The sequence below is a fragment of the Grus americana genome, chromosome 3 (assembly GCF_028858705.1).
Source record: "Grus americana isolate bGruAme1 chromosome 3, bGruAme1.mat, whole genome shotgun sequence".
NCBI classification, from domain to species: Eukaryota; Metazoa; Chordata; class Aves; order Gruiformes; family Gruidae; genus Grus; species Grus americana.
The window spans coordinates 70797036-70903275 of NC_072854.1; the positions used below are offsets into that span (position 1 = coordinate 70797036).

General features: G+C 41.1%; 3 protein-coding genes across 10 annotated transcripts; 2 read left to right on the plus strand and 1 right to left on the minus strand.

The window, feature by feature from the left end:
• Positions 1–3551: 3551 nt before the first annotated feature.
• On the minus strand, positions 3552–62933 carry ARMT1 (acidic residue methyltransferase 1). Of its 6 annotated transcripts, XM_054818804.1 has the most exons (15): positions 62795–62891; positions 61654–61759; positions 60889–61130; positions 59229–59394; positions 57509–58252; positions 36934–37065; positions 33351–33607; positions 28905–29049; positions 26981–27166; positions 19827–20144; positions 17536–17736; positions 15577–15750; positions 14141–14383; positions 13089–13325; positions 3600–6743 (listed from the first exon to the last, which is right to left on the minus strand). In XM_054818804.1, exons 1-15 carry the CDS (start codon positions 62842–62844, stop codon positions 6543–6545), a joined length of 3402 nt encoding a protein of 1133 aa, XP_054674779.1. In that variant the 5' UTR covers positions 62845–62891; the 3' UTR covers positions 3600–6542. The 6 variants fall into 6 exon arrangements, with proteins under 6 accessions (XP_054674776.1, XP_054674777.1, XP_054674775.1 ...); XM_054818800.1 differs by lacking the exon at positions 57509–58252 and having other exon boundaries at positions 3560–6743; positions 62836–62933; XM_054818799.1 differs by lacking the exon at positions 57509–58252 and having other exon boundaries at positions 3575–6743.
• Positions 62923–84642, plus strand: RMND1 (required for meiotic nuclear division 1 homolog). Its single transcript, XM_054818806.1, is given in 13 exon segments — positions 62923–63053; positions 66077–66594; positions 71106–71214; positions 74103–74178; positions 74545–74584; positions 78080–78180; positions 79412–79518; positions 81513–81577; positions 82824–82900; positions 83454–83574; positions 84354–84480; positions 84483–84559; positions 84562–84642. Coding segments are annotated over 12 exon segments (1470 nt in total). The 5' UTR covers positions 62923–63053; positions 66077–66090; the 3' UTR covers positions 84628–84642.
• A 9878-nt stretch (positions 84643–94520) lies between these two features.
• Positions 94521–105553, plus strand: ZBTB2 (zinc finger and BTB domain containing 2). Of its 3 annotated transcripts, XM_054822191.1 has the most exons (3): positions 94667–94760; positions 98832–99015; positions 101131–105552. In XM_054822191.1, exons 2-3 carry the CDS (start codon positions 98843–98845, stop codon positions 102491–102493), a joined length of 1536 nt encoding a protein of 511 aa, XP_054678166.1. In that variant the 5' UTR covers positions 94667–94760; positions 98832–98842; the 3' UTR covers positions 102494–105552. The 3 variants fall into 3 exon arrangements, with proteins under 3 accessions (XP_054678164.1, XP_054678166.1, XP_054678163.1); XM_054822189.1 differs by lacking the exon at positions 98832–99015 and having other exon boundaries at positions 94521–94760; positions 101131–105553; XM_054822188.1 differs by lacking the exon at positions 94667–94760 and having other exon boundaries at positions 98810–99015.
• The last annotated feature ends 687 nt before the right edge of the window (positions 105554–106240 follow it).

Genomic DNA, 106240 nt, shown 5'->3' on the forward strand with positions numbered 1-106240 from the left:
ATTTTGGCTCTCTTCCTTGCTGGCATAGGCATTGCCATTTGTAGAGCTTCATGAGGCTGAAAGGAAGCTTACCTACCTTGATTTGAATACCAGCTGGGCAGCAATCCTCGGGCACTTTGTCAGCCCTTCCTCCTGCTCCGGCTTCCTTTTTTCCCTCTCCATCACGGGCAGATTTCCAAGGGCAACTAGCTTCTCTTGTTTCTATCCTGAAGCTCATCCTCAAGTCAGGAGAAGTTTATAAAGCCTTGCAGTTAAGATTTATCACCAGAGAATTTGTGTGCGCAACTCTGAACCCATGACATTATTTTCTGTTTAGGTCATGAGTCTAAATCCATCTCTGTTTACTGGTCGCTTTTTCAAATATTTATTCTTTTTTTATTCCTATGCTCTCCACAGCCTGCTCTCTTGAACTGTTGAGATGAATATTTGCTAATAGTAAAAAAGGGAAGTCATCTCCAAGCATATTTTTAGCCACTTAAATCAATCCGTTATAGCTCCGTGACTTTGTGAGATGCATCTCAAATACTCTCTGTCCCCACCTCCTTCCACAAACCCTCAGGCAGCTAAATGTCATCAATATGTGCTCAAATTTGGATCCCTGAATGTTACACGAGCCACACTACTTCTCCATTCCTGCTGGACACTCCTCTGCTTAACTGTTCTCAATTCATATTCTCAAAGGCAGCCAGACCTTGCTAGTGGTGTCACACGCTGAAGTGACACCATAGAAGTATCATTATAAATGCCTGTGATATTAAACAGTATCAAAATGATTAGACATTGATATTATTGTGATAATCTCAGCACTAGGCTAGCACTTTTCCGCGCAGCCTGGCTTGGACTCATCTTTAAGGAAAGGGATTTTTATGCCATAGCCTGCAGGATTCCTTCACCTACGCTGATGGCCACAGTACTTCTGCTATAAAAATGATTGCAGTCTGCTTCACAGACACCTGCACCTGCACCTGTCTGGTTTGTCTGCTGCCATCGTTCTACCCTGGTATTCTTCTTGCAGCTTCACCTCCCCGACCACGAACCAGCAGTACATATCTGTCCCCGTGTGGTCATGGGCCTGACACAGGCTAGCTGTTTCGTAGGCTCCCTTTAGGTTGACCAAAACCATTCTGCTCTTTCTCCTCCCCACACAAGAGCATTCTTACTGCTCCCACCCCAGCAGCTCCAGAAAACCACCTAAAAGGGGTATGAAGCATCTTCAAGTGTCTGCAGCAGTCTAGAAGATGCTGCAGTCTTACACAAGAGAGTGAGCTGTATCTTGGTGTCTGCTGAACTCCACACAACACTGCAAAGGTCCGATCACGCCCTGGCCAGAGGTAAGGTGCATAGCGCAGGAGGAGGCTGCCGGGGCTGACAGACAGACAGTGGCAGCAGAGCAAGAGCGTGGACAGATATCTCCAGCAGCCCAACACAACGCGGCTGACGCTGGGGCTCCCTGCGGGGGACAGGCTTGAAACCTCGCTGGATAAAGAACAGGGCTTTACACTGTTACTGCAATATGAAGGATACACAGCCAAAATGCTTTGCAATATTTGTGTTAATGCTTCTTACTTCTTCGCTGTGCCAGCTTGAGCCCAAGAGGAGTCTGGCCATCAGTCAAGGCGCGGGTTACAGACTGCAGATGCTCCCTGTTGGGACCAGAGGTGGCTCTTCGATCTGCCCAGATTTACAGCCCCATTTACAAGGCTCTCCTTAACGCCCTGCCACAGCCCGCAGAGCCGCTGTGGTTGTGCTCTTCCTCACAGCACGAAGACACAACCAGGAGGGGAAAAGTCTGAGTCAGCTCTGCTGGCACGTTGCTGCCTTCATAGCAATGCTGGGGAAGGTCCTCCAGCATCCCACAGCTACCACCACGTACTTGTTTTGTAACCAGAGCTCCCAGCGCACGGCCTGAGGATCAGAAGAGCATCCCAGCTGGGCAGGCTGGTGGCAGCGGATGGGGAGGCAGGAGGCACCCTCCAGCGTGAGCACACCCCGACAGGCTGCCCACGCACCGGCAGCCCTCGGCTGTGGGCTCTGCTGCCCGCAGGGCTGCTCGCGGCGCAGGCAGAGGTTGGCCGCAACACCTGGCAGGAACGATTGCCCCCAGCAGGCAGCATCCTGATTTTGGAAGGGGAAACAAAGCTTATTCTTTTGGAATGAATTCAGGCCTCTTAATCAGAACCCTAAAGAGCATTTGTTATGACTAATGTGTGGTAATAGGAATATTTTGTAGATGAAGGTCCTTTTTTCAGATTAAATTGCATTCAGTGGCCTATTTAAAAATAATATTAATAGTAAATTGAATGTTTGGTTCATAACCAAGCACACATCTTCCCCACCCAACACACTAACATTCCATTTCCAAAAAAAAAAAAAAAAAGCCCAAATCATCATTTTATAAAAACACGTGTGTACATCTACATATCCAGTGACCTAACGCTATCCAGCTCCCAGCTTGGCCAGCCAGCCTACCCTCTAGTCCCATCTCCACCGTTACCTGAAGCCATCCGACAGTTGGTTTCTCTACCTGGGACTACCAGGAAGTTAACAGTTTGGACCCCATTTGCTCACACTGCAATCTTCTTTTTCTTGTTTCTCCCACTTACCAAAAGTGTAAGTAATCACAGGGGAAAAAAGAAGAAAACATATCGCAACTCTTTTATTTATTGCCTTCTGAAAAGAAGTGTTCTTCTCTGTCTCATGGCTCATTAGCTGACACTAAAACTGTCCAAAAAGTCATCTATTTTGTTCAAGCAAATTGTTTTGTAGATCTTTTATTTCTGACTCAGTTATTCCTAAGTAATTATGAGCACAATCTAATAAACTAATCTTCCTTTTCTTCCAGAAAAAAAAAAGCATTGTCATAGAGGATTCTTACTTGTTTTGACAGACGAACAAAGCCATCTGAAATCTTCCATTTGAAAAGGATTATGTTTGAACATTCTTTCCAATTTCTACTCTGGCAAACTATCATTTTTTTCTATTTTCCACATAGTCAACTAATTTTTTCTTTCTGTGCTTCAGTAATATCAGAGATCCCTTTTCTCTAGATTCACAGAGAATTTAACTTCATTTTGTTCCATTCCTCCCCATTTTTCTCTTTGGTGGTCAAGAGAAATGGTCAGCATCTGTAGTCTTAAGAAAATACTTCTATTTCATATGAAAAAGTTCAGGAGAATATTTAATCCAGTAGTCTTTTTCTCTAGAAATGTGTCTGATTCCCCACCTGCTTTTTTTTTATTTAAAATCTGTTATGACTCAAGTCATCCATATTTCCCCTCCCCTGCACCATCATAATGTGCAAAAGAATCCAGTGACTGAACAGCCCTAGGAAGATATGGACGATGCACACACTGTCCACAGAAAGAAAATGTGGAAAAGCAAACTACTTTATACAGTAATAATAAACTCCAGAGCAACATAAGCCAAAGAGTAATTTAATGTGATCTGCCTTTATGCTTCCGAATTCTAATTCGGCAAAGCATTTAAATCCTTTTGCACTTAATTTCTTTGAAGAATCATGGTTCTACTACGTTGCTGTTCTAATGCATGGTTCTACTGTGTTTCAAAGAATGTATTATCAACAATATGCCGTATAGACAAAAATTCAGTTGCATATATTTTAATACACTCATAACATTATAAGGCACTTTTTCATTTGCATTGTGGTTTTGTTATTACAATGTTTATGGCATGTACATTATTTTATTTCAGTATCTACAATTGCAACATTTTTATTTGTTGAGTTTTGCCTTTTTCCAACACTGCCCATCTGAAATACTGAAGTTGTCTTCATTGGAGTTGGTTCAGCTATTATTTGGAGAAAAAAAATCTAGTCCTGTAAGTGTACCATTCTGTGATTTCACAGATATTACTTTTTTTAGTATGTATTCTGTTGATAAATCAAGAATCATTTACCACAATTAAAGAGTAATTATGAACAGATAGCAAACTCTTAATCTCATACCTTTTGCTAATACAAACAAACCTAGTAAAAAAGAATCTACTGAAAGATGGGCATCTGCTGACACAGCCTTAATACATACTTCCAGGTTTCTATCAGATCTCTCGTGTTGAATGCATCTTGGCTTAAAAAAGAAGAAAACATTTGAAACAAATGTTGAAAATATTCATAAGCCTGTTCTAATTTTTTTTTTTCCCAAAAAGGAAGAGTAAGTTCAATGCTGTATGAAACAAACTTTAAAAAAGAAGACTGCAAGTCAGTTTAAACTTTGTTCAGGGGTTAATTAAATTACATGGACCAAAATCACCTGAACTTTGTTCATATCAAATTACTTCTTTACTTTTTATTTATTTATTTGCTTTGGCTAAATGAACAAAGATGTCAATGCTCTTCCAAAAGTAAAGCAACTACAGGGAATATTAATAGTCAGCTAAGAGGTCTTATTCCTGGATGAACATTAGCATTAATACTTCAAAAAATACAGATCCACTGTGTTAAAAAAAAAAAAAGGCATTAGAAAACCCTTATTCTACTTTCTGTGTGTTTCACATGCAAGACAGTCATCAAGCTTTGCTACCAACTTCATGTGAAAACGTGCCTCCTCTAAAGTAGTTTGGAGAATTTTGCTGGTGGCTTCTGTGGGGCCAGAACTTCACTGCTGGTGCCACGGCTGGTCACAGGGCGGCAGGACACAGAACTGCCGAGCATGACAGTGGGTTTTAAGTCTCCTGGCAGACATTAGGAAATCATCTCAGAACCATAAAATACGGCCAAATATGCATACTCGCTTTATGACTGGCACTCTCAGAGATTATTTCTTAAAGTTATGAACGTATTATCTGGGCTGAGTGGACCTAATTCTGTAATGCGGTTTATTTAACTTGCAAAATATTATAAAATAGGCTTTGTATAATATTTATGAATATGGATGAAGAAAACAGGTTTTGTTGTTTAGTAATAACTGAAGCAGAAGTGCCTATAGAACCAGCAAAACACAAGCTGAAACTACTTGTATTCTCTCACAAAGAATTAGAAAATTATTACATCCTTTTCCACCTTCTAAATTCCCAACCAAAATATCATGCCTAAAAATATTTACATTTCAATCTTTTACTTTACTTTGAAATTGTGGTGCTTTCCTAAGTTTAAGTCTATATAATTCAATATTATTATTCCTTTTTTCCATTTATTAAACTTTACCTGAAAACCAATGCTACATTATAAAACAAGAAAGGAAATTGATTTTATTCCAGGTAGCCCCAGGAGCATAAGAATACATGATTTACTATACTGCCTCAAATGACTGATTTTGCAAAAGCTTGGGTGTTTGGGGGTTTTTACTAACAAGTCACTGAGAATGATTCTTCAGAGGCAAGTGAAAGAAAAGCAACCTATAATGCTTTGAGTCCCCAGTCAGATACCAAAATTACCACATTTACTTTAAAAAGTCTCATTTTTCTTAAAATAGTGTGCTCAGTTTTAGTGAGTGAGTTATCATTTGCTGAGATACTGTAGAAAGCCCAGAAATGGTCAGACATAAATAGGAAAATCATCTTTACTGTTCTCCATTTCCATACAAAATATATAATGGGAAGAGACAACTAAAAACACAGAATCATGTTTGTGTGCTATTGAAACAGATTTTTCAAATTTCTTTAAAATATCATTAAAATTAACAACACGCAGAAAGGGTGATAGACAGCAGTTTTTATGACTAAGAGGAAGTTCTGGACACTTCCTCATTGCTTTTCTGAAAATAAAGACTTTAGCAATTCAACTATCTTCTGTAGTGGATAAGCATTTTAAAATAACTTTTTATTAACTCAGAAGAGCTGCCACTTATTTTGCCTATGGATTAACTGCCCAACGAATACAGCAGCTGGAAGAAAATTTTTCAAGGCATCATGACCAAGGGCACCATGCAATTTTACCAAATATATCTACATCAGGCACGTGACTGGACCCTGTGAAAGAGCCTGTGCTGAAAAATTGTAGTTTTTTGCTTTGGCACAAGAGCAGACTAAGGAAAACAAACAAAAAAAAAATCCCTTGTTCCAAAATTGTGATAGTCCTTTGTTTTACTTCCAGCTAACTGTCTTGAAGCTAAAGTAATGAATGCATAAAAATGCAGAGGGAGAAGTCCTATTTTGCAAGAGGAACAGCAGCGGGACAACCCCACTTTATTTCATCCCTGTCACCCAGAGGTAAAGCACAAAGAATGTCACCGAGGCTGACGTTCATTAGCAAGTACTTCCCAAAACTGTGAACTGACCTCGGGTGGCCTGTGCCTTCAATGCCTCTGCAATGAAATTGGAGGGCTATATGTTGTTCACATATTGCCTATCATTTTCACAACCAAAGTATTATGTTGCCCAGGGATTTTCTGTTTGCTGTCTCTAGGCTGCTGGCTTTACTCTATCCATGCAGCTCAGTCTCCCTACTGAAACACCAAAAATCAGCCCAAGTCAGTATCTGTAGGGTAGGGAACAGAAAAATAAATATCTGTTTCCTATGCACATCTAGCAGGTAGGGAAGCACAAAAGAAAATTTTACTTTGTTCTGTCTCCTTAAAAAACACGTTTCAGTGAAGAAGCTGTATGTTTCTTTGTGAGTGTTCCTCTGGTGCCCTTGCCATGTCTTTGAGGCAGACGCAGGGGAAGTAGTGGTGCTGATGAGAGTGAATCAACTCTTCAAGACGTGTAATGATTTCATAGTCAGGAAGAGCCAAGCTGGCAACATTGAGGCCCAACATCCGTGAGACCATGTCTCGGAAATCTGCCAGCTGCAAGAGCAAACAGAAAGGAATTAATAATAAATGAAATACCAAGCAAAGGAGATACCTGGAAAAACATATACACGTATGCATGCATACAAACACAAGCATTTGTATTAGCAGTGCGAAATATAGGAATTTCTGTTGTTGCTCAATACAGAGAGCTGAAGAGGATAGAAACAACCTTTTGGGGCGTACCTCAAATAAAAATTCACAAACAGCTGAGGTGCTAAGGATCTTGAACACAAAATACAGTTTCAAAGGTTCTTTAGTGTCCTTCACAGGCATATCTTCCCTGCTGACTCAACAGCAAAAACTAAGGAAATAGACAGGAAGAGGAGCTGTACTTGACCTAGATGACTGCAAGCTATACAGACAACTGGAAACTCTGGTGGGCATACCCCACAGCACAGGCTAAACTACTGGTCCTGGCCACAAGCTCCCGACCTCTGCCTGCCAGCCCTCCCCTCCAACCTGCACTTCCCTGTGGAAAGCACAGCAGTAAGAAGGAAGTTAGAAGAAAGGTGAAGGTTTAGCACATCCTTCGGTCCAACTTTGACTTGGAATCAGGATGCAGCCAAAATTAAAGATGCAGCCTAGAAAATGCTCATTTTTCTTCTGTGCGCAGCTGCTGAAAATATATCATAGGAAGGGTATTTGGCAAAGTAATTAAAGAAACCAGCTTCTTCTCTGCAGTTCCAAATGGACAGACATCCACAAGTAATTGTCATCACTAGTGACCCCACCAGCAACTAGATTAAAAACTTAAGATCAGATGAACATGAATGCTGATTTACTCTTCTCAACTCACAATATGGATCACTATAAGTCAAACTTCAATGTCTCTTCGACAGACAATGCATTACACAGCCCAAATGTCCAATGCCTTAATACCCCTCATCATCAACACACAATTAAAAGAGGAAAATGTTCCTATTTGAGGAAATATGTTTGTCTTGCTATCTATTTGAACATCAAGATCCCCATTCCCAAGCATGACAGAGACTCAAAGTGTCACAGAAACATCAAAACCATCAAGAAGCTGGACTCGCACTCTGGTGTGGCAGTACCCTCACTCCACCGATCATGCTGACAGCTAATGATAAGGAAGAGGTAAACACACTCCTGAAACAGAGATAAAAACACTCCTGAAATACGTGTCCAACCCCAAAAACACTGTGCAGAATTCTAAAGCAGTTATAATATCTGTAAGGAAAGCCGCAAAAACCTGTAAAACAAGGTCTCAGTTCCAAGATTTGCCAAAGACAGTTTGTTTCATCCCAGTACAAACCCTAAGGAGCTTCCATCAGTTCAGAAAAACAAATATGGAAACAAAGACAGTATAGGGCAGAAGGATTTGAGAATTCAGTCCCAGCTATCTGTCTTACCAAGGCAGTGCAATGTCTTGGATGAAACATTGGAACAAGGTAATACCAAAACCCCCCAAGTTGCCAAACATTCTCTTCAACGCCAAGTCAGGAAGTCACTGATGTGGGGCTCTGGCAGTGTGGTAGGCAAGTACAATTTAGCAGAAGCCAAAGATTTTTTTAAACATCTGGATCACAGACATAATGAGCAGGCAGCAGAGCTGGAATTTGTTTCCATACAGACTTTATGTTAAAAGATCAAGGCAGCCCCCTGCAAAGATCCAGTCTTTGGATGGATTAAAGCCCCACAAGGCATCTATACAACAAACCCAAATGATCCCCTGGGAACACATTAGCATCTCGCTTTGCACCAAATTTCTTGCTCTCATCTTTGCTATTGCAAGCTGTTCAACTTACGACAGCAACTGTGAGTAAACCAAACTGCACTACAACCATGTACCAAGTGCAATCAAGTTAAATTTGATGCACTGAGGCAGATTATTGATCCAGCGGGATTTTGCCATAGGGAATAGATACAAATGAAAACATACACACCATCATCTCATTCTTTATTTCTGATAGGAAAAGCAGGTCATAGCTATACTGAATGGATAACGAATATGTTAAGAATTCAATAACTTTCATCAGCAAATAACCTAAACTTGAAAGGACACAGAGCCCTTAAAGAAATCCTGTAAGCCACTCATATAAATGAATTTTAAATTGAGGATTTTTTTTCCACTTTAATGGAATAACACTTGTGAAAAACCCCAACTTTTCTATTATATTGGGGCATATAATGTACAGTGCAGGCAAAGCAGTAGTTCAGTGAAAATGCAGAAAAAGGGTTGACGATAAAGAGAAATTCTCCACGTAAACTGATAAAGAGAACCATCACTCTTGGATGCAAAAATGCCCCACCAGAGAACATCAATCTGAATTTTCAAAACTCCAAACAGAAGCAACGTGCCGGACGATCTTTAGAAGGCTGTCTCACATGGAGCCAAGATGGATGTTTATGCTCTTCAGTGGATACAGTGCTGTAAGCACATCATGAATAACTTTTTTTATATCTTGAGAGTTTAGAATTAATTCTCTGATTTAGCAACAGTAGTTTTATTTTAAGGATAGATTTTAGCTAAGTAAACTGTTAAGATACAGGAGAGTATGCTATAAATACTACTGGCAATTCTCATATTCTCAAAATGCCATTACTGATAATCGGCACTGCACAAGTACCAGGCACTGGTTTTGCAAACAGCTTTGCTCCTGGTTTAGCAGTATAGTTCCACCTGCAGGTATTCAAAATGTTCCTGTGATGCAGATGATTGCGGATGCTGGTGAATTATAAATTGATATTTTTCTTTCACTAACCCAGAAAGCCTGAGAACCAGTGCTATGCTGTGCTTGATCATTCTGCACTTTGTAGCCCACTTAACTCACTTTTCCCATGTTCTTCAAATTTGGCCAAAGAACACTGCAACAGTATTCAAGTGGCTTGATATGCCTTGGGTTCAGACAGTAAAAATTCAACATTTGCGCATTTTTCGCAAGTACTCAATGTATGACTCTGTGGAATAATTTTCTCAGTATAATTCATACCTCCTTCTGTGTGCTGGATGCTTTGTTTTCTCACGAGACATATGAAAAAATTAAAATTTCCTGCCAAATTTCTAACCTCCGTTATAAAACAAAACAGTGCTAAAGCTTTCTGGTAAGAAAGATCCCCAGGTTGTCGGTATTTTCTCCATGTGAGCAAAAAAATATTTTTCTAGACTCTTTTTTTTTAAATAGCATTCTTAAATTTCATACAGAGTCATTGCTAAGGCCAACATATAGCATAAAAATTTTAGCTGGAAAAACTAACAAAGTTCTAAGCAGTTAGAATAAGGAATTTAAAATTACACATTTTTTACTTTAAAGAAGCATCCCATTGGCTTTCAACAATTATGCTGTTTATAATGGTGCTAAAAAACACAATATACTGAGCAATTATGTACATACTTCACAATTTTTTTAAATTAGAAGGGAACACATTTATTAATGTGTTTCCCACAAACTCCTTACAACCTCCCCCAAGGTTATTTACAAAAAATTTTCTTACCTAAACTTTAACAATCTTATATGTCACAAATTGATCCAAAATAGTTACATTCAATATTAAGTCTAGTTTATCTTGTGGGGTTTTTTTAATTTTCTGATCTTTTCCAGCATTCTTTGAATTTATGGCCTATAAATGGTAACACAGAATCACAGAATCATTTAGGTTGGAAAAGACCTTTAAGATCATTGAGTCCAACCGTTAACCTAGCACTGCCAAGTCCACCACTAAACCACATCCCTAAGCACCACATCTACATGTCTTTTAAATACCTCCAGGGATGGTGACCCGATCACTTCCCCAGGCAGCCTGTTCCAGTGCCTGACAACCCTTTTGGTGAAGAAATTTCTCCTGATATCCAACATAAAACTCCCTTGACACAACCTCAGGCTGTTTCCTCTCATCCTATCACTTAGCCTTGCTGAATCTCATAAAACTGGCAAGAAGAAAGTGCAAGAGACGGATGAGGAGAAACAACAGGAAATAGATGAAAAGTTGATAAGTTTTATACTCAAGCTATATGGAAAAAACATACCTTAAAAAAATACCAGGATTTTAAAGCATTTTTATACTTCTCAGGGGGTCCAAGAGAGCTGGTTAATATTGAAGCACCACTTCCTCCAAGCTCAAGATCGGTGCATCCCAGAGAGTAAGAAATCAAGCAAAAGAGGCAGGAGACCTGCATGGATGAACAAGGAGCTTCTGGAAGAACTCAAAGGTAAGAAGGAAGCTTACAGAATGTGGAAAAAGGGACTGGCCACTTAGGAGGAATATAGGAACATTGTCAGAGTATGCAGGGATGCAACAAGGAAAGCTAAGGCCCCCTTGGAATTAAACCTGGCAAGGGATGTCAAGGACAACAAGGAGGACTTCAAGTACACCAGCAGCAAAAGGAAGACTAGGGAAAATGCAGGCTCGCTGCTGAATGGGGCTGGTGCCCTGGTGATGGAGGATACAGAGAAGGCAGAGTTACTGAATGCCTTCTTTGCTTCAGTCTGTACTGCTAAAGCTGGCCCTCAGGAATCCCAGACTCTGGAGGTAAGAAAGTCTGGAGAAAGGAAGACTTTCCCTTGGTCAAGGAGGATAGCGTTAGAGACCATTTAGGCAAACTTGACACCCACAAATCCATGGGCCCCAATGGGATGCGCCCACAAAGTGCTGAGGCAGCTGACAGATGTTATTGCTTAGCCACTCTCCATCATCTTTGAAAGGTCATGGAGAACAGAAGCGTTGCCTGAGGACTGGAAGAAAACCAATGTCACTCCAGTCTTCAAAAAGGGCAAGGAGGAGGACCCAGGAAACTACAGGCCAGTGAGCCTCACCTCCATCCCTGGAAAGGTGATGGAACAGCTCATTCTGGATGTCATCTCTAAGCGTGTGGAGGAAAAGATGGTTATCAGGAGTGGTTAACGTGGATTCACCAAGGGGAAATTATGCTTGACCAATCTGATAGCCTTCTATGATGGCATGACTAGCTAGGTAGATGAGGGGAGAGCAGTGGATGTTGCTCACCATGACTTCAGCAAGGCTTTTGACACTGTCTCCCATAACATCCTCATAGGTAAGCTTAGGAAGTGTGGGTTGGATGAGTGGACAGTGAGGTGGATTGAGAACTGGCTGAATGGCAGAGCCCAGAGGGTTGTGATAAGCGGTGCAAAGTCTAGTTGGAGGCCTGTAGCTAGCAGTGTGCCCCAAGGGTCAGTACAGGGTCCAGTCTTGTTCAACATATTCATCAATGACTTGGATGAAGTTTGCTGACAATACTAAACTGTGAGGAGTGGCTGATACACCAGAAGGCTGCACTGCCATTCAGCAAGATCTGGACAGGCTAGGGAGTTGGGCAGAGGGGAACCAAATTAAGTTCAACAAAGGCAAGTGTGTAGGGTCCTGCACCTAGGGAGGAAGAAACCCATGCACCAGTACAGGTTAGGGGTTGACCTGCTGGGAAGCAGCACTGCAGAGAAGGACCTGGGAGTTCTGGCGGACAAGCAGCTCTCCATGAGCCAGCAATGTGCCCTTGTGGCCAAGAAGGCCAATGGTATCCTGGGGTGCATTAAGAGCGTGGCCAGCAGGTCAAGGGAGGTTATCCCCCCCTCTACTCTGCCCTGGTGAGGCCACATCTGGAGTGCTGTGTCCAGTTCTGGGCTCCCCAGTTCAAGACAGACAGGGAACTACTGGAGAGAGTCCAGTGGAGGGCTACAAAGATGATTAGGGGACTGGAGCATCTCTCATGTGAGGACAGGCTGAGAGAGCTAAGTCTTTTTAGCCTGGAGAAGAGAAGACTGAGAAGGGGATAGTGCTTATAAATATCTAAAGGGCAGATGTCTAGAGGATGGGGCCAGAGTCTTTTCAGTGGTGCCCAGCAACAGGACAAGGGGCAACGGGAACAAACTGGAACGCAGGAAGTTCCATCTCAATGTGAGGAAAAACTTCTTCCCTTTGAGGGTGACTGAGCATTGGAACAGGCTGCCCAAAGAGGTTGTAGAGTCTCCTTCTCTGGAGATATTCAAAACTGCCTGGATGAGATCTTGTGCAACCTGCTTTAGGTGATCCTGCTTTAGCATGGGAGTTGGACTAGATGATCTCCAGAGGCCCCTTCCAACCATTCGGTGATTCTGTGATTCTCCAAAAAGTGATCTAACATTTTGCAATGAACAAAGAAATCAATGCCTGTATTTTTTGTTCATTCTCTTGCATATATAACTTGAAGGATAGCTTTTCCTCTCAGAATCACAACTGTCAGTCTGGCACACAAGTCTGACCTAAAATTTCCTTGTTTAATAACGTTCGCAAAAGTTTTCAGCACAGCTGGATAGCTGCTCCACCTATACCACATCCTTATATTCTAAGTGACGGCTAGCATTTGTCAAATACCTATGCACCTACCTGTCTCTCTCTTTTTGCTAATTCTGCAAGTGCTGTTTTAAGCACCTTCATCTCATTGGTAACTGCTTCTAACATATTTTTGTTTTTTTCTTTATCTTCAGTAGCTTTACGCTCCTTTAAAAGAAGTTCTGATTTGACAGAGGTAAGTTGTTTCTCAGCCTTTTCCTTCATTCTTTCCAATTTGCCTTGAGACTTACTGAGTTCTTCTATTGTTCTATTCTGCTCCAAAGTTTTGATCTGCAATAACATAAAGTAATGTTAAATTTCTCACACTTTTTCATCTAACACAAATAATAAAAATATAAAGAGTAATCATGAGTAAGTACTTTAATGTGGTTTCTTATGGGATCTTGATGAAATCACATATACGTGTGAAGCGAAAATTTATTAAAGGAGACTTGCCAATTTCTACTCAACTAACAAAAAGATTTTTGAGAGTTCACTCTCTGATAGACCCTGGAAATGTAGTATGAAAAAGAGTTGTCTGATGTTTTGCTGGTAAAAATCATTCAGTTGGAACATGCACCTACTTATCTATTTCACTCCATCAGTCATAACACATAAACTCCCATAAAATCAATCTTTCTTCCAGCAGTGGCAAGCTATCAATGACTGCAAACTACTTGTATTCACCTGAGTTAAAGCAGGTCATTTATTACTGCTGCAATGTAATAAAACACAGGAACAATGAAAAGGTAGCATCTTGCCTGTTTTATGCAGAAAAACCCCTTTCCCTCTCCCTATACCTATCACAATAGATCTTCTGTGAGTATTGTATGGGAAAATATAAGATTACAGCCACATCAATAAGAAAAGGATGCATATATCATATTTTTCTTACACTAGCCTGAAAATTTACGTTGTGCTTGACAGATGCTACTTAGTATATCAAAACAAATTGTAAAATACCCAAAATACTGTATATATTTGCTTTCCCCACCTAGATAGATTTGAGCAGTTCTCCATGAACGCATTTATTGTAAGTGAACTCCAGCTGTATCCACCTGGAATAGAAAAATGGATAGAAGCACACATGTAACCTTTTAACTCACCTTAAGTTCATTGGTTTCAGACAGCTTGGCTTTGAGATCAGTATTTGTTTCCCTGGCCAGATCAAGCTGCTTCTGTAACCTCTCTGTCATCTTATGTAACTTTCTGACAGCAACATTGGCCTCATCCCTCTCCACGGCTAAGGCGGTCCTTACTTGCTTCTCTTCTTCCAGCTGGGTTATTTTCTGCCGCAAAAGGTTCACGTGCAGCTCTTTGCTTTCAAGTTTTTCTTTCTGAGTCTTCAACTAGATTTTCAAACACAAGGAAATGAATATGTGAAAGGCAATGGTACTACACGGATTGTTTTGCAAATTTAATCCCCATGTTGCATATTTAACCTGAACTCCTATTCCTCTCTTGAAAACTCTGTAAAGCAGTAGAAACATATATACACTAACTTGATACCTCTCATATTACCAATTCACTGTGCTTCTCCATCCCTGAATTTGTGCGCTACCTGCACCCTATTTGAACATAAATACTGGTACATCATTCATAACATTTGAAATTGTCTGAAGTATAAGACACTAGACACATGCAAGAGATACGAGAGATTCATTAAGGAGGCAGTGGGTTCAGTGGTGGTAGTTTAAGGTATTTCCATCTTTAATCAGTTAATTAAGGCTAGTGTGCAAGAAGGGGAATCAACACATAGAAATAAGAAAGCTTTCACCCACTGCCCCAATACAAGGTCCAGCAGCTTAGTTTTGTAATTTTGGTGCTCAGGAAGCTACCTGTTTTCAGTTTACCTGAGCTGAGCTGTCAAGCTTTACTCTGGAACATCTGAGGAGTATTAACATACATACTATACTCCCTACTAGAGGCAGTTGCTTCCAGAAAAAATACAGTGTTGTTTTAAACCCTAAATAGACCTAATTCTAAGCTCTAAACCATTCTGATAAGCCTAAAGCTGGAAGATTTTACTCTGTCATAGCAGGATGGTGGAGGGGTGTCTGACCAAATGTGAACAGATTTGGTCCTAAAGGGGCACAGTTCTTGTTGGAAATGTTGATGTTCCTGGTGAAGTACAACCAATATCCTACATTGGTTTCTAGAGAAGTTTGTGTGAGATATCCCTCTTCCCAGCAGATTCTTTTAGATTTAAATGTCAATGGTAGCTGTTTACAGAAGTATATTATAAATGCATATTAGACATATATACACATATAAACATGCATAACTTCCTACATTTATTTACAAAGTTGTGAAAACCCGTATCATGTATTTAACCAACTGGTGGTTTTAGTTGTTTTAATACGCAGTCTGTTTGCATAGTTTGCAAACGTTTACTATCTTCTTTTTATGTAATGGACATCTTTGAAATTCCTTGCACATATATGAAGCTCCAATTTGCTGCCTCTCGCAAGCCACTACAGAAATATAGCCATAACAATGTTTATCTTTGAAACAAACAGTAACAGTATGCCTTTTTGCCTACCTTTCTTCTTAGGCTATATGCCATAGTCTTGTTTTCAATCACTGCATCACCTTCCAGTTTCACTAACTGCTCTACCCGGGCTAGAATCGCATCCACATTCATATCAAATCCAACCTCTTCTGCTAGGCTATCCAGCTTCATCTTCTCATTAAGTTGCTCCAGAAATTTCAGATACTAAGATGTGGAAAAGTGGGTAATAGAATAAAAAGTAAAACTTCATTAAATGTCCTGAAGTAGAATTTAAAAGCAATTCCCCCTACACCGGCAACCAACTATACATAGCAAAGTCCACTATCCACAAGAAATAATGTGCTGAAAGGGTATGTTTATAGTACCTACTCCTGACACAATTGCAAATTCTCCATTTGTTCTTTTTTAGTCATTTTTGTTCATAAATCCCCAGACCTACTGTATTTATCTTCTTCACAAGACCAGATTCTTTTCTGCTCCTCTGCAGTAAGAGCAGCACCAGGTATGTGTGTCTGCTGCAGACTCGAGTTCCTGTCTGCGGCTCTGCTGCTTTTTACACAACCATGCATTGGCAGGGAGAAGTTAGAAAGGAACACTACAGCCCAGCTAATTGCAAGTGCTGTAATTGCCCACTGCTGTGAGCCCTAAAACAGATAAAAATGGTACTAGGGATGCCATGAGCGAGATCGGGTGTAGTCTGAGGAGATGCAGAAATATTAACATGGTCAGTCTTTTGCCCTTCTTTGGAACAGCAAGTTTTACAGATAACAGTTATTGGTTTACAAATTGCTTTAAAGATTGTTTTGATTTCATTTCCATCTGGTTTACTGATGGGAACACATACAGTTATCAAATATTATTTCATCTGTTTTTTCCTTCTTTTGTCCTGACCTGCTAACTCTTTAAAAATTGCATTAGTTCTCTGGTCTCAATTAGCCTCTGTTGCAAAATCCAAAGCTCTCCTTCTCACTGAGAACTATGTTTGCCTTTGTTTTGTCTTACTTCTTTTTCAGGTCATAATCTTTGCAAAGAAACAATAAAATAAAATAAAAAAAAAAACCAAACAACAAACCAGTTCCATAACTGTTGCTTGAGCCTAAGGCAATAAAACAGCAAGAATCTTTTTGTTTCATGATGCTTCTGGTTCAAAAAGTTAAAAGCAGCAGCAGCAGCAGCAAGCACTGAAGTTGTTCATTAACAGAAAAAAATCAGAACAAAAAAAATCTCTTTACTGCCACAAAATTTAGAGAGAAATTAAGAAACTAGGGCCATGTGTTCTTCACAGAGGAAGCAGAGGGGAAGGAACAGCTCGTTTTCTGGTTTGCTCCTGATGTGGTGGATGTTTCATTCATAAAAGTTATTGTATCATAGACTAATGCAAAACAGACAGCACCAGATTGTTGATTCTTTGCAAATTCAACTTTCTAAGCATTGATCTTGGCCTCGTAACATGCAACAACTTTGTCTTTCTTAGCTGTATCAGACAGCTGGTTTAACTTTCCAGGTACTATGTCATTTTTCAAACTCTTAGTATGCAGATGTGTTATAGGCTGTGTGTTCATTCATAAAATTCATTAAAAAATTCTGGTAGCCTTGATGGTCTGAGGATATAAAAGAATCAAGGACTGCGAGATCTTGAGACACTGCAGACCAGATGATATATTAAAGAAAGACAGAGACATGAAAGAAAGCTTTGAGACCAGAGAATCCTTGAAGGACCTCTGGTGTATTTACAGAGATTTCTTTTAATCTGTTTGGTGGTTGGGTTTTTTTCACATTAAATGGACTTTGAACTCAAAAACTTACCTACTTTTTCCAACTAAAATTGTTGGTCAAAGAAAAGATACTACTCTCTACATGATGCCTGACTTTGATAATTTGCATTACTTGCAGACTGTGAATAATACTCCAGCTGATCAATGCAATACAATTAGCTGTATCTCTGTCTTTATAGACTTTTATGCAAAAGAAAATAATGCATGCAACTACTTTTTGTTTCTCAAGCTTCAAACCATCTTGCATCAGATCTACAGAGAGTAATTCCTCTTCCAAGTGTTTCAGTTGATCCTGGAAAGTCTCAGAACATTTTTCAGCTTTCCTGCTCTTCTCCAGAGCTTCTTGGTACAATCTGGTCTGATTTTCCAAAGTTTTGGTCAATTCAGCTATTTGGGTTTCAAGCTGAGATATCATCTAGGGAGCAAGCAAGCCAACAAAACACATGGGGTTAGGTGGATATGAAAATGTTAGAAAGATGTGAAAGATGCATCCTCAAATTATTAAAAAGAGGGTAAAATATCTATCTTTAAAATGCATGCATTAAAAATGACAAAAAGAAAAACCTGCTGTAACCACCAGGAGAAAATGGCAGAAGTGGTGACACATGAGACACCCAAAAGTGAAGAGCAGAAACCATGTTTAAGATGAGTCAACTGACTAAAAGGGGCTAATATCTATAAAAAATTAATGCAAATTAATTTAGACACAAACTTTCCAAAGATGTTACCAAGCCAGCAATACCTGGCAGTCAACTCACATTCTTTAAAATAAGCCAATAAAATCACTAGTCTATTGAGGTGCTGAGTGGAAAAAATAGAGAAGTGATTTAGAAAATACATGCAGCACATAGGTGAGAATGTAGATATGGATAACTAAGTCTCAGAGGAGTGCTTCCCAATTGTTAACTGAAGTATACACTATGACTCGGATGCCCTTCAGACACCAAAATCACCATAATTAGGAGATACAACCTTCAAGAGCATATCAGATTTCACAGAAAATCTGACTATAGCAGTTGCAGTGAATAATTTTCTCACAGGGCTTTTAAAATTTAAACTTTTCACAGCTCTGTTTGACAGGTGCGTGTGCAGAGGTAAGCCAGACATAGCTGACCAGGCTTGGATATAAAGATGAACATTTTGCCAGTTCATCTAGTGTATATATACACAAAACTCCCAGAAGAGCTGCAGTGATGATTTAAAAATGAAACCTTTTTACTCAACAGCTGCCAGTCAACTTAAATTTCCCTTTCTCAGCAGCTGCCAAAATAATCAACATCTCAGACTGTGCTGTATGCCAAAACACCAAATAGTACAAACACACAAGTACATAAAATTCTCATTAGATTTAATTTTGAAAGCATTTTGCTTATGGAAACAACACTCCAGGACATATAATAAAACTGTAAAGACCTCTTATATTAAAAAGTTGCTGCCACACTTCTACTTCAGTGGATCACTTTCAAATGTTAATAATTTTCACAAATCTTGTTTTCATTGAAATTTGGTATACTGACTCTCAAACTAAGGTATAGAGGAGCTGGTTTGTATTTTTTAACAAAACATTTGATCAAAATGCACAGGGATATTTTCAAGAGTGATTTCCAATCTTGGACAGAATACAAAAACATTCCCTAACAAAAAAAAAACTATCACATCAGTAGGAGATGTTGGAATCTTAAAATCTGGCAAGGACACTGAAGTTGTTTTTTTCAGTGGTTCAGTAAAAACAGCTTTTGATTTAGTGTGTGACTTAATTATATAATAGTCCTTGCTGACAAAATTAATATATGCCCATGTGAGCAAGTGAGAAACTTCAATGCAGTGTCAGGGTATTGACATTGGTCAGACTGTATTCTGGCTCAACTTCCTCCTGAGCTGTCTCTTCTCTACCTGTACATGCAAACACACCTTTGCAAACACTACCAGCTGAAGCACCTTGGGCCACAGCATTAGAATATCCAGCTGCCTTCCTATTGCCTTTCTCCTGGATGGTGAGCAGTTACGGTTTCTACAATGTTGAACTGTAAGTATAAAATTACTTTTTTCTTTTTAGGTGCAGGTTTTGAGAATTGGAAGGAAAGAAGTTTCCTGGGTTGACTCATCATTATGTGTGCTTTGAGAAACAAGTCAGTCCTTGAAGTCACTATTGTAGCAGCAAATTCATACTTGTTCACATGTTCCACTAAATCATAGCAACCACACAGCCACTTTTGATGTCTGCTAAGTGGGACTGAAATCATATTTGAATGTCTTACCTGGAAGATCATTCCATGTCTTTTCTTGTTAACAGCATGTATTATTAATTTCAATTCTGGCCTCTTTCTACTTAATAAAACATAGATGTTTTTCACCTATTATCTCAAATCAACAGACAACAAAATTAAAATTTTCTTTAATTTCAAAACCTAAGCAAAAGCAAACACTCTAACAGATGACTAAATGAAAAAGGATCCAAAGAGAATAAATACACATATTACGCAAGTGCAGCAGTTGCTGACTTACTATTTCTTTACTCTCCTCTTTGCAATTTATTTCTTGGATCCTCTCCACAATGGCTTTCTCAGAAAGTTTAACTATTGCAGATCCACCGCTGAGGAGGGTAGCAATTTGCTCTTTAAAAGCCACTAAGGAGCTCTGAGCAGTCCTGGCCTCTTCTCTGCTGCTCTTCAAGCTTCCATCCAGCTCCCTGGAAGATGCCTTCAGATTGTTCAATTCCCGCTTTGAGGCATCCAAAGCTTTCTGGTTAGCAGTCAGTTTATCTTGGAGGTTTTTGATCTCCATCTCCAAACTCTGTCTCCCTATTATAGCACTGTCAAGATCCTAAAATACATGAAAGATTAAACCAGGCTTTTAAAATTTGTTATAACCCCTTCCCTCCACACAAAAAGCAGGGAATAACTCAGAAGCAGGTATGGCAGATAGAAAATTTAGGACCCATGTTATTCATACGGGCTCAACGTCAGGGCTTCCTAAGAGAACTCCCACTAAAATTGATGAAAGCCCAAAGCCTGCTGCAATCACACTACAGACTAACCTCTTGCAGGCCACTGCAAGAATGGTTTTTCATATCATACATGGATAAAATTTGCAGGTAAATAAAAACCAATTTTTTTACAATAAAACTATTGCTAGCTTATTTTTTCATTCAGATAATGTGACTTAGAAAACGAATGGTGAATAAGATGTAACACAAATAAAGCCAAAGTCCCTTGGAGGGAAAAAGTAGAGCAGAATAGAGTAGAACAGAACAGGACAGAACATTTCAGTTGGAAGGGACCTACAATGATCATCTAGTCCAACTGCCTGACCAGTTCAGGGCTGACCAAAAGAATACACACCAACTCTTTGAATATAGCATCAAGAGCAGAATTAGAGGTGATCTCTGAGATCAGCTTACTTGAATGTGGCAAAAATTCCTAAGATTATTTATACACACAAATGGGAAGTGAGGGGCCAAACAAAAAAAGATGATGATGTTGAGACAGCATAAAAGAAGGTACAAATGCTCAAATACCAATTTTACCTCAAAGAAGAGATCCTTAGATCGTGAAACACTCAGAAAAATTTCCAAAAAGGGAATTATTTTGAGCTATGTCACCTTCTGAAGAAAGCAAAATCCCTATTACCATAAGGTCAAATCTGCCTGAGGAATAGAAGAAAGTCAATGAAGAGCTATGTGTCCTTCCACAGAGCCTACAACTGCCCCCTTCTGCTGCTCAGCTGGGCTGTTGGTGTGCAGAAGCAACTAGGGACAGACTAGTGGGATGGTGGGTCTATCTAGTATCCCCATAACTTTTCTTTTTTTTTTTTTTTTTTAAAGAAGTCAGTCCCTTGCATTTCAGAAGTAATACACTCAAATACAATGTCGTCTTCAGGAGGGAGACGGGGTACTGTGAGATAAGACTACCTGGTGAATAGCCCATAGGATTTACTGCTCAGGGACATCCTCAGATCTTTGGCATTTTGTCATGGTTCTCATTTAGCCCCTGACAACCATGATCCTTTCTTTCTAAGCCCAGAGTTTTTAAAAGTTTTTTACCTTTAGCTTCTGATGAATCAAGAGTCAGTTTGGAAAGAAAGAAAAAGTAACCAGTACATATATATCTACATCAGTTGTATATAAAATATTGACCCAACAGGGCAGAGCAGACAGACACAACTGTGTATCGTGACACATGACACACAAGCAAATGATGATAGAAAAATGAAAGAAAAATAATCCATCTAAACAAAAAGAAAAAAATCATCTCTCTCATTCAGTCAGCTTTTAAAACTCTTTCCTTACCCCACAATACCAATAGTAAGAGTGCTTACACATTCATATACAAGAATAAAATTTGCCGTGTAACCAACTAAAAGCATAGCAAAGACTAAGTCTTCATTCCTCTGGGTATTATCTGATGGATAGAAGCAAACAGAAGAATATTACTTCGCACAAGACAAAATTATGCTAGAGGGTGGCATATTTATAGAGACCGATCAGACTTCTCTGGAAGTTTCAGTTGTTTAGTAGAGGCTCAGTAAGCAGATTGATATGAACTAAGATTGTGTACACTGGAGTTAAAGAATTGTTCCCGGAGCAGCTGTGAATATGGTGACTACTCGGGGGTCTCTCAGGGTCTACTGTGTGCTTGCTATGTACCATGGTAAGTCATTTGTATTAATGGCAAACATGCTAATCGAGTAGCAAATCTAGGGGTATTTATGTAGATCAGCAGTGAGGATGGACAAAAACAGAGTTTGGGAGGCACCCTTGGAAATAAAATATAAACATACAATACTAAAAATACTAAAATTTTTAAATAGCTTCAAAAAAGAAAACATGCAAACACATAAATGAAAACAAACCAAAACAAACCCTGTCATTTAGGAAATTATTTGTTACTACCCCTTTCTAAAGTAATTGTAGAACTCTCTTGGAAACAAGATGTTGGCATGATTCCTTGCCATTTTCTCTTTTTTATTCTAAACAAGTGCTATTAATAGAAAATTCCCACCTGTGCTCAGAATTACATTATGGTAATTACAGCAAAGAATAAAGAGTGGTTTATTTCAATTACAGTTTTCAGTAGTGTGTATTTTTCCTTTCAGAAAGACAGTGCAAAAGTAGTTTGCCATTACCAGGGAGCTTACCTAATTACAATCTTGTTTGAAATTGTGAACATCTGCAAACACACACAGTTGAATCAAAAGATCAAGGTACAAAATAAGGAACTGCAAGCCTGTTGATGCCCAAACATTAAAAACAAAAATTTCAAAAAAACAAGCAATTTACAGAATGAAAAGGCATAAAGCAAAACATTAAAATTCTGAACAATCCTTCTTGAAACCTCTCTTGAATGGAGAGCATTTACACTGGCTAGCTTCAGCAAGGTCAGCCTGAGCGTGGAACAGTATTTGGAAATTTAGGGACTGTGACACATAAAGGTGGTATCCCAACTAGAAGCAAATCCCTAAGAGCCTAAGTGATCAGTGCAGATGAATAAAACAATTTCCATCACAGAAGACTGAAAGGATGGAACCACAACAGCTCGTGTTTTCTCTTTGGCTCCTCAACATTTATGGCTAAAGTCCCATGGCTCCGAATTATATGAAGGTTTCGGTATGCAGCTTGTAGGGTCAAAAAAGCTACCCAACACTGACACACAGCAAATTTTGAAAACATGAATAATTATGGAAATTGAAGTTCAAAGAAAACAGAATTAGACATTAGGTGGATTTACCCAGGGCAGACCGTGTCAATGACTGGTTGTTAGACACCAGAGATGCAGCAGATCTACCATGGCCGTGCTCACCTGCAGACGTCGAAAGCAGCACCAAAGGTTCTTCAACTATCTGAGACTGAAGCAAAAGGGCTCATACAGCATAATGCCATTCTTAAAGTTACCCACTCAGGCTGGGACACAGTCTACCCACGCTCACCCACTGGCACCCTACCTGCACTAGACTAGAGAAGATGTAAGAGTACCCAGACCATTGCACAAGACACCGGCAAGGCCTCCCCACATGAGAAATCATGTGTTTAATATTGAATCAGCTGCATTCACAGAAAATGTGTTCAAGTTGGAACAGGTGGGGGAAATTACTTCTGCCTTTTAAGCAGAGAAAAAGAGGGACTCTTATAAGGAATGGCTAAAAGAGGTGTATTTCACTGCAAAACAAAATGAGGGAGATAAGATTTTAATAAATTTATACTGACTAGATGCTACTTAAAGTTTTATTCATTAATAATATAACTTAATATAAGTCAGTATTAAATACTGAAGAGTACTTTCCTGGTTAATTTTGCATCAGTAGTACATGCAGATGTATTGTATTAATTAAAATTGATTATATTTCAAATATGTTATTTAAAGACATGGTACACATCTTTGCAAAACAGATATTTAAATTAACACTTCAGAGGGAATCACAAATATTTCCAAGTTGAATCATAAGCGAAGATGTGAAACAGAACAAGCCAGTTTGCTAGTTCTTGTGATTCATCAATGGCAATGCTGTACAAAAGGCAAATTTATCTGGAAGAAGAATATATGCATCTTCTTCTATATCTTAAATAAATGTCATATAGGAATCTACAGCAAATAAGATATTTTTAAGGACCTACGGACATTCTCAAAGCATGTTATAATTCTGTAATTATGACCATTGTAATCAATAATTCCTGTCTGGTCATAGAGGAAGAATGGTCTGATTCTCAGTCTAGAAATCTGGGCAGTATTTAAAAGTTATTTTCCATCAAATGCCAATTTGATATCCAGCACTGACAGAATACAGGTATGCACGATATTTACAGAATTCCAGGAGCAAGCTCTTGCAATATTCAGTCAGAAACGTGAGAAGTTCAGAATTCTAAAAGAAAAGTAATACATTACAATACAAACAGCTTGGTGGCTTGCTTTTGTTACTTCTATTAGTTTTGAGACTGTATTGGTTTCTGCTGTTTGCTACTGTGATGCAGCGAGGCTGAGGGGAACAGATAAAATTATCGTTCACTTGCTAGTGCTCCTCAGATGAAAACCAGCTAACTTCAACAAATACTCGAGAATCATATATACTAAAGAACATTCTGAATTACTTTCATACATTAACCTTAAAACATAACCAACTCGCTTTCATTTTCTTCATCAAGAATTTCAGAATCTACAATCTGTTTAACTGATCATTACATAGCTGCCTCCTCCTGGAACATAAAGAAAGGCATCTGGTCAAGAGAAGGAGTTCACAGAAATCCCAAGGAGCAGGAGTGAAGAACTACCTGGCAAGAAAAACTGACAAAGATTCAGAGAGGTGGCAGGGAACAGCGCGGTGGCTGAGGCTTGCTGGAGAAGACTGACAGAACAGTGTGATGGCCTCTATAAACTTAGGAAGAATTTTGAGAAAACTGGGGGAAACGGGCCACCATCTCAATCTGTAATACAGAAGATAGCCAATATGTTTGGCCCTGGGTGCTTCAGGCAAAAACAGGCAAAAGTCACTTGTACACAGTCTGTGCTGGGTAGACTCTGCTACAAGCAATTCCATAAATTAAAGCTCAGAAAACAATCCAGAAACACACTGTCATGTGTTGTGTCTTCTGACACAGCAACAGTATAGATTTCTGCTTTTTGCCTTCATAGGGAAACATGTCACAACATGTGCAACTCTGTTCATGTGCTTAAACTGTACAGCAAAATATGTGACAAAGTCAAACCAACTTTATACAACTGATGTCCTTCCTGTAACCTAATAAGACACTCATTAGGTGAACAGGAGATGCCATACATCCTCCTTTAGATATGTGGATTTAAAGCTTTTTTTTTTTTTTAGTTATTTTTTCAATACTGAATTTCTTAATGCACATTCATGAATACAAAACCTTCTCAACAGATTTACTCCGTATCTGCAAATTTAAGTAGCTAAACTGAAACAGCACTGGAGGAATCTGCAGCCTCTAGATAAGCTGTGATGGCACACACTTCATCTGAAAGGCAATGCTAGTAATTTAGCAAGACATTTCTGTAAAATGGGTTAAATAAATTATGTATTTGGCATATGCACAATAATGATAGGAAAATATTTTTCATACAACTAGCTCAACTTTGGAAATGTTTTGACAGTCAGAGCAAACTTGCAAAACAAGTCACAAATGAAGCCCTCATCTTTGTTTAAAACATCTCCTGATTCTGGCTTGCTTAGTGAGCAAACTACATGCTGCTCTTATTCACACACCTGTGTTTGAAGTGAAGTACAAAACCAAAATGTTCTCAAAAAGGACCTGTTTATGTTTTTGATGCAGGTTCTCTCTCAGTCCCATTTGAGTCTTAGAAAATTTTACACAGCTTGGTAAGAAGTATTTTCAGCAGTAAGTAAAATTTATGACCCTTGTAGTACTTAACATTTATCTTCCCCATAACAAATTCTTTCTTCTCCAGAGCACCCTGTCAGCTCTTTCTCATCTCCTAAGTATTTTGCCTACAACCAAATCAGAACACTATATCCTTTAAAGCGTATGGTGGTGGTTTTCTGTTCAGGAAAAAGTAATGCCAGGGAAGTGGGGAAAATGTTACATTACATTTGAAAACTTACTTGCACCAGGTTGTCTTTATATTAAAAATTCCTACAAACTCAGTCACACACAACTCAGCTACATATTTGGCAGTCTAAGTTTCTTCTCTTATTTTCTTAAGTTCTGGCCATCAGCTTTTACCACACTGCTGTAGTACCTGTGGGAAATTTTCATTATGGCTTTAGTAAACTGCTCCCTTTCCACTGTTATCGCTCAAAGTACAAAGTAATTAGGAAAATTGCTACAGAAGTTCACTTTATTCATCCATCCTTTGCAACGTACAAAAACTCTTAATGGTGAGTTCTTCTAGAGCAATTAAATCCTTAAATCACATCCTTTTCCTTTCCAAATCATAGCTAAGTGAATTTGGTGAACACTTGACTTACAACTTGAGTTACATTTCTATTTCAGCATCATTCCTGCTGCACAGATCTCCGCTATGGGTTCCCCACAACAGAACAGTGCTTTCCTGCAAGAGCCATCCTACTGCCTAAAACTTTTTGGGTATGAGCCAACAGAGTATTTACCATTATGCAATACAAGTTCATAACGCAGTGAAACAAGATAATCTGGAGTGTCTGGAAGCCAAGACACTTTGCTTCCAGTTCCTTAAGAATAAAATAGCATCCTATTAATTCCTGTCAATTTCTCATTAGAATTTTTAAAGAAACTGGGTAGAAGAATCCTCAGAAGACTTGCGATATCACATAAATATTATTTAAAAGAGCGTTTGCTCATAGTTCCATGCTTGTGCCTCAGATATACCCATTAAGTCCATAAACATCTGTTTATTTACATGTTTGTGCAAGCACAGCGAATGCTACAACAATATGAAGGAAGTAAAAATATAAATTTTCAACCATCATTGGAAGACATCAAATCTAAATCAGATTTTTTTTACATGATGTTATTGTTTAATCTCCATATATTCTGAAGCTTTCAAAAAGCTGAGAATAACCTCAGAAAAAGTTTCCTTTGAGGAAAGGCCCTAATTACCAGAAGTCTTTCAGAAGCATTTTTTCTCACACAACTCCTACTGAAAATTAATTTGAAATTTCGAGAAAACATTTGAAAAATAGACAAACATACATGTCATGCAATTATGTACCTTTCTAAGTTTTTCCATGTCTTGATAATATCCTGCTGCCTTTTTCTGCTCCTTGGTCACTTCTGAAACAAGCCTCATGATAGTTTCTCTACTAGCTTTGGACTCCATCTCATGGACATTGACAGCTTCTTGAAGAGCAGCAACCTGGTCTTTAAGTGTCAGATTTTCTTTACATATTTCAGACACCTAGAGAAATAATTCAAATGTTAGTTAACTTTTTTAAAGGACTTAGCGACATATATTCATCCCAGTATACCTGCTCCTAATCATTCCAATAAATACATGGTGTTTCTGGTGACCCGTAGGTCAGATTTATAATTGCACTTTACTATTTTTTTCTAAAAAGAGCAGAAAGACAATTAATATGAGAACCATATTCCCACCAGAAACCCACACCTTAGTGTAATGTGGTTCAGATTTACTCCCACACAATGTCTATGATCTGTTAAACAGGTGGAGAGCTACTGTCACTGCCTATCTGCACTTGAAATGAAGCAGGTCAGAAAATGAAAACAGATCATATAGCTAACTTCATGTGAAAAGCAGACCATTTCAGTTTGGCTTGTTAAGATTTATGCCTCTCACTTGGAATGAGAAACAGAAAGCTGCATTTTATGCTTGAAACTTTTTAGGCATGGGGAGGCTTGAGTTAGTAACAGCTATTTCATAAGCATATTCAAGGGCAGGGCCAAATACCTGGTGGGCTGCTGAACAGCTGACACCTTGGAAAAAGGAGTTAGTTTCCAAGAGGATTCTAGGGCTCTTTTGGTACGTTACGCTATTTCCAAGAAGTGGACTAGATGAATGTGGGTACTTCAAAGACTGCATAAGGTAAAAGAGGTACCCTGACTTCTACTGGCAAGGCATTTGTTAAGACTAAGCCAGATCAATTCTGTCTTAAATAAAACCATAATGCGGAAAAGAAGCTAAATAGACATACCATGACCGCAAACAGAAAAATGAGTCGCTAAGTTTTCCTAATGCACACAGTTTTCAGTACAAATTAGATTTCCCAACAAGATTTATTACTACATTGTTAAAACAAGACATCAACATATACTTTTTTTCTAAACTCCGGTTATTTCCTTAACTTAAAGCACGTAAGAGTTACAGCTTAATACAAACATCTTTGACTCTAATGACAACTAGCCAAGTTTTGTTAGAGTATCTATTACAATTTCAATGTGCTTGTAATATTACGAAGGCAAGTACTTTAAGAAATCACTGTGATATGTATCTAGATAATCTTAATTTATTAAGTATTCCTTATAGCCAGAAGTCTTATAATAATATGAATATAATGAAACAGAATTTCCCAAAATACCTAGTATGCTCCCAAGTAAAGAAAAATAGGGATAGCAAAGACTAGACAGAACATGAGAAAAATGCATAAAATTAGGATAACTTGCCCTTCAGCAACATCGATAAAGGTTAAAAGAGTATATAAACAATTTTCCTTTCCTAAATGGATGCTTAGTTTATTATTTTTCTTCAGAATATTTCTGAAGTTTTATGATTAAGTCTCAAAACCACCACACATTTATTTCCAGCATTTTGTTACAGGGCACAGTTAAGGTTGTTTTATGGTATGCCATTTAAGATGTTTCAGTTTACACATCACATAGTGTTCACATATTCAGGAAAGCTTTCAACCAGGTATGTCAGGGCTGTACTTGGGAACTACAGGCTAATGAAATATTTATGCAGATGGGAGCAGACTGAGTTCACTGAGGTTTATTAGTGTTCAGTACCTTTGAAAATCAGCCCAATATAAAAAAACCCCCACTGTCTTAAATGATAGCACTGTCTGCAAATCATTATCTAACACAAAGATTCCTGTCTTCATCACTTGCTTTATTTCTTTGACAACCAAGTATTTTTCTATTAAATTGCTATACAGAAACCCTTGCCTACACATAATCACCTTTGACATTAAATGTTCCTGTGGTTTCTCTTTTTCTCTGATGTCCGTGTCCAAGAATGCAGAAAGCTGTGTAAGGAGCTCTTCATACTTTCTGCTGATTTTAGAAGTTTGAGTCATGCTTTCTTCACACTCATTCAAATATTTACTAATCAGACAGAAAAAGATACATGCATCAGGATAAATGTTCTCTGAAACAGAATTCTAGGGAAAAGACATTATCCCAAGATTATTGCTAGCTTCTGCATACCACAAAATTAATTTTAAATGTTACATATAATTCTCTATATCTGTTATTTAATACATGTAACTTTTATTGTTGCCTTATGTGTAAAGATTTCGTCAGCTTTGCTTTTGATTACCACTCCAAAGAATCTTCTGTGAACCCTACCGCCTTCTCAGCACTAGATTTCAATAAAAATAAAGAACCAGGTGACATCAATAAACAGTGCCCTCAAGATACTATAAATGGAGGCTGCAAGCAAAAGCTTGGAAAAAGTAAGAGGGGAAGAGAATGATCAAATTATAGTAGAAATATGCTAAAAGCACTTCACATCACCTCTCTAATGAAGTGGATAGTGCTGATCAACAAACTCGAGGGAAAAAGAAGCCCCTCTGGACTAATGGAAGTGTAGGACATCCAGAGTACTTGTGAAGGGAAGTTTACCAGCAGAAGCAGAGATGGGAGACACTACTTTGCTGTACATACAGTCTTCTACAGCGTAACACTACCCCTGAAAGTGATCAATTACAAAATAAAATATCAAGGGAGTATTCTTCATACAAAAGAATGAAGAAAAGGCAGCTTTTTGTCATCAATTTCACCGCTCTCAAAAGTGCCTATCATGTGGATACATATCCCACATGAAACATTTGTTACCAGCCTAAACAGCAGGTATCAGTTTGTAAACAGCCTATAAGAACTAACAACCAAACATCAGTTTAACTCATCGGCATAAATGTGGTTACATCCCTCCTGTTGCCAGGGTCAAAGACAAGCCCAGCAAACAAGCACTGCCACAGTCTGCATAGGTAACAAATGTATAGATTCAAATCTTGCTCATGATGCTGCAAGGCTGAGCATCACTTCTCAAAAACTACAAAGAAACAGATTAACAAAAATAGCCCGGCCAACCAAAGCTCAAAATGACCATTAGTGTAATCCAAGTATCAACTCCAACACCTCTCAGATAACACCCGTGAGAGAGGTACTCAGTGGTAGAGTGCAAGAGACAAAACTATTGAGCTTCTAAAGCAAGTTCTTCACAAAGATTTGAACACTAGAATAAAATGAGATGCAAGATATCACCAAACAGCTGTCTAGAGCAAATATTTTGTTGAAACTCATTTGCTTATCAGAGCATAGCACTATTCTCAGTTTTCAAGGTGGGAATGCAAGTGATTTCTGGACTCATTCTTTTCCCTAGGTTGGCAATCAAACAGCCAACAGAGCATCCCTCCATAATCAAAAAGCAGCATGAGACTCCTACAGAAAATGCACAGTGAGTGTGAACACAGTATGTTAAATGGTTATAAATCACTACACAAAAGAGATGGTCCATGAAAAAATTTAAGATGTTGCCTTATGAGTGAAATCAGCACAGTTGTCAGTGCTGCAAAGCGGAAGAGAGTGGAATAATAACAGAGAGAAACAGAAAACATTGATTACTGCTTTGGACAGGACAAGGATAGTTCCATGTACTACTGCACAGCACACACTGTGAGCCAAAAGAGGCCTGCCTTCTGCAGCAGATGCTGGCCCTCAAAAAACAAGTGCCTCACAGCTTCCTCACCTCCGGGCACCTTCCTCTCCTCTATAGCCCCAGTAAAACTAAGCTGTGAGATGGTCGCTAAACTGCTGTCCTGCAGAGGGGCATGTCAGAAGTGAAAAGGTATGATGAGACTCCACACATGTCATACACGCATGCTTAGATGTTAGAATATTGTATGAGATCGACCACCAACCCCACAAACCGTTCTGTGGCTCTGAAAAATTGAGGCACATCACACACAGAACCATGCCTGCTTTTCAAAATAAACAATCTGAAGTACAAAGCACGTACTTGACAACTCTACGAATAACCTAATTACCTCCAGTAGGGCCATAAAGGTGTGGTCACCTAGAAAATAGGCAATCAGCTACAAAAAAGTAGAATGCAGGTCTTTGACAGTTTTGCTAGCTCTTCAGAACTAATGAGCAAAGAAAAGAGGTGGAAAAAGAAGGGAAAAAAAAGGAAAAGAAAGCTTTTCACAGTTCAGGCTCTAAAAATACGTTGGCAATAGACCTGTTGAGTAGAAAAGCACCATTTTCAATAGGAGAGGTGTACATCTTGGAAACCAATAACAGAATATATTAAACATTTTTTACTGTATCCCTAGGTATAGAATGTAAATGTGCATTTCATGCCTACTGGCTTGCTCTTCCCTTTTATTAATGGTTTTCAGTTAAAATCTTTCTTGAATATCTAATTAGGACCAGTCACATGCCACGCGCTAATAAGGTGGTCAGACTAAGCGACTAAAGTTCATTAGGTCAGTACATTGACTGGTATTGTGCCGCATGTAACCATCAGCTGAAGATGAGAAAAAGCTTTGAAAGCATACACTGTAGATTCATGACCAATCCAACATGTGTGTTCTTTCCAAAAGAGCGGACTCACCCTCCCTTTGTCCCTTCCCTGGAGTGTAACTCTAGGGTTATGCTCCAGGTGCACAGCAAACGAGACCTGGGATTGGTAGAGCTGAACATTAAGCTTTTCGTTTTGTTCACTTCTCTCTTGGAGCAGTTCCCTGGTCCTGATCACCACGCAGCAACACAAATGCAAGTGCTGACACAAGTTTCATGGGCAAAACAGAGAAGCCAGGGTCGCACTGGGAGCGACAGCACAGATTTATGCCACATAAAATTGATCATATCACTGTAACAACAGGATAGTATGATACACGCTATTTTGGCAGTTTTCTCCCAGTGAGTCAGGCAAACAGGATAGGTTTTTCTTCCTTCTTTTTCTTCTTCCCCCCCTCACCCCTCAAAGTAGCATTTTAAAGAATCTCAACAACCGCTATCTCAGACACTGTGATGTTTTCCATGTTGCTAGGATGCATAATACATTTCCTGGCTTAACTATCTCCTCACTTATACTGGGATCATATCTAAATCTTTGGTGATCAACATCAGCACTATCCAGACAGGGCTTTTGGCGAATCAGCTGGTAATAGACAAGTGCACTGCAATGGATTTCTCTAGATTTTAAAATACCTTAATTATCCACTTCTAACGCACAAAGCCTGAAAGAGCTGTGCGAAATACTGATTTAGGAAACACAGACATCTGGTAAACACTCACCTTGCTCTTAACTAGACAATATTGAGAGAGATATGGAATATTAGCCTTGTAATGGTGGGGGAAAAAAATCCATTATAAAAGTCTACAAAGTGTCTATTAGTATAATATGACTGACACTGATTTTGGAATTTTAGAGTTCAGAATATTTTCACACCAATCAATTTTATTTGTGATCAGCTTTGCTATCAGTCTCCATCCCATAGACCTGAAATAGTAGCAGATATGCAGAACTGACAGATCGGCACTCTGATACACTATGCTAAGAACAGTATAATTGAGGATACTATCTTTTAATAAAAGTTTTATGCAATCAGTATGCCTGTTTAAAAAACAAAACAAAAACAAAACCCTCACACAAAAACCCACACAGCAATGTCCCAAAGAAAGCAGAAGAAAAGTCAGACAAAGCTAGCATTACTGAAAGCTGAACAAACACTAACCAAACATTAACATGCTTCCTTCAGGATGCTAATAACTAGGAATTATACCGTATTTTCTTTATTACACTGATCCTAATGGACAGCTTTACACAAAGGAAGAAATTCACTTGACACTGTTCTGGTTCCAGCTGTGACACAGAAGAGAGGAAGAGAGACCGGAGTGGTGCAGCAACACAGTCACTCACCACCGCACAGCCCATGAAGCATGGCAAATGACAGGTACATGTCTCCAAAAGACACCACCAGGGCACTAGACTGTAGTTGCAGGTACTGCCCATCACAAGCATGCTATGAAAGGCACAAAGCTTGCCTCAGTGCTGTACGTGGAAATACCTGCACAAGGAAACCACACCAGTTCTTCTGCATCCAAACAGCCCTCTGTGCTCATTTTTTGTAGACAATGTGGTTACACCAAGCTGACTCATATCATTATTTCTCCTCTGAAGGACAAAACTCTCAAAATGCCATTTACAGGCTAACAAATCAAACCAAAATTCAAATTTCAATACCTTCCACACACTCAGTTTCAACAGCTGTGCAAGCCATTGTAACAGAATTCAGATCTGCAATAAAGTCTGTCCACCAACGTATTTTTCTGTGTTGACAACTGCACCATTCTGTCATCCCAAACAAAAATTGTTTCTCATCTCACATGAATCTTACTTCAGTTTGGCATTTTGCTCATGAAGCTCTTCCTTCAGCTCCCAATTTTCCTTGAATGCCACCTGAGCTGTCAGGTCAGCCTGGTTTTTAGAAGTGGTGAGCACACGTGCCTCTTCCTCTATCTCCTGAATTCGGGTTTGCAAAAACAGGAGGCGAGACATCTGTCTAGCATTGTTTTCCTTGTAGCTTTCAGCTTCAGCCTTCAGCTCTTGAAAAGAGGCTTCTTTAGAGACCATTCTGGACCTGAGTTCAAGAAGCTATAGACAGAAAAGGAGAAAACTCATAAAAGAAGGAAGAATATTTTTTCCCAGGCTGAAATACATGACTGTACTACAAGTTTAGCAATTGGACAAGAAACACATTTTGGAACAAAAGGCTCAGTCTTCTATCGCTACAAGACCAAGTGGAGGGATGCAACTTTATTTTCATATAACTAGGAAAAAAGCAATGGAAGAAAGGGGGTTGTGAATCCAAAAGCTGCTGTTGTGTAATACAACTTTTCAAGATAATCTGTTACAAGAAGATAAATTTATTTACAAATTCAGAATATAGGAAAAGCCCACTTTAAGTTCTGCTGTGCAGCCTTAACTCACCTCCTTTATGCACCTGCATTACAACACTGGCATTAACAGCACTATTCCCTCTTTTTTTGCCTGCCTCCTCCCTGCTCCCAGTTCTAGTGCACAATTCCATAGATAATCTATAGCCGTGCAGAATTGTAACAGCAAAGCATCCTGTTTTACAAGGGTGGAGCCTTTTGATGATTTGCAGCATGTTCAGAGCAAAGAAATTTTTGGAGAGTTGCACTGTAGGCAACCTCTACTCAGCTTATGCAAGTAATTTTTTGGTCTGATAATCCAATATAGCTGGATTTACACAGAAACAGCAAGAGAGCCTTTTAAGGAAGGGTGGGAGGAGGGACATCGGTGCCAAATGTCAAGGACCTGTTCCAGAGATGATGCTAGAGCTTCCCAACAGTTCATGGAGTTCAGTTGTTTTTCTTTACTTTCCCCTCTCTCTTTTAGCTAAAAATACCATTTTCCATTGAACTATTTCTGCTACAGACTTCTCTAAAAGACTGAGCTTGGGGCAGACACAACAGGCACATAAAGTTTCAGTGTGTTTTATTTTGTTAAAAGGAACAATTTAAAGCGGATTTTTGTCACAAGAAGAGTTAAGGCATGTTTCAGCTTTCCTGACAATTCCAATCATAAGCAGCAAGATGCAATCCAAAGCGTTTATCTCCTACTACATAAAATTAACAGGCAAATAATTAAGGCAGATTAGCTGTTCTTTATGACGTGTGCTAGGGCTTCTAACTGGTGGCAAACATTTTAAGGCAATAAATATTTAAGATATTAAGCTGCAATTCAGGACATCAAGAAATTCATTGCTCTGCCAGAGGCTTCCAGTGTGACCAAACCCAAGATACTCAGAGAAATTCCAGGAGGCCAGTGAGCCAACTGAACAGTGACTGCCTTGCAAAAGAGAGGTCCTGATTCTCCTGCTCCCAGCCAGGGAGCACGCCTGTCCTCTCCCTTGCACCAGCTCTGGTATTTGTCTGACCCCTCCACAATCTGCTTAACTAATGCAGCTGACAGAAAAGAACTCACTTTCTACAGAGGAAGAGGAGGAGGAAGGGGAGCTGGCCATGTCACAGAGGAAAGGGTAACACTGAGGAATCAGGTAGGAGGATCACTCTTGCAGCAGCAGCATAGTCTCTGATGAGCTTATGCTTCACCTGCAAGCTCTGGTTTATCAGATACTTTGGAGCTGACATAAAGCAGCACTGATTGAGAAAAGCAGCTCTGCCTTTTCCCAGGCTCGCAGGCTTTGATTCCATACTCCACCCTCTTCTTTGTGCTAGCAGAAGCACTTACATGGCTACGAGGTGAAATAAGATTGGGAAACTGATCCAGCTAAAAAACAACGCAGAAGGAGAGGTTTTATTTTTCAATTGCATCGGTTCCCCAACACAGTGCATCTTAAAACTACACATACATCTGTGCCAACACAAGGGATGGGGCAGTGTGGGGAAGGAAATGAGCAGCTGAAGGAACAATAGGATTGCTTTGCTTGGCAGCTGGACCAAGCTATGGTAGCTTAAAGCATTCACGACCTTAAAATTTCTCTGTGGTTCACCTCCCCATCTGCAAAAAGTGGTATTTTTTCCTCTGTGCATTGTCTCTGTGGTCAGTTCCAATAGCAAAAAAAGCAAGAATAATCCCATATCATGAGTTTTACAGAGCACTCAGCAGAGCAGGGCTCTGACCTCAGCTGGGTCATGAAGGTCTTTATTAACAAGAGCATGAACAGCTGCTTTCTTGACTATTCTTTTGCTTTTGCAAGCACAGCGCTGAAAGAATGTATAAATCAGTCAGTCATGCTGGCAATAAAGCCATTCAACATTTCCAATAATAAATTCTTTCTATGAGAACATGAGATTCTGTACAGCTTTTTAAAATTGAAATTTAATAGTACTGATCCTGGATAGCCGTTAAATGTTGGGGACCCCTGCAGTAATTTCAGGATCAACTGATCAAATTCAAGTTCAGCCAATGGACACTTATCCCTGTAGTTCTGGCTGGATACTGTATTAACAAGTCATTCTCCTATAATATTACATGTTCTTGCTGTTTCCCATATTCAGCTATCCACAATTAAAGAAATTTCATTACATTGAGAGTGCCTTTTTTAATGTTCAAGTGCTATGCAAGTATATCACAAAGTGCTTTACAATGTGCAATAGAAATACGCATTTGTAAAATGTACAGATGTTTAAACAACTAGTTGGATGAACATTCACAAGTTTCTATTGAACTTTATGTATTTATGTATATTTATGAATATATACATGTAAATCTATGTATGTACTTAAACGTAAGCATTTCATGTCTCCTAAAGGCAAATTCAATTCCACTTTAAAACTGACCACTGCCTGCACTGCTGAATTGGATCAAACCAACCTTATTCAGTCATATGTTTAAAAAAAAAAAAAGTGGGAAAAATACAGAAACTCTAAAAAACATCCTCTAATAAATCCTCTCTCCCAAGAAACACCATCCGCACAGCAGGAACAGCAGAAACAGATGCATGTGTGTTCTTCAACCTCTCTAGTTAGAATCAACCTCATTAGCTCAAACACAGCTTCTTCACTGGTGAAGAAAGCAAAGCAAATTTGGGGAGCTGTAACTTGAATAAAGCAGAGAAATGGATGAGGATGGGCAGTTATATCTTAACTCACCAGCAACAACAGGAGGACATCTATTAGAACTTTCATACAACAATTTAGAAATATTAACTTTTACGTTTAATTAAAAAATATTGCATTTAGATCATGACAATAAAAAGCTACACTGCTTCAAATCTTTCAATTATAAACTCATAATCAATTCCTGAAGACAGAAGCAAGCAGAGTAAAAATCACATGGAAATTCCAAAAAGAACAGTGTTACAAGAAACAAAAGTTCTGTATCAAAAGCAAGAAATTTTGGACTTTCTGCAAGCTTTCTATTCTCTGCAGAAAGTGACTGCAGAGAATCCTCAGGTTTGGAGAAGGATTTGGAAGTATTTTTAAATGTACCTCTGACTGGGCATAATCATACTTCACTGAAAGTGCTGCAAGTTCACTTTGAGCAGTTTCAGCTGCAGCTCGATAGTGATTCATCTGCTCTCTAGCGACAGGAATATCCAAAAGAATGTGATCATGAGATTCCTGGGAAGACAGCATGAAAACAAAAGCATTAGATATTGCATTCTTTGAACATTTTTGTTTCAGTGCTTTTTTGTTTCATTAAGCTGTTCAAGGGCATTTATTCTATATATGTTATTTCCAGAGTAACTGACCCTTACTGAAAAATGGGATGAACAGTCACTTCTCTACCAGTCACCATTTTAATCTGCAAGTTTGGCCACCAACACCAGTGCTAAAGTATATCAGCACACAAGATATTCCCCCTCAACAATCCCTTGGCCTCCCACTATTTTCGACTCAGGTTATTTCCAGAAGTTTCTATGTATTTAGCAATATTCAAAAGGTCCCTCTTCTACAAACTTATCCAGTTACTCCTTTGACCCACATAAACTTTAATCCAAAGGGAGTCCTCAGGTGACTCATGCAAAAAGCCACTTTGGTTTTTAGACTTCAGTTACATTGCACACCTCCTCATTTTTATTTCGAAAGAAATGGTGAAAAAAAGCAATGGCTATCTATCTTCCTTGCGCCACTCACAATTTTGCAGATTTCTATCACATCACACCTCCACGGTCTCTCTACCAGGTTGAAGAGTCCATGCCTACTCAGACACTCCTATCTGCTCCTCAATTTTTTGGCGTGCTCATTTGTGCTTTTACTTCTAACCTGCCAAGGCTAAAGGTCCTTTTGAAATCCTTCACTTGGCCATAACTTCAGCTTTCTGAGTGATGCTTTCTCATCCCCAACAATCACCATACTGGCTGACTTTCACCCTTTTCCAAGCCCTTCTGATAGATGGCAAACACTGGCTCTGTGCTTCTAACACAGTCTCCTTCACAACACTTGTACAACTCTTTTAACTGTGCCTTATAAACTCTTTATAGTAAGCTTTCTCATTTTCGTGAGGTTCTGCTCTTCTACACTAGAGCAGAAAAGCGCTGGATTTCTTAGACTTTGTCACTTAAATCTTTCAATACAAAAATTCAGACCTGAGGTCTTGCTAGGAGTTTCATTAGACAGAACTTTTTTTTCAATCGATAGTGACTACAAAATGATGAAATTTAACATCTTCAGAACCGAACTGTGTTTAGGTGATGCTAGGAGCACACACGACAGAAGACAGAACATGACATTTTTATTCCATCAGCTCCCACACAGGACTGAAACAAAACTGCAATCCTAGCGCATTTAGGTATGCATTGCAAAATGCAAATCGCCCTCAGCTAATGACTGCTGTTGAAACAAGGTATTCCAATGGAGACAGAGACAAAATATCTTCACTTCATGCTCTTCTACACCAGCATTGGTTTCCAGGCTGAGATAAATTACAAGCTCGGCTCCTACCCATTCTAAATAGAAGAAAATGCACAGCTTTCTAAATAGGTGAACATCTAGTAAAATAAGCCTCTACCAAGAAACACACACAAATCCCTGGGGAATAAGGCAAAACTACTAGTTCAGACTGTAGCAGAAGATAAATTACCTTGGATTGGTTTCTTGAATATTGTCAACTCTTTAATCTTTCTTCAATGCACTAGTACACACTGGATTAGACCCATCAAGTTGAATCACGTTCATCTCCCTCAGAGACACTCAGCTGTGCTCTTTCACCAAGGAGTTACCTCTCTCAAGCCAGACTGATACACATAGTACAGCTCATGGCCATGTGCAACATAGCACACAATCTCTGAGATAAAAGGGCTGCTAATTTTCTCAACACTTTATCACCATTCTGAGGGAGTGAGGGAAGGCATCTTTGCTGCTTTGTCTTCCTTTTTGCTTTAGTCCACTCGTTTCACATTGTACAACCACATTAAATTCTTTGATGTAGAGAGGGGTTTTTTTTTTCCTTCTGTAGTACACTAGGACTCCAAAACAATGGATGGAGCTTGCAAACAGCACCACTGTGTATGTTATTATATTTGTATTACTGTATCGATGTATGTTTTCTTTTTTTCCCTAAACAAACACAACCACTTATGACTTTACAGAAGGAAGGAGTACATCTCAAAACTGATGAAATAAAAACATTTCAGAGCATAGCTGAAGAAAGCAGCCCCCTGCTCAGTAGCAATAATCAACTTAAAACCCTTTACAGCTAGAACTTCTGAAACCTACATTTGTCACACAAATCTAGATTTTAAACTGACGAGCACTTTCAAGATGCAGATACACATCCAGAAGGGTTTAAAAGAGGTTTGAATGAAGCCAGGTGCAAAAGTCAAAACCATTTCACTCATTCACAGTCTTAGTGAGATTTACAGAAGCAGATCTCTGCATCCTCCAGTGCCTTAGTAAATATGAAGCCAATCATACATGGTGACACCACGCTAGGAAAGTTTGTATGATTGTCATACTTTTGGCAGGGAATGCACATGCTTTAATATTTAAGTAAATAGTTTTCTATGTTTCGCCAGCAGCCATTCACAATTCTGATCATTAATCACACCTATAACAATGCAATTAATTTGGCATGACTCTACTATAGGGGTAAAATTTGTAATGCAGATGTGGTATTTTTGAATCTCTGGAAAAAATAAGATTTGTAATGTTTCATGAGTACTATGTAGTTTATACTGATTACTGTTAAGAAAAATGAATTAATAAAGTGGTAAAATAATAAGAGGCAGTAGAAAGGAGAAGCCTTAATATATTAGCTCTAAATAATCTAGGATTTGGGTGTTTTTCCCATTCACATTATTAACTTTTTTGATCCCTTTCCACTTAACTGCAAGAAAACGAAGTTTTCATTTCACTTCAAACGCTAAACAGAAGCTAAAGCTGTATTTACAATACCTAATATCAACTTGGACCTTTGGCTTTATTAGCAATAGGCGTTCTTTAGAAGATCAACAACATAAGGTCATTGTTGTTATTGTGGGGGTTTTTTGTTTTGATTTTTTACCAAATAACTACTTTCACCTCCCTGGAATCTGGCTTGTAGTTGGCAAACTTTACCTGGTTCAGAAACCACAGAAGTCCAACAACATTCAGTAGTTTTATACCTCACCGTCTACTTTGAAATTGGCCAACTGTTCAAGTCACTCGCTCCCATTCTGCTTGTCAACTTTTCTTTATTTCCTGCTACTTTTCTTATTTCAATTCTGGCAAATGCTGCTGCCACTGCCCATCCCCTTCCCCAAGATATATATTAAAAACATCTCTATTGAAACAGAAAGCCCTCAGTAAGCATTTAAGCACTGACCACTAACTACCCAGAGTCACTTGCCCATAGCAGATGGGCACTACTCGGGGCACAGATTTCTTCTTCCTGTTTCCAAAGGGCCTAAGCACATTGGGGTTGGCATACCAAAAATAACGAGTCACGAACCTTTGTCGACTCCATTCTTCCTTTGCTTCTACAGAACAAATGGGGGCAGGAGGAAAGAGAGGTCAAAAATTTAATAAATTTGCAATATGATGACACATGACATTACTATTTCACAGACCTGCTTTACTAAACTATGTCATAGGTTAGCATGAGCAAAGTAGGGCATAAAACCAGAACACTATAGGAAAATTTCTCTAGTAGCCTATGAACTTTGATAGCCTCCACAATATTCAAACCCAAATCTAACTAAAACAGACATCTTAACTTTGACTTCTCTGGGTTACATTCACTGCTGCCGCTACACAGTCAGGCTTTGTGCAGCAATTGCTTCCTTTTGCCACTGCTTTTCATGTGTTCTGAGGTTTTTTTTTTTCATCTCTCCTTTTACCCTGCATCTCTTCTATAGTGATAAATTAAAAAAGAAATCTGAGCAATAAGCACCTGATCTATCTTACCTGAACTACATCTTTTTTTCTCCTCAGATGTTAAGGAAAAAACATATTGTTACATTGAAATTTAAGTTACATCGAAAATTGGGCACTGGACAGGTTTTAGAGATTCATTTCTGAGTCAAAGGGAGGGAAGGCAGGTAGCACTTGGCTAGTGCAGATTTTTCTCAGTAGCAGCAGCCAGTCTGCGCATCGCTTCAGAATAGCCACATCAGCTACACGCACCAATGAGCGTGAGAAAAAGTGAGCCACTATTACACGGTGAGTCAGACTTCATTAACACATGCAAAAACAGACTAAAATGAATCAGAGTCACTTCGGGGAAAAAACCTATTCACAAATTAACCATCTTGTATGTATATTTTGGGTAATGTTGAGTTCTTTCTAGAGAATACTTTGCCCAATTTGCCTATCAGAGCTTTCAAAATATTTGTATTGATAATGCTTTATTAACATAAATCAAAATTTCCAAGTAACATTTCAAAACCATTTCAGTTCTGTCAGTTTCTTTCACATTATAAAATGCCAGAAACAGCCAATTACTTTTGATCACTTCCTGCTTAGTAAAGTCCTCTTTCCGCTCTCTGATTTCTGCCTATAACTAGGCCCAACTCATTACTTGCAGTTTATGGATGCAATCCTGAAAAATTCTTTTTTTGTTGTTGTTATATGTGGAGATTTTATGCATTAGTGTACTGTTCCAGAAACACGTAAAACTAAGTGTTCTCAACAGCTCAAATAAATTACCAAAGAGATTTTCTAAATTCCTTTCAGAAGGGTACTGCTTAGCTCTGCCCTCCTCCCTTTGCAGTAATCGTTGAAAGGTATTACTGAAAGATGAACAACACTGGAGAGTGAATTTTATCTACCGAAGAGGCCAGTTTTAAGCTTGATTAATGGGCCCAAATGAAAGTTTCATGACAATCAAAGTTTTAGTCTTACCCTCTACTACTACAAGCAGCAGTTAAAGCATTTTCATCTTTCATTTTCTTCTCTGTTAGGATGAGGTAATTTTGCATCTAAATATAATAAACGCATTTAATATGATGAAAGACTGCAGTCATCTCAAGGCAATTACAGAGACGCATTACCTACTGTGTATATTACTTCACATGGGTTTTGTTTTACTTCATCCTTTGCCTATATGGCTAAATTAAGGAATTTGGATCTCCCCAACACGTCGTCTCACAGCTTTTCCAAAATGAATTATAAGAAGGAGCTTCTGTGTTTAATCAAATAATAATAAAAAGTGTAATTGCTAAGACAAAATTTAGGAGAAAAATGACAAAATTAAGTGCTTCTGCAGAGATTTTTCCAAACCACTTGTTGTTCTACTGTTTTTACTTTATCAGTGCTGAATAGATTTAAATAACTTTTGTAAAAGAATAGCTTAAATGAGAGATTTAAAAAACAGGCCATTAAGCAATGCCAACACTCTTGCAATTTTCTTACAATGCCTACTATACTTTACTAAAGTCAATGAAAGGCAAATATTTTAGATATATTTAAGTGTATTGGTACAAACACAATTAAGACTGATCAGTGCTGTAGTTTGATTTACCATTTCTAACCCACATTTTATAAACACATAGTTTCTAATGTGCTTCTGAGTCTCAAAAATAACATTCACAAACTATTCAACTTCAGGTCAGAAGGATGTGGAGCAGGTTACTGTCAACTCTGTAACTAAGCAGTGCTAACAAAAACGTTGTCAAAGCAGTTGTATTTAATATAATGGCAGTTGATTTTGCCATGACAAACTACCAAAATTCTGTATTTTTGTCTTAGAACAATATAGCAGAATTACAAAATTGATGTTCAACTATTAAGGAGGTAGTGAGCTGTTCACGCACTAATAAATTGTTTATCCTTTGGAATATGAAACTGTTACAAGTTCTCTACAGTATCTTTAGTACAAAAGTGTTTGATCCCTCTAAGCGATATCCTCAAATGTCTCCTTTAAATTCACATCAAAGCCAGCAAATCAGTTTCAAAAGAAGAAACATAAAGAAGAAATTCTTAGATAACTGTAAATTCCTACTCCATGAAAGATACTCCCTTCTTCAACACTTCATAAGAAAAAAGCTTTCGTCCTTGAATTTGTAAAGATAAGCTATAAAGATCAGCTGGAGTTCACTGCACTTCATCTGCCACCAGGTACAGTTCTGCAGCTGAAGAAGTTTTTTTGGTTTGGGTTTGGTTTGTTTTTTTTTTAAAGGCGAAATTAAGTTTAAAATTTAAAAGATAACTTGCAAGGAGACTTTACAGCTAGCCTTGATGTCAGTCACCCCCCACAGAAACAGCCGAGAGAAAGCTGGTGAAGAGCGACGGGAGAGAGGGGCGGGGTTTTTCCAAAATCAGGGCTTTATTCTCTAATAGAGGAACTGCAAAAAAAAAACCCAAACAAACCAGAACCCTCTACCCTTTCTGTCCTGCCCTCCATCCCTCTGTTACCGCCCAGCTTTGCCCTGTACCGAACAGCGGGGCACGCCGGTCCCGGGGGCTCTCACGGGAGCCCGCGGGCGCCTTGCAGCGGCCCGGCCCAGCCCAGCCGGCGGCAGCCCGCCAGGCCCGGCCGCCGAGGCCGCCCCCTCCTCCGCGCCAGGGCTGCCTTCCCCCTCGTTCTTCCCCGGGGACGCGGTGCCAGGGCGGGCCGCCGCCTCCCGCCCACAGAAACCACCGCTGCCCCCGCAGGGCCGGGCCGGGCTGGGCCTCTCCCCCGCGCCCAGCGCCGCGGTACCTCCGCCGCCGCGCTGCTGCCCCTGTCAGCCAGCCGTAGGGCCGCGGAGGCCGCGCGGGGCCCGCCACTGCCGGCCCTGGCGCCGCTCATGGCGGCCGCCCCGGTGCTGCCGTCCCCTTGGCAACGCCAAGCGAGAGGCACGGCCTGCGCACTCCTGTCTCTGGGCGGGCAGGCAGCGGGGCCTCCAGCGTGAGGGTCGCAGTGGGGTCCCCTGGTTAGGGAAGCGGGGGGCAGTGCTCGGTGCCTGCAGGTGAACAGACTTTACGAAGGGACGCTCACAGAAACGTTTTTTCCACTTCAAAACTCTATAAACCTGAGAAAATTACCTCAAAGTTTTCCTCAAAAAAGTCAAAACAGAGACGAGCAAAGCAGATGAAATTTGAATGGCAGCATGCTTGTACTGAGGCAGAGCTTCCTTCTCTTCCCCCAGAGCCTGTGGAACGAGCACCTCCCGCAGCCTAGGGGAGAGCAGCCTGCCTCCATTACTGCTAAAATACCTCTAGCTGAAAGGGAACCACCTCCTCCTCGTCCCCTCCCTTCCAAATAAAGTAGGTAAATGTGGGAAGAGAGGAACCGCAGCTAGCACTAAAAGAAAATTAAACCTTCAGGTGTATCAGTGCTGCATGTCATTTGCTTTGAAGACCCTGTGAACTGTTTCATCAGGCCTGCCCCAGTGCAGTCTTGCACCATTTCTGTCACCACTCGCAAGTCAAAAAGTATCTCACCTTTCCTAGGCACACTGCCTTATTCATGTTTTCCGAAGAAGAAAATGGAAAAGCTAGGGATAGCATTGATTATTTTTTGTTCTCCTCTCTGTGCGCTTGATGTCTGACCTCGGCAGCAGCAGTGAAATGGTGAGACCCCTGCCCAAGCGGAGGGGTGTCAGTGTGGAGAGTCGCCCTAGTTAAAATGCCACACCGCTTAAAGCACAGAGCTAGACAATGCCATACCTTAGCTGGAATCTGCCACTAAATTTATAAAGGAAAAAAATTGTTTAATGTGAGGAAGCACGCGGGGCTGAGGCCGTGCAGCACAGGCGGCAGGAGCCACCAGCCTCCATCCCGGGGAGCATCTGGGGAAAGACACAATCGCCATCGGTGCACAAGGTGACAATGGCTTCCTAGTGGCACGTTTCCAGTTCGTCCTCACGGGCAAAGGGTGAGCTAACAGCAACGCAGAATGGCATAGGGGGCATAAAAGTGTGTTACAAAACCCGTTATTCTCAAGGACTGTCTACACAAATGCTCTTACTGTTGCTGTAGTAGAGGACTGAAACCAGTAGGGCATTTCTTAATCAAAGTTATCCAGTGCTGACAGAGTGGATGGGGGTGCAGAGAAGTGCTGCCGGCATCTCTCTGAGGCTTCCCCCCCGAACCCAGTGACTGCTGCCGGGTAGGAGGGACCCTAGTTTTGCAGCACTAAACTCAAAAGGAGCCAGGTGAGAAAGCAGCCAGAGGCAAAGAGCAGGGAGCTTGGCCAGAAAGGAACTGCACACCCAGGCTGTCTCCATATGGCTCAGAGATAAACGCTCACACAATCCCTAGTTCCCAGTTTAACTCCATTCAGTTCCCATCCCAAAGTTTATTCCAAAGTGGTACAAATCTCAATTAACACAAAGTCTTAATATTTTTGTGAGAATAAGTTTCCTGACCTTTTTTTTTTTTTTTCTTTCCCTCTTCTATGCCTGTGGCTGTTCTATTACCTGAGATACCTCAAATATTGTGCTGATGGCTAGGGAGCCCAACCAAAAGTTTTCATAATTTCAAACACAGGACTCACGGTACTGGATCAAAGTTGGTACCACCGCACGGTGCAAAATGCCAATCTGGTGTAAACTCATTCTGCAATTCAAATCTATTAATTTTTTGACGGGTTAAATTTGTACTGGTAGCCTTACAGCAAACCAGCATAAATCTGGCACAAGTTTTAATCCATCATTCTGGATTTGTCCAGCAGCTGACTACAACCTGATCTGTCCCACTACTGCAGCAGCATGCAGATGCAGGATTAAATGATTGTGAAACTTTGTCCTAACTTTGAGCGCGCTTTCCCCATCACTGGTCCTGCAGTGCCACGGCTGGTTCAAGAGCTATACTTCAGCCACTCCTATGTCGTTGGTGATGGAGCAAAAATGCTTTTACAGCTGTATCTTACCATAGATCTAGAAAGTTATTTGGCTTTAAAAAAAAAAAAAAAAAAGAAAAAGCTGAATCTGATGAACTGCAGCGAGAGTAACAACAAAAAAGGCAAGGAAAAAAAGGATGAAAAGCAGAAATTTTATATCACACTGTGAAAAAGACTGGGACAGTTTGAGGGGGTGCAATATATTTGCAATATTTCTGCAAATCAGCCCAGATACCTGCTCTTCAAGCCATTTGACTAAGAAAAAGTATCTTATTACAGGATGTTAACACTTTAAAATGCTTTAGGCTTGTTTGCTAAATACTACGGGTAGAGTTCTCAAAAGGACTCTATGTTTCTTTTTCCTTAACAGGGGCAGGAAATAACAACGTAGGAAGGGTTACTTCAGGATTTATAGTTAAAAATAATTTCAAGGAATCATTTTAATGAATGAGATTCTTCATGTTGTGTTACAGAAAATAAATGGACAGAATGTTCTCAGCCTTTCTGAGCAAAGAATGGTGCAGAATCTCTTGAATTTATGTATCTAATAAAGTCACTCTAATTCTTAAAACAGAATATAATAATAATAAAAAATTACTACAATCTTTCCCTTCCTTGAAAGAGCTCAGTGTTGAAGAAAAATGCCAAAACTGATCTAGGTTATGAAGCCTCAATTCCAGTAGCCAGTACACTCAAAAGTCAGACCTAACAATTGAGACAGTTCTGCAGGTTCCTAAATATCTGCTCCTAATTGAATTTGCTGTAAGTAAATAAGAAGGGACGTATCTGAATAATTTCAAAGCTAAAAGTGACATGATGATGTGGATAGGTTTCCCCTCACTCAACAAAAGAGATATCCATTGTATCTTGTGGGGTATGGATGGATGGAGACCAATTGTTGCGAGTACCCCAATGGTTCTGTGTTTCTGGATGCTTGAACCAGAGATTCCCTAGAAAGTGATTCAAATTAGCTTAGATTGCCTTTCAAAGTGCTTAGTATGCCACAGGCTAAAATGACATTTCTGTATCAAAATCTGCATTTTGCTAGCAAATCAGTCTGCAGACTTCTGAGAACTTAATAAAAAGAGAACTGAAATGAGTAGCATAAAACAAGAGCTCCACTTAGGAAAAAAAAAAAAAAGAAAGAAAAAAAAAGCTTACTGGGGCCTGAAGGAGCACTGCAAGAGTCATATATACAGGCACATGGACTTGAATAAACCTGATCTAGGAAAGAGGTCCCTAAAACACTATTTCTTCAAGAAAGAATTCACAAAGGCCTCAGAGCCAAACCCATTCTTGAGAATGGAATGATCAACTCAATGAAAGGTGAGCTCTTACTTATATTATTTGAGTTGCTTTTAAATATTCTCATAAATAAATTTAAAAAATCAAAAAGCACTAAGAAAAAAGGCATCTTTTGGCATTGTATCTTCAACTCAATTTCAAAACAACCAAGTGCAATCATTTAAGTATTTAAGCACGCAGACTTATACTTCTTTAGCAGTTTTTTTTCCCCAAGTCCTTGACAAATCTTTAGCAAATCTGACAGAGCTGAAGTCAGAATGATGCTTGTTTTCCTGCAAATTATTGTGAAACACAGACAGCCAAGCAAAGAATGAACACTGAATGCCCCAACTGTATGGAAAGCCTGCAGTACACTTCTGTGTATTATTACGATCTGTACTGAAGTTTGATTGTTGGGGGTTTTTTTGTTTTGGTTTATGGTGGTTTTTTGTTTGGGTTTTTTGTTTGTTGGTTGGTTGGTTTTTTCTGTGGGTTGGTTTTTTTTGGTTTGTTTTTTTTTGTTTTGTTTTCCTCCAATGCCCCATCAGGAAGTGAGAGGAACTACAGGTACCCATGGAACAGAATCTAAGGGGAAAAGAAAGTTTTGCTTTATTCATTGTACTGTTCACAGATCTTGTAATTTAAATACATCATAACACTTGATTAAAAGACTGATTCAAAACATTTCATATTTGTTTTGAAAACAAAAATTCTTTGTTTACTAACACTATAAAAAGCTTTGTTATTAACCTCAAGACATCAACATCAACACCATATTGAGAAGGTGAAGTATTTGTCTTTTATCGTGCACACAAGTTCTAAATGATTTCTTGAATGCATATGCACATTTCAGACACTCATGACCTAAAATCAACTATAGCTGAGTTGGAAAAAAAATTGTACACTAGCAACATTAAAAAAAAAAGATGAAATTTATTTCTCCAAAGGAGATTCAAGGAAAATTTAATCCACAGGACTTCATTATTTACCAATTTAACTAGAATAACTAAACCAGACACATTTTAACAAATACTTGGCATGAAAGTCATGGGCACAACTTGCCAAGGTTCTCATTTGCAAAAGCACAGTATGTCCCAATACCAAGCTGCGCTCCTCCTCCACCCCCTCAAATCACATCCTGTAGTAGAGAAAGTTTTCTTGAGGAGTGCCTTATCCTCAGTTTACCTACTTCAAAAAATAATGAAGAAATCAAGACATTCCCAACTCTTCCCATCATACTCCCATCTCTTTTTTGTCAGCTGACGGAGAAGTCTGGCTCACGACCAGTGACAGACAATTTGATGTAGAAATCCTAAACATATTTTTGAAACTACGACTTCAGTTAACAAAGGCAGATACTACCTCCCTGGAGGTAATTTCATAACACATTTACAGACTTCAAGGGGGAAAAGGTATTTATGCAATTACATTATCAGGAAAAAATAGGCTTATATCAGGAAGTAGAGAGACAATATCACAAACTAAGATGATTAAGGGGGGTGAGGGGGTGTATTGTGCCTGACACCAGTTACTATTTTAACTGTGATAGTGGACAAGCTTAAGAAGGATTAACTAATCTGATTAAGTCTAGTTGTTCCTATGCCTAACCAAAATGGGAGTCCTTTTCTTCCTCCCGAAACATTGAATTTAAAGCTGTTTGCATCCCATGTGAGTTTGCACAGCTCAGCTAAACTAATGGAGACACCTTGTGGGGTCAGTCAATCTTCTGAAGGAAATAAGCCAGCTGGTTTTACAACCCTGGACTCTCCCCACTGGGACAAAGCAGGGTGGTGAAAATGCAATATGCATATGGGGGAACTAATCACACTTGGGAAAGAAGTGAGATTTTAACACAGAATCTAAGCATGATTCCCACCCCCCCCCCTATTATTGAAGGTTGAGCAAGTAATTTCCCAGAACTGTAAGGGAAAAAGAAATCACTTCTGGAGAAGTTTTTCTGAAGATCTATGTGGCAATACAACAGTTTAGCCTGCCCATGAGCAGATATTTAATATCTTTAGATGACAAAACAGTAGCCAAACTGTTTTTACGATATCATTACTAGACTCCTTCTTATCTTGTAAGGTCAGAATAACCATGGACTGAAAACAAAATGTTAATTTTGAAACAGAAGGCAAACAGCAATAATGAAAATGCAAAACTTCATGGTGTAACAAACACTGGACTTACACTTCCCAAAGAATATATTCTGAAGTTTTGGAAATTACAGTTGAACTTTTTTACTTGTAAAGTCAAGCATTATATGCAAAATACAAACTATGTTTTAGTGAGGGAGGAACAAGAGGAGTACTAAGATAATGTCCACGTAAGCAAATATACGGTTAAAAATACTTTATGCGCAGACTAACATATCTCCATCTATGAGTGGAGACACAGGAGAGAGGGGACACAGAATAAAACACTTTGCACAGCTGACTTCCAGCTCAGGACATCAGCAGTAAGTGCACAATGTTAAATGAAAGCAAAGATAGAAAATTCCATTAAATTATACTTGCAGCTATTGAAACACAAGTATGGTTAAAAAAAAAATTCAGGACAATTTATAAGAAATTGTTTTCTTTGAAAAATCTAAGAGTTTCTCCTTTGAATGCTGCTGCTGACATATTCGGTCATTTTCAGTTTGGGGAACTTAAACTCAATATAAGCTTTGAAAGACTAAACTCAATTCATGCAGTTATTTTGGAAGTTCTCTGTATGTAGAACTTAGCTTTCTGCGCATGTATGGAAACTCCCAGATTTGTGCTGGGCAACTAGCTCCTGCTAATGCTCCATCACAATCCAGAAAAGTAGCAGCAAAACTTCCAAGGGCCAAATCTAAGGGTACTGATGAGGTCAAAGCTGCATATCCAACACATCCCAATAGCAGTCAAGCGTAGCTCTAATTCAGAATTGCTTGAAATCAAGAACACAGCCAATTACAGAGAAAAGGGGATAGTTTTTGTTCACGTAAAGATACCAGAGCCCTTGCAGCAAGTTGTAGGCCCTTCTCTGCCTGGACAAATTTGAACTTTATCTGATAGCCTCCTAATTGCCTAACCTTAGGCCCTGGGTTGAAATAGGGCCATTATGCAGATAACACAGGAGTCATTGTACAGAGAAGAGTAGGTGAAGGGATCCTTCAGTCAGCTTGAGGGAGCACTCCTGGACCCTAACCCTTTTGTAGAACATAAAACAATTCTGGACAAACACAGATCCTAGACCAAAATAACAATTCTGTATGTATATAAGCCATCTAGGACCAGAACCCAGTACATTTCCTGATGTAGGACAGCTAAGACATTTTCTTGGGAAGTGGGTGATAAGAGCTGAAACCTATACTAGGCCACGCATGGCTGTTAAAAGCCAGTTCTCAGTTTCCTGAATCACCCTTCTAAACACACCACCACTGAAGGAAAGCATAGATTCCCCAGTTTGCAGGTCCTTCTCTGCTGCACTATTTTAATATATACAAGCATTTTAAAGATTGAACCTTGCTCAACTGTTTCAAGGAAACTCTCTGTGATTACCTCCGGCACAGTATTCTGTATGCTAACAGGTAAGGGGGCAGAAAGCCTTTCTCTGTAGGTGCCTGAGCTTCAGGGGTGAGAGTCCAGAGATGTTCCTGTGCCTTCAGTCAGCGTTAAACAGCACTGCACCAAATACAGAGGGTTTCTGTACAGCCCTTTCCGTACCTGGAATAGGAGGCCTGGATGCCTTCTGCCTCTGCTCCATCATCCATTTGCCTAGGTGTCAGGCACTCTATCTCCACATTGCTAACAACCAAGTCCTCCTTTAAAATTAATACCTGAGTGAAATACCACAACTGCAGGCAAAACTCGGTGTGAACTGCACACTGAAAGATGCAACTAACGTATCATCAGACCCTTTATCAGTTATCGTCACTTAGAAAGCATCAGCCTTACCATGATAGTAAGAGAGTAATCAATTAGTTAACATTAAGAAAGCAAACAAGCCCGTAACGTATCCCTTGATATATCTTACCTTAGTCTGCTCAGGTCTTAACCTTTTACTTCATTAAAGACTTGGAAGAAGTGGAATCTCAGGAAAGATAAAAGAAATTCCTTCAAGCATGAAAACTTCTCTTCACAGGAAGTTTGAAAGACTATGATTATTTAGCTTACTGAAAAATGACAAAACAAAAGCAGCATGGAAGTACTGAAAATCTTTATTCATTGTATATGATAATAATATGACATTTTATATTTCTTTCACAGTGGAAACAAAGCCAAATGAGCCAAACTTCAAAAAGAAGTGTACATAAAGACCCTTCTCACAATATATTTGCAGAATTCACAACTGTAAAGCTGAGACAGAATGTGAATTAATTAATCTATTTAAATTCATGTAAGTGGCATTTTTATTTCCAAGGCTGATAGAAACAGAATAAAAATTCACAGAAGTTTTGAAAACTCTGAATTTTAAAGGAACTATTTTAACAACAATAGTTGGAGTTTATGGGACATCAGAAAGGTGTGTAAAACAAGGTGATCTGGAAATATTTTAGTTAACAAGTTAGTTTAGTTAGCAAGTGTAACACTGAAATATTTCCATTTTTGCTGAGAACACACAGAGCACCTATCAGTTTGGGAAGTGATCCCGATGAGACCATCAGCTGCACCAATGTTAAGAAGTAATTACCAGATACATTTTAAGAGATTCTCAGTGTTTTTTAAGGTTTTGAAATTTGAACAAGAATATTGGTAAAGCAATAAGGTAGAAACTTCCCTAATACTACCCTGTCTTGAAGAAGAGGAACATTTTATGATACCCGTCTCTTGCATCTATGTATTTCAAAAGCCCATTGGGTAAATATGCTTTACAGGCTTTTGTAAAGAAATCTGTTCAGAGAAAAATCTTCAGGAACTAAGACCTGAATTATTTTAAGTTGGCTTTCCGAGCCACTGAAATAGTATAATGATGTTTGACTTCTGCACAAGATTATATAATTTATTTCAATATTCTTGCAACAGTTTCCAGCCATACAATCAACTTATTTTTCACATAAATTCATTTTATAAAGCCTTATATACATACAGAATTATTGTATATATCTTATCTAAGCAATTATCAAGTATTCAGACAGATGCATGTACTGGCATTCACTGTGCCTGTGACATTACTTTTCTTCCTGTTTCATCACAAATGAAAATCATTGCTGTCAAAAACTGATTTACTAATACAGATGTTCAAAAGATAGAATAAAAAAAGGTCAAAATATATTGCTGTGTTGTGGTCCTCAGAATTACTGAAAATGCCCTTTTGCTACAAATATTCACATGGCACATGAACGAAAGTCTCAAGAATTTTAGTATACAAATCAGTAGCTCCTGAGTTATGCTATACAAGCATTTTGGGCAACCAGCTGTAAAACAGAGGTACAGAAGCAACTTTCTTGAATACTCCAGAAAAAAATCATGCTATATTACAGCATATGCTATTGTTGTAACATATGCTTTCTGTCGTATAACAGTAAATTCCACCTAAATAACATAGGCACAGGCTGCCATTTCATGAAGCTGTATTACACAAGTAATTAACATTGAGTATCTATAAAAGCATTTCCTATACTCAACTGAACTGTTGCTAACCCAACAGCAGAGCACAGTGCCTCATCAGAGTATCCGTCTTCACTACTACTTTGTGGCATGGGAGAATATAACACAGGCATTACAACACCTTTTTTTCTCATAGAATCAATCCAAGTTTTACAAAAACATAGCCAGCCAACAAACACAAAAGTATGCTGCATGTTCAGTTCTGTCTATAGATAGCACTTTGCAATTACAGCTATAGGAGTCAAGCAATTAAGTATCTGGAAGTTATGGCAGTGCATTCTTCACGTAACTATGTAGTCACACTGTATATTACCGTATAAACGTCTATTTGTGAGGGGCAAAAGATGAAAAGTGCTCACTTAATAAACTGGAGAATACAATTTAATTTTTTTCGGAATGACATAATGTCTTACATTAGCATTCAAATGCTAATCTAAGAATTACACGTCTCACGGTACTCATGAAATCACCAATTTACTTCCTCACAACGTTAATGCAACAGTCTCCAGTGAGATGATTTAGTAATACTGAGCGAATATTGCTGCATCTCCTAAGTGATTTAGTGTTTTGTAGGATTCTATTTATCATAACTTCAGAATATTAATTTGCACTGATCTGCATTGTGAGTTCCCAGAAGTAACAGCTTGAAAGCAACCTGGGCACAGAGAGACAGATTAACAACCAGTGAAAAATGAAACCAAGTTTCTCAGCATGTCTCAGGATTGTGTAAGAGGCAAATCTACCCTTTAAGGGTGGCCTCAACAATGAAATGATCCTTCCTCTTCTTGTCCATTACACACTTTTAAACCTCTCCAGTAAATTAAGTCAGTACCTTACAATCTGCCCACAGGCAAAGCAGATTTCTTCCCCCAATCATTTTGTCTCTCTGCACAAGGTGGGAAGTTTTCCACAACTGCCATCCCTCTGCTCTTGGCCTGAGGCTGTTGCTTCAAAGTGCATTTGAAACAAGTTAACAGCATTTTTACAGGTGAGGAACTGAGGCTTCAGTGCCCAGATTCATGTCGTTTATGTATTTGATCAAAGCACCAAAGCCAGAGTCCCCCTGAGCTCTCTCCAGTTCAAGGGACCTTCTGCAGTCTGACCTTCAGTTCTCTTGACTGGATTTCAATTTATTCAGCTTAATCAGGTGCCTAAGGATGAGCATTAATTCATCCTTTAGGAGCACTAACCCAGAGATACACAGGAGATGAGAACACTAAACCCAGGTGTCACCAAAATTCGGGAATAAAAGAAAACTCCTTAACACCAATTTAGCATTAAGAAGCAGGCATTTCCTTTTATTGCAGCGCTGGGTGTCAGGAGGATAGTTCCTCTAATCAGGCACACCTAATGCTGCTTCTCGTCATATTTATACACAAATGTTACAAAGATTACAAAATGGTACACTCCCCATTACAATAATTGGTTCATATTTCTTTGCCTAGTATGCAAAACGCATGCTCAGTTCCTTTCTCCACCTCTGTCTTTTGAGTAGGTGGTATAATTTGGGTAGGGGGCTTATGGGTTGGTGGTCCTGGGGACCCTGGCCCAAATTACCTTTCCCCTAGTTTCTCAGTACTTCGGCGTTGGTAATTGTTCGCTATATGCCTCAGGGAGATAAGGATGCTCCTGGAAGCAATTAGTGTCCTCCCTTTCTGAAAAGTACGTACATAAGGACCTTGAAGTGTCTTGTAGCTCCTCCTTTTTATCATGATGTGTAGCAGGTGCTCATTCTAAGAATCATCAGCCTTCTACCTAAAGTAAAAATGAATAGTTTCTTATCACATATAAGTAGGCCTTCATTACAGGCCTATCTTTTTTGCTACACAGGTCTCAAAAGTAGATCCCTACCTACAAGATCATATGGAAATTCCTAGCATCTTAGGTTTTGAATACTTGACCTTACTACACCTTACATTTTAAAATTGCAAGATGTAGTAAGAACACATAAGGAGAGCATATTTATCCACTGTATAGATCTCTATCGTACGAACGCAGTAAGCAGCAGCCAATTCTCTCCACTTCAGAGGACAGGCTTTGCCAGCAATTTCACTGACCAGAAGGGAATTCAGCTTCATGTTCCAAGCCTGAAATAAGTACCAAAAACTGCCCCACCCTCCCCCTCCCACTTCATTAGGCCTGCCAAAGCTTACCCTTGTCTTAGGTCAATGTGGTGGGTTGATCCTGGCTGGGGGGCAGGTGCCCACCAGAGCAGCTCTATTTCTCCCGTCTAGTGAACGAGGGGAGTGAAAGTATAATGAAAAGCTTATGGGTTGAGATAAGGACAGGGAGAGATCACTCACTAATTATCACCACGAGCAAAACAGACTGAACTGAGAGAGGAAATTCATCTAATTTATTACTAAGCAAAACAGAGTAGAGGAATGAGAAATAAAATGAAATCTTAAAACACCTCCCCCCACCCCTCCCGTCTTCCCGTGCTCAACTTCACTCCCGCCTTCAACCTTCCCCCCCCTCAGCGGCACAGGGGGACGGGGAATGGGGGTTACGGTCAGTTCATCACACGTTGTTTCTGCCGCTGCTTCATCCTCAGGGGGAGGACTCCTCTCATCGTTCCCCTGCTCCAGCATGGAGTCCCTCTCACAGGAGACAGTCCTTCACGAACTTCTCCAACGTGAGTCTCTCCCACGGGAGACAGTCCTTCATGAACTGCTCCAGTGTGGTCTCTTCCATGGGGTGCAGACCTTCAGGAGCAAACTGGTCCAATGTGGGGTCCTCCACGGGGTCACAAGTCCTGCCAGCAAACCTGCCCTGGCGTGGGCTCCTCTCTTCATGGGTCCACCGGTCCGGCCAGGAGCTTGCTCCAACGTAGGCTTCCCATGGGCCGCAGCCTCCTTCAGGTGCCTCCACCTGCTCTGGCATGGGGTCCTCCACGGGCTGCAGGTGGAATCTCTACACCCCCTCATCCCTCCTCCATGGGCTGCAGGGGGACAGCCTGCTTCACCATGGTCTTCACCACGGGCTGCAGAGGGATCTCTGCTCCGGCGCCTGGAGCACCTCCTGCCCCTCCTTCTGCACTGACCTTGGTGTCTGCAGAGTTTCTTACATCTTCTCACTCCTCTCTCCAGCTGCAAAAGCTCTCTCTGTTTTTTTTTCTTCTTAAATATGTTATCACAGAGGCGCTGATTGGCTTGGCCTTGGCCAGCGGCGGGTCCATCTTAGAGCCAGCTGGCATTGGCTCTGTCAGACACAGGGGAAGCTTCTAGCAGCTTCTCACAGAAGCCACCCCTGTAGCGCCCCCCCCCCCGCCCCGCTACCAAAACCTTGCCATGCAAACCCAACACAGTTAACCATAAGCGCATAAGTCTTTCTAAATCTACTTCCTACCACATAGTCATTCTAATTCCCTTACCATAGCACCACTTCCAGCACGTACTCAAATAAGGCCACTTCTGTGCCCCCGTTTTCACTGTGTAAGATGTGTAAAATGTAAAAAGTAAATGTAAAAAAATGTAAAAAAAATGTAAAATGTAAATGCTCTACTGTCTACTCTTGGCCTCTATAACATAGCCACCTTGGCTACCAGGGGCAAGTTCACCTCATTTTAGCAGCTCTAGACAAGAGCATAATCCAGTCAGACTCTATAGGTAATTCTGCCACCATTTTATAACAAATCTGTGGTTATCAAAGGCCCTATTTCAAACCATAAAAGTACTTTAAGACTTGACATAATTTATTATTATTTTTTCCTTTCTAAATGGATAACGCATTTCTACTTTCATTTTACTTCACTCTGAAAAACCACTAAAATATCGCTAAATTTTCAAAAAAATTCTGAGTAATTTGAGACCAGGGTAGAAGAGAAGAAATGGGCATCTAACAACTCCAATTAGCAGCAACCTGTATGGCGTATGCTTCCCTAGCATGTACTTCTCAGTGCATCTAGGGTTTTATTTCCCCCATGAAAATTATGGCATCCGTCTTAAAGAAAAAAAAATACATTTGACAAATGAAGACAATTATCACAATAGAAAGAGGCAGCAGTGCTTGAACCACAAACACTGCTGACAGGCCACCTTTAAAATCTGTATTAAATCTAAAATCCAATTAATGTAACTGTTCGGGTTGGTTGATTGCTTGGTTTGTTTTGGGGTTGGTTTTTGTGTGCTTTTTTTGGTAGAGGTTCTTAGATAGACAATATCTTCCATACTCTTAAAATGAGATTTCCTTTCTCCTACTAATCTTCCTACCAGATGGGACAACTCCCCTCCTACATACAAACTGGCTAGCAACATCCACTTGTATTTCAAAATTAAAATTTAATTTTCAAATTCTAAATTAATATTTACAAGGTATAACCCAAGAACTCTTCTCTTAATGTACAACAAACTTGACTCAAAACATCAAAAGTTATTTGTCCACGGACACAAGAAGCAAGTCAAAAACAATTTATGTAATAAAGTCTCGGTAGAAGTCAACTCAGTTTTCAACAGTTTTAAAATATGATCCAGAATAGGTTGCAAAGAATCTATCTGGAATTAATTTGTGCATTCTCTAAAATATTAACTTTCATGCAATGCATGGCACATGGAGCACAACTTACCTGAAGTAAGTAAATGCTAATGTGGGATTGAAGAAATGGTTTCTGAAGCAGACTTTTCACTTGTTAGCCATAAACTCTCATACCCACTGATAAAGAAAAAATATTATGGACAACTAAACTTCATCTTAAACATCCACTGACACTGGACATTAGGAAAACAAAATATATTGAAATGCGGATTGATTGATGTATACAAAGGCAGTTTGTAAATTTTTGCACAACATTAAAGTCTTTTGTGGAACAAAACCAACAAATCACTTGGGAGGACAAAGTGCAAACAAAAAGGAAAATTTGCTGAAGCCAAGCATGGAACAGAGAAAATAGTTAAAACCCAGACTGGATCTCTCTTTCAGAATATTAGGAACCATTTAACTAGAGAGCAGCATCAAACTGAACTATCCCGTATTTTCCACTTATCATCCATTCAGGTTCAGAAGCCTGAAGTTGTTCACCTTGTCCAGGCTTTAGGCCAACCTGAGTGTCAGATTTCAGTGTTCTCAAACTACAGAGAGGCGCAGGATGAAACTTGTTCAAGGCTTGATGAAAAGGAACGGTATATTCCCATTTTCTATCTCCTGTTAATTTTCTATAGTTTAAATCACCTTTGAAAAGAAGCAAGTTTGACTTCTGTAGATCAGCATAGAAGTCAGGAGCAACTTCAGTCATACTGGAAAAGTCATGTGGCAAAGTCCAAAACATGTGATCGCGGTAAACCCAAGCTCCCTTTTTCAAATTGCCCTCCCAGTTTATCCCACATCTAGACATCCACATATGATTAGCAGACTGCAGTTGTTTAATAATCCAGTTAAAATCATGCTTTGTGGTGTCTGACACATACCATGGAATACTTTTTCCATGGAAGTGGACTTCATCAGCCAACTTTGACGATAACAGGAAGTCAGCCAATACAAGATCACTTACAAGTTCAAATCCAGCATTATCCAGGATTATGTCAACTCTAACATTACTGTTTTCTGTATTTCTTTTTTTGGCATTTACAAGTAGTGACCAAAGTTTTTCCATATCATTCACTAAGATGTAAGGTATCATGTTTTCCAGGGATTGTAAAGGACTAGATTTCAGAGAGCTGGCTTTACCAGCTGAAAAAGAAAGGTCACACTTATTGCCCCACAACGACACCTAGAAGGAGGAAAAAACACAAACATTTGCTAAGTCTCACTGTAGTTACATTCTAAACTTCACATACGCTAAAAATTTTGTCTGTTTTTATTTTAGGGACATGAAAGCTCTAAGCTCCTCCAAGCCTTAATAAAATTCAACTTCTTGTACAGAAATATTAATATAGACAAGATTTTATGGAAGAAGCTAAACAATGATCTGTATTTATGCAGGCATCAGAAACACGCATCAGAAGTGACAAAGATGGAAGATTTAGATCAAGGTAAATACACTGATCACAAAGCTTAAAACACAAATATTCTACATACTGTAATTCCAGAAAATATCAGTGGGAACATAGAAAAAGTAGTAATAAAAGCAGGTTTATTTTTTTATTTCCTGCAGCCAAGTAAGAACTTGTACTTTAAGTACACACTAATGATGTCTTTATAAAGATTCATCATATACTTGGTGTGCACTGTTGCCAGCTAATGGACTTATCTGTAACCCTATGATATTTCATATTATACCCAAAGGCATTATTTTCCAGGAATAATGCAGTTACAAAGCTTTTAAACCACTTCTGGTCCAGATTGACTTCTAACATTTTTTCCAAAGAAGTCTAAAAAATTTTTAGTGTCAATAAAATGAACTCTTTTAAAATGTTATAGTTAAATTAAAAAAAGGCCATCTGGAACTGGACTTAAAATGTTTTAGAGACACCGTTTTTGAGGGAGAATAAGCTAGGTTTTCAAATACACAATGAAGACCAGTGGTATAACGAAAACATCACATTTAATACAAGTAACCAAAATTTAAATATTTCCAGAGTAGCAGCAATACAGCAGTATGGCTGTCAGGATTTCATTGCATTTTTACAAACAAAAGAGCTATATTTTAATTTCCATATGAAGTTCAGATTCTTTATAAACTCAAGTTTTTGTTTGTTACGTAGGAGAGAGATTTTAAATTCTTATGTTAAGCACGACTAGTTTACCTGCAATAGCTTAAAAAGTTCTTCCTGAAGTTGCTTTTCATCTAGATCCTTGATGTTTTTAAGAAGTTCCTGAAAGTAAGTGCATAAGGCAATAACAGCCTCTTGGGATTCAAAGAAATTTTGGGCCTTTCCTTCCTTAAATACGTCAAAGTTGTCAATAGGTGGGCTAAAAATAGGAGAACAAATATATTAACATGCTTGTCACATTTTCCACGACAGCACATGAAACACACCTGAAAATGCAAGCTCGAAGCTCAGATTTTTTAGGCTGTACTACGGGCCCTAGCTAGATTTTCCACTTCTAATTTGTCATAATAGATTTTCACACATCTCAATAACAGCCTGATATCCTATCTCACCGAAACAGACAGTATGCAAGACTTATTTCTAGCAATATATGCTGAAAGTGAACAAGTGCTCAGTCACAACAGTTCTGGGAACTGCACATACAGTGACAATTTTGAACTCCAGTCTTCAGACCCGGAGAATTAAAACTGTGATGTACAAGTGAACTAATGTAGTGAATTGCCGGCCCAATTTTAAGCGTGTTTGTGTGTGCTGAAGTGTACCTCCCAAAGTGAAGTCTCTTACAGTGGTAAGAAGTTACTCTTATCAAAGTTTTTAACTAGGACTTTAGAAAATTAACATGACAAAGATGACAAAACAATGCAGTTCTTGTAATATACAAGAAATATAGACACATCTGAGACATATTTGCACGTACACCTTTTGACAAATGATTCAACTTCCAAGCATATGCTTAACAGCAGCTACATAACAGAGATCAAGAAACTTAAAGCTTCCTAATGAAAAGTTATCTGCTCAGTTTTTTAAGTGCAATCCAGCAGATCCATCTCGTATTTTAAATTTTTGCCACAGGAGTTCAAATTATGCAACATACCAGTAGAAGCAGAGTCCCATTACTGTGTTTGCGTCTCTGTAATAGGTAGGGCAAATCCAGTATGCATGGAGCTTTCAATTTTTGTTTGCAGCAGCGGGAACTTAAACTGCTCATTCCTACCCCATTACATTGTACTGGCACCTCTCCACAATACCAGCACAACAAGTTTTTCCTGCCAAGTTATTTTTAACCGGGATCAGCTCCCAAAGTTTGATACAACATATGGACTGCAAATACTGCTGTAACTAAGAAGATGGTGTAGAATGAACAGGGGCTGCTTAAGCTGAGTCTGCTGCTATAAGAAACAGTTCTCAAATGGCAACTTCAGATTTTGAGCAGCAAAACAAGTTAGAATGCCCAACAGATTAGTGGCTCTCGCGTTCTGTGTTTTAGGCTAACATATGTCTTAAGACATAATTCTAAACAACCAAACCTTTTAGAAATGCTAAATAACTTTCCTATCTCAATGCACATTAGTCTGCACGAAGGTCAAGCTACAGTCAAGCTTAAGAATTTTTGTGTAGACCAAGTCACAGAAACTGAAGCATAAAAAAACCTAATAAGCTTCAAATTCTGCCGTAAAGAAGAAGAAAAAGTATTAATTTAAAATCTCAGGTGTGAGACAAGGGAAAAGGAATATGGTAAAACCTGTAAGATTTTCTTTTATCTTACTCCCCCAGCTGTCTTCCTTTCTCCTCAAATAAAAATGGGAGAGAGTAATGTTTTGCAGAGTAATATACCAAGCTAGTAAACACTTACTTCTGTGCTAATGCTGCGTGAATTCTTCGATACATGTAACACTCTACAAACAACCAAGGGGACTGAAACCAACTCGGCTCTCCATTTCCATTTGATACATTTCGTTGGTAGTCTAGGTATTGGTTCCACAGTGCAGCATCAGGCAGCTCATCTTCTAAAGGGGTCACTGGTTTGTCTGTTTGCAGTTCATTCCGCAGTTTGGACAGGAAAGATATAGCTCTTTTCTCTGCTTCAACACCCTTCTGAAATAAGTGGAGAACAAAAGTCCCTATTCTGAACATTTATTCCTGTAGAAATACAGATCAATTTTTCATGAATGATATAAGTGATAAGTTTTAGTTGCCAAATACGAATCCCCGACAAATGAGAGCTTGATTCAACCAAACACATTTTGGTGCATGAAGCTCATTTTACACCTAACATCCTAAAATGAATTGTGCACGGGACTTCTTCTTAGACTGGACTTTTTCCTTATTAAAGGGGAACAGAGTATTGAAACATCGCCATGCTCAGAAGATGCTACAGTCCATTAAACACTGCATCAACACAAAAATGTGAGAAAGTAAAGCAGCTGCAGAACAGATAGATCAGGAGAAGGTTAGACAGAAAAGTGAGTTACAAAATTAATGAAAAATAGCTACAAGAAAGAGATGATAAAGAAAAAACCCAACAGACAAAAAGATTAAGAAACCAGTAAGAACAAGGCAGAGAGGGGGCCTCAAGGGTTAGGGGGGAAAAAATCTCAAAGACAGACCTTACTCTTACCTCACCATGTTCTTCAAAAAATTCATTTTTATGTCGATGCAGAGTATCAATAACTTTTGTGAGGATCTGGGGCAGTCTGTCTTTAACTGTAAAATATGCAAAGGATCTAAAAGGGAGAGGATCAACTTTTTATTATTGAGAGGAAATGATAAAATATCTTCTACTTTTTAAAATAATTGCAAGGTCTTACAAGTACATTGATGTGCCTTTAAAGCTGCAGACACTAATAAAAACCAAACATCTTAAATTGGTCAGGTTCTTTGGTCTACTTTTGAAGAAAAACAGCAATCTTTTCAAGGGAAAAAAAAAAAGCTAAATAACTGGCCCTACATAAAAGAGCAAAAATTGCAGTTAATTTCTAGGCTAAAACGCATTCTCTAATTGCTCAGTTACCAGGATGTAACATCAAGGAAATTTAAAACTAAAAGCATAGAGATTTACTTAAAGTTTAAGTGGATCTTGTATCAACAACAAAATCCACACGACTTGCTCTCCACTATAGACCTGATTTACCTTTTCCCCTGCTTTTATAAGAGGAGGACAATGAGCAAAACATGACCAGCCCTACAGAGAGCTCGAACCTGACTTGAAAAATGATTTTTATTTGAAGATTTCTATCCCGTGAGCCGGAGCCCCAGTCCCGGGGACTCAGAACTGAACAGTTACGCGCTACTGACCAGTGCGCCGAGAGAAACCTAGGAAAACCAGACGCACAACCTATAGCCTCCCAAGCCCTATTCCAGTCAGTGACAGGCAGGGACAACCGCAGCGGTAAGCGGGGGCGAAGCGAGGAAACGCCGGCCTAAAGCGGCGCCCGCCCCTGCGGCGGTGGCGGGCGGGATGGCGGGGAGCCGGCGGGGAGCCGGCGGCGCAGCACCCACAGCGCCGCCTCCCGGCGACGCGGCCCCCAGCCGAGCGGGCGCCTCCACAGCGCAACGCCGGCGCTGCCCCCGCCCGCATAAGTAGGCCGAAAGCCGGCCCCGTGCCCCGCCCAGCGCCCACAACTAGGTCGGAGGCCCCGACCGCTGGTCCCGGCGCCCGAAAACGGCTGTTCCCCGGCCAGGGGACACCAGCCGGTCCCTCAGCTCCCTCCTGCCCCCTATCCTGCTGCCGGTAACGAGCGCGTCAGGCCACGACGGACCCCTTAAACCTGCCCGAGAGGGAGACCGGTAGCGCCGTTACCGCCGCCATCTTGTTCCGCCCCCGCGAGCCGGCGGGCCACCCCCCCGGAAGTGGGACGAGGCAGCCGGACGTTATTGGTGAGTCAGCCGCGCCCGCCGCGCGGCACGGCGACGGGCGCGGCGGGCGGGGCCTGGAGGCCCGCGCGCCCTGGCGGAGCTCGGCGGGTGGTGGGCGGGGCCGTGGCTCGCCGGCGGAGAGCGGCTCGCCCCCTCCCCCAGGTCAGTGCTGGCGCGCGGCGGGAACCGCCTCGCCCCTCCCGTCGGCGGCGGCGGGCGGGCGCCGCGGGGAGGGGGAGGGGAAAGGAGGGACGGTGGTGTGGCCGCCCTTGGCGGCTCCGCGCCGCCGGTCGGAGCTGCGGCGGGAGCTTGCGCTGCGGGAGGGAGCTGCGTAGCCCCTGCTATGACCCCTCGGAGCGGCGGAGGGGCGGCGGCACGGACGCCTGCGGGCCGGGCCTGCAGCAACGCCCGCGGCAAGACATGGGCGAGACTGGGCGGCCTCGCCCGCTCTTCCCGCCAGCTCTGATCCCGCCGCGAGTGGGAAGGTTCCGCGTCCCCCGCGGGCACGGCCGTAAGCCGAGCGAGGGCAGGCAGTTTCAGGGGTGAAAAAGAGCCCTCCCCGCGGCAAGGAGGGGGGTAATTTCCTGCCCCATCCCTTCCTCCGCCTCCGGACTGCCCCTGCTGGAGCAGGAAGGCTGTCGGGCTGCTCCCCTGCCTCCCCCTCGCACTCAGGTACTGCGGAGCCGCACCCCGCCGGCCGCTCCGCCGAGCGCTCCTCGGTGGTGGCGCATCTGCGGCGGAAGCCGAGCGTTAAGGAACGGGCGGGGGGGGGGGGGGGGGCGGGCCCCCCCGCGCCGTGACGCTCGGCCTGGCGGTGGCGCCTCCCCGCGTCCACCAGGGGCGCCCGTGAGCTGCGCGTCGCCGTGGGGCTGGGGCCTAAGTGCCTCGGCCGCCGCCTCGGGCGGGGGTGGTGCTGGACTCGCTCTTCCTGCGGAGGCGGGGCGCCTTCTCCTCCCGATTGGCTCCCTGGCGGCCTGCTTCCCGCCCGCCCCGGCAGGCAGCCAATGGGAGCCGGGCCGCTCCCCTCCCCCCCCGCGCATACCGTAGGGCGCTCCCGGGGGTGGGGGCGCTGCCGCCGCTGTTTCCGGAGGGGAGGGGAAGGGAAGGGAGCCGGAGCCGCCGCTGCCTGTTGCTGACGCTGCCGGGCGGAGGCTGGGAAGGAGCAGAATGCCGGCAGCGGGACCGCAGGAGAGCAGCGCCCTCCTGGCTGGCCCCTAGGGGCAGCCTGACGGCAGCCGCACCGCGGCGGATGAGGCCTGGGCGCCTCGCCGCTGCGGGGCCCGCAGCACCCGGGGGGGGGTCACCGGGCAGGGCTGGTCTCTTCACAGGCGGAGTGGGCCCGATTTATTCGTACATCTTGGTGGCTTTGCCGCAGTAAGCTTGGAGTCCCGGCTGGAAAGGCAACGGGCGTGAATAAAGTGTGTCTTGTATTAAAGAGATGTGGGGAAATAAAGCACAGGTTTGTTTCCATTGTTGGGAGATGGCACCTGCTCTCTTGCAGTGGTAGCTCTTTACCCCACTTATTTCTTGGACTGCTCTATTCTGCTCTTCTGGCTAGGTGCCTCTGCTCCTACAAATTTGGCCTTAAGGCTCCTCGATGGAATTTAGTCTATATGATCACTCTTTCCTTGTAACTTGCTGTAAGCTTCTACAGTTGAAAAATCACCCCTGGGATCACTGATTTGACACAAAGTTTTGTTGGCTGGGAAGGTACAGATTTACCTGGTGTTTTTGAGTCCCTTCCCTGTGCTGCCGGAGACTTCTCCTGTTGTCCTGGCTCTCAACCATCTTGGGTTGCAGTTGCTGCATTCTTCAGCTCTTTATTATCCAGAGGGAACAGGCCTTTAAAAGGGTGAATGTGCCTTGTCCTGGGCAGTCTCTTCTGGGTCACTTTTTAAATACAAAGACAAGTTCAAAATTAAAATCATAATTAGTGTATTCTAATAAGTATGCAAATAACAGGCTTACAAATTGGGCAGAAAGCTACAAGTGAAGAGCATATAAAGTTATGCCCAATATCAATTACTTACTCTGTGGTAGCCTAAAGGCTTTTTTTTTTTTTAAATATAATTGTATACCTCTTTCACCAGAATTAGTGTACCCCCCCTTCTGTTGTTATGTCAGGGTGAGATTTGGTTTTTGGTTTGGGGTTTTTTTTTCAAGTTGTGTGTATAATGTGCTAGCATCTAGGTATCCTTGCCAGGATGGAGGGCTGGTTCCAGTCAGCACACGATGATTTGTTCTCACGAGACAATGCTTATTTGAACTATTATGTTAAATGTATGGGTGGTATTGAAGAGTCTTCTTTACAGTTTTTGAAAAATACTCTGAAATTTGCAGTTTTTTCAAACTATACAACTTAATGACTTTTTTTTAATAACTTGCTGAAGATGGATTTTGTTCTTGGTTAATAAAAGCAGATGGGGGCGGGGACTTCACATTGTGATTTTTCAGCAGGTTAAACACATCCACCGAGGTATTCAGTCTACTGTCTGAATACTTTAAAAGTTTATTTGATTAGTTCATACAGTGTAGTGTAAATACCATAAGCTTGCTCTTAGTCTGGGACAACAGAATAAGGACACTGTCGTGTTTCCGTCAGCACAGGTAGATCTGCAAGCAGGCCTTGTGGTCCCTGTTTCACCAGTACATACTAGCAGGATCAGGACCATAAACCTGATTGACTCAGCTCTCGCTCTAGTCGAGACAGACGGATGGATGGAGCTGGAGCCATGCTTGGCTGTTGGTGATAAACCAGTTTGAGCTGATGCTCATCAGTGTGTGGATTCCGTAGGTGACATTCCCATACAAGCACATAGATTCACAGTCTAATGTCCTCTTTAAGGTGTGTGCTTGCTCATGAGTAATCTTGTCAGTGGGGTTACTGAGAGTGCAGATTGTTACACAGAATGAGCAACAGAAGGAAAAGATGCCTGCTTACATATTGACATAGCAACCAATTCTACTTTTTCACCATGTGTTGCAAGTACACAGCTCAATAATGTGTTTTGATCTTAATTACAGTATTTCCATAGCATTGAAAAAAAGCTATTTAATCTCACCAATGTTTATGTGCTTAGGAGTACTAACACGTGCAAAAGCAGTATGCATCACCTTTTAGATAAGGATAAAATAATATTTCTTTTCCAAGGGTTGATGGATGGTTTCGTTTGTTTTAAATACAGTTCTGAGGGAAGCAATGAGACTGAAACTTCTGTGCCTTCAGACTAGATCTTTCCACGCTTTAACAACAATATGCCAATGCCAAAGCTTTAATAAAACTGGACGTCCGTTATTAAAGCTGGATAATGAAGTTGACAGAACAGCTCACAGAACAGCAAAGTCTTGGAATTTGTATGCTCTGAAAACTGCTTCCCCTTGTTTGACAAGTGGATATGTGCAAGTCAAGAATTGGCAACTGCTCCAAGGAAATGTATCGGCTTTGGGAAAGAATGTTTATTATCAGAGTGGGGAGGTTTTTTTGCCATCCTGGAAACGTTTTGGTGTGGCGATGACAGAAAGCTGCAAGCTCAATACAGAGCATATTAAAAAGCTTAGGAACATATCATCAAGATTTTACTCGGTTGTATCAGCTGGTAAAATTATTCCAAAACACAGTAACCAGCCAGTCAAGAGGCCACCAAAGGCACCAAGGACCAAGCAGCCATCCAGAACTAACCAGCCACTACTTTCGGACATGGAGGTAAAGTATAAAATTTACAGCCTGTATGACATTAAGGGAACTTCATCAATTTAATTTAGATTCTCATTTGGGTTTAGATTAACATTATAATGAAATTAGCATGTTTATTTGGTGAGGAGCATTTCATTATTTACCCTGTTGTGGCCACAAAGAGGATAGGACTCTGCAAACAGAAACAAAATTGATAGAAACTAGTGTGTCTGGTATTTTGAAGATAAAATGGAGATTTATGAGCAATGTGTAAACAAAAGCGGAGGGAAGATAAGTGGTTATTAAAGCAGAAAGATGAAATCCATTAAAAATAATTTTCACCAGTCCTCTCAAATCACATTTAATATTGAGAAACAAAGTCTAGCTTTCAGAATAATTTAACTTGGATATCCTTGCTTGTCCAGTTCTACACAGTTTTAAGGCTTCACTCAAACAGAAATCAAGATGAAAGTGAATAGTATTAAAGTTTGTATTCAGATTTAAGTTTCAGATGGGAAATGGGTGCAGATGCACCTTGATCTCCAGACTCCTAGGTCTACAGAGTAACTGCAGCAACAAACTGTTTTGGATGAAATGAGATATGATTAAGTGGTACAGTGTATACTTGTGGCTGTTTCTCCTTGAGATGCTTCTTTGCAAGCCTCAATACTAGCCAAGGCAGACCTTAAGCAGATTTGAATATAAAATCTCCAAGAAAAATCCTGGTGTCAGAAGTGTTACTGTTCTCCTCAAGCTACAGCCACAACTGAGTTCCAGGGTATTGTTAATAAAACAGTATTAGAGATGAAACTGAAACGGGTATTGTGCTTTCAGAAATAGCTTCCACATTGCAAAATGTGTCTATTACGTGATCTGCTGAATGTGAGCACAGAAACTGAAGTTTTAATACTAGTCTTCTCGTCATCTAAGCTTCTGTTTAATATTTTGTATGATGAGCAGGAGTATGCTTTAATGTAACATAAAGACTGCATTATAGACAATTTAGTTCCCACTTGTATTTTCCTATTGCTTTGAAAAGAGAAAGGGAAGAGTATTAGTCCTGAAACACCATGTAGTGTTTCAGGCTTGTGATTCATGCTATAACATTACATTCAGAGGTTGTTGCTTCTTATTGTTGGGTGAATTGAAGTGACAATTTCTTTAGGTTCTTGAGGCTTTTAAATGGCAGCATAGTACGCAAACAGTTTCTTTGTTTGACATTTTCATATATATTTATGCAAGTAATACGCAGTGCTATTTTTACTTTATGCCACTGTGAAGAAATGGAGAAAATCCTGCCTGATCTACTGAAATAATAACATACTTTGAGGAAACTTCCACATGGCACAGTGCTGTGCCAGAAATCACATAAACTGAGACCTAACAAAAAAAAAAATTGCTATTTTTCATAAACCTCATGTGGTTTTGTCAGATACATAGCCCCATCTACAGGGGTATGGACAGGCTGTCACCTTGACTGTAGGCTGACATTATTTTGGAATAAGCTTTTTTTACCTGTTTGTGTATTTTCTTATAGATACGTAATATAGAGAAATAACTTAAAGATGTGGCTGATTTCTGCAAGATGACTAATAGAAGTAGAGCAAATGGAGAATCCTTGTCGGTTTTTGCAGTGCACCGTCGGTTTTCCCTAAATTCTGGTGTCAGGAGAAAGCTGATCTTGCCTTCCTGTGCATGCATGGAGGTCACTAAGAACCCTCACGTAACTATTGCCAGGGCAGTTACCCAGGGACAGGCTGCTGCGTCTTCTCTTTCCCTGTCTGCCCCTTGAGACACTAGCTCTAGGCTCACCCCTGAGGTTCTGAACCCCCAGTGTCTCTGGTGTTTTCTGTCTGGAAAGGCCTGACAGCTGACACCTTTCTTTTGCAGAACAGTCCCTGAACGAAGTCTTTTCTACCCACCCCTCCCCAGCACTGGTCTTCCTGTGGTGTTTACAGGCAGAGAGCTGAGCACCAGCAGTGATAAATGGTGGTAAGACCAGTTTTTCAGGATAGATGGAGGAGTTACTTGAAAGCAGTTAACTGGTTTAGTCAGTCCATCAGTGAGAAGTACCACTACTCAGTTTAGTTAATCTCATAAAGTCTGATGGCCTGAAGAGCCTCTGAGCTAATTCTTAATGCTATAGCCATTTAGTCTAGGAAAAGCTTCAAAATCAAATAAAGAGGTAATATTTACTATCCTTAAGATAAAGTCGGATTCCTATGGTGATGTGAGGATTTAAGTTCATCCTACAGGTTTTCTTTACTAAAAATTCTTGTATGCTTAAAGTGGAAGGGATGGGCTAAGGAGAATTATGGTTCCATGAGCCTGTGCAGTTGTCGGGGGCATGACGATATGGAAAATGGGTTGTTGAGGTACTTAGGATGGCTACTCAGATATAGCTGTTGTGGTGCTCTGAATAGAATCTCAGTGAAGCCTCAGCTGTAGGCAGAAAGGAGGAGGGTGGTGAGTAGCTGGAGTTTTTCTAGCACCAGTACAGATCATGTATTCTGTTATTCTGAAGTTTGCAGGTGAAAGTGACGTAGCAAAAAGCATTGGATTAAGGTTGACCAGCCAGTTAACACATCTATTTTAGGATTAGCTGAATCACTCAGAGCATAGATTTTTTTGGCTGTGTCTCCACCAACTATCGTGGGAGCTTAGACAACTAGCGAGCCTGTGGACACATATATTTCAGGTGTCTTAATCTCAAATTACACCCAATCCAAATGTTCCCCATCAAATGAGATTTCAGTGCATTGTTTAAAAAAAAAATAAACAAAACTAGTGCATATCCAAAATGCTGTTTCAGGCATGTAGTCTTAGCAGTAAACTTCTGGTGCTAACTAAATGTAAAGTCTTTACGTTGAAACTAAAATTGCAGCAGTAAGACAGAAAGTCTGTCCTGTATACATCTGCCTTGAAATGAATAGCACAAGTAGTAAACTATTGGAAGCATAGAGCAGGATAGAGATTTTTGGATTATATACTGGCTAGAAGATGTTTGCTCCCTTAGCTCTTGACAGAAGAGTTTGATGGCAGACCATGTGTACTCTAATAATTGGAGCTTTCTGGAAGAATCTGAAATAAATAATTTGCATTGGCAGTTTAGAGATTGAGAATGGATTTGTACAGATGAAATTGTGATAATGCAACTTCTCAGAGGTACTGCAGCAAGGGAACTGAAAACAATTCTGTTCCACTGTTAACTCAGCCTCGTAAACAGTTGCGGAAATATGCCTGCAAAATTGGTCACAATATTTAATTACTTTTAAGGTTTATTTTCTGTTAGTGATCACTGAATTAAGATGATGTGTAAAGCAAAGCTTTGGAAATTATAGCAATGTTAACATTAGAAAATAAGGTTTGAATGTGTGGCTGTGACTGATGACTAGTAACAGCCCCTCAAGGAGCAGAACACCTTTTTAAGCCTTGCTGCTTGGTAGTGTATGAGTGCTGTGAGAGTATAATTTGGGTTTTTAAGATGAAGTGTATTGTGGGTATAAATGCTTGCAGATGAGTACAGTTCTTTTGTTCATTTGTTGTTAGTTACATCCCCATTTGTATTAGTTACAAAAAGCTGGAAAGTGATCCACAATGAGACACACATTGCTTTCTGGATATCTTCCCCTACATTGTACTGAAAAACATTATCATGGAACATACATGGTATCAGAACAAAGAAATCCCTTAAAATGAGTAGTATAATTTGTAAATCAGTTTATTGTGATTTGTTTGATTAATCAAGAAAATCTTTACACAGATAACTTTCTGATTTCCTTGCCATACGTGAGTGAGTCTTGTTGCAAGTCAGTATTATTTTTCCAGTCATTTGTTTCAGTATGGCATTTTAGTTATTTACGGTTGTGGGATATTGAGACAATTGGCTGTTGGATACTGGTCGACTGTGGTGTCAGTTGAGACCATGTTGTCAGTGGAAGATTCAGCTCAGAGGGGGACACTGTAGATCTGCAGCACCTACATAAGATCTGTGACTTTCTATGCTGCAATGGCTTGTACCTTGGGGCTTACCTGGGCAGCGAGCTTTGTGCTTGGAAGAACGCTCTGTTTGCGGTTGGAGCTTCTGCTAGATAAACAAGCTGGGATAGTTGAGTTCCATTTATCTTTAAAATATAGATCTTAAAGCTGATATTGGGGGTGTCTCGCTTTTGATTTCTGTGGTCAGCCAAGTATGTCACAAATTAGGATGTGGGACCAGTAGCAAGTGTAGCTCTACTGTTAAAGTGTTTGATAGGTTCTGGGAAGAAGGATTCATTTTGTGGCTCTATCACAGAGTTTTTTGGTGCATCTTACTCATGTCACCTGGTTTGATCTCTCTGTGATTTGTGTTCCCACTTAACAGGAAGCAAGTAATCTGGTTTAGTATTTGTATACCAGGTAGACAGCATGGCAATGATATCATAGAAAAGAGTGAATAAATGAAAAATGTCACTCTCGTGATAAATTTAAGGCAAACAATTGTCTTATGAACATCTTGCTTCAGCCTTTCCCTAACTCAAATCTTTATTCCTTTGGCACAGAATCTGATGCAGTGCACAGCCTTTGCAACAGCAGATGAATATCATCTTGGTAATCTGTGTCATGACCTGACTTCACATGGATATGTTGAAATAACAAGTTTGCCTAGAGGTAGATTTTTGAAACATATTAAAAGCAATGTTATACCTTGGGAAATGAAATATGGGTGAGGTATATAATTTTCGTAACTTCATGTATTCTTATTCTGGTAATACCCTGGAATATATCATACTGCCTGTAAAAATATTGCTTTGCTTAAAAAAACCACAACTGAACCTTTCAGAATAGCAATATAACCAGCACTTGCTGTTACCCTATGATAATTTTTCTCAAAATTACAATTACACTAAAAGTCTTGCAAAATTAGATGCACACAGGAAAAATAAATTTGGAAATTTTCTGATACAAAGAATTTCTATAGAAATTCAATAACTGAAAAAATTCTGGAAGTTTTCTTTGTTTTAATTAATTTTTCAGTAATGTGATACCGTAGAAGTTCAGCTGTCAAAACAATTTTGTAATTCGAAATGTTGCCTCTTCTTCCTATACCCACACTTCTATTAATGTAAATCACGGAGGGTTGGAGAGGAAGGCATGCAAGAGAGAATCTTGCTGACTAAGCGAAGTGAAAAAGATATACGCATAAATGCTTAGTTCTAGTAAAGACAATGCAGACAATACTTTTTCTTATTGGGCGAAGTATATCCTAGCAATTGTTGAATGCTTCACTTAGCTAGGCTTCGGCAAAATAAATGGTTCTGGTTTTCTATACAAACTATCTCTGAAGACTGGGGAAAGTAGGGCTTGGAAATAGCTGAAGTATATACTACAAGAGAAAAACAAATGGAGCTTTTTATAGCTGAAGGAACCTTATGCTCTAGAACAGCTGTGATTTTCATATGTTGGCAGTAGAATGCCTTTTTTTTTTCTTTGAATGAACAGATTATATGAAGCGAAGAGAATGACAAATAGTGTTTGTGGACATTTCAGTAGAGGTTATCAAATATCTGACTGTCTCTCAAACACTTAATAATCCAAGTGCAATAATACGCCAGTGGGTTTCTTTTAAACACCAGATTTACTAATGATCATCTTGCTCAGAAAGATGAACTTGGAAAGACAAGGTACTGTAGAGTATAGGCTTCATGTTCCTTTGTAGTTTCTTTGTATTAAAAACAACACTGGTTTGTTGATAGAAACTGTACAATCCCCAACATGACTGTGAATTATTGTAAGGCAAATGTTGCAGTTGCTGGTATTTTTCCTGAGAAGTGTGGATTTTGCCAGTTCTTTCATTTGTTCATGGTGTGGTTTTGACTCCTTACAATAGATACTCTATCAAAAGTTTGGAGGAAGTAGTGGTGAAAGGATGTTGGATTGCGCCTGTGGATCTGATGTGTTGTGGTGGTTGGCTTGTGCATGTGGCAGTGGTTGATTACCAACTCAAACATTGAATCTTGGAAAATCGAAAAATATTAGCACATAGAAATCTAAATCAGCAATTATTGTGTGGATTTGTTGCTTTGTAGTGTTCTTCCTAAGCATTATTCTTGGTTTTGACCTCTTGAAAACATTTTAGAGGCAGATCCGGTACCTCCACTTACAGTGGACCAAATTCTCCTCAGTTGTGTATGTTTTGGCTGGAGTGGATAAATAAAGGTAAGGGTGATATTTGAAAAAGCAGATGAGAAAATGCAGACAAGTGTTTCTTCCACGATGAACTCAGACTTCACACACAAAACTTGCTTTAGTGATTCATCAAATCATGTGGTTTTGAACTGGAATAGCAAGTGAAAGAAAAGTCTTTAAAGAGTTCATGCAGACTAACTGTGTGGCCTCCATTCAGGTATTAGCAAAAGTATATCCAGTACTTAGTCATCTCTGCTGCCTTAGTCTACCTGGCCTCTATGGCTTGAGCAGTAAAGTGCAAAGTGGAGTTTGTACACAGACTGAATTTGATGACTCGTTGCTTGACTTATGATCTTTCTGCAAAGGGTTTGAACTTTTTAAGGCTTAGGTGTTTGGCCCTGCAAATTCCCCTTTGCAGAGTCTCACTTTACAATAGAGGGTAGAGGGTTTTGCTGGTCTAGCTTCCATTAGTTCTGCAATTAAATGAGTCATGCTGGAAAGTAACCCTTTTTTTGTCAAAACCACATCAGGACGCCTAAAACTTTATCTACATTAGTGAGTAATACAGTGGAGCAGACCTGTAGGGGAGAAAACCTAAAATCCTGTTTTGAGAACCCAGCATCACGTTTTGTAAGCTTTGAGGCATTCTACTTACACTAGCTCACTTACAAATGCCCATTAGCAGTTCGAGTACCACAGGTGCATTTTTTGGAGCTTCTCTTTCAGTTTAATGCAAAAAACCCCAGTTTGTGTACTCTGACAGTGTTCTGCAGTGCACATCAGAAGTGTGGTAAGTGAGGGTGGCTGGAAGATTTATTTCAAAACCACAGTTGTGATCCAAAGGAGGATGCAGGTGTACCCTCTCCTGTCTTGAGGGTATGCTCTTTCAACTTTCTGACTATCAAAGCAAAGAATGCCAAATTTGAGTGCAGATTAGTCCCTTGCTGTACAGGAAGGAGAAAGATCTTCTGGGCAAGCAGATTTGAATGGTAATTTCTCTGCAACTGTGGGCAAACTTCCATAGTTCCCTCACATTGCCTGTCTGCTTCTGTATTCTGTCCCTTGTTATGTACTCTGCCGTGCATCAGTTTTCCCTTAAGTCTTTTGTTCTTCAAAACTGTTACATTTCATTAACTAAAGACTCCAGTAAACTTCAACATAGTGGCTGAGTCTGTCTAGAGCATGACACTTCAGAGAAGCAGTGTAGTTTGATACTGTAGTTGCTTCCTGGCAAGCATTTCCATCAGAAAAATAAAATATGAGACTGACTGATGTGTTAGTGTGTTAAACTGGAATTACATGCTTATAACTATCATGTTTAGAAGTTTGAATAATTCAGTATATTTTTTCCCCCCTTTCTTTCAAACTAGATGCTGCAAATGTTTTGGTGATTGGTACTGAGAAATCTGCGAAAGAGGATGATCCTGGCATGATTTTTTTCTTCAGGTAAGTTGTAAATCATGCCCAAAACATTATTTTATTAATAGCAATGGTGCGAAAGAAGTAGTGCAGCTTCCTAGATCATTGCATCGTTCATTGCATCATATAACCTCATGAAACTCAAGGAATAACTGTCCAATCAGAATGATTAAAAAAAAAATCAGAATTATTTAAATGGTTAAAAAAACCCCTTATCTTCTCATGTTTTTTCATTAAGTATGGTTAAAAAGCAACTATTATGAAGTTTTTGTGAAGATAGTATTAAGTTTCTTGATTCACAATGACAAAAATGGCCACTGTACAATTTGAGTATCCCATTGAAATACATTTAAAACAGTATAATTACACTGCAGTTTTTCCTTGAATTCACAGGGAAGGGGCTGTTGTCTTTTGGAATGTGGAAGAGAAAAGTGTAAGTAAAGCAAAACTGTTTGTTCAGACATCATAAGCAGGTGTTTTGTCAGTCCCAGAGAGCCTGGCACACTTGGGCTTTGTTTGGGACCTTGGATCTCTCCATGAAGGAAAAGGACTGATTCTTCTCCTAATTAGTGCAGGTGCTTGCCTGCTGCTGCTCTCAAGTGTGTGGGCTGCTGATAATCACCTTTGAAACCCGACTTTCTGCACAAAATGAGCAAATACATGTGTAACATACAAAGTGGATAACATTTTCTCCTTAAGGCCAAAAATCTGAAACATTAATCTGGTGAGACTGACAAAAGAAAATTCTTGCAGCTCAACATCCTGAAAGAGTAGATCAGAAAAACCAACCTGTGAATGGTTGATTGAAAGGCACTAATGTGACAGAAAATGTGCTTGTTCTAGAACCAGTTAAGTGAAAACTAATCAAAACTTACTTTTGGATAACTTTGAAAGAGACAAAATTTGTAAGCGACTTTTTAATACTGTTTTGTGTTTCTGCCAGTTAGCAATTTTCCTGAAGGAAGACTTTTATTGGTTGGTATAATTGTTACAATATGTTGATACTGAAATGACATACCCTTATGGTAATTTGGTGCTCTTTGCTGACCAAGAGGGTTATGCCGCAGGCATATCTGGTTTTATGAATGTATTTATAGTTACTTTAAATTTTTTAAATACTGATTTTTATTACTGTGGTTAAATAAAACTGGATTCTAGATACAATGAGGAAGAAGCATTGATCTTAACTGTAGGCAGAGTATGTGAAATTAAATAGATGATACCTAGATGCACAGGAGTCCACAGGAGGATTTTCATTAAGGTTAATGAAAATACAGAGCAGTTGTTTCCAGACATGAACAATTTCTGGATTCAAGTTCACTTTTTCTGTTTCAGACCTGAAATGTTCCTGATTTCCTGTCTGTTTTGGGGGGTTTCAATATATCAGCTGGTCTACAAAAAGATACTAGTTCTCCCTTCAAACCTTGCCTGTAGCACTCTTAGGATGCTATGGCTGTAACTACGCTACTGATTCACAGGTATTACTGAAGACTAGCTGACTAATTCATGTTGATTTTTAGGGGTTGGGCACCTCTACCCACTGGAGTACTCTGAAAAATCTCGTTTTGTTGTACATGCTTAAGTGCCTTTGAAAATTTGATACCACATTTTTCTTGTCAGTGCTAGTAACTTTACTTGGTCCCTTGCTAGCTTTATTTATAAAGGGAGAGGAAAATTGCCTCTTTCTGCTTATTGAAGTCATAGTCAAAGTTTTAACTTCCAAACAGCTTGCTCAAGTAGAGGAGGTATTTTTATGCACACGTTTTAATGAACTGAAACAAACAACAACAAAAAACCCCAAACCAGTCTGTAGAACAGAAACTGAAAGTAAATCAGTAAAACAGAACATAGAGAATCACTGTGAGTGGACAAAATTGCTTTTTAAAAGTACTCCAGAATGACTATTAGGAGAGGAAAAACTATTTTAAACTAATGGACGCTTAACAGAAGTAGTAATAACTACAGACTGATCATTAATAGACATTTAAAATGTAAAATAGAGTTTTCAAATACCTGAGTAGGGAGGTTGTGCAACAGCTTCCCCACCAAAAATAGCAAGGGCAAAAAGCAAAACTAGCTTTGAAGTGGAGTTTCATCTGCTTTTTTAAAAGGAAATTGCGTGACGTGATTGCCTGTAATAGCAACAGTTTGCATTTAGTGAATCTAGAACGTCTCTTCTCGTTAAATGTACTGTGGCACAGGTAGTCCCTTCTATAAAATTAGGCTGGGCCTAGAAGAAACTCACGTGTCGGTGGAAGCCTTTGCGTAACTGTGAATAGATAAAAGAAAGCTGCCACTGAAATACAATTTCTCATTATCCAGAGCAACGGAGGAACTTTGGAAGCATATTGCAAGACACATGAATTTTACAGAATCGGTTATGGTCTGTAAAGCTTTGTTAAATCTCGCTCTGTACTGGCCTTGGGAAGCCTGAGCTGGTTGTAATTCTGGAAGGGATTGTTAGTCTATTAACAGCATAATTAATACTGTATTAGTAATGGCTTCACAAAGCCAGCTAGAGCACCTGGATCCAAGTGAACAAACACACTCTTGAAGTCTGGCATGCTACATTATGGATTGGCTATTAACTCTGGCGCTGTTTTAGCGAGGTTTGCACTGCTGAACTCTCCCTGGACACAGCATGGCTGGCTGGCCAGGCTGACTGGCCTAACAGCAGACGCTTCCTTGCTTCAAAAAATGAAAATAATTTTTCATACCCTTTTTTTATCACAATTCTTGGAATATATGGCAGGTGCTAGTCATGCTAATATTAAATTCAGGATTATGAAACAAGCAGTTGCAGCTGTAGGGTTGGGGACTTTTTAGAGAAAAATGTTATTGTGTCTTACATAGATAGTATCACCTAAATTCTTGAAAGCAATGAAGAAAGCTAGCACTGCAAAGAAAATCCCTCTTGCAGGTGATCCAAGAGATTTTTTTAGACTACTTAACCTGGGGAATATGCTTCATGAACAATTTACTAGCGTACAGTTTGGCATTAAAAAATTAACTATCATCTATTATTTTGAAGAGAGTGTTTTAAGTAAGAATGAGTAGAAGATTCACCTCTTTAAAGAATTTAGGCATCAAAAGTGTATTGTGGTGGTTTGGGGTTTTTTAATTGGCTGTTGTGACGCTAAATGCCTGTTAAAAACCTGTAGGTGAGTGCTTTTTTTAGTTCAGAATTTGTTCTAATTGCAGTATGGTTTTTGAGGGGAGCCTTGTAGCACATAGGATTCTTCATCCTTGTTCTATGTGCTGCTAAGTCAGATGTCAGAGGAAAAAGTTTTATGAGAGATAAGGGCTCTTTCTTCCTGCATCAGGTTTTAGTGTGCTTGAGAATAAAATGACAATGAGATTACTTCTACAAGTAAAATTGCACATCTAACTGGTTACAGGGTTGAATGTGGGCAGCTGAAACCATTTTTACAGATTTCTGTAGTGGTAAAGGATTTCCATAATATAAGCCAACCTCTAGTATCTGGAACAAAACTATGGGCTTTAGCAGCAAACTAGTAATTTTGGCAGAAATGACCACCTGATGGACTTATCCTAAAGATTCATTCCCACACTCAGCCATCTGCCAAAATCTCATACAGCTCGTTGTTACAATACTGAATAGATTTGCATTGCCTTTGCTGCTGTGGTTACTCCTCACTGTTTTATATTCGCAGACATTAAATGACATTTTAGTCTTCACAGATTCCTTGCAATTGTTCATAGCCACAGTTCTTCCACACAACTACAGATAGCTTCAGAAGTAAACTGTGTTAATGATCACTTCGTTACTAAGCACACCTATTCGTTGTTATTTACATAACTTCAGCATGACAGTTGCGTTCATCAACCTATTATATGCTAGTCCTTCGTAGAGTGATAGTACGCTGCACGGTAACTGTTCCTATGTGTGCAATTGTCTTTTTCTTAGATGAAGAATATCATGCGAGTGCTAGAACAGCATGAAATTCAGCCCTATGAAGTTGCACTAGTCCATTGGGAGAATGAAGAGATGAACTATAGAATAGGAGAGTAAGTATCTTCAGGCACTCTTGATACAAAAGCTAATAGACATCTAAAACAAATTCAAGCAAAAGCAGCTAGGAAAAATATGCTTTTCCTTACTCTTTTTCAAATGAGTAAAATAAGGAAAGGAAAGAACAGTAAATCTAAATTGACAAATTTTGCTGAACTGCTAAACTTGCAAGTAATGGCCTTTGACTTGGTTCTGCACCAGATTTTGTAAGGTCTGAAGCTCCGTGCCCACATAACTGAATGTGTTCTTCAGCAATCCCAAACAGAAATTATGTACCTCATAGGAAAATTAAATATGCATTATTGAGACAAACCTGACTTTAAAGAGGATTTTCTGCATAAGCTTTCCTTAACGCCCTCTAGGTTCATATATAAAGATGTAATTCTGCACACACTTCACTTCCTAGGAAAGTTATAACTTGAATAATGTGGAACGATAAACTCAGCAAGTTGTCTTGCCTGGTTAAATAATGTTTTTTCATCCTGGGGAGCAAATGATCTCTACAGAAATATTTCTCAATGTAAATTATTATAAAAATTATCTGTAACTTTCCAACAGCACCAAAAAAACAACTCCTAGACAGGACACTGTAACACTAGGAGCTGAGCTAATGAGGTTGAGCTTAGTTAAGGTAACCTAATAAGAGGACAGGTTTTTGGTTTTGTTTTTTCTTGCATGTACCATCCAGTTGTGTAATTCTGATTCCTGACGCATTCCATTGTGTTTATGCAAGTTTCATAGTGAGATAGCTCAATTTATGATGTTGACCTCATGCCCCTTTTCTTTGCTGCTGGCCTCCTGTGCAATAGAGGTTTCAGGGAAAGTAACATCATAGCAGGGAGAAAGTGATGTTGATAAAAGTGACAGAAGAAAAGGAAAACAGAAAGAGGCAGATAGTGCAGGAGGTAGATGCCAGCATCCTGCTTACTCTGAATTATCTGTGTGTATATAGTAATGCTGTAGTTACCATCACAGCTTGCTGCAGTTTCATTTAAACCTAGACAGTTTGGTCACAATATTAGTCTTAGACTGAGGAACTAATTTTCAGTGATTTGGTTATTGTCAGGTCAAATGTGAGTAAAATGCAAGGATGGGGATGATCTCTGTAGAGATATGGCATGTTTTATATAAATAACCAACAAACCTTTTTTGCATTGGTGCTTGTTCTTTGAATGTGCCTTTGCTAGTGGCTCAGTCAATGAAGATGCTTCAATCCTGTTTTAACAGAGGTCAGTCAAAGCTTCATAAAGGAGAAATCTTGTTAAATTCTGAGCTGGATAATGATGAAGTTGTTCTGCAGAAATTTGCATTTTCAAATGCCCTTTGTCTTTCTGGTGAGTTAATATTGTTTGTAATATCAGATTTTGTGAAATGTCATTATAAGTGGGACTTGTACAGTGACAGGTTGGAGAAGACTTGGTGTCTGGTTTAGGCACACTGTGTAAAGATTGTTTGTGCTTCACTGGGAGGATTCGTTTTCAAAGCTTTTGTTTTCTGTAAATTGGGATTACCTCATTCAATGTAAATAATCTTAAAGATCAACAAAGCACACTGAAAAACATACTTTGCAAGAGATACACATTCTACTGAGCATCCTGTTCCCCACCCTGGAGAACTATTCTAGGATAGCACCGAGGTTGAGTCCAGTATTAGAAACCTGTCAGTAATCTTAGGTAATTCATCCTGACATCGTTTCCTCTAATAGAAAAAGCTAGATGCCAGCTCAAGAAGTGATTCCCAGCTGGGGAGCTGTACTGGTGTCAAAGGTGTGGACCAAAGTCACAGATAATGTTTTCCATGCCTATAGCCGTGGCTGTGTGCCATGGTACTTCTGTCAGGCAGCAGCAGGAGACACTGGGAAGAAGTCGGGCTCAGCTGTGGCGCTGCCGCTTCAGACCTCAAACGAGGTAGGAAGTAGGAGTAGAAGCAAGCAGCTGTAAGGCCATCCTCAAAAAGACCTTTAAAGGAAATGGGGTCTGTCTACCCCTGCTGCTTTTAGGTAGATGACAGGATTCCTGTAGTGTTTGGGGAAGTGCACCTTTAAACAGAAGGGACATCAAGAAAGAGAACACGTGTTTTTGAAGTGATGCAGCATTTGATCAAGGAGTACAGCATAACTAAGTGGTTCTTGACTGTCGCAGGAAGAGCTATTGAGGAAAAAAGCCTTTAGTTCTCTATAGTTTTCCTATTCATAAAGCCGCTGCGTGGAAGAGTGGTGCCACATATAATGGAGAAAGGGATTTATTCCCAGGAGATAATGGGTACCAATTTTTGTTAGCATGAGGCATGCACATCATAAAGGAAAACAGTTCAGTAATGATCAATAAAAATAAAGGATGCAAGTCTAGTCTAAGTCAAATTTATGACACAGCAGAAACCAACCTCTGTCAAATCATTGGTGATAGCTGAAACGCCTATTGGCTTTTTTTCAGGGGCTAAATTAAATGTCATTTAAGTCTCTGACTTGGATTAGGCCTCTGTATTCAACAGATGAGTGTGAAAAACGCACTGGATTTACTATCGGTGTCCTGACTAGATGATACTATCGATTACTACCACGGAAGAGTTCATTTTGACAATGAAATCTTCCCTGATGAATTTTTCTGAGTGAATAGGGTTAACTTTTGATCTGTTACTCCTTCATTCTTGTCTGGGAATCTGCGGACTAAAGAACAGAGGCCTGAGTTACATCATCTTCCTGTAGAAACATCTTCCCAGGCTCAAGCTGAGGTGTAGTAGAATTTGTGTTGCTGTTGCCTGTGCTGAATAGCTTCCATAGAAGAGAAGTTACTGATGGGAGATTGCTTAAGTTTGAATTTAGCTTTAACAAGTACAGGTGGTGTGTCTATACGAGCCAACTCTCCATGGTTTGAGCATCCTGCATCAAACACTGGACAAATTAGAGTTTTGCAGGACACAAAATGCAGCAGAGACTTGAGTGGCACCACAGGAAGCCAGCCTGGCTCCAGCACAGCTCATTATCTCCTGCCTCCTTGAAACGTAGTTTGCAAACACTTCGTCCGTATGGCAGAGCACTAAACACACAACTTCTGAGCTGAAGCAAAAACTCTCCAGGATCAGAACTGATCGTTTGGAGAAAGAGCTGTGCTCAAGGTGGCTCTGTGCACAGAGCCCTGCCAGCGCCCAACCCAGGGTTGTCCCTAGATGTATTAACATTGATGGTATAATACTAACAGTAACTTGCTACAAATCATGTTTGTATGTATCAACGTGTCTTGAAGCAGCGAGTTGGCAGATTTAAAGTTGCGATTGCTGGAAAGCATGTATACCTCTCACAGCATTCTGCTTCGTCTCCTCTGTGTTGCAGTAAAGTTGGCGATTTGGGAATCATTGTTGGATAACTTTGTGGAATCCATCCAGTCGATTCCTGAGGTGAGGTCTGGTTTGTACCTCTCCCCTCCTTTCTCCAGTGCTTTGTGAAAGGTCGGTCCAGATACAGCTGAGGATATGGAAAAAGCAATCGAATGCTTAACAGGTCTGATGGTAAAGCCATCAACATAGAGAAGCTCAGAACACTCGCAAAGTGGTGGGACAAGAAATCATCAGTCTTAATGGTTGGGAGTGGGGTTCTGCACTGGAATTCTGTTTCTGGAGAAGGCTCCAGGGAGACCTAATCGTGGCCTTCCAGTACCTAAAGGGGGCCTACAGAAAAGATGGAGAGGGACTGTTTACAAGGGCATGTAGTGATAGGACAAGGGGTAATGGCTTTAAACTGACGGAGGGTCGATTTAGATTGGATGTTAGGAAGAAATTCTTCACTATGAGCATGGTGAGGCACTGGAACAGGTTGCCCAGAGAGGTTGTGGATGCCCCATCCCTGGCAGTGTTCAAGGCCAGGCTGGATGGGGCTTTGGGCAACGTGGTCTAGTGGAGGGTGTCCCTGCCCACAGCAGGGGGGTTGGAACTAGATGGTCTTTGAGGTCCCTCCCAACCCAAACCATTCTATGACTCTGATTCCCATGTTGTGCCACTGTCACCTGCTGCTGTGGAATGTGTGTGCGTAACAGGACATGCAGCATTTAAAAAAACCTGGCCAAACACAGTGTGTTGCAGCTTGGGCTGAAAGTAATGTGCTTTAACATGAGTATAATGATGAGTTTGAGTGAATTTTTTAAACAGTTTTTGATGAGATTTAAAGTACAAAGTCTATATGATGTCGCATATAAAAATGAGACTTGTAGGGTTCAAAAGAGAAATCATCACTTTATTTTACGAAGGAAATAAATGGTAATACATTTTGTTGTACAGAAAATGTCTATATAAAGGCTAAGTAGTGGCACAGTAAAAGAACACTGTCATGACTTTAAAACAACAATAGCAGGAAGAAGAAACAAATCTCTTGCTCAGGAAATCATTCATAGAAAATGCTCCAGGATTTTGTATTGACACTGATGGCACAGTCAGTGATGTATTGAAAACCCAGACTGAACAGTTGCACAGTGATACTCTTACAAAGCTAGATAAGCAAGACACTGAGCAAACAAAACTCTGATGTTCATAATTATGATATGCATTCAGGTTTTAACTCCTGTCCATACTTCAGGCTGTAGAACTCCAGACTGCTTAACTTCCAGTACGTGCTACTCGATCAAGCAGTGAAAAATGTGTTACTTTGCAGATACTGAAGTCACGAAGGAAGGTGAAACTGTCTCATGCGGATGTAATGCAGAAAATTGGAGAACTCTTCGCATTAAGGTAACTTTTTGGTTACACCCAAGACATTGTATTACACGGAAGTTAAAAATTAAGTTTTGCATGATACAAAGACCAGAATACCAGTGCTGAGACAACAGCCTGGTTGTGAAAGGTGTGCTGTGCTCGCATAGCAGGCATGCAGAACCAGTCACACCTGGAGTCCTGAGATACAACCAGGCTGTTAAAGAACTCCCCAGAAACTTTAATTCAGGTACTCCTTCAGCTTCAGCGAGCTACTAGCATAGACAAGGACTGCTCTGCAGGTATCAAAAGTTAAGGAAGGTGACAAGTTGAGGAGGCAGTGTTGCCATAAGGCAAAAGTCATTTATGCTTAAAACTGTTAAACAGTACAGTATTCTCAGAAAAGTTTTGGGAGATGTGACCAATTGTAAACAACCACTACAATTGTGTTTTTATTATGAAAGGAGATTCTTTTCATGTTTTACTTGAAAATACAGGAAAATTTTCCTGTTTCTTTTAACTGCTATGTAAATATTTGCTCCTATATTCACCAAAAGGAAGTTTGAACTACTGTAGTATCCATTCTTTTCAGACACCGTATAAATCTGAGTTCAGACCTGCTAATAACACCTGACTTCTACTGGGATAGAGAAAAACTGGAGGAGCTTTATGACAAGACTTGCCAATTTCTCAACATTAATCGCAGAGTTAAGGTAGGTGTCTTACTGCTGTGAGAATTTTCTGTACTCAGATTAGCTGTCTTTGGCTCAGCGGGGTTATAGACTGCTTCATCAATGTCTGTTTTAATTGTAGAAACTGATTAAATAATAACGGAATCCTATACACCATACCCTTTTCCATATGGTCGTAACCCACTCGCATCTTTACCCAGTTTAGGTTAACAACCCTGCCTCACAGGAATGGATTGCGTATTTCCTGAGCCACTATATTAGGCTTTAAATAGTTAGAAGAGGAGGAGATTTAATTCTTGTTCTGAAATACGTGCAAGAAAGCAAGTTAAACTGAGATGTGAAGCAGTCTTCTTACTGATGTGATCATTCAGGTCAGTTCATTGAAGGGCGACACAACACTCACTGCTGAACCAGAATAAGCAGCACAAAACCCACCTCTTCTGGTAGTACAGCAACCTTAAATATTTAGTTACTTTCAAGGCACTCCAGTAAGCCACGTCTTCTTTTGCTTGTGCCTGTTTTCATGAGCAGGTATCACCCAGAAACAGTTTAATACCTGCAGATGCATATCTAAATGTCTGTTAAGAACCTATTGAAATAACAGACTCATTGATACTGAAACTTCAGTTGCTTGTGCTCGTTGTTGCCTTACAGGACTTTCTGTTCTAGTCTTTGCAGAAGAGTGTTAACACCTTTCTAGTTCTGTTCAGAGAGCCTTTCTGTGGATTCTGTTCCTTTATCTAGTGATGTCATTCCACTCATGGAATCCAGACTTGCCATGTATTTGGAATCTCTTGCAGGTAATGAATGAAAAGCTTCAGCACTGCATGGAGCTGACGGACCTAATGCGAAATCATCTGAATGAAAAGCACGCTCTGCGCCTCGAGTGGATGATAGTCATACTCATCACCATAGAGGTTGGTGGGTTTCTTTCTGCTATCACATTGAAAATATAACAAGTGCAATTTATATACTTGCTAATTTGAGAATCAAGATCACTTTATTACTGTAATGTACTGTACAAGGGGATTAGTCTTCAGTTCTTCGCAAGTAACTTTTGAAGTGCAGCTATAGTTATTTTTCAGATTCTAGTTTACAGTGTAAGCTGTTCTAAGGATTATTAAGTCAAATAAAAATTTGTATTGCTGTTTGCTATTCCACAGGTTCTGTTTGAACTTGCAAGGGTAGTTTTCTGATGACAGAATAAACTCAGGAAGAAGAAAACTGGCAAAACCGTAAGGACCATATGGCCCAGAAAATTCCTGTCTATCGTATGCTTCTGGAAAATAGTGGACTTATGTCTCTTGATAAATCTGTACATCTTCTACTCAAATAAAAAAAATAATTAAAAAAAAATCAGTCTGTGGCCGTTATTCCCAACTGCTGTACTAGTGATGCTAGAGAAGTCTTCATCTATTAGTGTAAAGCTGAGATACCAATGACGCATTTGTAGGGGAAGCTTTCTAGTGAGTAGGCCCAGATGTGTGCAGGATTGATGGGGGAGAGATTTCATTTTGTCTCGTTAATAAGCAAGGACAGAAGGATGGATCCCTTCTGTGCTGACTGTATTCATTTGGTGAAGGACTCCACTGCCTTATCCCTTTGACAGTTAAAGATGCTGATGAAATTTTCCCTCACTTTTGCCAATTCCTCCTTGGATAGCTGAGACACTGTCCCAAGCTTGGAAACAGCACTGCTATTTAAGTTACCTGGAATGATTTTAATACACCTGGCAGGCACACTTAATGATGTGTTCTACCCCATCACAAAAAGGCATTTACATACTTATGGGCATACATTTATTTAGAAGGTATTTATGTGAAAGGGGAACTAGCTGAACTTTATCTGAGGTCACAGGAAGCTGTAGCAGAATGAGAAACTAAAGTAAGGTTCACAAAATTTCTCTATTACTGGACTGTCCACCTTATCCTATTACCTGATTCTTACTAGTACAAGTTGCAAGGAGTTAATTAGCATAAGTAAGATGTCTTAATTACCACCTAAGGTAAAAGTTCTTTTTTTTTTTTAATCTGTTCCTAGTCTACAGGTGTGTAGCTTGCTATCTCCAGAATGTTACACTTACTTGGATGACAGAATTTTTGTTTTTCCCCAGCAACTTCTCTTTCTAAATATGTTTTCAGGAACTACTATACAACTGCTCTTTTATCACCTTTTTCAAAATCAGGTTAGTGTAGTGTATCACCTCAGGAACATCCCTTGAGAAGTTTGTTAAAAGCTCCTGAAGCATCATTAACAAGCCATGATGACTAAATTCAGGCTAGAAGTGCGATTATGTTTGCAATAGCTTACTGTTCTCTCTTCACCTGAAAACACTATTTCCAAGTGTGATATTAGACTCCTGTTGAATACATCAAACAGATACCTGGGGAAGAAAACAGGCAGGGCTAGGAAAAGCATCCGACTACAAACCCATCCTTTAGCCATAAATTATGTTACCAGCGCCACGGGAACCTCTTAAGAAGCAGCAGCTCTTCTTAAGAGTAGGCTTTCTCTCAGAACAGGTCCTGCCTGGAGGTCTCTGGTCTGGAACAGCTCAACTACCGCTGCTCTGAACTGCTGAGAAGGTCTGAAGCTTCAGCCCCGCTCATGGAAGTGAATCGGTCAGCAGAGCAGCTTGGTGACAAAGTTACAGCACACTGTTAAACAGCTCCTTGGCACACATCTCCTGACTTACTCTAGGTTGTTACAGAAATAGTACTTTACATCCTTTATGCAGTAGAAAAACTTGCCAAGCACCACGTAATTCCAGTAACAGAGAATTAGGTTACGTTTTCATTTTCTAGCAAACGTTTTTCACCCCTTTAGACAAATAGGCTTCCCCCCCGCCATTTGAGTGTCATATTTTTACTTAAGAACATTCACCTCACATTGAATGTTTTGGTATTTCAGCTAAATTGCTAAAATGTAAATTTACAGGCCAACTGCATCTAGCAGGAAAAGTGGTTTTAACAAAGTCATTTGAGGACTCCTAGATGCTCTTTAAAAGCAGAAAGTGTTCTGTCTTGGGGCTGTATTTAAGAGTTACCAAGTAAGTCAAACACCTCAAAACAAGAGAAGCATGGGTACTTTTAAAACCTGAAATCAGTTTCTATCAGCACATAAAAACATACCCATAAAATCACACACTCTTCCTGCCAAGCCCCCAACCCCATTTACTGTGTTGAGCAGCTGTTCACAGTTTGCAGCTTGGGTTAAGCCTTAGCTGTACATTAAAACTGTGTATCCATCTTTTTTCACAACATACCCAGCAGCAGCTGCATCAAAGTATGAGGGGTTTTTGTTCCAACGACAAACCCGACAATCTCTTACAGAGCGAGACTATTCTTGGTACGTTACGCATGGAGAACCAAGACCAAGCTGGGAAACTGAGTGTGTCAGGAACCTAACTTGAGCTTTCACCGCACGATACACAGAGAGAGCAGAGCTCTCCTGTGACCAGACAGCACGCAGGAAACTCCCCACCTGCAACCTTGGTTTCTGCTTGAATCTGGAGATCTCATGGGGACCCTGTACAAGCGTATGCATGGCCTGAACAGGAGGGAGTTTCGTGGCAGAGGCAAGACAAGAAGTGACACAAAGCTGCCTTGGCTGTGAGAGCACCCCTATCTGTCACCTGCCTTGTCCACCACACGCCTTCATAGCTAACTGGAAAAAACTACACAGTTTGCACAATTCAAGTCTTCACCAAAATGGGTCTATTCTAACCAGTAAGGGTCACCTGGGGGAAAAAGTAAAGATGCAATTACAGAGTACACAAGGAAAACCAGAGAGGAATCTAAACTCTAAAACTGAAAACTTTTTAACAAAATTAAGACTGAATGGTAAAATTCTGTTCATATGGAGCTTTGTTAGACCACCCTTTGTAAGGATCCCAACTGTGTACACTGCTTCTATCTGTGCTTTTTTCCATCAGATGAGGCAAAGGACAACTTACAGATGATTTTCTTAGGCGGATCTGCTAGAAAGTTGTCATAAGACTAGCTGTTTGTAAAACAGCAAAGAATGCTAAGAGTTGGGGCTGTGGCCTTCCAGCCCCATTTTTGTGGGGTAATAGCTCCACTGGCTGCAGAGCCAGGCCCTGTTCTCAGGCAGCACATCAGCCCTGCTGGCTGGGTGAGCAGCTGCATATACATAACACCTCCCTACAAAAATCTCTTATATTTCTCTCTGCAAAAATAATGTATATTCAGTTCAGCCAGCACATACCAACTTCTGTGAGAAGGATGACAGTCTTGCCAATTTCGAGTGCCTGCCTGAAACAAAAATACAAGAACACTAAAACATGTAAGAACCGGTCTCTCCTTCCCCATCCTACCTTAGCCAGAGAAACTTGAGAAACAAACTTCAGCTCAAAGTTTGGTAAGGGAGGGGGAAAACCAGTTACTTTGTGCCCACCTAAAATTTATTTACTGATAGCTAAGTAACAAAGTTGCCTTGTAAAGAATGTACCCGACATTGAGACAAGACACAGATGTGTGTCCTTGGTTGTGACAATGGTTGTGGTGATCCTTTTCCAATTTATGGACCCTTCATGTGTAGACCAATTTAGAAACTGCAAAAGGCACGGGCGTGCTGAGTTTGCCAGTTTACGCTTCTCAGTCGCTTTCCCTAGTGAGCCAAGATACCGTCCAAGGAAAGTCTCCAGGCTGGAAATTACTGATGTGTGATGTCCTACCTTCCCTCACCAGACAGCATCTAACATCTGCCAAGAATCTTGTTATCCTTGTCTACAGACTGGTTTATGATACTAGCGTGAGTGACAACTACCAAAAAGAAATGTAGAGTCCGAGGTACTCAGACACAGTAAGTGATACGCACTTTGGTTTAAAAACCAAAACCACTACCCCAAATGCTTGTCATCTTGGGGGAAGAAAAGAAAGCTTAACTATCTGCCTTAACTATCTAGGAGGGGGAAAAAGTGTCTTGAAATGTATATAGCCCTAGCTGAGACAAGGATTTTTAAGAGACTGTAATTCTTTGCAATCAGCAGGGAAGCAAAGATCTTTCTTTGTTAGCCTTAGAAATTTATTTTGCCGTAACTATACACTGTATGAGGTAACCTGTTTCTCCTGATCCCCCAAGTGCCTGCCAGTGACATACTTCTTGACATCACCTGTGTACTCTGTTCTACACATAAAACCCAGGTGGCTGAATGTCAGAAAACTAAGCAACTCCAACAGTTCGGGGTCCTCCAAAGTTTTTGACAGAGTAAAGAGTTGGACAGACCTAGTCACACTGGGGGAACAGAACAAAAAATCCCCTCTGCTTGCACAGGTACAACTATGACAACTATTCCCATTTCTGATTCTTCAAACAAACTTTATTAAGCGAACTTAAAGCAAGGACAAGCATTTTTTTTCCTTCACTCTATTTTGAGCTGTTGAAGGCATCACAACTACAGCTAGCATCACCATTTGTCTCTGTTAGTGCTCAGTCATTTGCCCATTCATGTCCGTCGTCAAGCTCCAGCCACTCAAGAAATACATTTTCCAGACTGGTGAAATATGACTACTAAACAATGGTCACCGCCAATTACTATTGCCACCCAACCCCCAATACTTTTTTAACACTTTCCTAACTAAGCTTGAGTAAATGCTGATGAACTCTATATTTATTCAAAATTGTTCATTAATTATCTCATGAGCTTACAGTCACCATTTAGACGATATTACATAGTAATGTGAACACAGTATCAACGCTATTTCACTTAGAGCATCTTTCTTTACAGAATACTGCAGCTGCATGGGCTTTAAAAATGCACTCACTGCAACTGCAGTTTGAATCCTTTTTTCTAAGGAAAACAAAACATGCAAGTACATGTATTACTGTAACTTTATAGTCATGCTCCACTAAAAATGTCACTCCAGCCAAGAATGCATAGTCACGTTTGAACTTTTCCAGTTAAAAGCGTGCAGGGCCCATGTAACAGGCTAACCTGGGACTGAGGCAAAGCCAGAAAGTAGAGGGCTAATCTACACTGCAGAAGCTGTGTCAGTTCTGTTACACCAACAACTCCTGATGGAGTTGAGACTCCTAACAAGAAAAATTCTATACACACAGTTAAACCATTTCCTTAGATGATATATGTTGTACTAGCAAGAGGATTTTTTTTCCCTGGTCTAAATTGCAGCTACTCACTAGCTGTTGATAAAGCTTTGTTCTCTAGGTGTGGAAACAATTCCTAACTAACATATTGTCATGGTTTAACCTGGCCAGCAGCTAAAACAACCCCACAACCATTCGCTCACTGTTCCCCCCCTCCCCACAATGGGATGGGGGAGAGAACTGAAAAGCAAGAAAGGTAAAACTCGTGGGTTAAGATAAAGACAGTTTAATAGGACAGAGAAGGAAAAGAACAACAACAATAAAAGAATATACAAATAGAAGTCGTGTGCAGCACAATTGCTCAGCACCTGAAGCTGATGCAGAGCTAGTTCCTGAGCTGCCCCATCTCCCAGCCAACCCCCCAGTTATATACTGAGCATGACATCGTATGAAATATCCCTGTGGCCAGTTTGGGTCAGCTGTCCTGGCCGTGTCCCCTCCCAACTCCTTGTGCACCCCCCACCTTCTCATTGGCAGGGCAGTATGAGAAGCTGAAAAGTCCTTGACTGCTTGGCAACAACTAAAAACATCAGTGTGTTATCAACATTATTCTCATCCCAAATCCCAAACACAGCACTATTCCCACTGCTAGGAAGAAAATTAACTCTATCCCAGCTGAAACCAGGACACATATTGATACTGGAAAAACAGCTTAGCCTGCAGAATGACAAAGATCTAATTCCTCATTTTTTTCACCTTATACAGCGTACACAAAAGTGACTTACACACCACAGTTCTCCTTCAGCTCTAGGACAGTCAGACCTACTCACAACAAAAACCTGAAAGCTCAGATCTGCTTGGGTGCTGACCACGCACCTATCACAAACATACCCCAACAGCCTCCCCACGCCAAGTAAGCCCAGGCAAGAAAAAGCAGAGCCGTTCCACAACCGCTGCTGTATCCATACATCAGGGGTTTTTCCTGGGTATCACTTTTATGTGCTTCATGCTTCCAACGCTGTGTGAAAGACGAGCGAGATTTGGACCGAGTGTGTGGAAAATTCTAACGGGGAGGGAGAATATCCCTGGATGAAAAGGTTGGAGACTATCAGAGGTACAATATTTACTCATCTAGTGAGAAGCTACTGCAGCTGTCACGCTTCCCACCGAGCCTTCTCACCAACATAAATCAGAAGTGGAAGTGTTAGAAATGGCAGCTGTGCTAATAAAATGGATTTACGGCATTGATGTAAACTCACATTTTACTACAGCAGTACCAGCGTGGAAGCTGTGCCCCACACCTTAAGGGTTCCTGCCCATTGCCTAGGACACACGCTCCCAGCTCCCCACGGTTTCAGCAGCACCAGCAATGGTCCCGTGGGAGTGGGTCAGCAGCGCCGCAGAGAGCAAAGAGCTCTTCAGAACAGGGACTCTGCACTCTTGATTTTTCAAAAATGCTGAGAAGTTTGAAAACGCACTGAAAATCTTAGCAGTTTGAGCCTGATTAGCATCACTAGAGCTGTTAAGGTTTTGACTATAAAGATAACAATCTACTATTCCATTCCAGATCTCAGCTGAACTCTACCAAAAGGACACACTAACAGGACTTGGGTCTGTCTGGATCAAGTTCCTCCCACTGCTCAAGTGAATTTTTACTCAGGTTAGCAAACACCTTCGTCATCCTATTAACACTCAAATCATCAGCAGTATGCTCATTTACAATGCAAAATATGATCCTACCAGACAAAATTCTGTCTTTAATCTGGGTGCATGCAGACCAAAGCAAAACCAAAAACCTAGGGACTGATCCTATCATCAACAGCAATACAACTAAGAATGCTCTCAGGTGTGTAGCAGTATCTAAATCAGTCTGAATAGTCCCTTCAGAAAGTCATAAAACTAGGAAAGGAGTCCTAAACAAGTACCTCAAGAAACTGGTAAGGGGGATGGGCAGGGGGAGGAAATCAGCATTTAAAAATTAAAAGCACAATAATAACAATTAATGAGACGAGGATAAATTTTAATTACAATTTCAGCTGCATGAATTGTAACTATGTTAAAAAAATACCTCAAAAGATTAAATGGAAGTAAAATTTTTAATTCTCATCTTAAGTCACGTGTCCAAAATGCAACAGATGAACTGCTTATCACTCCCTGCGACACAGATGACATCTCTCAGGTGTAAGCATCAAAGATGTGAAGTTTGGCAGCATTAAACTCAGCACAGAAAGCCTTCTACAGATTTTGGTGGACCTCAAATTAGACTGGATTCTTTTAAATTAAGAATTGCATTATTGCAGGATTAAAGTATTGTAGACGAAACAAAGGTGCTTTAAAGCTGAATTACAAGCTTTAATAAAAAAACATAACTAAGTTAATTTTTCTCCAGTTTCAGAGATAGCACAGAGGAGAATCCCACACAAATGCCAACACAGAAGTGCTCAAGTGCAACATAGAAGAAAAAAAACAGGCCACAAAACCTGACCGCTATCTGCCAGAAACACACTGGTTTTCCTAAGTAACCCACTCAATTTAATTAACAATTATGTCACTTTCACCATCTTCCATGAGAGTGAGATAAATCATGCACTACTAAGTGACTTAAGCTCAAACGTCCATCTATTCTCTTCACTTTGTATTTAGTTTGCAGAGCTGAAATGCAAGTGAAATGTACAGGGAAAAAATTTGCCAAGTAGACTGGTTAAATACACTCCATAAACTTTTGCCATGCGCTCACATAGCAGAAATCAGAGAGCTGTTAAAAACACGTCCCTTGTAGTTCAGCACATCAGAGGTGCTCGAGGCAGGTCCTAAAGATGCAGTTCTGTTCAGCTGCTTTATTCAAAATACTGCAACAGCAGCAAACAGACTGTCAGCTTTCAGCTCCACTAAAATTAAAAATAAACTGTTGGAGTTTGAGGTTGGGTTTTTTTTGGGACTTAACTAGTTAGTTTTCAAGTGCAGCTTAACTTGGATAAATAAATTAATATTTATGAGCTACACAATGCAAATGGACTCAAGCTGTGTCTATCAAGACTCCCATTAACTTCAGTGGGAGCCTCGGAGTCAGACTCACATAAAACTGGTGTAGTCCTTGATCAATTTAAATCCTGTAAAAATAACAGTAGCCTGGGATGACTGCCATCATCTGTTCATCTACAAACCAGACAAGATACAAGACAGCACACTTGGTTTCAAGACACTGAATTAAAAGAGTTTGGGCCTTTTTTCCATAGCACATCTTATTGAATGACTGCGGAAACATCATCCCTGGTACAGCTAGCCCCCTACAAGCTTGCTTATGTAAGTACCTTAAAAAAGGTAATAATCTGGACCTAATTCAAATCACTGGCATTGTAGCCTATGCTGTTCCTAAGAAACAGCAGAAAGCACACTTAACATCAGCAGGAGTAGGCAGGGGGTGCAAAGGAACCCTCCTTAACTATTGCTGGCCAAATACCTTACCACAAGGTTTTCAACAACAACAAAGTTTCTCTCCGGAAAATGGTTTTGTCCGCGGCACTGCTCCAGTTAGCAGATGTCACCTTACAACAAGGCACAGATCTGGACCATGCCTGGACCAGTTCTCTGACTTGAAGAAATCACGCTCAAGCCCGACACAGGGCTCACCCTTCCATTTCTTCAGGGACTTCCCAGCCTCTAGATGAAGACAGCTTCCCTGCCTCCGCACTAACAGCTCTGAGTTAATAACTTCTGCAAGACCAACAATTTTTTCATGTATCGCAGTGTCCGTTGGTGCATTTATTTGTACAGTTTTATAAGCACCCATGAATTCTATAGCAAGTCTTAGATTTGGCTAAAATGAGGCCTGGCTACAGCCACCCTCCCTCCGCACTCCACCGCAACCGTCTGCCATTGCACAAAGTCGCAGATCTGATTTTTACCAAAGACTGCTACATCCCCCCTTAAAAAGCAGAGTTAAAAATACCCAGTTCAAATAGCTTGCCCACCTAAAATGGACAAAAAGCACACCCAAGCTTTCCACCCTGGTACTCTGAATAACTCCTTTTGACAAGTGAACTTGTAACCTCCCATCTGACAGTTCAACCGCAGCGCACCCACGGCAGTTTCCCAAAGACGGGCCCTCCAAACCCCCACGCCAACAGGGTCGGGCCCCGCGCTCTGCCCTTCCCGAGCACCGAACGAAGACCCCACTATAAACGACACCCGGAGAGAGGCCCGGGGTAGGCGGGCGAGGACACCGCTCACAAAGTTCGTGCCCGAGAGCCCCGGGGGACGCGGGACACCACGTCCCAGCCCCCCGCTCCGCTCCCACAGCCGCCGGTTTGTCCCCGTCTCCCCCATGCCAGGGTCCCCGGTGGCTCGGCGGGAAGCGGGGGGACGCATCCCCCGCCCGCCACCCCGAGCCTCGCTTGGCTCCGGCAGGAGCCACCCGATGCCCCCGGCGTCGAGGCCGGGCGCCCCCGGCGGCACCGGTCGCGCTGGCGGCGGGCAACCTCTGCCGCCGCGGCGAGGCCGGCAGGGCGCCGGGAAGGCGGCGGCGAACGCAGCGCCGCCCCGTCCCGTCCCCGCACGCTGCCGCGGCCCCGAGCCGGGTCCGCCGGGGAGCCGGCAGCGGCCCGGCCCGTTATTCCGCAGCCCGGGCGGCGGAGGGGAGCGTTGGCAGCGGCGGGGCCGCCCCCGCCCAGCGGCGCGGAGCAGGCGGGCTGCCCCGGTCCCCAGCCCCCAGCCCCCACCCCCCCGGGAGTTTTAAAGGGGCAGCGCGCCCGCCGCAGGATCCGCGCCCCGCTCCGCCGGGGGCGGGCGCTTTCGGCCGGGGGGTTCCCGGGAGGAGGGCGGCGGCGGCAGCGACGGGGCCGGTCCCGCCGGTGCGGCCCGCGCTGCGCGCGGCGGGCGGGGGAGGGAGGGGCGGGCGGGGGCTGGGTGGCTCCTGCTGCTGCTGCTGCCGCCACAGCGCTCGCCGCCTCCCCTCCCCCCCGGCGGGGGCTCCTCGCTGCAGCCTCTGTGCTCCGCTCTCGGTCATGTGACCCTAACGTAACCGGACAGGAAAAGCCGCCGCCGCCGCCGCCGCGCTGACTCCGTTGTTGCTGCTGCTGCTGGGCGCGGAGACGGCGGCGGCCCGCGCGGCACCAGGCGCCTCGGCGGCCCGCGCCCCCCAGGTGAGCACCGGTCGCGCTGCGCCCCGCGGGCGATCCCGGCGCAGCCCGCACGTGCGCCCGGCCCCGCCGCACCGGCCGCGGCCCGGGCTGAGGCGGCGGCGGCGGCGGGCGGGCGGGCGCGGCGGGGCCTCCTCGGCCCTACCTCCTCATTGTGTGCGAGGGGCGCCCGGCCGCGGGGTCCGGCCGCGCCGCGGCGGGCCGAGGGGGGCGCGGAGGAGGAGGAGGGCCGCGCCTGGCGCCGCTGGGGCTGCCTGGCCTCCTGACAAACCCCCGCCGGGCCGGGCCGGGCCGGGCGGCTCCATCCGGGACACAGCCCGGGGGGGGGATGGGCCCGAGGGGAGGGGAGGGCTGGGCCGAGGGAGGGAGGGGGTAGGGAGAAGGAGGGGGCCGGGGTGGGGGGCTGGTGTCGCCCGGCGCCGGGCTCGGCTCGGCCGGTTGGGGCCCGCGCGCCCTCCCTCCCTCCCGCCCGCCGCGGGGCGGCCCCCCCTCCGGCGGCATCCGGCGCAGGGAAGGGCGGGGGAGGAGGGCGCCGCGCGGAGCGGGAGGGGGCGGCCCCGCCTGTCTCTCCTCGGCAGGCTGGGCGGCCCTGGCGGCGGCGGCAGCAGCGGCGGTTCCCGTCTCGCGCGCCCTGGCGGCTCCGCTCGCGCTGCGTCTCGCGCCGTCTCCGTCCGTCCGTGCGCGCGTGGCGTGCGCGGGGGGGGGGGCGGGGGAGAGGCGGGCGGAGAGAGGGGAGGAGGGGCGGGGCGCAGCCAGTGAGAGCGGCGCGCGGCCACCCGGCCTTCCGCCCCGGCGGCCAATGGGAGGGCGCCGTCACCTGTGCCACAGAGGCCGAGCGTGACTCCGGGGAGGAGGGGGGCGGGGGAGAGGGCGGGCGGCAGGCCACGCCCCCCCGCCGCGAGCGGCGCCCTGCCGCGCGCTACGGCGCCGGCAGGCGGCGGGAGCGCCCGAGCGGCGCGCGCCCCTTCCTTCCCCCCTTTTTCCCCGCTGCCGGCGCGCGCGCGCAGGCCCGTTGCGGCGGGCGGGGCCGGGCCTGGCCCCAGCGCGGGTCTCCGGCGGCCGCCTGCCCGCCGCGCGGGAGAGGGGGCGGGGCGCGGGCAGCCCGCTGCCGAGCGGCTGCCGTTGCTCCGGAGGCGCGGGAGCTGCCAGGCGGTGAGGCGCGTTTGTGGGCGGCCGGGGCCGGGCTGGTGCCCTCTGCCGCTGAAGTGGGCTGGGGTTCGGGGGGAGGTTCGGTGTCCGCTGAGGTGTGCGCGGACAGACCGGGAAGCGCCGGGCTCTGCTTGAAGCCGGGTCAGCAGCTGTTTCCTGTCAACACGGCCGGCTTCCCCTGCCCGAACGAGTCCCGGTCTCCGCTCTCTGCTACTTCCTCATCGCTCCCAGCGTTTTTCTCCTCCACCTATTTCTCCTCTTCTGTGGCGCGGTACCGGCGCTCTCAGCCTCATGCTTGACTTGTGCCCGCTGCTTTTCCCTTTGTAGTCTCCGAAATAAACGTATGCTTTCCAAAGGGACTCAGCCTCGCGTGGTTTTTCACCCACCGCTGAGCAAATTAGGTAATGTCAGAAGTTGTGACACAGCTGAGCCAGGCCAGCCTGTCAGCCGTACAATGGAAGGACTGTCCCTATAGGGTTTCAGGGCACAAGAAGTACTTTATACAGTTGTTGAATCGGTCAGTGCTAAAATATGGCCTTGCTGGTGTTAATCATCACTTTATTTTGCTAGAGGTAACACTCCTGAACGTACACATACCTATAAGGTACCCTTCTACATATAAAAGAGACAAAGTGCTTTCCTTTACTCTTTTTCTCTGCCGTGTAATTTCCTTGGAGTGTAATTCTTCCTGTGCTTTCAGTTCAAAGCATTTAAATGTCTTTTAAATACACACAAAAACTTAGGCATTGCGCACGTGTACGAATGCCGTATCATTTTGTGAAAAGATTGATTCAGGTCTCTGATGAAGGGTAACTGCTTCAATTGCCCCAGTAACTGCTGTTTGGATAAGGGTGAAACTAAAAGCTAAACAAACTTATGATGATAGTAACTAGAAAGAATGCCTTTCTGGCTTGGGGTTTCCTCTCATCGATGGTTTGCTCTGCCTGACAAGCTTCACTGTCCAAGTATAAACCAGACTCAACACTGATGAATTAAAGAATGTAGCACACACAGAATAATCTAAATTAAAGCTACAAAAAAAAAAATCTAGCATGTTTTCCATAACATCACAAAGTCTACCTGCATGGAGGATCTTGCAGGATTAAAAATAACAATAAACATGATTTTTGTTACTGCTGACAGGAAGTATTCCCTCTTTTGGAGAGAGGGAGAGGATTTTAGCATATTGTTTATACAAAAATAATTATCCAAACAGTAATTTAGGGAGGAGAGGATGGACCTGAAGAGAGTTGGAACCTGGTGGTTTTTTTTCTCTTATTAACTGTAAGAAAATAATCAACTGCATCTTAAATTGTATTTCTTTCTTTGCCTTTACACCCCTGACTCAAACGAGTTCTGCTCTCATGGAATGCAAAGGAATGCATTTGGTCAGCCTGGTTATTTGTTTAAATACAAGGGCATTCTTCGCTGTCCAGCAAGTAGAAATACTTGTTTCTCTGATGACAACATATTGGTGTATGTGGAATACGCTTTTATTCTCTTTCCCAAAAAGCCACACTCTTGCTGTATAGAAGAAAAAAGCTGTTTGTACGTTACCTAAAATTTGGGTAATTTCCTATTAAATTTGGAGGGGGAAAAACCCCAAGACTTTTTATAAATCCACTGCTGTTGATCAACCACTTCTGGTTTCACCTTCTCTTCTGTTTATAGAGGATCTGTGCTGTTCCAGGCATAACGTGCCCAGGTGTTTTGTTGCCTTCTCTTGCTGTTTTACATGGCTACATACAGACCTCCATCACTTCATGCTTTCACTTTTTCTGCCCAAAGCTCTATTTGTTTCGGTTAAGTTTATATCCACTTGATCTTACTCGCCATACGTTCATCCATCCAACCACATGCAACTGCCCTAATAGCCAGGGAAGTATATTTTTTTTCCCAAAGTTATCAATTCTTGCTTCCAAGGCTGCCCCCAAATCCTTGAGACAAAGTTTACAGCTCTTGGGTAGTTCTTTGAGGGCAGCCTCCAGCAGCTGGTACAAGGGCAGCAGGGAGGGTGGGGGACTGCGGAAACCCTGGTTTAGGGGGGCTCAGGTTAGTGCCACGTTTCACTGTTAATTATCCTACCTTGTGCCAATGGCCAGCAATGGACGGGACCGCATCTCTCGCCCCTCGGGTTTCTTGATTTGCTAGGCGAGCATGAGGCACTCCGGCACACAGGGTCCTTACAAAATGCTGTTGTAGCTGATCTCAGTAAATAAATAAATAGTTATTGGGTGAAAAGATTGGCCCCTCCTGTTCTGATAGTCCAGAGGGCTTGCCAATACCTAGAACGAATTCATTGCTTCAGCCTGGGAAGACTCAAGTATGTATCTGGTGTTTCCCAGGAGAGGGCATAACCATCAGAAATACTTAATTATTTAATGCTGAGTTTGGATTCAGCTGGATGGACACATAACTTGTAAGTAAAAGATAGGCAGATGCACTGAAGAGGTTAAAAGTATCTAACTTGTCTTTTATTGGGTTCTGCTTTTGTCTCTCCCACCTGCTCAGGTGATATCAGAAGGGAAATTTATTTTTCCTGTTTGAACAGACAAGTGGCAGCCAAAATACTTTGTTCTTCCCATTACAAATAGGTGGTTTTACTACTTATTAATATTTCTTCTTCTCCTTTACCTATTTATGTTTCTGTATCCAAGTGTCCCCCCATGCCTTTCCAGAACTCTTTAGTCCTGGCTCTCCTCTGCTCTTTAAGCCTCAGCATATCACTTGCACCTTTATGAATCACATTGCCCATCATGAAACAGAGATCCTTGCCTACGTGTAAGGTATCATTTATACAGTAGCTTGGGATTAAGAGGTGTTACTAAAGCATGATGTATGGATATTAGAGGACAATAAGAGACATCTACTGTTGCATCTGTGCCTCTACTGTTAAGTTTTACATGGAAGTCATTTGCTTTTCAGAGTGTAAAAAAATGGATTTGGCCAACCATGGACTTATTCTGCTGCAGCAGCTAAACGCTCAGCGAGAGTTCGGTTTCCTGTGTGACTGCACAGTTGCCATTGGTGATGTCTACTTCAAGGCACACAAATCGGTCCTTGCTTCTTTCTCCAACTACTTCAAGATGTTGTTTGTTCATCAAACCAGGTAATTATAAAAAGGTTTCGCTATTTAAATGTTGTTCAGTTAGCTAAGGTAAGGAGGTCTAACAACATTGTGAAGCCTGAAAATGTTCTTTTTGTTTCTTGCTGTGACATAAGGAATATGGAATCCAGTCTTATCTGCAAACTAGACTCTCAGTTTAAAAAGTGTTAAAGTTGAACTGTGATTTATTAACACTAATGTTCTAATTTAACACAAGTCCTTTTGGCAACCTCGTCTAGTGGAGGATGTCCCTGCCTGTGGCAGGGGGGTTGGAACTAGATGGTCTTTGAGGTCCCTTCCAACCCAAAGCATTCTATGATTCTTATTCTATGATTTTTTACCCTTAAAAAAGCATAGAATTCCTAGAATTGAATATTAAAGGATCCTGTCTTTACTCTTGCACTTTCCTTCCCCCACTCACTATCCTCTACTCTGTCTTAGCACTATTCTTGACATTTCTGTAACATTATATACAGCCCAATAAGTATTTGCCAGGAGATTTTGAGAAATGGACTCATAGAAGAGGTTAATATGTTTCTTTTTTTCTTTTTTTTTTAGTTTGCCAAAGTTAGTTAAATAATAAAATACTAGAGAGTGCTGGAACAGAAGGGAGTTTATGGTTTTGTTTTTGTTTTTTTTTTTTTTTGCGGGCAGCCTTATGTGGTGGGCATTAAAAAGATACATGAAAGTGTAAGACTGTTCTAAAATTTTTTTTGTCCTTTCTTTTTCCAAATTATTTGAATTATCTCAAAAAGTTTATGTTAATTAAGTGAAAGTCGTAACTCTTTGGCTGAGAGTTCTTAGCCAAAAGTAAACATCAAGGACAGAAGTGCACTTGCACTTCTGAGACAGGACTGCGGGCAGATATATCGGTCTTGTTGCTCCATCAAGAGCACACAGTCATCTCGAAGACGTCATTGCAAAGTTTACTTTTGAGTACTATATCTGTATTGAAAAGCAGTCAGAGAGCAAGCTGAAGAAGGGTGCACCTCATGAAATGGATGAATTGGCCATAATTTCCTCCTCAGCTTGGTGACCTACTGTGGTTAGAGCATTCAGACTGCAGTGCGCAGTCATGTCCGTTTCTGGATTTCTTTCTTTTATTTAATGTTTGTTTAATGTAAGAGCTACAAATAACTGAAAAACTATTAGAATACCAGATCTTCTCCTGTTAGCTAACTGGCCTAACCAAGATGTTCCTGATTTTTCTTTCTTCTTCTGTGAACCTTGCCTCTCTCTCTGCACAGAGATCCAGCTTCAGCCAGAGGGGTGGTGGGTGTTTCAGTCCAGACCATCCTAAAGGCTGATGCACAGGGCATGCCCTCAGCTGTAGGATGGTGTTGGTTTCAGTCCTGTTAGGCTGAAGAGGGCATCACAGCCAAAGCGACTCCCTTTGTTGAGTGCTGTAACCAAGGGACTGTCAGGCTGAGCTGGTGTACCACTGGTGCTACCGTTTCTTCCTCCCTATTCAAGGAAAGAAGTTCTGCTCTGTAAGGAGCCTGGCCTCCATGGGTTAGATGTGCTCGGGCTACACCTGTTGCATCAGGTCCTCAGGGGATTAACACCCTGCCCTGCATGGTTTCTGGATCGTAATGCAGTTGAGATAAGGTGATACCACACATTTACAGAACTGTAGCTGTAAACACTAGTAAGCCAGGGAAGCCAAATAGGCAAGTGCCAGATGAATTTTAGGTGTTTTCAAGGCCAAGTACTGAGAAAAGTGTAATGGATTGTGAATTTAGAGTCCAGTGCTAGCAGGTTTTAATTTAGCTACAGGTTTGAATCCAACCAAGAAAGGGGGAAAATATCTTCACAATTTACAAAACATATTAATATACGACAACAAATCTATAATGTAACAGCAATTTAGAAAGATGTAGATTGCAATGGGACAGCTTTGTCTTTGAAGCCAGTTACTTCCCTGAGGAAAAACATGTCATCTTTCAAGTGGCCCATAAGATTAAGTCTTTCACATTGAAGCGTTTCTCTGTATTTATTGCAGATTCTGCCTTTTGTATTTAAGTAGATGCCTCTGATTTTTATCAATGCTTGAATAACCTAGATCTGGTAAAAAAGATTTCCCTTATCTTTTATTGATCATTTTGTTTCACCTTTCAGTGAATGTGTCCGTTTGAAAGCGACTGACATACAGCCAGATATCTTCAGTTATCTCTTGCATTTGATGTACACTGGGAAGATGGCACCGCAACTCATTGACCCAGTTCGACTAGAGCAGGGAATAAAGTTTCTGCATGCATATCCACTAATTCAAGAGGCCAGCCTTGCAAGTCAGGGAACTTTTTCTCACCCGGATCAAGTTTTTCCATTAGCATCTTCATTATATGGCATTCAGATTGCAGATCACCAGATAAGACATCCCACTAAGGTTACATCAGCGACTGACAAACTCGGGCGAGAACCAAGGCCACAGACATCACGGATGAACCAAGAGCAGGTTTCCGAAGGCTCCCAGCTCTCGCAGTTAGCTGCAACTCTGCCACAAGTGACCCGGACAAACATGTCCACTTCTGACCCATTGCCATCTTCTTTATCTCCAGAATTGGTATCTGCTGCTGGTAATAATTCACCTGCAGGCGAAGAGGCCAACATGGAAGCATCTTCTTCAGATGAACAGCCTGCCTCACTCACAATAGCACACGTCAAGCCAAGCATTATGAAAAGGAACGGAAGCTTCCCAAAATACTATGCCTGCCACCTCTGTGGTCGCCGGTTCAATTTGCGAAGTAGTTTGCGTGAGCACCTGCAGATCCACACGGGAGTTCCCTTCACATCTAGCCAGCAGGGAGAAAGTAATATTTCTTTGTCGCTCTGTAACAACACAGCTGATAAAGATGCCGTGGAAGTGCCTGAAGCAGGGATGATTAGTGACAGCGAGCTGCAGCAGATCTCAGACTCCCCAATAATTGATGGGCAGCAGCAGTCAGAGACACCACCCCCCTCCGATATTGCAGACATAGACAACTTGGAGCAGGCAGATCAAGAGAGGGAAGTGAAAAGACGGAAATATGAATGTTCCATCTGTGGTCGCAAATTTATTCAGAAAAGCCACTGGAGGGAGCACATGTACATACACACCGGCAAGCCCTTCAAGTGTAGCACTTGTGACAAAAGCTTTTGTAGGGCTAACCAGGCTGCCAGACACGTGTGCCTAAACCAGAGCATGGACACATACACAATGGTGGACAAACAGACTCTGGAACTCTGTACTTTTGAGGAAGGCAGTCAAATGGACAACATGCTAGTACAGACCAACAAACCCTACAAATGTAACTTGTGTGACAAAACATTTTCAACTCCCAATGAAGTAGTCAAACATTCGTGCCAAAATCAAAACTCTGTCTTTACACTAGAAGAAGATCGCTCCATTCTGCTAGGTGGTGGGGACACAGAAGCCACAGAGACTGATAATGCAGTGTTAGCCTCCATCAAAAAGGAGCAGGAAGCAGTGTTGTTAGACTGAATGTGAAACCTATATCAATTTTTTAAAGTTTCTTTACTCATTTTTTATTAAATCAATTTTTCCTCCCCCCACCTCTTACCTCACTGACCCCTGCCATCTTTTCCACAGCCTCCTTCCCGCCCTTTGTCTTCAGCAACCAGAACTGTACTGGCACATTAGGAAATTGGACTTTGCCTCTCCCACCAAAACAAACAAAAAGCTCTTCATCAAACCACAACATAATTGATTTTAATACAAAGGAATGTGTGAAAAAATAATCCAGCTAACTATGTTGATAGTATTAGTTAATCCAAATTTAATAGATTTTAAACAAAATTTAGATTGCTTAAAAGTGTATTTAGATACAATGACAAGTGTAATGAGAAACAGAGTATCAGTTTGGTAAGCAAAGACTATATATATATATATATATTAGTTTCCCTGGTAAAAGGCATTTCGAGAAGATCTGGCAAATTAAACACCATGCTTTTTAGAAGTCCACATGCAAGTTGATTAAGGTTATAACTTAAAACCCTCAGAGCTTTTCTTGATGAATGCAAAAGTCTCTGTTCATTCAGTTAAAAAGAGCTGAGGGTTTCTTTTAGCCTTATGTTTTCCTTCAAGTAGGCCTTTGGGTATCTGTTTCAGATAACATCATTGAGTCAAGCAAAGTTGTTACTTAGTCAAATTTTGACTTAAGTAGCTGTAATAATAATGCGATGGCAATCTTTATATATATATAAAATACTGTATATATATATAAAGATTTATATATATATATATATATAAAGTGTTTGTGTGTATATTTGGTCCAGGTAAATAAATGCACACATCCTTTTTAAGTAACTGGCTGTTTACTCTCAGATTCAGCCCAGAACGTCTTTTAGCTGTTTGGTAAAACTAGTCATTGCACAGGTTACTTTTAATCAAATTTAAAATGTCCTGAGCTGTGTGCATTTTTATTGGCCTGTTGAAGAGAAGCTAATAGGTAAGTGTTGTTACCCAAGCTACAAAGGAAACTAGAGAAGTGACATACTGGTGAGCACTGTGCCATCATCAGTGCAGCACATGCATGTGTTGTTAGCTATAGGTTTGAGTCATTCTGGATGAAAGGAGAGAGAAAAGCTTTATTGCCTTACTCAGGCAAGGAATGTCTGTGATTTCATTTGGTCTAATGGCATGAGTTAAGAGGAAGAAAAAGTGGTGCAGGGATGTTCCAGCAACAGGGGATCATGGTTGTTTTAAAGTAAATCTGTAGTGCTGACAGGCAAATTCTGCTCTGTGAGAGTCCCATTATTTTCAAAGCCAAGACAAAGTCTGCAAAAACTGAAAGGGTGAATTCTGTAGTTTTAGTTACTGCTGATGGTAGCACTGCATCTTTGTGTTAAAAATCAAGTTGTTGATTCTTATTATTTTATATAGATGCCCAGATTTTTTGCTGGTAGCCTAAAAACCTAAACTGACAGCAGCAAGGAAGCCCACCGAGCAATTACTGGGCCAACAGAAGGCGTAAGCGGCCGGAATAGATGCCCTATCGTAAATGGAGACAGTGTGTGTTTTGGGGGGAGGGGCGGGAGAGGGCAAGTCACAAACCACAGCTCTTCTCTGTGTATACGTTTAAACTGAGTATCATCTTTTTGTGTATAGTTAAGTTCTCAGATTTGTAAGTTTTTATACATCATTTCATTGAATAAAAACTGAATTAAATGGGATATGATTTATTGAGTTAAAGGTGAAAGGTTGTTGGGCTTCAATCTTACTGAAGGAGCTTTTCCTGAATCCGTTTAAAAGCCAAGCAATGTATTCTGTGTATCAGACTAAAACCTCCATCATACAGATGAACAAATAGCTTACTAAAGCTTAAAACAGTGGGTTTAGCACAAAAAGTCACTATTCATTTTTTCCAGTTTATTATAACGTGATAATTATTGTAAAGTTTATTGTAAGTGGTGTTGAGTTTATTATCTCTCTTGTATTAGAGTAATAGATTTAAAATCAATTGATTTTACTTCAAAGTATAAAAGCATTTTGAGGTAAAAAAAATAACATCTTACAGAATTATTTTAGTGTTGCCCATTTTAAAACTTTTTTAGCATCTTCATCTACGAATATAATTTCTTTAAATGTGTTTTTTATTTCATCTCACTTAGTCTGAAATGCTCTCAGAGTAGGAAAGCAAAAGACTAAATCTTTCCTAATTCAGGGTAAGTTCAGCATTTGAGGTGGCTGTGGTTTAGGGGATAGTCACAAGTTCATTTCCAAAATGACTACAGCTGCTAAAGGTGCTGCCACCTCAGCTATTAGTTACTGCTTAGTCAGATGCTTCCCCCCCCCCCCCCCCCCCCGCCCCGAGCTCCAGCTCTGCCTCAGTGCAGAGCACAACAGTTTAGCCCAACTCCCCAGGTGGCTGGTTGTATCAGAAGGGTACACATGGCCACACCATTTTTGATGAGACATTCAGCAGCCCCAGGTCCTTGCCTTACTCCTGCTCTTGCCTCTCCTTCTCCACTCTGGAGAACATGATGTTTGCTCAGTCAGTTGAATAGGCTCAAGTGAACTGATTCCACTGGAAAACAACAAGTCTTAAAAAATGCTATTTTTCTGTCAAATCTGTTCCCTATTTTAGCTCTGCAGAGGGTTTCAGACAACTCACAGGTTATGCAAGGGCAGAAATGAGCAGGGAGGAGGTTTACTGAAGCTGGTGTTGCTGCTGCCAACATCCAGGGCAACGAGGATGGGAAGTGGTGACTCCCACTTGGGCAGGTCCCTCATCTGGTGGGCAGCATGGCCCTGCAAGCCGGGGTATTGCCCAGAAAGAACGAGCAGTATAGGGCAGGGAACAAGCAGCTGGGGAAGAAGTTGGTTATGACAGCACTGCTGCTGACAGAGATGTGAAATTGCAGGCTCAGCAGAGATACTTTCACCTGTTAATATTTATTCTTAAGAAATAACACTGTCAGGTAAAAAGAAAAAAAATGACAATAAAGAGATTATTTTTATATGTCTTCAGCTATGATAATGGTTTATTTTAAATACCCTTTATTGTCTGACACTCCATAGTGATGTTTAAGTTATTGCCTCTCACTGCTTGAGCAGTTTTGTTCCTCTACAATGGATTAGGAACAGTGTTCTGATTATTAACAGCTGCATCAAGAATTTTGGTAACTACAGCACAACTATAGTTTTGTTCAAGCTTCTTTGTTAAATCCCATCTGAATTATTACAATTAGAGATAACTTCAGATTTTATCTTTCAACTTTTGACTCAGAAATTTGTGACCCAGTTGTTCATTACTCATTCAAGTCTGCTCACCTGCTGAAGTTGTGAATTTTCTACCAAATGGAAGATGACAGCTTTGCAGGAACTACTGAATAATCAGTGAAAATCAGTGAAAATCTGCCATCATTCAAGGCTGTAGGCTGGACCTTCAGCCCCAGTGTATTTCCAAAGAAGTAACTCCAAAGTTAATTTCCTGGGCATGTCACTGGACAAGACACCTCTGCCTTGACTTCAGAAGTACCAAACACCTACAAATCTATCTGCTCAACAGAAAGAACATATGATTATCACTTCTGAAAGCAAAGTTTGCAGTCCTCTGCCATCAATGAATATTTTTCATCAGCTTTGTAACAAGTATCTTCTCCATCCCTGGTCTGATATCATTCTGCTTCTGCAGGGGAAGAATTTATTAGAAGATATTAATGTTACAAACATTGAATAGTTTAAGCTGTGCTTCTGTTTACACTGTAGGACATTACGTTGCTATCT

Bases quoted from the DNA above. Each gene is read 5' to 3' on its own strand.
- ARMT1 (XM_054818804.1), bottom strand. From the start codon at position 62,844: ATGGCGGCGGTAACGGCGCTACCGGTCTCCCTCTCGGGCAGGTTTAAG. The intron at 61,131-61,653 runs GTAAGAGTAAGG...CACTTATTTCAG, and splicing joins TTTTTGAAGAACATGGTGAG to AAGGGTGTTGAAGCAGAGAA. The intron at 6,744-13,088 runs GTAGGTGCATAG...TTGCTCTTGCAG, and splicing joins TAGCAAAAAGAGAGAGACAG to CTGGCAGATTTCCGAGACAT.
- ZBTB2 (XM_054822188.1), top strand. From the start codon at position 98,810: ATGGAAGTCATTTGCTTTTCAGAGTGTAAAAAAATGGATTTGGCCAAC. The intron at 99,016-101,130 runs GTAATTATAAAA...TTCACCTTTCAG, and splicing joins TTGTTTGTTCATCAAACCAG to TGAATGTGTCCGTTTGAAAG.